Genomic DNA, 144179 nt, shown 5'->3' with positions numbered 1-144179 from the left:
ACCACTAAGGGAATCTCTTCACAAATGAAAATAATACATCTCCTGTATGTACACACACGTTTGTACATGCATTCCAAAGTCTGTGTATGGAGTGCAACCATAAGTTCACGACTTGACAATAACAACTAGACAACAGCAAGCTGAAGTTGGTTTTTCCTAGTTTTTGACACTGGCATCACAAAGCAAATTCCAAATTCTGTGTCTGCTATATAGCCATTGGCTAATAATGAGACAATCATTATTAGACAGTAACAAGTCAAAGTCTCTCCTGCCAATTTTTAAACATGACATCAAAAAGCAGCAAAACAGGGTCATATAGAGTCATATATGGGGAATTTGTTTTCAGGGGAGGTCATTGTTGGACTAGGAGTTTTAATATACCCCCAGATTTGGGGGGGGGGGGGCATTTGACCACCATATGTTGTTTGACAGCGATTCTCAGCACCCTTTACCTTAGACTAAGTTGGCCAGTGATGCTGGGAGCTGGAGTCCAATAAGATCTCAAGGGCCACGTTATTCTCCACCCATACTTTAGAGAGGCTTTAATCTTCCCCTCCCAGTATGTTCCAGATATTCTTCCAAGGCATCTGGAGGCATTATATTCTATTATTAACAGGCATATTTTCTGATAGCTTCCATTTCTTGGGGGAAATGGCAGATACCATAGCTGCAATGCTACTGCAATTTAAAACAAGAAGGGAAGGGAAATCCAGAACTACGGTCTGCAACACATTGATACATGCTCCACATATAGTTAATCTTGATCCTTTTTTCTTTTATTTACAGAGACCATGTTTATACTGTCAATCTGGATGAATCATATACAGACCAAATTTATTTTAGCAAGGTAAGTAATGTTCCCAGCATGACACTATCTTTCCATTGTTATAGGATTGTGTGCTCCTGGGAGACAAGAGGCTATGCTGATTTAAAGTTGATGGTAGGGTCTCCCACATCAGACAGACATTTGTTGTGGGGATGATGTTGTGTTGTTATGTGTTGAGATGGTACAAAACGTAATCTATGGAGGCAGGCCCCTCTTCCTTATGGCAATGTGGCTCTGAAAACAGAGCCCAGGAGATAAATTTTGAATTCCATTACAAATACAAAAAGGCACTTCGCCTGAGATCAAAAATGTCTCTGTTCTTTATGAGGCCACAACGCACTTTGTTAAGCAGACAACATTGAACCTCTCAAGAGAAGCCTCCATGCTTTTACATTTGCAAAATTTTAAGTGCTATTTTGGTGAAAAGTGCCAAATGTAGTCCCATTTTCTAATCCTAAATTGCATAAATTCGTAAAATCCTGATATGAAAGAAAGGGACACCGACAGATTTACCAATCCCTACACTTGAAATCAAATGTGAGCCACATTCTAATAAATTTATTTGTGGATCTTCATAGAAATTAGTATGGGAAGCCAGTGAAACTGCTCAAGAGGGATGCAGGATTCTTGGACAACTAAAGGCAAGTACTGATGTAAATGTATGTCTTTTTTCTTCCTGAAGGGAGGCAGAAAATGTGGAGAATGAGATACTTCAATCTGGTGGCCACTCAGATATTTTTACCTGATTTCCCTCAGTTGGAAGATATTTGGATCTGGCATAACATACTTTCTCTGCCCTTCTTTTGGACTCCTTGTCCTGACATTATAGCCAACAGAGAAGTTCTGTCTGCAGATTGCTCTGCTGGCAGACATTAGTGTCATTAGGGTTGGGTCACCCAGTGTCATCCCCACCTATCAACCTTTTCCCATATCACACCATACTCTTAGTAATTTTGCTTCTTTTTGATTCTGCTGGCAGAAATCTATTCATTTTGGCAGAAGGAGCTCCTGAAAAGTCCAAACTTCCTAAAGCAGTGAATCTTTGATATAAAACTGTACAAAAACATCCCAAATTTGGATTCTCTTTCCCCTCAGTCCATGCTTATTACTGCCTAGGTTAAATGGATTAAATTCTACAGTTCTGGAATTATTTGCCGATATTTTTAGGATCTAGCTCCAATTTATTTAATTCTTTTCATCCTCTTGTATTACTAATGAACATGTCCCCCTCTCTGTTTCTCCCATTGCTGCAACTATGGGCTGTTGAAGGGGGTGAGTACATAAAGAGATGCAGTGCATCATGATAAAACCCACACTGTGAGTTAAGGTCTGGAAAGATATATCAGCTCAACACAATCTTTCTTCACTGGTTGGCCTACTCGCTCAGCTTAGATTCACCTAGTTCCTTATACACTAGGGCTGCATCTATACTGCAGAAATATTCCAGCTTGACACCACTTTAACTCCCATGGCTCAATGCTATGGAATACAGGGATTTGTGATTGTTGTGAGATATTTTGCCTTCTTTGTAAAGAGAGTCTGGATGCCCCACTAAACTACAATTTCCAGAATTCCATAACATTGAGTCATGGCAGTTAAAGTGGTGTCAAACTGGATTATTTCTGCAGTGTGGATGCAGCCTAAGCAGAGATTTGGGGCCCAGTTTACCTAATTGATTTTGAACTAAAGGTGCCTCAGGTCTTTTTCCTACCTTGTATTGTGAACCTAAAGGGCTAATGGCTGGGACAAAGGGGCAGGGAATTTACTTTCAGATCCCAGGGACCGAACTGGGAACTTGTGAGTGAACTGCACATATTCTGCCATGGTGGTATAGAGCTCTCACAAATCATGATGAAGCCTTTGTTCTCCCTTTCCTAACAATCAAACTTTTAAAATAAAGCTAATGAAACACATCTGTCTCACAGCTATTTTAAAGAACTATTGAAATAAAACTTGGAGTATATTGTTTTTGGCAACTAGTTTTTTTATGCACCTAGCAGTGAGTCTTTTTGTTTACTTGCCATATAAGTCTAATAGGAGATAGTTACAATGCATTTGTTGAAATGCTATTTCTCATTGCTTGTTATTTTCATTTGTCACAGGATGAATGTCATAATTTTATCAAGGTTCTCCTAAAAAGAAATGAGAATTTGTTATTCATCTGTGGCACAAATGCTCTCAGTCCCACCTGCAGACATTACAAGGTACACTTTCTATCTGTAAGAAAACACATCATTCTTGAGAAATTTTTCATTCAGTTACAATACACTGAGATCCAAGAAGCATTATTGTCAACAGAGTACATTCACAGAATCAGAAAACTGGTGACATTGTGAGTCATGTCAGTGACTCTAAAGAAAGCAAAATTTCCATTTGACATAATGCTAAGGGATTTTAGGTGCATACCAATTACATTGTTTACACTTAAGTTGCAACTGACATTTAAGTTGTATTTAAAAATGACAGTGAATTTTTCCTAAGCTATATAAAATAGAATATATAGAAAATAACTTTGGGGACATATTAAATTTTCAAAAGTGTTATCTAGCTCTGGTCAGAATTTCCAGTTTCCCTAAAACAGGCTGGGAAATTTATAGTCCTCCGGAGGTCCTTAAACTGCAGCTTCAATAATCCATTACTGTTGGCAATGCTGGATACAACTAATGGGATCTGAAGTCCAAAAACATCTGGAGGGCTCAAACCACACCCTTGACCTAAGCAATGGAAGGGAATGAGAATAATAGAATCATGCAATCTGAGAATGGAAAAGGATCATCAGGGCCATATAGTCCAACCCAGCCATGCAAGTATGCACAGCTACAGCACTCCTGAAAGTTGCCTACCCAGCCTCTGTTTAAGTCCACCGCTGTCTTTAAGTCCACAAAGGGTTTCTTTCTTGTAGTTTGCTCCATCCCATTGATCAGAAGCCAGAATATGTAGTGGCCCAGTCTGAGGTTAGGGTGTGCTTGTCCCTTGCCGAGGCTTAATAGATAAGGGATGATGCCTCTTTGCCTTAGAATGAATTAAGCTTTTTCTAATTTCCTGCAAGATTTGCTTGAGGAAAATAAAATAACAGAGATTTGGGGTGATGATTTTCATGGGTAATCCCTGCTATTTCCCCAGCTAATCCAAGACTTCACGCTTCCCTCTTTGCAACAGTGTTTTCCCACAGAAGCCATATAGAACAGACTATAGGTAAGGAGTGTATGGCATTCCAGGTATCACTGGACTACAACTTCTGTAACCCCTGACTGATATACCTAGTGATGAGGAATGATATGAAATGTATTCCAACAGTTTGTGATGGTCCACCCATGTTTTAGAGACATTCATTTCTCTGGTGAGCTTCCAGTGTTGATTTCAGGAGGATACTCTGGAGCCTAAAGGAGAAGACATCAGTGGAAAAGGCAAATGCCCTTACTTTCGAACGGAGGGCAATGTTGCATTGTTTGCAGGTAATAAGAAAGGAGGGAGACTATATTTTTAAAATTGCTTCACTTACTGTAATTCATCTGTTCTCACATTCAGAGAATGCTAAAGCACATAAAAACTGCTTTAAAAACTAACTTCTTAGAGCAGTGAAGTTGTTCAGTGTCGTGAACACATCTCCTTGTACTTCTCTCTTCTTCAAGAGAGCAAGCATTCCTAAAGAGAGCCACTCAGGCCCGAAACACATGGGCCAAATGGCATGGATTCCAATTGCACTTGGGGCATGGTATTCAGATGACACATGCCTCAAACATGGTGAGAAACCGCGCTGAGCCCACATCATCTGTAAAGAACCGGATCAAGAAGGAGCAGAAAGGAGCCCACGGCCTGGTTCAGAACAGCAGCCGTGGCTCAGATTGGGACCGGGTGTGTGTGGTTGCCACAGTCCCAGCATGAACTGTGCTGGTCTATTTGGCCCATCTGTTTTGGGTCTCAGTTTCACCACAGACCACTTTGCCTTGAGCAAATAGGAACAATCTATTTAAAGTAGCACAGGGCTGTTGAGAAGATAAGGACTTGTTGCCTCATCTTTTAATGTGCTGCTCTTTTACCATATCATTCAGCTTAGAATCATAGAATCATAGAATCATAGAATCGTAGAGTTGGAAGAGACCACTAGGGCCATCCAGTCCAACCCCCTGCCATGCAGGAAATCCAATTCAAAGCATCCCTGACAGATGGCCATCCAGCCTCTGTTTAAAGACCTCCAAGGAAAGAGACTCTATCACCCTCCGAGGAAGGAGTGCATTCCACTGTCGAACAGCCCTTACTGTCAGGAAGTTCCTCCTACTGTTCAGGTGGAATCTCTTTTCCTGTAGCTTGCATCCATTGTTCCGGGTCCTGTTCTCTGGAGCAGCAGAAAACAAGCTTGCTCCCTCCTCAATATGACATCCTTTCAAATATTTAAACAGGGCTATCATATCACCTCTTAACCTTCTTTTCTCCAGGCTAAACATCCCCAGCTCCCTAAGTCGTTCCTCATAGGGCATGGTCTCCAGACCCTTCACCATTTTTGGTGCCCTCCTTTGGACACGCTCCAGTTTCTCAATGTCCTTTCTGAATTGTGGCGCCCAGAACTGGACACAATATTCTAGGTGGGGCCTGACCAGAGCAGAATACAGTGGCACTATTACTTCTCTTGATCTAGACACTATACTTCTATTGATGCAGCCTAAAATAGCATTGGCCTTTTTAGCTGCCTCATCACACTGTTCACTCATGTTCAACTTGTGGTCTACTTGGACTCCTAGATCCCTTTCACACGTAGTTTCATTCAGCCAGGTGTCACCCATCCTATATCTGTGCATTTTATTTTTCTGCCCTAAGTGCAATACCTTACATTTCTCCGTGTTGAATTTCATTTTGTTAGCTTTGGCCCAGCTTTCTAGTCTATTCAGGTAATTTTGAATCTTGATCCTGTCCTCTGGGGTATTAGCTATTCCCCCTAATTTGGTGTCATCTGCAAATTTGATAAGTATGCTCCCAATTCTGTCATCCAGGTCATTGATAAAGATGTTGAATAGCCCTGGGCCCAGGACAGAGCCCTGTGGGACCCCACTGGTCACTTCTCTCCAGGATGAAAAGGAGCCATTCTTGAGCACCCTTTGGGTTTGGCCGGTCAACCAATTACAAATCCATGTAACAGTTGCCTTGTCTAGCCCACATTTTACAAGCTTGTTTGCAAGAATGTCATGGGAAACCTTGTCAAAGGCCTTACTGAAATCAAGATATACTATATCCACAGCATTCCCTTCATCTACCAAGATGGTAATTTTATCAAAGAAAGAGATTAGGTTTGTCTGGCATGACTTGTTTCTCTGAAACCCATGTTGACTTTTTGTGATTATGGCATTGCCTTCTAGATGTTCACAGACTCTCTGTTTAATTATCTGCTCCAGAATCTTTCCTGGTATTGATGTCAGACTAACTGGACGATAATTGTTGGGATCCTCTTTTTTCCCCTTTTTGAAGATGGGGACAACGTTTGCCCTCCTCCAGTCTGCTGGGATCTCTCCTGTTCTCCAGGAGTTTTCAAAGATTATTGCCAATGGCTCCGATATTACATTTGCCAGTTCTTTTAATACCCTTGGATGGAGTTCATCTGGTCCCGGAGACTTAAATTCATTTAGATTAACAAGGTGTTCCTCTACTATCTCTTTACTTATTCTGTGCTGAAATTCCCCTATTCTGTCCTCTGCTCCATTATCCTCAAGTTGAGCACCCTTTGCCTTTTCTGAGAAGACTGAGGCAAAGAAGGTGTTGAGTAATTCTGCCTTTTCTCTATCTCCTGTTAGCATTTTGCCATCTTCTCCACGCAGTGGCCCTACCGTTTCCTTCTTCTTCCTCTTGCTGCGGACATATCCAAAAAAGCCCTTTTTATTGTTCTTAACCACTTTAGCAAGCCTGAGTTCATTCTGCGCTTTAGCTTTTCTGACTTTACCCCTACACATGCCTGCTATTTCTTTGAATTCCTTTTTCGTGATTTCCCCCTTTTTCCATTTCTTATACATGTTCCGTTTCAAACTTAGCTCGGTTGAAAGTTCCTTAGTCATCCATCCTGGTTTCTTGAGACACCTCCCGTTTTTCTTTCTCACTGGAACTGTTTGAAATTGTGCCTTCAGTATCTCCCTTTTGAGAAAGTCCCATCCGTCCTGAACACCTTTATCTTTTAGTATTTCTGACCATGGAATCGCCCTCAGTACTTCTCTAAGTTTACTGAAATCCGCTCTCCTAAAATCTAGAATGCGTGTCTGACTCTGCCTGGCTTCTCCTTTCCACTGTATTACAAACTCCAGGAGAACATGGTCGCTTCCACCTAAGGATCCCACCACTTGCACCCCATTAACCAAGTCATCCTTGTTGGTTAGGATCAGATCTAAAATAGCTGACCCCCTTGTTGCCTCTTCCACCTTTTGGACCATGAAATTGTCTTCCAGGCAAGTGAGGAATTTGCTAGACCTTGAGGATTTTGCTGAGTTTGACTTCCAGCAAATATCAGGATAGTTGAAGTCGCCCATCACTACTACATCTCTCTTTTCTGACTGTGTGGACATCTGTTCTAGAAAGATATCATCCAATTCCTCAGTCTGACTTGGGGGTCTGTAGTAGACTCCCACCGTAACACCCCTGTTGTTTCCCTCCCCTTTGATTCTTATCCAGATGCTCTCCACCTGGCTTCCATGATTGATGTCCAGGATCTCTTCACTGGTGTAAATATCTCTGACATATAGTGCTATTCCTCCTCCTTTCCTGTTTGGCCTATTTCTCTTAATAAGGTTATACCCCTCTATTTCCTCATTCCAATCATGAGACTCATCCCACCAGGTTTCAGTGATGCCTATTATATCATATTTGCTTTGTTGTACTAGGAGTTCGAGTTCATCTTGCTTATTTCCCATGCTCTGTGCATTAGTGTAGAGACATCGCAGACCATGGTTCCCTTTTACTTGCTGCCTGTGCAAGTTTTTTTGCCTCCCACTGCTGGGTCCTTGCACTGTTTGCCTTGTTTCCTCTATGTCAGTTTGACTATTTTCGCCATCCCTTTCGCCTTCCTTAATATTGTCTCCCTTCCCCTCGGAACTCAGTTTAAAGCTCTCCTGATCAAGTTCTTGAGACTGTTGGCAAAAACATTTCTTCCAACTGGCGTGAGATGCAACCCGTCTGTTGCAAGAAGTCCCTCCTCATGGAACCGCAGCCCATGATCGAAGAATCCAAATCCTTCTCGGCGGCACCATCTGCAAAGCCAGTTGTTCACATCTGCTATTTTCCTCTCCCTTCCTGGACCATGCCCTTCAACTGGCAGAAGAGACGAGATGACAACCTGTACATCCATTCCTTTCAGCTTCCTACCAAGCGCCTCGTAATCCCTTTTGATGTTCTGAATGCTGTGTCTTGCAGTATCATTAGTTCCCACGTGGACCAAAAGGAAGGGGTATTGGTCAGTAGGCTTGACCAGTCTTGTCAGCCTCTCTGTCACATCACGGATCTTTGCACCTGGAAGACAACACACCTCTCGAGACATCTTGTCAGGCCTACAAATCACTGCTTCTGTACCCCTCAGCAAGGAGTCCCCCACTACGACCACACGCCTCCTCCGAGGCTTAGCAGCGACTGTTCCCTTGGGTGGGACTCTCAGGCTCCCCTGCTCCGTCCCTGAAGTCTGTCCATGCTGCTCTTCTTCATCCTCCTTGATAAGGGAAAGAGCTTTGAATCGATTCTCTAGCTGCAAGCTCCCCGAACAATTCCTTCTTGGCTTACTTCTCTTTGTGACATTCCTCCAGCTGTCTGCCTCCTCTGTTTGGCAAGTGACCTCTTCCACCCTAGCATCTTCCTCTGCGTGGTACTCATCCAAGATGGTTAGTTCTATTGAGTCCAGGAAATCCTCTTGTTCCCTAATATGCTGAAGTGTAGCTACTCTGGACTCCAGCTGCTGCACTTTCTCCTCCAAGAGTGCTACCAACTTGCACTTGGTGCATGTGAAGTTCTCCACTTCTGTAGGCAAGAAGAGAAACATCCCACAAGAGTTGCAGGTGACTGCGGCAGATCCCTCGTTGTCCATACTGCAAAGTCTTTAGTAATAAATATAACAGTCAATCTATTGGGAATACTTCTTTAAAGGTAAGTACTGGCTGCTATCTTACACTTAAAGGGAAGGTTCTGTTTCAATATCTGATTCTAACCTGATGCCACTTGAGCAGAGTTGTTGAGTTAAAGAAAATGAAAATTCTCTGGAAGTTGGTATATAAAGCTAGTCTGCTAGCTCCGCCCCCTTGTGACTCACAGATGTGACTCACAGAAGCTCCTCCCCTTCAGCAACGAGCACACGGTCTCAAGCACACGGTCTCAAAATGGCTGCCAAGCAGCTCCTCTCCTTCTCCTCTCTCTGGCCGGACTGTTCTGGAAGGCTCTGGAAGTTGGTATATAAAGCTAGTCTGCTAGCTCCGCCCCCTTGTGACTCACAGATGTGACTCACAGAAGCTCCTCCCCTTCAGCAACGAGCACACGGTCTCGAGCACACGGTCTCAAAATGGCTGCCAAGCAGCTCCTCTCCTTCTCCTCTCTCTGGCCGGACTGTTCTGGAAGGCTCTGGAAGTTGGTATATAAAGCTAGTCTGCTAGCTCCGCCCCCTTGTGACTCACAGATGTGACTCACAGAAGCTCCTCCCCTTCAGCAACGAGCACACGGTCTCGAGCACACGGTCTCAAAATGGCTGCCAAGCAGCTCCTCTCCTTCTCCTCTCTCTGGCCGGACTGTTCTGGAAGGCTCTGGAAGTTGGTATATAATAATAATGAGTACCCAGATTGTTGGGGAACAATTGACTTACAGTTCACAAACTGCTTAGAGAATGCTGAGTTCACTGATAAGTGGTATAGAAATGTAAATGCCATTGCTATTGCTTCACTGCATTGTTGTTCATGGGAAACTGGCAGGTAAGGTAGGTAGGTAGGTAGGACAGATAGACCACATGCCATGTCCAGTCTTCTTAACAAACAGCAAACAGCCAGGGCCAAAAAGAAATCCTATATACGTGGAGGCAGATGAGAATGATAGATAGATAGATAGATAGATAGATAGATAGATAGATAGATAGATAGAGATAGATAGATAGATAGAATCCTCCTCCGTCTCCATGTCTCAGAAGTTATTTTTGTCTCAAATGTTACTTTTGTTGTCAGTTAAGATGGTCTGGAGGGATATCAATGCAGACAGAAGCCGCTCCCCTTCTTGGCCATGTGGGGACCAGGGCAAAAGGCAGTCAAAGCCAGGTAATAAAATTTCAGCTCCATTAGCAACACTTACTTTTTGGAGTTCAGTGAGCTATATATGATATTTACTAGACATAAACAAGGGAGCATGGACACATAAGCTTCTCCTGTATTGTGGGATAATTTAAGTTTCCTAAGGCTTTAGCCTTTGGTACAGAAACAAAAATATGTAAATATCAAAAATACTAAAGCCAATACTCTTAGAGTCTGGCTTTAAAACAGCAGAGTAGCAGACATGTGATTTTGTCTAACCACTCTTCCCTAACAACTGAGACCAACTGAAAAATAATACAAGTAACTTGTAGTTCAGGACAAAAGTTTAGTAATGGCTTTTTAATCTATATTTACATAGAAGGCTGTATCCTAATCTAGCTAGTAAATAGTTCAGGTAGGGAAAAAGTCTTTATCTCACCATCTTTTCAAACAAAGTTGAGAGAAGAGGAAGACGAACAGTTCAGTTGAAAACCTTGAGAGAAAATGTCAGTTAGTCCCAAAGAGGGAGGTGATCTAAGTCACAAGTCACATAGTTTGAATGAGGGAGGAGTTTACATGCAGGAAATCCCTATCTATCTAAGGAGGGGGAAATAGAATGCAAAAATCTTCCAACATGTTTTTATGTATGTAAATGCCTATTTTGCTTTGTTCTGCTTTATTAAAATAATCTGTTAGAATGATAAAATTACAATTGAATTTCTTAACAATTTCTATGTCCAAACAATTTTGCCAAGAAATGAGAACCCCAGTATCAAAATATATTTAATGAGTAAATTATGTTTTGCTTACAATATTATCCAGACCTGGAGATGAAAATCCCAATGTTAGTCCCAACCAAAGTAAACCACTTGAATCAGTTGAACTTGCATCGGTATGGACTTACTATGCTGCTGATGATATAATGGGGCTGTTTTAGCTGAGATGAACAACTGGTTTTAGGCCATTAAGATTCAAAACTGACCAAATATTTCTTTATAGTATTTGGGACTTTGTCTTTACAGTGGCTTTGTTGTCAGACGAATTAAAAAGAGTTCAGTCAAAATGTTTGCAAGCAGCATATTTGGAAGCTGCTTTCCTGAGTGCCACCTTTACTTCATTGTTTCTTAGACTATAAATGAGAGGATTGATCAGAGGTGTGAGAATGGTGTAAAAAACAGAGAAGAGTTTTTTCAGCTCCCGCAGTCCATTGCTGTCTGGCAGAATGTACACGATGATGAGAGTTCCATAGAAAATGGTCACCACAATGAGATGAGAAGAGCAAGTAGAGAAGGCTTTTTGCCTCCCAGTTGTGGATGGGATTCCAAGAATGGCAATAATGATAAATCCATATGATGCTATTGTTATACTGAAAAGTGGTAGGGTGCAGATGGATGTTAGAAGGACTGATAAAAGTTTTATCTGATGTGCATCACTGCAGGCAACATTGGCTATTGGAATGAAATCACAAAAGAAATGATCAATAACACTGTGGCCACAGAAATGTAACTGCAGTACAAACAGTAATAAGATCAGGTTTATCACAAAACTGCCAAAAAAGGAACCTGAGATCAGCTGGAGACAAACTTTGAAATTCATAAGGACTGAGTAATGCAGAGGTTTACATATTGCTAAGTAGCGGTCATAAGACATTGCTGTCAGGAGATAGCATTCCGACGCTATTAAGAAACCAAAAACCCATAACTGAACAATGCAGCCATTCACAGAAACATGGTTGTTACCAGTTAAAAAACTGACTAGCATTCTTGGAATGATAGTTGAGCAGTAACAACTCTCCAAACAAGACAGATTTGCAAGGAAGAAATACATGGGGGTGTGTAAGTGTGGATCAGTCACAACTAGGATAACAATGAGGATATTTCCAGCCATAGTCGCAATATAGATAATTAGAAACACCACAAAGAGAAGAAACTGTAGTTCCTGGAGATCTCCAAATCCTAAAAGGATGAATTCTGGAGTGGTGGTCTCATTTCTTCTCTCCATTTTCTCCATGGTTGTTTTTAATCTAATGAAAAGCATAACACTATTAGTGTAAATAAAATTAAATTTCAGGGTTGTTTTACTGTGCCTCTAAATAATAATTACAGTTGACTGGCAATACCTTTGTGCCTCTCTTGGCAGAGACCTACGTTTTAATATGTGGGTGACTCACTCTGAAATCTGTGGCTGCACTTCCCATTGCTTTCACTTTCAGCTGCTGGTGCCTCTCTTATAACCCAAAAACTGAAGGGAAATGTGACAAAACCTGACATGTCCCAAATGTTATAAAAAACAATGACCATATTATACATAGTGCTATTACATACAGAATGTAAATATATATGAGATAACCATTTTATGGAAAGCCTGAAGAATTTTTTTAAAAGTTTTGATATAAGCCTTACATCTGTAACAATAAATCTCATCCCTGCAAATAATTTTTCTCTGAATTTACTTTTTAAAGCCAGAAACAAATGGGCCCAAAGTGCTGGTTCTGGGCTGCATTGGGGGTGCGGTGTTTACATGCCACACACCCAGAATGTGACCAGAAGTCATGCCACGTCCACCTCTTTGCAGAAGAACTGGGCCAAAAAGAAACGGTAGAATACTGCTTCTTTTGCTGGCCCAGTTCAAAAGCACAGTGGCAGACCAGATCCGGGCACGGCATGTACAGTTGCCACAGCCCTGGCACAATTATCACTGATGCAGCCACAGACCACGCTTCCTGGCCCGTCTGTTTGAACCCTAACAAAGATATCATTTATTTATACAGATTGATAAATTAATTATTAATTAATTAATTAATTACAAAATATTAAACATAAAAGACATATATCACCCCTGCATTTAATTTTTCTCTAAATTTATTGTTTAAGGATGGGATTACTCTTTGCTGTCCTTACAGTGGAATGCTACAAATCTGTATCATTAACAGGAATTTTAGGTGTAAACTCTCAGAGGAATGAATAAAGAACTGTTTCTACAGTACTTGTTTAAGTCCAACATTGCTTAAAAATCAAAACAGAAGCTCTGTTCTCTGGATCTTTTAGACAGCTGTCTAAAAGTATTCAGTTGTAATGAGTATTACTGGACATTTCACAGAGCAGATGGCATGAAGCAGTCACTTCTACACTTACAAAAAAAATGTGTGTAGAAGTGTGGTCCTTTTTGCAATTAACCCTCTTTACATTTATGTCAAGGTGGTGGAGATAATTATGAATTAATCTGTTATAAAAGGCAGCAGAGAATTAGGGACACTCACCTGTGCTTTCTGGCTGCTAGTCAGGAGCATTTCTGGGCTTAGAACTTGTCCGAAGAAGCTGCTTCATTTCTGAATTTCATACTTTTAAAGTTATGGTATGAATGTTCCCCTGTCATGTTCTGGACTAGTCACAATTGCAATGGCTAATTGTTCCTCTTGCTCAAGGTTTATATGGATTGTGTAATAATTTAACCTGAAAGAAGGAAGCAGGAGATGTTCATCTCCTAATTAACCTCTTGGGATATGTTTAAGATTTCTGGTGGGGGGAAAAGCACTGATGAGTATTTCTTTGAGGAATATTTCCTCATGCATGAACACCAGGAATTTCAAGCGTAGCCAAGGAGCTTTTCATAAGACAAGTTTGGCATTTCTTCCCATGATCTAAACTGTCCATAACTGTTGAAGACGCTTACCTCTCTGCTCCTCTAACATCTCAGGTGGTTCTTACTTCTTCACCAGATTGTGTCTAACTAAACTGTGAATTAGGTCTTGTCTACACTGGTGAAATATGCTGCACTCATCCAGACATTGGTGCTGGAAGTCTCCATGACATAAAGCTACTTCCAGGGAGAATCCATGGCTTCCTTTCTTTGCCCCAAAGTTGGGGGGGGGGGGAATCCAGAGTGCCTACAGATCTTTTGACTGTGTGGACTGTTAGACTGGCTCTACTTCACCAAGCCAGTTGTTCTCATGCCAAGAACTGCACCAGTCCCCTTCAGGGAAGGGGATGGATATCCTTTGGCAGTGGTGGTGTTTCCTCATCATCCAAACTGCTACCCATGACTGCCTGCCCAGTATGCTAACACATCTACTGAGATCAGAATGGGATGCCCATGTGCTCAATGAGGACAGGATGGATCAACCTCCTCCTTATTGATTACAGTGGGCCCTTGGTATCCAATGGGTTTTGATTCCAGCCCCCCCCCCCCATGAATACCAAAACCTGTGGAAGCTCAAGTCCTATTAAATATAATGGATAGTAAAATGGTCACCCTTACATAAAATGGCAAAAGTGTGGTTTGCTTTTCAGAATTTATATATTTTTAAAATATTTTCAAGCCGCGGATGCTTGAACCTGTGGGTAAGGAATCCGTGGATATGGCTGGCTGGCTGTATATGCTCTGACTGCTCTATTCAGACCTCCCCAGAAGTGATGGTGCACCAGGCAGACTCTCACAGGGAGCTCCTGTCCATGAGAGAGTGGTGGCACTTAGTGAGATGGGCCAGTGGGGTCAAGGCAGTGTTGACCTGGCTGGCCCACATGCACATGCACAACAATGCAAAGTTACATTGAATTCAGCTTGGTGCATGTGGTTGCCATTGTGCTTAGCCTGGGACCACTCCTGGGCAGAATGCTCTGGGCTGACCCCAGATTAAGTAGCCAGTATAGAATCACCTTTTGCCTCCATCCCCAGGTAAAGCATAAAACAAAATAAAAATTTAAATAAGGAAATTGGTTGATTTATGTATTTATTTATGTATTTTTATTTCCAAACATAATCTTCAAATCACTTGACAGTCAGGGTTGAGAATATTTGAATGACCATCTTTTCTCATAGCAACTTTCTATTCCATTTTGTAGGAGTTTTTTTTTTTTTCCCATATGGTTCACTCAAGATTTTCTTGGTACAAGATGCATATTTAACTACGGCTGCAACTCTTATTATGCTTAGGTTTTTTGTCTATTTTTGCCAAGTATATCCATCAGTGAGAATGAATGTTACAAAATGCTTTAAGTGGTAAAGGAATTGTATTTATTTTTCTTCTTTTTTAAAAAAAAAAGTTTGTATTAAATAAATTACTGGGTATTTTCTGATCTCCAAATAAAAAATTCAGTGCTGTGAGCATTACAGTTTTGTTTCCAGTTAGAGTTTAATGTATCTGCCTTGTAATTCTTGACTTCAAGGAAAATTCCAGTCCCACTTACCTTTGCCTCTCTGTGAATTACATTTATCGAACTACATTATCAAGCTATGCCAGTGTCTATCTTGGATGGCAGATGCAGAAATGTTCTGAGAAATTTAAGGCGCTTCACTTCTAGTGTAAGAGAGGTAGAGGATGCTTCACATTACTTACTCTATTCCACATTTATCAAAAATGCTAGAAAAGGTACTTGGGACAGATTTTGGCTTCCTTACATTGTGAGAAAGCTTATAAAAAAACTATGCTGTTTACTTTCTGACTGTGATCCATATCTTACACACAAAATAGCATTATTTGCTAAAGCTGCTAAAATATTTATGCTGGTTATTTGAAAGAAGTTGCTATAGATAGTGCAGGGGATTCCCTAATCTGTGTTTGTTTTTGTAAGGATGTACATGTACATATATGTATGTATAATTTTACTGGATTTTATTGGGTTTTTTTTAATTTGTAATGGCTTTTAGTCAAATATAATAAATGACTGACTAACATAAAGGTACCTTCTTGTCTCTAATATGGGAGAAGGTGTTATAAAATGAGCTTAAGAAGAGCTCATTTGAGAGTCAAGCAGACAACACATTTGGAGATTGTTCTTTTAAGGGCTTCCTTAACCTCTTTGTTCCTGAGGCTGTAGATGAGAGGATTGATCAGAGGTGTCAGAATGGTGTAAAAGACAGAAAAGACCTTATTTAGTTCTTTCATATTCTTGCTGCCTTGCAAAATGTACACAATGATAATGGTTCCATAGAAAATGGTCACCACAATGAGATGAGAGGAGCAGGTAGAAAAGGCTTTTTGCCTCCCTACAGTGGATGGGATTCTTAAAATGGCAGTAATGATGCATCCATATGATACCACTGTCAGACTGAATAGTGGCAGGGTCCATATGGAAGTGAGAATAAGTAGCAGAAGTTTAACCTCATGTGCATCACTACAGGCAACATTCGCAAGTGGGATGAAATCACAAAAGAAATGATCGATCTTATTGTAGCCACAGAAGCGTAACTGCATGATAAAAATTAACAAGATCATGTCAATCACAAAAGCACCAAACATAGTTCCAGTCATCAGTTGAAGACAAACCTTGGAAATCATGAGGGCAGTATAATGCAGGGGTCTACATACTGCCAAGCAGCGATCATAAGACATTGCTGCCAAGAGACAACATTCTGATGCTAGCAGGAAACCAAAAGCCCATGATTGCATAATGCAGCCATTTACTGAAACGTGATGTTCATCAGTGGCAAAACTGGCCAGCATTCTGGGAACAATAGTTGAACTGTAACAGATCTCCAAGGAAGACAGATTCCCAAGGAAGAAATACATGGGTGTATGCAGATGGTGATCAGTCACAACTAGTACAATGATGAGAAGATTTCCAGTTATAGTCATGACGTATATTGCAAGGAATCCCACAAAGAAAAGAATCTGTAGTTCCTGTAAGTCTCCAAAATCTAAAAGGATGAATTCTGTGATGATGGTTTCATTTCTTCCTTCCAGTTGCTTCATTTTTTAAAAAAAGAAATCTAATGGAAGACAGTTATCATTTTTGCAAATTAAAAACACACTCTCAATTTTTTGCAAATAAAAACAAACACCCTCAATAAACACAAACAATTTAATTTGTTGTTTTAAATACAATTAATTATTCCCTCTTATTCTTTCCCCCAGTTCAGATTTTCTTGTGGATTTTTGTCAATATATCCAAAACAATACAGACTATAATTAGTTTTTATAGGTCATGCAATCTTGTATCATGACGACCAAAATAGTTGGAAGTGGAACTGAAATTTTATATGAGTCAGTAATCATGCTACACACAAATCAATCATGTTTTGCCTTTTAATGTGATATATTGTATGACTCTTCTTATGAATAACGTGAAAGGGTTAAGTATATTCAAACATGTTCACCATTTATATGATCTCTGCATATTATTTAGCTTCTGTCTGACTAATTGACAAACATTGGTTACAGTCAGCAGTTACAGATACAAATTTTCCTATTAAGTATCTCACACCAACATTTTGTTCACATGGAACACTAGCAGTTTTTTCAAATTCAAATTATTAATTGAAAATACAGAGGAACTTTTATTTACCTATATCTAGATAGAGTTCTAGGTTGAGTGGATAAACACAGAAGAAGGTTTGGCAGTTTTATCAATTTGCTTACAAAGAGATACCCTGAAGGTACCAGATGCTGGCTGGATCTTTGAAGCTAAGCAAGGTCAGCCCTGAATAGTATTTGGATGGGAGACCACTAATACGAGGTACTGTAGGCTATACTTCAGAAGAAGGAACCAGCAAAACCACCTCTAAGTATTTCTTACATAAGAAAACCCTATGAAATTCATGAGGTCATCCACTATAAGCTGACAGGTGACTTGAAGGCACTTCAAGTAGTTTCACACTTATAGTGACTCTAAGGCACACATACACACAAAGAGAGGACAGTGACAAAAACAGTAAGACATGTCACAGTGCTGGTGGAGTAAAACAGCCAGTGCTGCAGTGAAAAGACTAGAAGCATATGAGCAGTGTTCTTTTTTGAAGCCTTATCACCAAAGTGGTTTTGCTTGCTTTTATGTCACAGTGGCAGGAATAAATTTGAAGTCATCTAGAATTCAACCTTAGAAGAAGAAACCTTAGAACACTCAGCTCTGTTTTCTAATTTATAGTCAGCAACGTGTGAGGATGAAGAATTTGTCTTTCATTTCATATCTGAGTTATTTCTTTTGGAATACTACAATAAAAGTTCTAATACAAAAAAGCTCCTGGATCAGCTGGCATCATGGTGGTTGATTTTTCCTCATGCCTGGAGCTTGTGATATGGTCTGTAACTTCTTAAGAGGAAAGCAACAATCACCAGACACACATGCCCTAATTAACCTCTTGGGACATGCTTAAATTCAGTTTAAACAACAATATTATCCATCTTTGAGGAGTGTCTCCTACTGCATGACTTCCAACAAATCTCTAGTGAAGCTAAAGAGCTTTTGATAAGAGCAGTGGTATTTCTTAAGGGGAGCATACATCATCCCTAGCTGTTAAACATGCCCATGTTTGAATGATATCTCATGTGGCTCTCCAACCCTTTCTAGTTTCCCCCTAGATAATTGATTGGATGATTTCCATTCCTAGAGTTAAGAATGAAGCAGAAAGAAAAATAGGCAAATATATTTCTTTCCTTTTTTAAAGAAAATGTTTGTACCTGCACTGATCTTCAGAAAACTAAATAACATGATACTTAAAGGATCTGGTCAGTCACATTAACACTCCCTCCACCATGGCCAACTAGACCACATCAGTTTTTTGCTGCTGATCCTGGGCCCATAAAGGTCACAGCATCTCTCATTATCCTTACATTATCTTTCCATGTGTGTGTATTTGTGTGTGCTACTACATGCTAATTTATTTACTTCCAGCATCATAAAATGATTAACGCGCACAAAGGAAACATAAATATTTTTAAAAGGGGAAGGAAGGTGTCATGAGCTAAACAAAAAACAATGCTCTTTTTCATGCTAAAAATGTAGGATCATAAATTGCATCTAGTCATCAGCTGTAGACATTTTCTGTCAGATATGATGGAATTACTCCCCATTGTTTGATGTCAGTCTCTCAGGAATGATTTAGTTCTAGATTCCTGCTTTGGCTGGAAATTAGTCTAAGTGCTCCTTGGCTACCTTTCAGATCTGCACATCATTTTTGTTTTACGAGAATACTTGAATGCTTCAAGATTCTGCAGAGGTTTTTACATGAACATGTTCTTAGAAATGTTCACCACAAGCATAGCATGGCTTAAATTTCCATTACATTTCCAAGGGCAATTTTCTCCCTGCCTACACATTTTGTGCCCAACTGCAAAACAAAACACACAAAGTACACAAAAACCCTACAGTAACTACTGCTTTAATTTAAAAGTCTGGAGATGACATGCAAAATAGGAGAGGAGTATATGAAGCTGACAGCTACCAATGCTTTACTGGATGAGAAAATTGAACATAATAGGAAAGGGCAACATGAAAAAAGGAACTATCATGCTGCCTTACATTTCAAATGTGAATACCTCTCCTTGAACTGTCAAACTACTTCAGAAGAAACTGGAACACATTTCAAGATACTTAATAATGAATGATTTATTGATTTTTTTTAAAAAGGCCAATGCATGTTGACCTGAAAGTAAAAACAGTGTCTTCTTTTTTGTATTGTAGAATTCAAAGGTCTAGCTGTGTTAGTCTGGAAAATATGTACACAAAGTGATCTTGTAGCACCTTTGAGACTAAAGCCTGAAGTAGATAGGCCAAATAAAGCGGCTTCTGGCCACTCCGGGAGTGGTGCATGCAGACGACGCATGCCGCTGGAGTGGACAGAAACTGCTCTGAGGCCTCAGGCCACCAGAAAAAGAAGTGGGGAAAGTCCACTCTTTGCTGGTGACCAATTTAGGACCACAGCCATGGACTACTTTCAGAGAAGGCTGTGCAGTTGCCACGGTCCCTTATCAATCAGGGGCTGACCAGGTCTGGAGCAACCAGAGGCCTCTCCAAGCCACTGGTCTGCTTCACCCCTAACTGAAAGAAAGATGTTAGTAACATGAGCTTTTGTAGACTTGAGCCTACCTCCCCCCATACATGACATATAATGCTTATCTTCTGTGTTAATTTACTGCACAACAAATATTTACTATGTATTTGCAGATGATCAAAGGGAGTTTTCAATCTTGACTTTCATGGAAAGAAAAGTTTTTCACACTACATATATATATATATATATCTTACAACATATAAGTTACAGATAGCTCAAAAAGAAAGAGCCCTCACCCCGAAGAACTGAGGTAAGCTTGTATTTAATGACATACAAACATATTCCAAGAGGTATGTTTGTATTTAATGACATACAAAGATATTCCAACCATTACACAGTTTTGTATGCATCTCATGACAGGAAGCTCACACCAGAGCATATAGGCATTATTATTAGTCTTCTGCATAGTTACTTTCAGCGTTGTTTACTAGTCCACAGAATGAAGTCTTCTTGTCCTTATAATGTAATTAAGTTCCATCATGTGGTTTGACAAAAGGAGTTTGATGAACTTTCATACATATGGTACATTTACTGGCTGTTCTCCTCAGGGCTCCCTTCACCTCATTATTCCTTAGGCTATATATAAGAGGGTTGAGCAGAGGTGTTAGGATGGTATAAAAAATAGCAAAGATCTTTTTCACCTTCCTCAATCCATCAGTGTCTGGCATAGTGTATACAGTGATTATGGCTCCATAGAACATTGTTACCACTATGAGGTGGGAAGAGCAAGTAGAAAAAGCTTTTTTCCTCCCTATAACAGATGGGATTCTAAGTATGGCTGCAATGATGTATCCATATGATGTTATGGTTAATGTCAGTTGTGGGATGGTGCTAATGGAAGCCAAAACAGCTAATACAATTTTCACGTGATATGTATCATTACACCCCAAGTTTATGATTGGAATGAAATCACAAAAGTAATGGTCAATAACATTGTGGCCACAGAAGTTTAATTGCAATATAAAAATGACCAGTATCATGTCTACCACAGAACTACAAATCCAAGAGCCAGCAATAAGCTGGAAGGAAACCTTGGTATTCATAAGTGTGGGATAATGCAGAGGTTTACATACGGCCAGGAAGCGATCATAAGACATTGCTGCCAAGAGATAGCATTCTGCTGTTTTAAATAAGCAAAAACTCCATAACTGGATTATGCAGTAATTGAAAGGAACATGCTTGTTATCTGTTATAAAACTGGCCAACAGTCTTGGAAGGATGGTTGTGCTGTAGCAGATCTCTAAGCAAGACAGATTTCCAAGGAAGAAATACATGGGTGTGTGTAGGTAATGATCAGTCACTACTAGTATTACCATGAGTAGATTTCCAGTGATAGTCATGATGTAGATGGTTAGAAACACCACAAAGAGAAGAAACCGTAGTTCTTGGAGATCCCCAAAGCCAAGAAGAATAAATTCTGTAGTAACTGTTTCATTTTTCATCTTCATTTTTTCATTCTTTGTTTATCTGCTGAGATTCAATTTGTACAAACAATATTGATTGGTCCCATCTATTGTGAATAATTGTACACTTCAATTTAATTTTAAAGATCTTGTCCCCAAACTGAGACTTTTTTCTGTCCTTGGGATAATACAATGTGAAGACAACTCATACTTTATTTGCCTTATTCCCAAATCTAGAAATTACCAAATTTACTCTCTTCTACCATTTCATGACAAAGGTACTTGGGCTAGAATCCTGTTGGTTGACTACACAGGCGACTGTTTTTGATATATGCCTTTGAAATCATCTCTGACTGTTAAGGAAAAAGCAACATGGGATATACAGTGATTGAAATAAAACATGTATGTGAGAGTCAGGATGACTCAGCAGAAGCAATCAAGAGCCACACAGGTGTAAAAGGTAAGGGAATTAGCAAGTCCTGAATGCCAAGGACAAAAGTGCAAAGTGGATAATTGAACACACCTGAGAATTGTTAAGTGGTCAAGGCTGAGATGATGAAATCATCAATTCTGGGTAGAAACAAGAGAACCAATGAGAATGGTTGTACACGCCCACTGGGTGGAAACTGACAAGAGTGGGTGGTATGATCCAAGGACTATAATAATGACTATGAATCCCAGTGTGTTTTGTGGGTAGTAGCAGTGGATAGTAGTGAGGAGTTGTATTGGATAGTTTTGGAGCTGTATATAGTAGAATAAAGTAGATCTTTTATATAAGACTACTGAGTTGTCTGGTGTCTTGGGTGAAGATACAAGAGCCAGCTGGATCCTGAAGAAGTGGGAAGACTTCTGTGGAAGAAGAGTGAGAAGGCTTGGAGAGTTTGTCAGGGTCTTCAGCCTATTCTCTGTAACTCTGCTGCTTTAGAGCAAAGCTTTAACCACTGGCCAAAACTGGTCAGCGCCGGTGCGTAACAAGGTGGTGAGTTCGAGCCAGAGGTGAAGAGCTACAACTCCCATCATCCCTGACATTAGTGACCCTCTCCCAGCATTTTTTTTACAAGAATTGCACAAAGCAGGTTTGCCATTGCTTGCCTCTTAGGCTGAGTGACTGTGACTTAGCCAAAGTCACCCAATGGGTTTCCATGGCTGAGTAGGAATTGAGCATGTCTCACAGAATCTAACACACACCCATAAACAGTAGCAAATAAGCTATCAGTGGAGCGTTTTCAACAAAGATATTAACATGTTGCAAAGCAGTACATCCCCAAAAGTGTCTCAGTTGAAATTTTTTGCACTAACTTTTTGCAGTAACATCTGGATCAAGTTTAAGTACAATAACCTTGTGTTAAAGTTACAAGACATGCCCATTCCCATCCCATCAGTGATTTGGTTAATAATGGATGTTTTATTTTGATTCCTAACCTTTTGTTCTCCTACTGGCTAGCAGGCTTTGGTTGGTGTGCACCTGTGTATGCCAGGTTCAGCAGTAGCAAGATGGGTCACCTTTCCCTCTGTCCTGTCCTCTGACCATGGGCCAGTGATTCTTCATCTCCAGAAAGCTTTTCTGATTTATTTCTCGCATATTAAATCATTCTTTCTTGATTCTCTGGAAAAAATAACCCATTCAATCCACCTATTTCAATGGCATATCTTGTCTCCTGGTCCAAGTATATTCTGAAGCAGAATGTCACTTCCTTACATGAATATATTCTGAAGCAAAATGTCACTTCCTCATATGAACACAATATCCCTGAAATATCTTCACAAGTTGCCTTTCTAAAATTATTTGGTGTGTAGAGCGCTCCTCATAAAGATCTGAACAAATCAAGAAATTACATTTTCTATCTTCTCTCCCTTGCATTCCTCTTAGATTTGCCCCATCAGCTTACGAAGAGCTAGAAGGATTCTAGTCCAGTAACATAACTTTCATGCTGTAATAGCTTCTTTTGTGCAATGCTTGTAAATAACATCTCTACCATATGGCTAATTAATAAACACCCATCACTAGCTGATTTTGGAGACTGGTTTTCTATTGAATATTATATACTGGAAATCAGCAAACATAGATCACAGATCAGAACTTCCAGCCTGATTCACATTTATTTAAAAACAGACAGTTTTCAAATTTAATGCATTTAAAGGGTTAAAGAATAAAGAGAAACACAAACTCTTAAATTTTTAATCATTTTGAAATCAAGAAAAAATGTGACTATCAGAGCTGACCACATCACCTGCTGATATGATGAAACAATCCATCAGCTTCACCATGAACATTTAAGGAAACAGAAGATGTATCTTTGGATCTGGTCACTGTGATAATCCAGGTTTTATATTGGAATGGTGGCAATATTTATGTATTCAGTTTATGCAGGTAATCCTTACCTTAAATGCAATGCAGTAGAAAAATATCACCCTCTTATCTCGATAAATTCAGGAACTTTTAGGATGAAGAGCAGGCTTCTTTGTGTACTATTACATTTATAATCTTTGAATATGAGCTGAAGGAGTGATGCTTCTGAACCAGAGGCAGTGACAATGGCAAATTCTTCAATATGTCTTAGGCTTCTTATTTCTTAGGGAGGAAACAAGAAGAAACTGTCTCCCCTATTTAATTAACCTCTTGGGATATGTTTGAGTTTAGTTTGAAAAACGGCATTCAGTATCCTTTGAGGAATGCCTTTTGTTGCATGAACTCCAAGAAATATCAAGGGAAATTTGATAAGATTAGTAAATTTTCTTGAAAAGATTTCTTGGGCAAGAACCCACAGTGCTGAAGGCACCAAGATGTATAACTCTGTGAGATCTGTGTCTTAAGTGGCTGTTCAAGTACAATTTTCAGGATCTAATAAAATTAAATAAAATTAATAAAATATTTTTTAATTTCTGTCCCACTTTTTGCCAGGCAATCAAAGCGGCGTACAACAAGTTAAAATACATCCATATATACACAGTACCCTCCCTTAAAACAAGATTAAACAGTATAAGATTAAAAACTACATACTAAAATCCAAACAATCCAAATAATAATCATGATCATGGGCAGAATTTGATAGATGGGAAGTCTTATTTGTGGCTGAGTATTTTATTCCAGGAAGAACTGCCAGAAGAGCTCCATCTTAATGGCTTTTTTAAAGCTCTCTAGATTGGTAATTTTACAGATCTCGTCCAGCAGGCCATTCCATAAATTGGGAATGGCTGCAGAAAATGTCCTCCAGGAGGTCACCGTCAACCTGGTCTTTAAGAGCTGTAGTAAATTCCTTCCAGAGAACTTGAGTGTATGGGGCGGATTGTATGGAAGCAGGCAATCCCTTAGATAGGTTGGGCCCAAGCCATGTAGGGCTTTAAAGGTTATAATCAACACCTTGTACTGTGCCCGGAAACTAATAGGCAGCCAGTGGAGTGACTTCAATATTGGTGTTATATGGTCATTCCTTACTGTTCCTGTAACCAACCTGGCTGCCATATTCTGTACCAACTGTCATTTCCGGACTAGGAACAAGGGTAGCCCCATGTAGAGCGCATTGCAAAAATCAAGTCTTGAGGTTACCAGCGCATGTACTACAGTTTCGAGGTCACCCCGTTCCAGGAATGGGCGCAGCTGGCGTATCAGCCAAAGCTGATAACAGGCGGTCTTGACCGTCACATTCACCTGATTCCTCATCTGAAGCGACAGGTCAAGAAGCACCCCTAGACTGCGAACATAGTCCTTCAAGGAGAGTGTGAGCCTCTCTAGGACTGGAGGTTGCAGCCCAATACCTGGTTTGGGGGCCCCTACCATAAGTACCTCCATTTTGTCTGGATTCAACTTGAGCTTGTTTTCCCTCATCCAATCCATTACTGCCTGAAGACACTGGTTGAGGGGAGAGATGCCATCTGTCGTTGTTGCTGATGACCAGGACATGGAGAAATATATTTGGATGTCATCAGCATACTGATAACACCCAGCCCCATATCCACAGATGATTTCTCCTTGGTCACTGGCCTATGGGATCCCTCAGAGTTTAGTTTTGTCCCCAACTAAACTAAACTCTGAGGGATCCCATAGGCCAGTTTAATATCTATATGAAACCACTGGGAGAGGTTATCCAGAGCTTTGAAGTAAGGTGTCACCAGTATGCTGATAATATCCAGCTCTTTCACTCCTTTTCCACCAAATACTAAGGAAGGTGTTCCTGTTTTAAACTTGTATTTGGCAGCTGCAATGGACTGGATGAGGCGAAAACAATTTGAAGCTTAATCCAGGCAAGACAGAGGTGCTCCTGGCCAGTATAAAGACAGATCCAGGGATAGGGATTCAGACTGTGTTAGATGGGATTATACTCCCTCTAAAAACTGAGGTTCATAATTTGGGGGTATTTGTGGATTCATCTCTGAGCATAGAGGCTGAGGTTTTGGCAGTGACCCGGAGTGCTAGTGTACCAATTGTGTCCATTCCTGGAGAAGTCACATCTGGCCACGGTGGTACATGCCTTGGTTACATCCCATTTGGATTACTATACTGTAGTCTATGGCTGCATCCATTCTGCAGAAATAATCCGGTTTGACAGCACTTTAACTGCCATGGCTCAATGCAGTGGAATTCTGGGAATTGTAATTTGTTATGGCCCCAGAGCAGTTTGGATTATTTCTGCAGTATGAGTGCAGCCTAAGTGAGGGTTGCCTTTGAAAAGTGCTCAGAAACGTCATTTTGCCCAAAGAACTGCAGCCATGTTGTTAACTAGAGCTGACTACAGGGAGCATACAACTCCCTTATTGCAACAGCTCCATCGGTTGCTCATCTATTTCTGGGCACAATTCCGAGTGTTGCTTTTGACCTATAAAGCCCTATATAGTTTGGGTCCAGGTTATTTGAAGGACCATACCTCCCTTTATTAGCACACTAGAGGCTTGAGATCATCTGGAGAGGCCCTTCTCTCTGTTTTACCACCCTCTCAGGCTCCTTTGGTAGGAACAAGGGAGAGGACCTTCTCGGTGGCTACTCCCAGGTTCTAGAACTCCCTCCCTAGAGAGGCCAGGTTGGCCCCATCCCGGCTCTCCTTTCGGCAGCAGATAAAAACATTCTTGTGCTATCAGTCTTTCTTCAACTGACAAAGGTTGGATTTTAAATGCTGTTCAGATTTTAAGTTTTCTATAGAGTTTTTAACATATTACTTTTTAATACATAACTATTTTAACTTATAAAATTGCTCAATTTTTTAAAAAAAATTATATTCATACATTTTAATGCTTTTGTATTGTTTTAAATTGTATTGTTTTAAATTTGTGATGCACCACCTTGAGTCCCTATACTGGGAGAAAGGCAGGATATAAGGAAAGATAATAATAATAATACTAATACTAATACTAATACTAATAATAATAATAATACACTGGACTTATTTTTTATGTGTTTTAGCTGACTGAAATAAGTTGAACATTACAGTATGGAGGGAGTGGGGAGAAAAAGAGAAAGAGAATTAGAGTTTGGAAAGGTTTTGGACTACAGCTCCTATACTCCTGTAACCCCACCTCACCCATGAGGTATGGCAACTGTAGTCCCAAAAAGCAATGTTTACAAGCTCTAACAAAAAAGGATCAATACAACTGAATAAATATTTGTAGTCCCTTCACAGAGCTAAGTCAGAAATGACTTCAAGGCACACAACAACAGCAACAGGAAAAGGGTTTGGGAAACAGAGAGGTATAGTGGTTTGAGCATTGGACTTGAACTCTGGAGATCAAGGTTGATTTCCCCACTTGGTCATGGAAACCCACCAGATGATCTTGAGTGAATCACACACTCTTGGCCCGAGAAGATCCCTTATGGCCTTAGGGTTGCCATAAGCTAGAAACTACGGGAATGCCAACAATGACAAAACTAGACCTATGTGAGAGGTAGATTCAATTGCACCCCTGCTGTTTAACTGCTCATCTTAGTACTGAGGCAAAAAACTCAACCAGAATATCACATTTCAAATGGAAATCCACACCCTCATTTGGAATGGAAAGGCTCTGCCCTGTGTGAGAGGGGAAACGTTTTCATTTTTTCATTCTTCACCTGTGGGGAGAACAGTAAATATATTTCCCAATATAGAAGACAAGAAGAATTTTGACAGCTATTTACATCCTTACTAGAAAGTGATGATGGCTGAAGATCAGTAAGTTGAGAGTGAACCTTGGGGGGAAACAAGAAAACTCCATAGAAGGATGCACACCTTCTAGGGTCATGGAAACCCACTGGGTGATTCAGGGAAAGATGTGTGCTTTCTTGGGTTACCAAGGATCCATGGGGTCTGCTCTTTTCTTCCTTCCCAGAGTATGTTGTGGGCATGGGAAGAAGACAGGAAAGAAACTAGTACATGTATATAATGGGCTAAAATTTATGAAAACGCATATGATTTGCTAGACTTTAAGGTGCCACAAGATTCTTTGCTGTTTTTCTATTAAGAAGGTATCTAATAAATGGAAATATTGTTATCTGAGCACCGAGAATAGTTACAGAAACACATCCTGAAGAAGCATGACATGACACATAATGTTCACTTTTCGTGTTAACTGACCCACACTGCAAAGCCTCTGACCAAACTATTTTTTAATTTTGTCTTTTTCTGAAATTAAAGGCCTTTCCATTTCCATTGGTTTTCTTTTTTGAAAATTCTTGAAATGATTAATTTCCAAATATTGTAGGTCCAAGAAAGGAAGCCCCCCCCCCAGTGAATAAAGATAAATTACCTACAAAAATATTTTAATGACATAAAAATATTTCCCAATCATTACACAATTTCATATACATCTCATGCATTTTCTCAGAAAGTTAAAAAAGGAAAACATGAGTGTTTATCAGTTTTCAGAACATTTACTTCCCAGATGAAGGCTTGCTTAGCTATATAGAGCAAATCACTTCCAAAGACCTGTGGTTCAAGAAGATTAGAAAGCTGGGCCAAAGCTAACAAAATGAATTTCAACACATAGAAATGTAAGGTACTGCACTTAGGGTGGAAAAATGAAATGCATAGATATAGGATGGGGGACTCCTGGCTTAATGAAACTATGTGTGAAAAGGATCTAGAGGTCCTAGTAGACCACATGTTGAATATGAATCAAAAGTGTGTTGCAGCAGCTAAAAAGGCCAATGTGATTTTAGGCTGCATCCATAGACGTCTAGTGTTTGGATCAAGGGAAGGAATTATGCCACTATATTCTGCTTTGGTCAGGCCTCACTTGGAATATTGTGTCCAGTTCTGGGCACCACAATTCAAAAAGGATGTTGACAAGCCAGAGCAGAGGAGGGTAACCAAAATGGTAAAGGGTCTGGAAACCATACCTTTGGAAACCGGGTATATTAACCCTGGAGAAGAAAGGGTTAAGAGGTGATATGATAGCCCTTATTTTTTTGCTGCTCCAGAAACTAGAGCATGGAACAATGGATGCATCCTGCAGGGCAGGTGGTTGGACTGGATGGCCCTTGTGGTCTCTTCCAACTCTATGATTCTATGATTCTGTGATAATGTCTTCTTGTCCTTACAATACAATTAATTTTCATTAAATAAAAGCCTGATGAACTTATATATATGCTGCACATTTACCAGCTGTTCTCCTCAGGGCTTCCCTCACCTCTTTATTCCTCAGGCTATATATGAAAGGGTTGACCAGAGGTGTCAGAATGGTATAAAAGACAGATAAGACTTTGTTCAGCTGTCTTAGATAATCAGTGTCGGGCAGAATGTATACAGTGATAATGGTTGTATAGAAAATTGTCACCACAATGAGGTGGGAAGAGCATGTAGAGAAGGCTTTTTTCCGCCCTGTGATGGATGGGATTCTAAGTATGGCTATAATGATGTATGCATATGATGCCATGGTAAATGTGAGCTGTGGCACAGTGCTGATGAAAGCAAGAACAGCTAATACAAGTTTCACTAGATATGTATTATTGCAGGCCAGGTTTATTACTGGAATGAAATCACAGAAGAAATGTTCAATAGCATTGTGGCCACAGAAACTTAATTGCAATATTAAAAAGAGCAGTATTATGTCTATCACAAAACTACATAACCAAGAGCCAGTGATAAGTTGGAGGGAAACCTTGTAATTCATCAGGGTCGAGTAATGCAGAGGTTTACATACTGCCAAATAGCGATCATAGGACATTGCTGCCAAGAGATAACATTCTGCTGTTACAAAAAAGCAAAAACCCCATAATTGCATAATGCAATCATTAACAGAAATATGCTTGTCATCTGTTACCAACCTGGCCAGCATTCTGGGGAGGATGGTTGAACTGTAACAGATCTCCAAGCAAGACAGATTCCCGAGGAAGAAATACATAGGGGTATGTAGACGCTGATCAGTGGCTACTAGTATTACAATTACAACATTCCCAATGAGAGTCAAGATGTAGATTGTTAGAAATGCCACGAAGAGAAGAATCTGTAGTTCCTGAACAACTCCAAAGCCAAGAAGAATGAATTCTGTAATGGTGGTTTCATTTCTCATCTCCATTTGTGAAAAGCTTTTTTAAAATCTGTTGGGATAGAATTTTAGCAAATTATTTTACTCTTTGTCTCCTTTTTTGATTTTTATAAAAACATGATTCTCAGATTCAGGCTTTTGCATGTGCTTTAGAAAACAAATGGTCATTTGTTTGCTTCAGTCCCAAAGCTAGATATGACTGATATCTCTCACTCTTGTACCAAACAGAATTCTGTTGGCCCATTCCACAGGCTTAGCCCAGCATAGTTAGGGTGTATCTACACTGTAGAAATATTGCAGTTTGACACCACTTTAACTACTATGGCTCCATCCTATAGAATTCTGTGGTTTGTGGTTTTGTGAGGCACCAACGCTCTTTGGCATAATAGTGCCCCATTATTTTCTATGGAGCTTGAGCATACACTCCTTTCCCCATATGTGGAGGGGACAGATCCCCCACATATGGCAAAGGCAGACTATATTTGTATAACAATTAAAATATCAGGAAAATGCTTTACATTATTGCTTTATGAGCTGTTCTGATTTAATTTACAATTTGAATCTCATCTTTTTTATAGGTTGTTATTATTATTACTATACATTTCACCAATAATATGTCTATATTCTTCTGGCTATTCCAGATGAAACATTTATAGGCCTTTTTACAAGCAGCAGGAGACCTGGTGGCACAGTGATTCAATGCCAGCACTGTAGCCATTCAGAGCCACAAGGCTGTGAGTTCAATCCCTGGCAGGGCTCCAGGGTCCACTCAGTTGTGCATCTTCTGTAGATCGCTAAAAAGAGTACCCAGCTTGTTGGGGGGAATTATCTTACAGATTATAAACTGCTTAGAGAGTGCTTAAGTGCACTGATAAGTAGTATAGAAATGTATTTGCTATTGCTATAAGGCTTTACGGGGTTTTGTGAGTGAATCATGAAGGCAGTTGAGAAGAGGAAAAGAATTATCAAAAGCATCTCTTCTAATAATTTCAGTGATGGGTCACCAAGAAAGAAAACACACTGTTAAGTATCCTGGTACCAGGCTGCTGAGAGATGAGTATATTAACAGAAATGTAAACCTGATCAATTAGCAAATTAACAGCCAAAGAGTTTCTTCTGGGAAGGTATTCATAATGTAAAGAGGATTGGATCTGCAACTACTTTATAGGTGGAACTGTAATATTCAATACTAGTTACAGGATCTGGACCAAATTTAAGAGCAACATCACATAGATAATATTTCAGTAACCCAGCGTTGAGGTTACAGATAGCTGTATAACCATATTATCATGTTAGTTTAGTAGGAATTTCTCACTGTGGGATTCCTGAACTGCTGTCTTCGGCTGCATCTGCACTGTAGAAATAATCCAGTTTCACACTCCTTTAACTGCTGTAGCTCAAGATATGGGATTCAGGGAACTGCAGTTTGTTTGGGACACCAGAGAAGGCTAAATGTATCACAAAACTACATATCCAAGAATTCCATAGCATTGAGCCATGGGAGTTTAAAAGGTACAGTATGAAACTGGGTTATTTCTGCAGTACAAATGCAGCCTTCAGCAGCAGTTCATGACTGAGGAAAGAAGGGTTGTCAGATCCTGCAATGACAGGATGAGCATTCCCCACCCCACTCCCCTTCTGAGCATGAACCAGTGATGCTCCTGATCCCAACCATTCTTTCTTCATTCTCAGGAAAAAGGACTCATGGAATCCAGCTGTTTCTTGTTTCCAACTGAAAGCATATCTGGAAAAGAATTTCACCTCCCTATATGAACTGGACCTACTATTCCTGAAATCATAAATCATAAATAATTTATTTGTACCCTGCTTTTCTGTAAAACAATCCATCTCCACACATTCCATTTTCAATTGCTCTGCTTATATGACACTCATAAAGACTTGAACAAATCAAGAAATCAAGATATTACACTTTCTATCTTCCTGTCCACATCCTCCATATTATTTCGCCCCAGACGAATGGGGCAAAATATCATTGTGTTTGTGGAATAAAAGTGTCATTTGTGTGATTCCAACAAATACTTTCTCTATCATTTAGCTCATAAATATGTACCAGTCACTAAGAGTTGTAGAGCGTGGATTCCCAATAAACATCTTACACTGGAACATCTTAAACATCTACAAACTTGGATCATAAATCAGAATTTTCAGACTTAAGACCCAAGAGAACCTCATACTTGTTTAAATATAAACATAACTCTAGGTTTAGAGGATACACAAGAACACAAACTCTTATACCTGCAATAGTTATTTTTGCTAGAAAAAAATTGTGACTATCATAGCTGAACACATTAAGTACTGAAGTTATCAAACAATCTACCAGTTTCTGCATTAAAATTCAAGGGCACAGGAGACCTGTCTTATTATCTAGTCGCTTTGGTAGTTAAGGTTTTATATATGAATGCAGGCACTAATAAGGTACAGGCTGAGCAGCTCTTATCCAAAATGCCTGGAATCAGAAGTATTTTGGATTTCAGATTTTGGAATATTTGCATATGCATAGTAAGATAACTTGGTGATGGGATCCAAGTCTAAACATACAATTAAGTTATGTTTCATATACACCTTTTACACATTCACTGAAAGCAATTTTATACATAATATTTTCAATAGTTTTGTGCATGAAACAAAATTTGTCTACACTGAACCATCAGAAAGCAAAGTTGCCATGTAGACTACTTTGGATTTTGGAACATTTCAGGTTTTGAATTTCTGGAGAAGGGTTACTCAGCCTATATTGAGTCTATGCAGATCTTTATCTTAAATTTCAGGCAGTAGAAAAATGTGAAATTCTCACCTCCAATCTCTGTAGAAAGGATCCTCCTAAAATGAAGAACATGCTTCTTTTTGTACTATCACAGTCATAACTGAGATGAAAGACAATTTGAATGATGGTAATTTGAATGATGAATTCTTTGTTATTGCCCACATTTCATATTTGAACTGTAATTATGTAGAAAGAAAATAAAAAATAACTCCCATACTTAATTAACCTCTTGAGATATGACTGAATTTGAAAAACTTCACTAAGTATCCTTTGAGGAATGTCTCCTCTCATATGAATCCCAAGAAATATCAAGGGGAATTTGATAAGCTCAGTAAACTTTCTTGAGAAAGTTTCTTCGGAGAGCACCTTGGAGTCTCTAGGTGCTGATGATGCTGACTTCTCTCTTTTGGAACTGTGTTGTAAGTGACTGATTGACACCTGCCTGGAAAATAATGATGGCTGTGGACCAATAAGTTCAGGGTGAGTCCTGAAAAAAGTGGAAATTTCATGGAGAGCATTTCTTGTATCCAGGAAGTAAGACATTATCCGGTTGTACTGATAGAGAAAGACCAAACTCAGAGCCTGGGGGTACTGCTTCAATTATTTTGCTGTGACTAGGAGGAAAAATACTTTACCAACTTTTATTATTGTAACAGAATATTAGGTTACTTTTTCTTACTCTGGAGCCTCTTCCTTGTTTATAATGGTCACTTCTAGTGTTCATTGTCTACAAAACAGAGAGCCCAAACAGACAGGCCAAAATAAAGCTGCTTCAGGTCACTTTGGAGGTATGCTGTTTAAATGATGCATGCGTCCTAAGAGGCCAGAAGCTGCACCAAAGTTTCGCTCCAGTCCTTAGGACTGGCCTCTTCTGGTCTCTTTGAACGCATTAATCGTTTAAACAGCATACCTCCAAAGCGACCAGAAGCAGCTTTATTTTGGCCTGTCTATTCAGGCCCAAAGTGATCCTTGATATGTCCTTAAGACCTTGGGAGCAATCCACATGACTTTGTACAGTTGTTGTTGTTGTTGTTATTATTATTATTATTATTATTATTATTATTAATGAAGGTATTAACAGACTCTCTGGGGTCTTCTATTTTTCAGCCCAGTGTCAGGAACCTTACCAGTCCTACCCCAAGGTGCTTCCTACTATTCTCTTGCTCTTTTATCAATAATACCTTACCACTCTCATTTCACTGTCTTTCTTTCCTGCCTCACTAACTGAAGCAACAGTGTCTCAAAAAATGTTACCTTTTTCTGTATGAATCGTATGAATGGTATTTTGCACTGCCTGGGTCTTTATCTAATACCATTGGTCGTCATGATTTCCTATTCCCCTTTCATATTATGACACTTATTTGATTGATATGGCTTGTGTGGGTGGGGAGTGAATTTATATAGGGATGATAATACTCTGAGGGAATGAGAAGAGGGAGATGTTATGGTGAGAGTGAGGATGAAAAAGGATGTCTCCTTTGTTGATTCTGGGACTCCCACACAAACACACACAATTTGGAATTTTGTCTTGAAATATAGCAGTTCAACTCCAGCAAGTAAAAGCTGTTTGACAGTGGAACACACTCCCTCAGAGTGTGATGAGTCTCCTCCTTGGCATGTTTTAAACAGAGGCTGGATGGCCATCTGTCAGGGCTGCTTCAATTGTGAGTTCCTGCATGGCAGAATGGGGTTGGACTGGATGGCCCTTTTGGTCTCTTCCAATTCTTTGATTCCAACTGCCAGTCTACTTTCAACTGTTGAGCTCTGCTGTGCAGTGCCATGTCGCAAAGAGTTAAAGCTCCCATAGGCAGACATGTCTTTTCATCTCAACCATTTTCCAGTGGTCTAATGTCTGTGATATTTCTTCTGGTTATCAGTCTACATACTACTTCTGAGTAACTATACCTTTGGACAAACAAAGGGGTAGCCATGTTGGCCATACAGAAAAATACAATAAAATCCAAAATCTACAAAGCATTGATACTTTTATTGGCCAACCAAAATGCAAAAATACATGATGCAAAATTTCAATGTTTTGGTCTCCCAGAGCCTGCATTGTCAAAGAGGAGTAATGGCTTCTAACTACATAGAGATCCCTCTATACCATCTTAATTGAGAACAACTGAAACAACATCTTGACAGAATGTAGGCTTATGACTCCAACATCATCAATTATTTTTCTCCTTTTTGATTTTTAAAACCTTTGCCTGATGAAGAAGTCAGTGGTACTTTTAGTGATCTTGCAGTTTGGGAATGGGCAGCTGCAGTGTTTTTATAATTTCAGGCAGCACCACAAATCAATTGCAAATGCAGACTGAAAGTGCCTGGAAGACTCCTTCTGGTTTGTAGTTGCTATATTTTTGGCCAATTTGTTGCCATTTTTAGTTTTGGAAGAGGATGGAGGAGGTTTGAGATGCTGTAAGGGGAACAACCATGTCTGGTGCTCTTTTGGTGCCTTTGGTGACATGCATTTTATCATCATTCCCCCAAATAGGAACACTGGAATATCGGATGGATTTTCCATGGGTTGCCCTTTCCCTGATCTTGTTATACTTCAACATGGAATTAAGATCCATCTTTAAAAATACAAGACAGAGGTTTGATTAACTCCCATGAAAAGTATCTCGGATTGCTTTTCTCATATTTACCTCCTCTTATTCAGTCCTAAGGCCTTATATAGGACAACTGAGCAGAGATATCAGAATAGCATTAAAGAAACAGAAGACTTTATGAAGCTCTCTCATTATATTAGTATCTAGTAGAAGATACACAGCAATGAGAGATCCATTGGCGGGATACAAACCGCCATATAGTACGTCTTCTATACGTACTAGGGTTAGGAAGGGGCGGTGCTCAGAGATTAGATTGAAGATTATAGTGTATTAAATGGTGTATTGATAAAACAGTACAAAAATAATATCCTAAGTATGCAGTACAGGCCCAATCAAGAAGTACAGAAATAAAGATAATAATATCAAAGCAATGTCATAAATATATTATCAAAGCAACCCAAGCTTTTTGAATAAAAATCTTATGCTTGAAAGTATCTCAGTTCGATTGATAAAGTTTATGCCTACTTTAAACTGCTTAGCTTTTGAAATAAATGTGTAACAAAATTCTATAGCTACCTCTCCCATGCAGGTATCTTTAACCAAGCCATAATTTTAGAAAGATAGTAACAAAGGAGAAAAAAGTGGAAGACAGGAGTGTGAAATAGCATAACTGGAGAAATGAGCTAAAGAGCTCAGTGTTTTTCTAAGTGACCCTTGGCACCCTTTGTATATGTTTTAGCATTAACATCATTTCAAGAACCAAACTTAGATAAATTTATCTATCCCATATATCTATATAGATATAGATACCATATATTCAAATATCATGACCTTTCTCACGACAGACTTAAGCATATATATATATATATATGCTTAAGTCTGTCGTGAGAAAGGTCATGATAGGTCATGATTGTATATTTTCCTGACTTTATATACAAACTCCATTGCAACAAAGGTAATAAGGATTTGTCAAACTCACACCAAAGATGTTTCTTGCCTTCTTGTGAAAGGGTTACTCTTGTAATTGACTCTGCAGTTATGTACTGAAAGTCACCCTGTTTGCTTGGTCTTAGATAAATCATGAAACTATCAATGCCTTGTTCATTCTTTGGCACGATCATTTCTTTCACTGGCAATATGAATTTGCTTTCAGTGTCAAGGACTAGAACATTTTTTTCTTACCTGACCATTTATAATTAAACTACAGATTATATCTTCACTCCTATGTAAATCCTTACAAATTCATAATGAAGAATGCTTTGTATTTCTTTCTGATCAAAGAAAAATAAAGAGATATAACAAAGTGTAGACTATTTCGTAGGGACTTTTAAGTTTGAATGTTATTGATTAGTTCCAATTCAAGTAGACCTATTGAATCAATTATTGAGTAGTGAGTCAAGATCTAGGTAAATCCTTTTGAATCTATGGGTTTATTCTAAATGGGATTAACAATATGAATCAGGCCCTCATATGTTGCACTGAGCATATGCAGATAAGGTGGTAGTTTTACTTGTTCTGAAATAAAATGTTAATATGGAAAATATTTGCTTAAGACAACTATGAGGGAAGAGCCACAATGTACTTAATCTCCTCCACAATTTTTTGTTGAACATCTGCTACATTCTTCTTTGCTGCTGTCAGTAGTTTTCCAATTTCTTCATCTGAATAGCTGAGTTTGAAGGTCTTAAACATTTTACGATATTCCTCAATTTTACCTAAACACAAAGAACATTGGGGGGAGTGAATATAAAGTGTTCAATTACAGCTGTTAACATTACATGCAGTGTTCAATTTTATACATGTTTACCCAAAAAGAAGTCTGGACTCCCCACAAAATAGGAGACAGTACTGTGGTGTTTCTGATGGAGAGGAGTGCAGTCCACAAAAGGTTATGTCAAAATAAAATATATGAGTTTTAATGTGCCTCAAAACTCTTTCTACTCAAAGGAAACATGCTTGTAATGCAGCACTGCTCAGAGGAGTAAACGCTGAGTAGTAATGTAAAGTTGGAACTATGAATTGTGCCATGTGTTACTAATATGAATCATCCACTGGCTATGTTTCCCCAATCAGTGATCAAAATAATACAGTTTCATATGACCACTATGTGGCTGGAACTCTGTCTGAGCATTAACAGAAAATAATATCACTGGTGACCTAATAAAACATCCACAACACACTATGCACATATATTCTCTTAGGAGCTTGATACACAAACTGCCAACATTTTGTAGTCACATCCAGTTATAATTTCCTTACAATTTTTCTATCGATCCTTTCTTCCATTACAGAACTCAAAAGTAGTTTCAATGTTTCCTGGATGATTTACTATGCAGGTATTAATTAGACTCAAACCTGAAGCCTAAACAAGAAAGTTCTATTATGTATTCCCAGACTGGGCAAAAATAAGCAATTCTTAGCAGCTGGTGTACAGGAGATATGGGGCTGCAATTCCCACCATGTCTCATAATTATGTTTCCAGATCAGAGCTGCAGTCCAGCAGTATATGGAAGATTACAGCTTTCCAAGTCAGTGTAAAGTAAGGTCTTGCAGGAATCTCTTAGTATAACTGTAAAATATCTCCCTATTATCAGCTTTGAAATCTTGGAGTGTAATAAAATAAGCAGGGAATATCAAATCTCAGTAAGATGAAGTCTCCTGCTTCGGTGGCCACAAGCTATACATTTCTGACCCATAGAGATGAAATTTAAGGAAAGAGATAGTCATCACTCTGGAATCTACACATACCAGAATTTATTTATTTTACAAAATTGGAGCAAGAACTAGAGAGAGACAATGTAAGAGAAAATGTCACATTGGAACAATTCAGCATGTGAAACAAAATGGCTCTTCATACTCTAGTTCAGTGGTTCTCAATCCTCCTAATGCCACAACCCTTTAATACAGTTCCTCGTGTTGTGGTGACCCCCACCCATAAAATTGCAGTGTCTCAGTTCCTAAGACCATCAGAAATATGCATTCTAGTTCCAACTATTCACTCTATTCCCTGATCAGTTGTAAATTTCCTAGATGAACAACATCCCCCTGATATCTTGCCGCCTGACCTTGGTGGCATCTGCATGGTCCAGAATACTCAGGGAGTGGCCTAGAGTATCCTGGCCTCAAAGCTGCCCTGGCCTTCCCCCATTATCTGGGGCCCTCTGTTGTGAAACTAGGTGGATGTTCACATGTGTGTCACACTGTGCAGCCCTGTGCAGCCGCAGCATCAGTCGCATGGCTGATAGCTCATTCTGACCTCAGAGCAAGGAACTCACCACCAGTCTGACTCCATCAGGCAGCAAGCAGGACATAGATGCAAACAGCTTCCCAATATCACAACAAAGGGCTCTAGATCTTCCAGGAAGATCATGAGCAAACAGTGAGTTTTAAAAAATTAATTATAAGGAGAGTTTAAACCCCCTTCTAAACAAATCTTGCCAAGGAAACCCATGATCGTCGCCATAAGGCATTGTCATAAGTCAGACACAGGGTCGTCATAAGTCAGAAACAACTTGAAGGCACAAAGCAACAATAACACCCCAGGTTTGTTGCTGAATGGGTGAGACATTGCTTGGGCTGTTCACAGCAGGACCGGGGTTTAGGCTGTGCATAATCCAGACTCCATGCCTAGAAGACACAGGGAGAAACTTTTATTTGGCCTGTGCAGACAGGGCCTTTGTTAAATAGTTGAAACTGTGTGGCATATGCATGAGAGTTGTGTATGACTCCAGCTGTGAAACTGTGACTCCAGTTATCAGTGACATGGAGGAAAATAAGAGTCACTGACTGGTCACAACATCTGGAGAGGGAAAATTTAAGGAAAGAAGAGTTCACCATTCTGTGAAAGTACACATGTCAGAAAGAGGGAAAGGACAGCAAGAGCCGAAAGTATGGATAGAAAGTAATGTCACCTTGGAAAAATTTGCTTTGGAAGAAAGATGACCCTTTTGTATTCTTTTCAATCACTGTCACTCTAATAGCTACTCAGAATATTTTGCCCAGATGAATTCCCTTCCCATGTTACCTGGACAGTTGACTTTGTTGAACAGTGGGAAATGCATAACAGTTAGGCCATCTCCTCTGAAGATATAGCAATTTGAAGGGTTGTCTTTGTCCTGCAGCTCACTCTCATTTATTCTGGGAAATTTAATCCCACGGATTTTACAGTACTCAACTGTTTTTTTGATGGTCTGCATTAAATTATAAGAGAAATAGATGTAACTGCTGTGCAAATTGTCAAATCCTCTCAGTAAGAAAAAAAATAGCTGCCATTTGGTTGGTTAGTTGGAAGGCCATCTACTTCTTTCATTCCATTTAGAATTCTTCCAACATTAATTGAGCCACATGAGATATGATGCAACATTGTTCCCTCCTGAAGTGCTATATTTAACTTTAGTAGTTCATTTTAATGTAAGATAGATAGTACCTAGTTCACTTTGTATCCTCTATCTCTTCTTCACACAAAGAAAAGGTAACTGGAATATTACTTGAATAAGAACCATGCTAGAGACTTTCATTACAAAAGCATATGTTTCTAATATCAATGAAATAGTGAGGAAAGGAACTACATTCAATAGCTATGGTACTATTAAGGTAATATACATAATATTCACTCACAGTTCGGATTTTGCCATTCAGTACTACTCACACTATGTTTTTATTAAAGTTCTGCATAAACTAAAAATGCAATACATCGAACAGAACAGAAACATTAAACTACATTAAATCAAAATTCCAAAAAAGAAAACTAAACATAAAAGACAGTACAGAATATACTACCATAATATATATTAAACCAAAAAATGTATGACTTTTAACTATCTTTTCTGTGGTTATATAATCAAAACTAATAGTCATCTTGTCTTCTAATGCTTTCTCAAAAAGGCTGCTAGAGGTTTCAAATCATTCACAGTTATCAACTACTAGCTCTAAATTTATGGTGATGTGAAGGACATGAATAGTCGTGAGCCACCTAATATGTCTGCCCCATTAATAAGATGAATTACCTCAAAAGGATCCCCACCACTGAAGTCAAAGGAAAGAATCAGCTTCACGTTTCTCTCAGGGTGAAGGACAAGAGGGTAAGCACTATTTATGGCCAGACCAGCATCAATCAGAGAGACCACCATTTTCTGTCTCAACTCAGGGAGCTTAACATCAGCTTACAATGTAAAGAGAAACACAGGTGAATATAAAAATGTTTGCACAACAGCTTCCCAGAATGCAGTGTTAGTAACCAAGGCTCATGCATAACATTTGGGATTTGGGTATATTTTCCTGGTGTCTGGCATCAAGCCACAGCCTCATTATAATGGTGATACTGGTGGTGACCTGATGGTCAGTTATAGATTGACACATATTTCTCAGTATGTATGTATTGTGTAGAAGTTGTGAAATCCATTGATGCAAATCAGACATAATATTAAAAGAGAACAAGCAATGTTCTGAAAAGTTCATTGCAGGCCTGGATTCTTTTCTACTACAGAAAGTGAAGTTGTGCACTTAAGTTAGAGACTGAGAGACTGAGGTTCCACATTCATACTCTCTAACTGTACTGATTTGACATGGACAGTCCTGATTAATCTTCTGTCATCCCACTTTTTCAACTGCTTCTAAAGTGTTCCAGTTTCTCTCTTCTCCTCCCAACTTTCTTTTTTTCTCCGCAGCTTATTTCAATTGCTGAGTTCAAAGTGCAGAGGCAATTAACTGATTAGGGGGGAAAGGAGAGGGTAGAATCTTGCTCATCCAGCAGACTCAGGCAAAAGAAAATTGCTGCAGCCTTCCCTAACTTGTGTGTTCTTCCTCATTAATAACTTTTGCTACCTTGACCTCACTCTGATGTAGCTTCAAAAAAAGCATCTGTGAATACGGAAGGCTGACTGTATAGTATTACAGGGTGCCCTTCCCATCTGCTGGGATTTGGCTCCCTCACACATAAGGATGGGGAAAAAGCAGGAGTTTGAGCCTGTATTAGTCAATTGGTGGTGACATGCGCACAATTGCATCAGTGAGTCTGTAGGAGCACACTGCCACTGACTTATATGGGGTCAGGTGTAGTGATCTGTGGGATCTCTAATCCTTGGAAGGCTAGCAGTGGATTGGTCATGACCACCTTGATTTTATTCAACACCTTTCCAACACTGATACATAACTAAACATTCCTTCATTTCCATCTGCCCATCACATCATTGCATAAAAATATGTAGTTCCTGACAAAAATATTCCAGTGAATTATCTACAGAAAAGTGTCATTAATACAATCGAAGAATAAGCTTACACAAGTTGTACAAGAAGTTACTAGTGGTTCCCCATGTCCATGTCAGAATGCATGAATTTGTCTTGTGGATGTGTCTGATCCAGTCTACAAGGAATGAGATCCAGAGTAAAGTATGAGAAAGAAGAATCTTAAAATCCTAACAAGAATTCCTTCTCTCCCCCGACAGACAACTGATTTGTCTTCTTCTGATATTAATTCTTTTATCTCATTTATAGTGAACTTCAATGATGTTCTGTACTTCAGAAATTCCAGAAATGTAGATACTTTGAGTGCATCTGATAGTATTTTTACTTACTGAAGTTACTGCCTAGACACCAAATAATAAAATTAACTGAACAACTTACCTTGAGCTACAGTTTAAAAATTCACAAAAATACTACAGTTATAATAAAAGACAACCACCAAAACATATGACTTCTTGGATATCACTGAATAAGTACAAGACCAGGGTGGGATTTGAATTCAGGTGTTCAGTGTCTAGATCTCTATACAACTATACAACACAGAAATCAGATATATGGCAAAATGAGGATAATATTGAGCTACTTGCCTTTAATTGCTTGAAGGGGGCTATAAGGAACAGATGCCACAAGTTTTTCTACTGGTTCTAAGAGAAAGAAAAATAGAAAAGTGAGATATAGAAAATACCGCATAGTTACCATATGTGACACTTGGTGGCTTAGTGGTTAAGACGCCCACCATGAGGATCACAAGTTCACCAGATTGGCAGTTCAAAACCTAAGCACCATGTGACGGATTGAGCTCCCATCAATAGTCCCAATTTCTGCCAAGCTAGCAGTTTGAAAGCATGTAAAAGTGCAAGTAGATAAATAGATACCACTTTGGTAGAAAGGTAACAGCATTCCATGCACCTTGGATATTAGCAACACTGACCTCATGACCTCATTGTCATCTTTGACAATGCTGGCTCCCTTGGCTTGGTAACGGAGATAGGCACCACCTCTTACAGTCAGAAACTACTAGACAATCACATCAAAGAGGAAACATTTACCTTTACTTTTCTTCCATAACCAGATATGTGCCTGAATCCCATTGTTAGTCCCAACTGCTGTAGACCCAGTGAATCAAGGGAATTCCATTATAGTTGGGAGTACAAAAAACATGCAGACAAATTGAGGAAGGGAGCAACCAAAATTATCAAGAAACTACAGCATCTCTTCTATGACAAAAGGTTACACCATTTGGGAAGGAGAGCCAACATATATTTCTCTGAATGACAACAAAGTAAGCTACCCTACACTGATATCAGACTATATCCCTACTGACTTCTGTAACAACCTTACTAGCTGATGATCCCTTTCAAGATCCAGGACTTCAGAGGATGCAATTTAGCCTGACCTCAAAGGTTGTTGCCCTCCTTAGCATCCAAGATTAGCATTAGATTAGTGTGAGGAAGCCTGTTTATATCCTAAAGGTGCCCTTTGGTGCTCAAGAATGCTGGCTATTTTCTACTTCACTAGCTACTTCTTCTGATTTACTGTCTAAATACAGTAGCTCTATTCTAGCTAGTTTTCCTCATTTCTCCTTTTGTTTGATATGGCCCAAAACACACATAGAATCATAGAATCATAGAATCGTAGAGTTGGAAGAGGCCACTAGGGCCATCCAGTCCAACCCCCTTCTGCCATGCAGGAAATCCAAATCAAAGCATCCCTGACAGATGGCCATCCAGCCTCTGTTTAAAGACCTCCAAGGAAGAAGACTCTATCACCTTCCGAGGAAGTGCATTCCACTGTCGAACAGCCCTTACTGTCAGGAAGTTCCTCCTAATGTTCAGGTGGAATCTCTTTTCCTGTAGCTTGCATCCATTGTTCCGGGTCCTGTTTTCTGGAGCAGCAGAGAACAAGCTTGCTCCCTCCTCAATATGACATCCTTTCAAATATTTAAACAGGGCTATCATATCACCTCTTAACCTTCTTTTCTCCAGACAAAACATCCCCAGCTCCCTAAGTCGTTCCTCATAGGGCATGGTCTCCAGACCCTTCACCATTTTTGTCGCCCTCCTTTGGACACGCTCCAGTTTCTCAATGTCCTTTTTGAATTGTGGCGCCCAGAACTGGACACAATATTCTAGGTGGGGCCTGACCAGAGCAGAATACAGTGGCACTATTACTTCTCTTGATCTAGACACTATACTTCTATTGATGCAGCCTAAAATAGCATTGGCCTTTTTAGCTGCCGCATCACACTGTTCACTCATGTTCAACTTGTGGTCTACTTGGACTCCTAGATCCCTTTCACACGTAGTTTCATTCAGCCAGGTGTCACCCATCCTATATCTGTGCATTTCATTTTTCCGCCCTAAGTGCAGTACCTTACATTTCTCTGTGTTGAATTTCATTTTGTTAGCTTTGGCCCAGCTTTCTAGTCTATTCAGGTCATTTTGGATCTTGATCCTGTCCTCTGGGGTATTAGCTATTCCCCCTAATTTGGTGTCATCTGCAAATTTGATAAGTATGCTCCCAATTCTGTCATCCAGGTCATTGATAAAGATGTTGAATAGCCCTGGGCCCAGGACAGAGCCCTGTGGGACCCCACTGGTCACTTCTCTCCAGGATGAAAAGGAGCCATTGTTGAGCACCCTTTGGGTTTGGCCGGTCAACCAATTACAGATCCATGTAACAGTTCCTTTGTCTAGCCCACATTTTAGAAGCTTGTTTGCAAGTATGTCATGGGAAACCTTGCAGGATACAATCAGCCAACCCCATCAAGTCCTGCCTGCAGATCTGGCCTGTTTCTCACACCGTACTGACCTAGTCTGGCGCAACAATGGTGTCTACCCACTGTCGCACTGTCACCCAGCCAACCACCACCACTATTCTACGTGGCCCATAAAGATGAAACAGGCAGCTGGTAGCACCCACATAGCCAGGTGCAACTTCAAATAGAATGGCAGTGGTGGAAGTGATAGGTAAGGGGGCACACACCCATATAAACAACCAGCTGACTTGGAGGGGTTTTCAGGAAAACCCACCACAAACAGCTGGTTATTTAAAACTGGGCTAAGGGCCAGTTGAACTAGTCAAGCCACATCTGCTGGAATAGTGACTGGTCTACAGGGCTATTGGCCTGTGTCTTCTGAACAGAGTGACCCCAAGCCAAGGCAGAAAATGGGCATTTGGGGCTGTGTGTATAGCCCTGTATGTCAATCAGATCAGCCTAAGCCAGGAAATCCTATGCAAAACTAAAGCAGATATCCCCTAAGAGGTGGCTTTGCACTGTCCCTGGAAGTGCACACCATAACCCCAACCCAGCAGTTCCATGGCACAAAAAGAAGCCACAAAATGAGGCTCATTTTTGCTCAATGGAAAGAGCACACTAGCCACTGCTGTGGCTCTTCTGTGGCTCTTTGGTGCAGCTTATCTACTCGCTGTACCAAAGATGTGGCATAAGGCCACCCGCCATGTTGTGGGGCCTGCGGTGTAACGGCAGCATGATGCCAGCATGAGGGTGGTCGGCAGTCAGTCACCACACACCCCACTTTGCCCTCACACCATCATTTTTTGCTGGTCTATTGAGGCCCTTAGTTATGGAAGAAACAGACTTCAGTAACTCTCTACCTCCTTCCCCAGGATTACCTTGCACTGTGGTGCAGCACGAGACATGATGCTTTGGTCCTTTGCTGCCCCTTACCCACCTTGTAACATTGAGCATACACACCAGGTGAGGATCATATTCAATTGGGATCATATTCAATATTCAATAACTTGCCTGTAATTATTTTAACAGGCTTGTAAACAGGGAGTGTCTTGAGCTTTTCTTCTGGTCCTGAGACAATGAACATAAACAAAGGAAGAAATAATAATAGACAAATCATACATGTCTTGGGATAGATAACGCTTATACATTAAGCAGTATTAATTTCCACTTCATCTAATCAAAAATCATTTATCATTTTTTAGAAAAAGAAAGGAGAGGACTAGAAGTTGCATATATTTATCTTTATGCATTAATTTATTCAGTAAAAGCAGATAGAGTAATATCACAGCACAGACTTTAAGGGGTAGCCTGCAGCAGCCCCTTTTGCAGCCAGATTGGGGCCGTGGCAACCACACACCGCTGCCTCAATCTGGCCTTTCCAGGGCACCAAAGGAGCCACAAAAAGTGCACTGTAATGCTGGAAAGGGCAATGCTCCTTCAGTGCTGTGTCATGTGGACACAGCGCCAGAGGAGCCCCATGTTGCCACACACCATGTGAAGCAGTGCACAGCATCACGCCACTCTGGGGAAGAATCAGGGCGTGATTTGTATGGATGTTATGCCCCGACTCCACCCCCAGGCTGGCCTTAATGGCTGGTGTGCACAGCCCCTAACTTAATTTTAACCAGGAAAATATTCAAAGGTAAATACACCAACATTTCAGATTAGACTCCTATGGTCAGACACACATGCATACTCAGTAAATACAAATGTGTCGAACAGTGAATGCAAATGAAATTTGCAGACCAGTTCAAGTTACAAATGGAACTTGTAACAGAAAGTTGCAATTTAGCCTCAATCCTAGAAGGGACATTTCTCTGCAGTTACACAACCACTTCCTCCAATCAGAGCATTCTATTTAACAAATCCTCCTTCCACACTCTCTTACTGTGTGTGTGTGTGCATGCGCGTACTGTAATCTTTTTTTCCTCCTCTACGTTTACTCCCTATTTTGCATATGCACAGTCCTCTGCCCTATATAGGCTTGATGGGGGGAAGATAATTCCTTTTATATGATTCTTCTTCAAACCTCAGTTCCCCCACCAGTGCTGATTCCTTCTCCTTCATGTTAATTTATTATTATTATTATTATTATTATTATTATTATTATTATTATTATTTGTATCCCGCCTCTCCCTTGTATTGGATCGAGGCAGGTAACAACAAACAAAAACAATAAAATCAAACATGACTATCAATAGATAAAAGCGTAACAGGACATATTAGATCCTAGTTCCCCAATCTCCCTCCCACCAAGTTCTCTGGGTTAGCACTCCTGACCCGAGTATACCATTAGAAGTTAAGCTACTAGATAGCATATGATCAAATCCCAATTCCATAAAATATGCACGGAGACTTTGTGGAGGAAACCACTGTTAGAAAGTAATGAATTGCTATGTGATACTTACCTCCCAAATCCTTGTTCAGAGCTTCCCACAGATTCACACACAATTCTTCTCTCTTGTCTTCATCTAAGGTTGGCCACTTTTGACGCATCCCTTTGAGCACCTCATAGCTTTTGCCAGTTCTGTTTACTTCATAAAAATGCATAAGGTCATGTTAGAAGTAAGACAGCAAGAGTAAAGAATTCAAAGATTCCTTACAAATATATATAACACGAAAAAGAAATAAGTTGGAAATAAGTTTTGCTTCTTCTTTGCTTTGCTTTTTCTGACTTACCAAAGAAAAGACCACTTGTTCTGTTAAGAGAATTTTAAATGGTAAATCAGTCCAAAAGCTCTATTTTATTTACTGGTAGGGACAGATTTTATAACATTCTCATACTGTGACTAAATGTGGATGTCTCTTGATGAAAGAGAGTGGAACATATAGGGCTTTATCGCACAGGCCCTGGAATGGGCCTGACGCATTCTAAAAGGGGATGTGATGAGAACAGGAGGCAGCAGAGAATGGATCTTCCCGCACAGGGAGAACATTTGAGAAGCCTTTCTGAAAATGGCCCCCTCTGGGACACATCCAGAACGTGATGGGAATGTTCACCGGCGGCATTCTCCCTGTGCATAATTTTCCAGATTAACATGGCTTTGTCTTTGAATTCTAGCACCATGGACAAGAACCCGTAGAAAATATCATCTTCTACAAATGCCATTTACATTTCTCGTGACTTTTCTCATTGACCTGAGCTGAAAATAAGCTATGTTATTTATGATACAATTATTAAATGGTCTGGCTAATTTATGAATTGGTCTAGCCCATTCTTCAACAACATAACCAATATATAGTATTTATATGAGACTTTGGAGAGGAGCAGTTTTAAAGAGCTATCTCCATGAAAGATGGGACTCAAAAGCTCATCCTCCACAGAGGACCCTTAGCTTCAAACACTCCTTTGGATATGTGATAATGGGCTCTACCATTTTCTGGAAAATATATCAATGTGGTATGGGCTCTCCTTTAGATAAACAAAGGGTTAAAGATATGATGGTTTGGGTTAAATTTATTGGGGCTAGCATGACATAGAAATAACAGAGATTATGAGATGATTGTCCAGTGGGGATGACCAGCTTGTGGGAAGTGTAGAAGCTTCAAGATGCTTCTAAAATGTTATAAGACATGGTGATACAAGGTGTCAGAGAGACTGTTAAGACTTTTTAAAACAGTGAGAGACTTGAGGTATTTTAAGGATGGATGGAGAGATAAGGAAGGTGCTGCCCCCCTCACCATCCTTAAGGAAGCTTGTCTGGGCAAGTTTGGGCAAGGGATCAAGACTCCTCACTTCCCAAGAACATTCAAAGTCCCAGAACACCATGTACATTGTGAGTAGAATAGGAATGTTTAGCTGGTCATGTTAGGGCTTACATTATCTTTCTATCCTTGGCTGAATACGGCTGGTTTTGAAACTTTAAACTACTACTGGGTCTGAAGGAAGGTGCAAGTTGCTCATCTGCTAATGTAGAATTGCTTACTTAGAATACTTAGAATACTTAATAAGTAACTGAAAATTAAGATTAAATAGCAAGCTGGAGAGATATAAAATGGAAGTAATATATACAAGTTGTTATAAGTGTCATGCATCTGTTAATTGCAATGATCAAAGAAACACTATGTATAAAGATGGAGGATGTATGATAATTTCACAAAATGTTTTATTTTATATTTTGTTTCTTTTATAACCAATAAAAATCTTTTCAAAAAAGAACACTTAGAAATCTCACTAAATGTTATTTTGAATAGGCAGCATGAAAAAAATTGGAGGGGGGACTGTCATTAATTAAATAAGGTTTTATTCATCAGATGTGAATAAATAAGTCACCCACAGTAAAATACAAGTGTATCTAGCTTGGAAATTCCAATTTACATATATATGAATTGTGTATCTTAAGGGACACTTGCAAATTACTGTTCTCTAGTTTGTTACACATGCTGTTTCAAAATGTCACATCTGGCCAACCTGATGATATTCTAGTTTTTGCTTTTTAAAAATGGCATATTACTCATGGGCAGCCTCAAAAAAATAGGCAAGAATCCTAGATGTACAGTTCTTCCCATGATTCCATGTTCTAAATTCTAAAACAATGTTGGTGTCCAGTACTATTTACATAAAGGGCCACCCAGTTCCCACAGGGAAGAGGATCAGTTGCCCAACCGTTACTTACATCCCACAAGGTTTTCAAGAAGATCAAAGAAACCCTCTGCCTTCGAAGCTGACTCTTCTGATGCACACAGCTGCAACTCCAGAACATTCTGATAAGCCTGGCTAAGTATGTTAAGGTTCTGATAATCTGAGGAATGAAACAATGCAGAAAAGGTTACAAATGTAGGTTTGTAACCAGTGTATTTTAAATGATCTGTCTTCATTGATTCCCAAAAGAAGCAACAGTTAAAAAAGGTCCACCTAGTACTTCTGTTCAGAAGCTTATGACATTGGAGATGTGGATCATGAACGGCTTACAATGGAGAGAGCCATGCACCCCATCCCATTCTGTTTCCTCATCCCTCATCCAAATTTAGCTTATGATAAATCATAAATCATTGCTAGCCACAGTCTTCTCCAATATGTAACAAAGAGAGAAGGGCAAGATGGTAGTATTGCTATCACATAGAAATTCTCCAAGATGTCTGAGGGTTTGTGGAGATGGTCAAGATATCAGAGCAAACATAAGATTTGGGGTAGGGTAGAGGAAAGATATCCTACTGTTGTACTTACCTACGTCTTTTGAATGAGAAGCAAAGTAGCTTTCTTTGTCTTGCTTGAGAAAGTCTAGTAATGCACCTTGAAAGATGAAGTCATACATTCATACACTGGAAGGCCTGCTTTTCACCTCATTCCAACAATTCCCATAATCATGAGACATCCATTTTTAACCTAGGACCTAGGTCATCTCTGAGTGTAGCCAGATTGTTACGTGATGAAGCAGCAAGACCTCTAGTCCTAACTTTAAAACAAATGTATACAAATAAAACCCTTCTTTTAAATTCCATGACATTCCAAGATCCTGGATCACTGACTACCCACTTCCTTTTAAGATGGTTCTGCAGAACCAGTAGGTGATCTTCAACATACTTTAAGTATTATTAACCCCCTATTTGTTAGTGCTACTGATATTTGCATACCTATATGCCCTAAGGACTGGCTTACATGTTTGCAGGCTTCCTGTCTGTTTGCTTTGTCACACTCACTCTCTTCCTGCATCTCTCTAACCTGTCTTTATTTTTCTCTCTTCCCTATCTCTCCTCCATACGATATACTTGATTATGTGTAAGACTGTCAGTAAAGCTACTTGACATGTTGTGTTTTTTTAATTTTCTCTGCTAGACACTGTATGTTTTTAGATGAATTTGGAACTGGTTTTTGTTCAGATTGTGCCTTGCCTATTTGATTACTATGCTTGAGAGATCCAGTACGCTCTCGTGTGTTTCTCAACTATATTAATCCTCAGATCTGAAGGATATTGAGGTAAAAATGTAGCAGTTCCTTTGAGGCAACCAAGAAGTACAGAGACAAGCATTAGAAATGGGCGTTCTCTTTGCACCTCTTTTTATTCACCACTATAATATCCTGGCCTTCCCTATTGAGTATAGCCTGAATGCTTAATCCCAACCAGATTAGACCCAATGAATCAACTGTTGAGAATGATCAATCCCATCAGTTCAGGCTTAAAACAGATGGGCTAAAAGATGCAGCTTCTGATCACTTTGGGGGCATGGCATGCAGATGATGCATGCCCCCAGATCAGCCAGAAGCTGTTCTGGGGCCAGTTAAGTCAGCCCAAAACCACTGCAAAAGGAATGCAGAAAAACCAGCCTATGCTGGCAGGTCATTTGGGACCATGGTGACAGCCCACTTGGAGAGCAAACCGTCCAGTCATTGCAGTCCCTGACTGACCAGGGGAGTCAATCGTGACTAGAGCAGCCAGATGCCGCACCAAGCTGCCCAACTGTTTCACCCCTCAGCTGAAACCGCCAATAGGATATTTAGCATCATAAATCTTCAACAAGCTGGTCAGCAACATGTGACATTACCTACAGCAATTGTTTAGCAACTGAGAAGAAATAAGAAGGCAGCTATAATCTGTCTACCTGCCAAAGAAACAGGTAATCAGAAATAGCTGGTCTAGTAATACTGGTACTGTTTCTCATTCCGAAGCTTTCCATTTAGCACCCCTTTTCATCTTTTAAAAGTCCCATAAATAAATGTGTACAAACCCCTGTTTGTTTCTGTGCATGATTTTTTGCCTCTGAGGAAGTAGACCAAGTTGACAAAAGTTAATGCATTTGTTTAGTTAGTCTCAAAAGTGCTGCATGGTCCCTTTGCATAGTGACTTTTTATGGTTTCAGGTCAAATCACATCATCTTTCCATCCCCCTTTGATGATCTCTCTCTTCTCTCCCACTCCCATAGTTTCAAAACTGCCTGTGATCCTGATCATTCCATGATCAATGACTGCAGTTCTAAGATAAGCAAACTCTAGGAATCCTTCTGGGATGAAACATGATGCGTAATCTCTGGTTTTAAATTGAACAACAGAAAAAAACCATACCAATTATAGCCTTTTTAATTTCTTTTTCACTTGCGAGGGCGCTTCCCCATAAACCTACAAACGAAAGAGATGGTGTTAGTGATCTTCTGATCCACTTGGTAACAGTAATACTCCAAAATTAATAGTTTGTTTTATGACATAAACTTATTATGCTTTAAACAACCTCATGAATTTCGGAAAAGGAAAGATTACCAAGTTTTATAAACATACATTAAATAGTAGTTCTTGTGTATCTTCAAGCCAACTCTGATTTATGGCAACCCTTATGAGGTTTTCTTCACAATATTGACATAGAGGAAGTTTACCATTGCTTTTCTCTTGGGCTGAGGGAATGTGACTTGCCCAAGCTACCAAGTGGCTCAGCAGAAATTGGAACACTAGTCTCCTAGAGTCCTAATTGAATACTCAAACCACTATGCCACACTGGCACTCTGTTAAACTGTAAACACTTCATCTTTTCCCTTGTCAGCAGTAGGCCCAAGGACATGTGTTTCTCTCCCATTCTTGCTGTCCATTAAATGGAGAAAGCAGTTGGGAAAGAGGCATGTGGGGAAACCTTGAGCATGTCACTGTCCATGGTTAGCTCCCTTATAGTGTCCTGTTCTGAGTAGAGATGACTCCTAAGCAAGGAAGGCATGAGCCTGACCAGTTCTCTACTATCTTATTTTGTGGTCAGAAATCAGGGAAGAGGCTCTTTTGTAAAACTTGGTTTATCCTTTTCTCATTCTGAAGGGTCATCATCAGACACTAGTTGGGTAGCTATTGCAGGGAGCACTAACTAGCTAATACTTTCTGTCGGTCCTGTAGGGCTTTCCTGAACAGCCATCACACTATCTCACTGTTTCCCTACTGAAAATTCAACCTGATTCATGAGTAGGCTGCTCTCCTTTTTGTTTTCAGTCGGGCATTCTACTATGTCCAGTAATCCCATGTATCCCATAAACAAATGTTCATACTGGCTACAGTCCTAAACATTGTTGCTAGGGAACCATTGAAAACCAAACCTTCTTCTGAATGAACATGAATAATCCTGCAGTATTAAACTCAATAACACTTATTTCACATACATTTTACTTTCTTTTAAAGCTTGCAGTGCTGTAGCTCACTAGGGCCAAGCCCATGTTTTCTGTGCAAAAGATACAGAATTCAGCTCTTGCCAACTTCAGATAAGACTAGAAGAGCTGCTTATCTCAGCACCAGAGAAAGACTCTCAGTCAAATGTAGGTGGTAATTATCTAAATGTACCAATAGTTCAACTTGTAGAAAGCAACCTATACTCTCTGAAAAATTCCTCCTGGGCATGTTATCTTCTTGATGCTTGCATTTGGAGAAACAAAATGTGGATGATGTACCTTGAAGATAGCAAACTGTTTTTTCCCTTTTCTCTTGATACAGTTTCCCACTGCTGAATACACTTCCAAGACGTTTCATGTCAACATAGCCACCTGTGCCATGTTCTCCACCTACATCAGGTACTGCAGTGTTATGTGGGGTAAATTCAAACCAGCTTCCTGGAATACACAGAAAAATAAAACAAAATATGGATAGACACAGCAAGTTCCAATAAGAACTGAATGCCCTAGAGACAAATGAACACAATAAGTTAATACAGAGCTTCCAGCAAATTCCACCCAGAGCAGAATGCAAAACAAGCATGGTTATCCTGCAAAAGAGTAACTTCAGAAGGGGTCTGTGGGGAAATAAGTTACATTCCTTGTGTGCATAGAGAGTAATTTGCAAATCTCTTCATTCTCAAACAATAGGATAGTCAAAATGGTGACTTACCTACACAAGCAAGAGGAATCTGAGTGTGTCTCTAGCTTGGGGTTACAGTGTCCCATTGAAAAAAAGGCTGGTTTTTGACCAGGAGTAAATAAGAAATTACAGTCAGCCCTTCTTATAAATGGATTTTTTAATACATGGATTCAACCATCCAAGGTTTGAAAACGTTCAAAAAAAGTATAAATTTCAAATATCAAACCTTGATTTTCCATTTTTTATAAGGGACATCATTTTGCTATGTCATTATATTTAATGGGATTTGAGCATCCACTGATTTTGTTATCCACGGGGGATCTTAGAACCAAACCCCAGCATATAACAAGGGCCCAGTGTATGTTCATTATTAGCCAGAAGTAATCAAAATTTATAGTAGAAAGCAAAAAATATATATCAAAACCTATTTGGAATTAGTCAGAAATTTGCCCATTTTGACCATCACACCCAGTTTTCCCAGAGAAAGCATTGGGACAGCACAAAAGAATACAATCTGAAGAGCTGCCATAAATCAATATTTTCCTCATTGCTCATCATTGAACTTGTATAAACTTGGGAGCACATGGCCCTTTTTCACCTCTCCCTTATGCCCAACTGTCTTATAAAGAAGTAGAGAAGTGCAGAAAATGGCTTTGCCAAACAACCTACATTGCCAGGCAGATTCATAAGGAGAAAGTAATTCCACATACAACATGATCTGAAATTGTTTAGGGTTCCATAAATTAAAATTTAATCTAGACTAGTAGTCAACATGAAGTCAGTGAAGACTTTGAACTACTCTTATGTGCATAATTCAAGTACCTGCATGATGTTCGCTGTAGGTGTGCTTGTCCACGGCTGCATAAATAGGATAAGGATTTTTCCCATTCTCACAAGATCTCTGTTGCTGAGACAATTTACTTTCATCAAGCTGAAATAGCACAGATTGATTTGTTTTGATTTCATTTAAGCTAACTTGATCCTCCTAATGACCTCTCAGGTCATAGATCACCCCAAACAGACTTTAATCAAGGGAGGCAGAAACATTATTTCCCACCAGATTTTAGTACTTGTCGCTATGTGAGTACAATAACACATGTGAGTCGTATGATATATGAGAGGTTGTGGTCAAACACTGGGAAAGACATTATTGTCTGGGTTGCTTTTAATAACTGGAAACACACTCTATTGTGGAGTATTTTGGGGGTTTTCAGGTTTTGAACACAAACATTTCCCCCCAACCTCTACCTACCTCTTTTAGCATTTTATACACAATAAAATAGGCCCAGAAATCTGTCAGAGAGTAATTTTCATCTCTTGAGGCCTCCAGCACAGCCTTTTTAGCCTTGATCAAATCCCACGTGCCATTGACAAGCTTTTCACGCTGAAGTTTTTCCAGAGTTTCCATTTTTTCTGACCAATCTTCATTTTTATAGAGAGACGACATGCACCTTTTAAAAGAAAGACATTGAATTGTGTGAAATATTTGGGAAGTATTTAATCATTATCCTAATCTGAAAGGTAATTATTTTGAGGATGCTTGGGAAATTAGACAGTTGTCTACAAGGGCAAAAAAAAGCAACCATCCCCACCCTGAGGCCAGTGCTTCCTGTTTGCACAACACACAGCAACTTTTGGCGCAATACCACAGGCTCTCCTCATTAACCCAACTTTGCCCCAGAGTTGGCATATTTGGAGAATCCTGGGGTGAGTATGGGGTTTGTGGCATGTGAGCAGCTGGATTGGACCTGAATCAGGCCTAGATTTTTGTTCTTATACCACGCACCGCACCATTCTCCCTTTCCTGCACTGAACAGCACAAGAAAAGGGGATGGTTTGTCCTTGGAGCCACCACCCCACTTCCATACTACAGGAACTCCATAGACAGACCAACTGGAGCACCATTGCTTCCTCTGAGGTTAGGCTCATCTATGTGACCACCAGGAAGACAGGTAACAGGAACCCCCAATTCACATGGCTTGGGTCTCTGAATGAAGGACCTAGGTTCTTAAATATGGAAGAAAGGCCTGACACTCTCTTCCTGTTTAATTTCAGCTTGGTGTTCCCAGACACTAAATAAACTTTGGTGAATGATAGGTTGCAGTTCAGCCTATTCACATTGAGCATCCAAGATCATAATAGCAATTCTTATTCTGGTTAAAGATTGACTGTCAATTACACTTTCTTCCACATTTGAATTTTGAGAACTATAGTAAATGTTGATTTTTTTAAAAAAAACAACCTGAAATGAAATGTCCACTGATTCTTAGGAATGGGCAAATTTGTCAAGTTTGCTTTTGCTCACATCAAAGTGAAAGTCAAGCTACATAGGAGATTGTATATTGCCTAGTTCAATTACAACTGCCACTTGAGTGTCAGGGATTTGACATTATCTCTTAGCTGTGACCATTAAATACATAAACCTTAATCTGATATATTCAATTTTTTAAAATGATTATTATTATAGTCAGTGGTTTTCCTCTCAGTTTGTGTGTAGTTATACATACCAAGAATCCATTCTGCCAGTACTTCGGAGGTCTAACTATGGCAACTGGGAACAATCAAAGTTCTCTTTGAGCACTGATAAAACTGGTGGAATGGTGCATGAGATGTCTTCTGATTATAGTAAGTACCTGAGCATGTGATGTGCTGTAAAGGTTACTCCATGGGCCAAGCTATTTGTGCAAAATGACTGCCCAAACAGTAGAAAGATACATTGCCATGTACATGCAAACCTCACTACTGTATAGAATGGGGGGCAGGCAGGAGGAAGCCTGTATTGGCTTAGAAGAAATCATCAATATGACACAAAGAATAAGTCTACACTAAATATTTCTGTGTGAAACAGCATCTGTATTGCTGTACTTTCAAGCAGCTTGTCTGTTCAGATTTCTTTTAGCCCAGTCACAGCTGCAGTTCTTTGTTAATTTACAGTCAGCACTCTTTATCTACAGATTCTGCATCCGTGGATTAAACCATCTGTGGCCTGAATTATTAAAAAAGAAAAAGAAATCCCAAAAGCAAATCTTAATTTTGCCATCTTATATAAGGGACACTATTTCACTACCTCATTGTGTATAATATGACTTTAGCATCCATGGATTTTGCTATCCACAGGGGGTCCCAGAAACAAGCCCCAATGGATACCAAAGGCACACTTTATTTTATATTATTATCATTATCATTATCATTATTATCATTATCATTATCATTATTATTATTATTATTATTATTATTACCCTTCTGCAAGATCCTGAATTTTGTCACACAAGTGATGATGGCTCATGACAAAATCTACTCTTAGCACATTTTACTCTTTTACTCTTAGCACATTTATCAGTTGTCACCAGGTGTCCATTACAAAGAATGCTTCTGGTACATGCCATTGTCACGTTGGTATTAATACATGAGCAGCCCTTACCAGGTGGAACCTGACACCCCACTCAGGTATATAATACAGTCCAAGAGGTTGCATTTCTTCAGCTCTGTTAGTGTGCCATAAAGGGCAAGCATAGCCCGCATACCTCCTCCTGATCCCAGGACAGCAATACTGGGCACTTTGTCCTGATGGGAACAAAATGGGAGACATACTGAGGAATCTGTATTCTGCCTCTGAGTATAAACTTCTGATAAACATGACATCCTTCCAGAAATTATCAGCAAGAAAAAAATAGGAATATGCACTTTTTAATAGCCTGCATTACCTGCAAGTGATATCCATCTTTGGGTGGGTGGGTGGGTGGGTGTGTATGTATGATAGTCTTGTACTAGTTAACAGGAAATTTAGAAAAATGATCCAAGGCAAAGGTCCACTTCAAATCCAAAGTGACCCTCTGTCTGAAGCACCCAGATGGGTTGTAGGCTAAAAACTACTATTCCCCTGTACAGAAAACAGATATAGGGCAAAGTCGAGACTTAGCATCTAACATGATAAGGCCTTCCATGCATTCATTGGCATGTGATATTTTGCCCTGTTTGTATTGTTATCTTCTGTCTTGTTGTAAAGGGGAAATAACTTATTAGTGGGATTTCACTATGTCCAGCTGAGTCCTGGAATGACTCCTGTCTAAAACATTGAAAACCTGATTGCAGTGAATGAAGAAAATATTCAGCTCAAGAGATCAATATAGCATTTGAGATAAGGCAGCTTTCTATGTGCCTATGTCATATCCACAGCCAGATTACTTGCCATGAAAAAACCAGAAAATATTACATATTGTATATGCATATAAGTAAATCTCATAGATAGCTCAAGTGCCCCAAACCATAGAATTTGCTATGACCTATAGAAAAATCTAGGGTAAAATTTAAGGGCATGTTACAAAGGAAGTATAATCCAGTGTTGTCTAATGGTTTGAGCATTGGGCTGTGACTCTGGAGACCAGGATTCAAATCCCAGCTCAGCCATGGAAACCCACTGGGTGACCTTGGGCAAGTCACAATCTCTCAGCCTCAGAGGTTGGCCATGGCAAATCCCCTCTGAAGAAACTTGCCAAGAAAATCCCATGGTTCATCTCAGGGTTGTCGTAAGTTGGAAATGGCTTGGAGGCAAATGACAACAACAAAGGATGTAAAGGATGAAGCAAAGGAAATTGATGCCAAAGAATTTACAAATTTCTGGCATGCATAGCTGTTTGTGTTCACCCTAAAGCCTGGGTGGATGAGGAGAAAACTAAATTGTGGCTTTGCAATGTGTGGGATCAGCAACCAGGCACCGAACTAAGAACGCATCCATCGCTATTCATATGGGACATGATCCACACGCATATAACAAAGGCAACTTTAAGCAGCTTTTGCAAGTTCTTTCTTTGCTGATGAATGCACAATCCATACTTGTTAATGAATTGTATGCACTAACCATCTGATGCTTTAAATTGGCAAGTTTCATTTTTATCGATTTTATTGTCTGTATATACAGCACTGTGTAAATCTACAGTGCTATATAAATAAAGTATAATAATAATAATAATAATAATAGTAGTAGTAGTAGTAGTAGCAGCAGCTTCGGTCACTGAATGTTTTCCTTCCTTGCCATCTGAAGCACCCTGATCTGAATGCTTTAATAAGTTATGATGTAGCTATTTTGTTTGCATTCTGTTACCCAGTCATTCAGATCCTATTCCATTGCACCAAAAGGCACATGTTTTTGATGCAGTGCTTTCTTTGATTACCTTTCTTGTAATCCAGCCTCTCTTTTCACCAGTCTTTAATTAGTTTTTCACTGACACCAAATTCTCTCATTGCTACACAATTATTAAATTCTTTTGCACACTCAATAACTTTCAGTTTGAATGATGCCATGTAAGAAGCTCTTGTTGTCTTTTCAGAATTCATTTTGCACAATTTAAAATTCTGTTTCGCATTACTATAATAACCATGACATTGATCATAGGCTTATCATAGGATTTATTGAATATTGAACATATATAAGTGAAGTCCTTAATACCATAAATAAGGCCTTTCTTTCTGGTGATGATTCATATCTGATTGCAAGTAATGCATGCAGACAAAATGGCTACCAGTACATAGTGACTCACTTAGGAATTCTGATAAGGGTAATTCAGATGACAAAAGAAGAAAATCATTCAATGACTGAAGATATGGTACAACTATTAATACACTTTTTATGATCACCTGTGTAGATGATCATGATGATTCAGATGTGACTAATAGCCTCTGAGGGCACTGACTTGTTTTAATAGACTGCCATTAACTTGAATTCTATAGAAATCAAAATTGACCCATGAATAAATAGGCTAAAATTTCTTGGCTTATAGTCAAGTATATACAGTAATGAAAATCAAAGAAATTCATGCAATGAAGCATGTGCTTTGTTTAGTGATGATTATGGTTTCTAGCTTTTCTGAGGTGGAAACATAAAATCTTACTGCACTGCATTGAATCCCAAGTTTGGCGAGAGCTTTCTTCACTTCTTCCTTTCGAGTAGCAACAGCTGCTTGTTCACCCTTCGGGAGGCTTTCAAAAACATGGACTTCTGGTTTTGCCTGCCAAAAATACATACACAAATTATGCAGGAGCAATGCTTGTCTCTTACTAAGAAACTAGATGGCAGGGTACTTGATTCCATGCGGCATCCTTCTGCAAAGGAAAGAACAAGTTGCTTCACTGGCAGCAATTTTCCAGAAGATCTGTATGGTGGCACCATTATGGAATAACTTGTGATCTGAAGTACTACTATTTGAAGTACTACTACTGATTTGTTCATAGATAAATAGGTGACATGTGGGCAACTTTGAACCCTCCTCCCTTCTCTTCTGCCTTTCTTACCATCCTGATTTCGATCAAAGTCCATGCTCTGTTGTTGTATCTGATATAAGCCAACTATGGGTTGCTATGAAGGTGGAAATGAATCAGAGCAGGTAAGACACAAAAGGGAGGTGAAAATTTATTTTATTGCTACCTGAGCAGTCAGATACCTGACATCTGTCCAAACCAACCTTTCTCCCCAAGAAGGTGCTTCCATTTGTCCAGAGGTTGCATTGTCCAGAAAATGCTTAGAGAAGTATGCATGTGTGTGTGTGTATTTAAGGGAAAAAATATCCTTTCTCTTCTCTCCAGCTCCCAGAATACATCCTTCTTCCACCAATTCTCGCCCTGTCCTCTAGTCCCAGCCAAACCACCATGAGGTCATGGACTGTGGGGAGATTCACCCAGGCCAAGAGGCTGAGTGATAATTTTGAAGGCAAGAGAGAGAAAAATATGGGAGTCATTGGCTAAAAGATTAAAAGCAGGCAAAGCTTTGACAAGGCAAATTCAAAAATCCATATTGTGCCAATACCATGTTTAGGCCAATCCCAAAGTCATGCTTTTGTTGTTCCCAAACTGGACAGAACATTTAGGGTGTAACCTGATGAGTTTACTTGGATAATCTTCAGACCCTTCCTTCATACCATCTCAAAATGAATTGCAGACACTAACTGCCTGAACAGTGATATCATCTCTTCATTCCATTTACTTCTGGATGCTTCTTTTGCTGCCTTTTCCTGTTAAATAGATGGTTCATGAGAGGAAATAAAGGAAATGCAGCAAGTTTGGATAGCTGTGGAGACATGTATGTTTCTATGATTTGGTGCAAGTTGAAACAAGCCTCCTTGAAGGTAATTATGGCGAAACCTTCCCCAAATGCAGATTGTGTTTTGGTTTGATTTGGTTTTATCAGACATTTAAAAAAAAAGGCAAAATGAAATTTGGATTTCTAGCCAGAATAGCAACCTGGGTCAAGACTGAATCTCAGCTGAAGAAAAACCATGGGGGCCATCAGTGGCATTGCCATCCCTGGTGTCACCCAGTGGGGAGGCTGCCAGGAGGCATGGCCCAAAGGGCCACTTACCCCTTCTCCTTCCCTGTGGCAAAGGGGGCAACAGCAGGGGTCCACATATGAGTACAGAGCAGTTAAAGCAGTGTACATGAAAATAGGGGTGGTGGCAGTAATCTACTTGCAAGTAAGGGCTGCCACTGTGACTGTCCTTACCCATGAGTAGACCAGTGTGGCCACTCCCTACTTGCAAATAGACTGCCACTATGGCCTTCTCCCTAGCGAGCTCTGAGGGAAACTGATTTGGTCCAGAGAAGAGACACTTCTTTCTTCTTCTTTCACAGGGAAAAATTTGTCTGCTGCCACCACTCATCACAGCAGCTGCAGTTGAGGACCAAACTGAGCGACAACAGGAAGATTGGCCAGGTAGGCATGACAGTGGGAGCAGCTACAGCTGAAGCAGTCACCACCACACTGGCAATGCTGGCTTGACGAGGATCAAGTGAGAAAGTGGCAGCCAGGAGGAGCTGGCAGCAGAGCAGCCACCTTGGTAGACCCAGCTATGCTCCTTCATAGCATATGCTCCTTGGGAGCATAAAGATATTTACTCTTGACACACTGTCAGAAAAAGTTCTTCGCTATCAGTTCTGTCTCTCCACATCTGATGGGCTCCTCAGCACAACTGGACAAGCATGATTTTTGACCCACCTTAGTCACAAGTGCCCTTTATTCTGTTAACTAGAAGTGGAAAATGTTACCTGCTGATTCCCAAAGATATTCATCTTCTGTTTCTTCACGGACAAGTCAGTGAATCCCCACTGAATGAAGTAGGAAATGGCCTGCCTGAAGAATGGAGGAATGTGAGGTTTCAGTCTAGGTGTGTCTAGTTCCTGTTGTTATTTCTCTTTTTTAAATTAATATTTAATATTCAAAAAATAAAAACAGAAAAATACATTAAAATAGAAGTAAAATATATAAATATTTATATTGCCTGGTCGAGTCTTCCTTTTATCATTACCTTCCCACCAAGGGATGCTTTGTTGCTAGATTTTATTTGTATCAGACTTCTTTCTAATTATGTATAAATCATATCTCTATTGCTTTTATTTACTTCAGGACAGTAAGAATTTGTCCTGCAAGGCATGCAAGTGTATTCAGTTAATGCAGTTCCTGGCCCTGGATAGCATAGTTTGCCACAAAGAGGAAGGAACTTGCTAATGTAATATTGATTTAACATGTGGTTTGTTTCTGTTATTCCTGGATTTTGAAATTTGGTGGCTTAAAGCACTTTTGAAAAGCTTGCGCAGAGCTCCCAATTTTGCCTGGGTAGAACACTGTAATTTGTTGCCTTTTTGATCAACAAGGATGAAAGGTAAAGTCGTAGCTGGTAGAATAGATGGGAACAGAGCTTTGATGACCTACCATGGAATAACAAGACCAAAAACAGAGTTGGTTTTTTTAAAAAGCCAGTTTATTGACCTAGAATCTATATACTTCACTGATGACTCTGAGAAAAGTAAGAGGGGAGAGCAACTTCTTGCAGGTTCAGCTGAGGCCAGGTATCACCCCTTGACCTCAGCCTTCCTTTGTAAGAAACACCTGCCCCTGGGGGCAATCCAATATCTGGGTTCCTCCTCAGCTGGCCTTCTACCAAAAGCCAAACCCAGGTGGATCACACCCAAGTGAGAGTGAAACCCTCAGGTACATCTCAAGGATAGACTCCTTCCCCACCCCAAGACTGCAGGACCCTAGAAAGGCCATTCCAGAATCCTACACATAGAATCATAGAGTTGGAAGAGACCATAAGGGCCATCCAGTCCAACCTTCTGCCATGCAGGAAATCCAAATCAAAGCCTCCCCAACAGATGTCCATCCAGCCTCTGTTTAAATACTTCTATACACTACACCAAAAGGACACTAAGGTGTACACCAAAACTCTTATTATCCCCCTGCTAGTTGCTAAGTAGAAGTCTATCTATACCCATAGCCAATTGTCCAAGTCCCCCAGTTACAGGCAAAAAAAGCATGTAGAAGGGAGAAAATACTTATCCAGAAACAACCAGCAAGGCTTACAGTGAACTGTGGGAAAGAGGGTGCATGCAAGGAAAGAGGCACATGGAGGGGTAGGCAGGCTTTTTATTGCTTCTAATTACACACACACACACCTACACACAGATTTTGAGGCATATTGCACTTAGTGCAAAGGTCTCCTGTCTCTGTAGACCATCAAAGGTGGCCCTCTCACTCACAGCTGCATGTGTTGCATGGATCTGGAACCAGGTAATTAATGTCATTCTTATTCCACAAACTTTCTCACTATCACCAAAACAGTGCCCTGGACTTTGCAAAATAATCAGATTCTGTCAGCATATACTAAAGTCCATGTATCAATTTTAACATATCAAACTGGAGCAATTATGTTCCAGACATTCAAAGCAAGATATTGACCATTCAGAAATAATATTTAAGCCTCTTCTTTTTTAAAATTATTCACTGCTTTGCAGAGTTCTGGAAAACTGGAGCAGGAGTAAATAGGGCGGCTATAGTGTTGGAGTGGGATTGGGTATGCTAAGAGCAAAGGGAGGGATTTAACTTACCCCTTCAGTGACCAGCCACATTCATCTCTTGCAATTCACAAACAAAGTTGCCTCTAGTCTCTCCTTCAGTTAAGAAATTTTGATATAGGGTGGAGGCACAGAATTTGGCAATTCAAGGAGATCAGCTGTGGTCACAAGGCATTCATGGGTTGAGCTCCATATGTTGCTGTGATAAGGCTGTTGTGTGTATGCATTTGCTATGAAGTTCATTTTTATTGGGATTCCTTAACCCACAATAGAGAATATTCTTCCTCATTGGTAAAAAAAAAAAAACACCCTCATTTTTACCAGCAGTTGTATAGGACAGAGGCATGGTAGAGATGGAAAATAATTTTGTTGAAGTCAAGATTCTTGACATAAGCATCTTATGACTTGCATCATGAGATGAAGTGTGCCATGTCTTCGTGATAAATTGATACCTTTGTGGAGTTTGTAGTGCTGTTCAAATAAAATGCTCACATAACCAAGCATACACTCAAGAAATGTGAGTAGCTGGATATTTGTAAAATTGGGAGGAAATGAACACAGACAAACTACAGTCATGGAGTAAATGTAGTACTATTGCAAGCCAATGGTTTGAGTGTTGGACTAGGACTTTGGAGTCCAGGGTTCAAATTCTGGCTCAACCATCTAAACCAACTGGGTAACCTTGTGCAAGTCATACTCCCTCAGTCTCAGATGATGGTAATGACACACAACCTCTGAAGAAACTTGCAAAGGGTCTGGTTTGATGGCACACAGTGATGTCTTGGGGTGGTGCAGAGGTGCAGCCTAGTGCAGCCTGCACCAGGTGGCACCCTAGACGGAAATGACGTGAAGACACATAACAACAGATATACTGTGTGGAAATGTTCACAAATGTACACATTGGGGAAAATCTGTACCAAAACAACAACTTTTGTATTAGACTTTACAGAGAATTTCTAAAAAAAATCCATGTGGAAATTTTAAACAAAGTCTAATATAATTGATGTCACCAAAAGTTTCATTTGTAGCATAAACTACAGAAAAATCCTTCAAATTTGGGGAACAGGTACTCAAATGACAAATGTGGTTCAGTATAAATATAAATGGGATTTGCATATGGGACTTTAAAAAATGCTGACATTCCTTGTAGTGGTAGTATTTGAACCGGTATTTTAACTAATCAGAAAAGAGATGTGGAGTATTGTTAGACAGCTCAGTTAAAACATAGACACATAGGCATTGCTACAAAGGAGATTTAAAAATTAGGGAAACAATCAATATTTTTCTGCTGCTTGTCGAATATATGAGGGCTAAAGTTGTTGAGAGGGGCAGGCCATAAACATTAACTTTCTGTTTTTCATGCCCCAGCTCCTCAGTCTGTGGCCTTCTTCTACTGTATAAAATGGACTGAAATTACTCCTATTTCTCCTGTTTGCTGAAAACCTGGTAATGTATATTTCCCTATAACTATAAGTTATAACCAATAAAAATGGAGGAGAAGGCAAAAGAAGAAGATTACAGTGTTGTTGATATTCCCAGATTATCATTAATAGGGCAGAAATCTTCAGGTTTCCACATCTTGGCTTCAGGATCTATGCTGAGTTGCTAAACTGACTTCAGGGTGTTGGGTTTTTGTTTTTCTGTCCAGGGTTGATCTTCAATTAATAGCCTAGCAAAATCATTATGTCACCTCAAGAAATCTTTCTCTAATGAGACACATGATCAGCCTGTTCATGGCTGCATAAAGGACAGTGCATTATGTGCAGATTTTGCTTGAATAGAAAGAGCCACCTTGGTGGTGGTAGAGGTGAAGGCTAGGTAACTGAATGCTGTGTTTCTCCAAGTTCAGGCTTAGATCAAAATGTAGGTGTCAGCCATTCCCTATTTTGCACTCTCAACTAATACACACACACACACACACACACACACACACACACTGGAAGTTCAGTTCCCCTCTTGGCCATGGAAACGCACTGGGTGACCTTGGGTGAGTCACATACTCTCAGCCCCCAGAAAACCCCATAACAAGTCAGAAGGCACACTACAACTACTGCTACATATATCTGTATCATGTATATCCATATCTATATATCTTAATCATACACACACACACACACACACACACACACACACACACAAGGTTTCTATAATGAAATTCATAACCATTGACAACAGGGAAATTGATCATGTAGTTGTTTAAAACAATGTTTGATACTGGTGGCTGTGTTTCTATGCTTGAGAGCTCACTTCACATGTGTTACCTCATTTTTATTTCACATTTACTATCCCCCCCCCCCCCCCCCATGGTTATTATGTTTGCACATTGTATGCATTTGTGAAAAACAGAAGGGGGAAGTTTTAAGTTTTCTTTTTTAAAAAAAAAATAAAATAGTCATCAATGGGAAGCATAAATCTTTGTATTTCTGAATCTTGACTTATGTTCATTACCTGAAGTGACACACACAGCTTTCAGATTGGTCCTAGGAGCTTAGTGCACTGACTTTGAAAAGCTCCTGGAAAATGCCCGCTATAGTGAGTTCAGGGACCAGTATGGGAGCCAGGCTGTACCAGGATGGCAGTTTGGGAGGGCAAAAGCCATGCGATAAAACCAGGGACAGCCCAAATTTGGACTGAATTCGGGAGCAGTAAGTCTTTTTATTTTACTGTGCACTAAACTTCCTAGACAAACTAAGCCATGTTCTATATTGCCAAATCAGAGTCTGAAGTGAACTGGTATCATATGCCTAGGACCATCACTGTTTCAAACTACTCAGCAGGTATGAATAGACAGGATACCTCTTGTAGTGGAAGAGGACTTTTTAATTTGTTTTCAAGGCAGAAAAGAAAAATCCATGTCCCCCCACTTTCAAACATTCAGATTTGAATGCTTGTGTTCATCTGCAGCCTTTCACCTATCCCTTCTTCATTTCAATTCAACCCCCCCCCCCCCAAAAAAAAAAAGACTACTAACTCTTAACAGAACACTTGGGGGCCTAGAAAATCATATTACTGTGACAGTTACTGAGACATCACTGTGAAATACATTGCTTCTTATTGGGATGTTGACAATAGGACAAGATCCAATTTGAAATGAGAAAAAAGATCTTGTCCTATTGTCAACATCCCTTTTCTCATTTCAGTTTGCAAATTCATGTTGGTTTTTCTCTGGAGAGGAGAAGCTGATGTATTCAGTAAAAAATAAGAAAATTACCAAATGCAGCTTTCAGACTACAATTATAAAATAATGCCTTTGGTGATACTGATCACACAACATCTCCTCCATCGGCTGTACTTGCTGTCTCCCATGTGTGGTTAGCGTGTCCCTTTTCATTGATGGGAGAAACTTGTTAATAAGCTCCCAGTCATGCTTCAGTCCCCTTAGTTCTCAGGTGCAAAACATTGCTAACATGGCAGTTGCAAAACTGGCTGTCATGAGGTTTCAGTGTCTCCTTCTCACTCCCTGTCTGCCATCCTCCTTGCTATTCCCCAGCAGCCTGATTTCTTTAACTTTAAATTTATTAGCATAACTCCAGAACTGTGTTAAAAATAAAAATAAACTAAATCTGAAAGACATGCTGGATAGGGCATAAGTGATAGGGCAGGAAGTCAGGGTTAAAGGAGAATGCAGGAGAGATCAGAATGGCAGATACATCCTTAGTCATGCTATTTCAAAGTCATGTGATAATGGCTGCACCCAAACTGATATGCTTCCATTTTCTCTAACTGGCACAATTGCAGTGAGAACAGGGATCATGTGCTAAATTTCTTGCTATATTGATCAAGTAGTTCAACACACAGGATCCCACAGGGCTCTGTCCTGGGCCCAGTGCTACTCAACATCTTAATGACTTGGATGACAGAATTGGGGGCATACTTACCAAATTTGCAGATGACACCAGATTACGAGGAATAGCTAATACTCCAGAGGACAGGATCAAAATTCAAAATTACCTGAATAGACTAGAAAGCTGGGCCAAAGCTAACAAAATGAAATTCAACACGGAGAAATGTAGGGTACTGCACTTAGGGTAGAAAAATGAAATGCACAGATATAGGATTATGGGGGACACCTGGCTTAAGGAGACAATATGTGAAAGGGATCTAGGAGTCCAAGTAGACCACAAGTTGAACATGAGTCAACAGTGCAACACAGCAGCTAAAAAGGCCAATGCAATTTTAGGCTGCATCAATAAAAGTATACTGTCTGCATCAAGGGAAGTAATAGTGTCATTGTATTCTGCTTTGGTCAGCCCCCACCTGGACTATTGTGTCCGGTTCTGGGCACCACAATTTAAAAAGGACATTGAGAAACTGGAGTGTGTCCAAAGGAGGGTGACTACTTAGGGAGCTGGGATGTTTAGCCTAGAGAAGAGAAGGTTAAGAGGTGATATGATAGCCCTGTTTAAATATTTTAAGGGATGTCATATTGAGGAGGGAGCAGGCTTGTTTTCTGCTGCTCCAGAGAACAGGACCCGGAACAATGGATGCAAGCTACAGGAAGAGAGATTCCACCTCAACATTAGGAAGCCCTTCCTGACAGTAAGGGCTGTTGGACAGTGGAACACATTCCCTCGGAGTGTAGTGGAGTCTCCTTCTTTGGAAGTCTTTAAGCAGAGGCTGGATGGCCATCTACGATTCTATGATGTTTATCACACTATACTCTTAAAGTGCTACTATTCCACTTTGACTCCTCTAGCTGCCTCCTGTTGCATTCTGGGATTGGCAGTTTTAATGAGGGGTATTTAGAATTCTCAGGCAGAGAAGTTCTTAGCCTGAGAATTCTAAATACCCCTCCTTAAAACTGCCAATCCCAGAATGCAACAGGAGGCAGCTAGAGGAGTCAAAGTGGAATAGTAGCACTTTAAGAGTATAGTGTGATAAACATCATTCTATGAACACTGCAAGACTCTTAAAAAACAGAGATGCTGTTCATCTGTTCACCATGTTTTTTTTGCTTTGTGATGGGTTTATTGACAGCTTAATATTAACATGTTCCATAATGTAATTCTATAGGAGTCATAATTTCATTCTTCTCCCTGTTAGAAGTTCAGCAAATTATATAACATAAATGGTTTGTTGTACTGTAAAGTACTGATCTTTAATTAAATGAGCAATTTGAAAATTAAATTGCTGTGAAGAGTCTTTATCTAGTATAATCACAGGCCTATTATGTATGCAGTCTGATAATGAATAGTGTATTTGTTTGCAAAATTTCCCCTTTATATTGAGGACAGCCTTGGTGGTAAGGCAAAGGGTGTGTGCATGAATACCAAAGTGATGTTATATCTCTTAAAGAAGACTCAAGTTCAGGCATGGATCAGATTTATCTATCAACCACTCCCTATTCTATATTCATAACTAGTAGATATCGTGATCTGCACACAAACCTATCAGCATTGCCATAAATGGTAAAGAAGCTTGGTGAAGATGATACCATGAGCATTATTAGTAACATAAAAATAGGGAGATAATTGTCTCACTCATCATAATCTTTGTTATTCTAAAAAAAATCTAGAAAGGCATGCATTATGTACTGTAGGCCAAGTGGGTAACCAAATGACCAACGTTTCTGTGATCACCTTCCATACTGAAAAACATCCCTCTGAGTCAATTTGGCATCTCTACAGTACTTGAGAAATTAAATTATCTTCCAGTCCTGACCTTGGTCTAGGAAAAGGGAACTCATGAGGCAGCAGAGCAAAAGTAAATTGAATATCTGATTCTCTGCACCATCCCTGCCACCACACCCAAGTAAATTGTCATTTCAGTTTTCTTCTTCTGATTCATTACATTACTTGCTGCTTTTACATACCATGGGGAGCAGATTACTTGCTTCTTTTACATACCATGGGGAGCAGAAGAAATGGCATGACATTTGTGGGGAGATGCCCTAAAATCATTCACTAAATTATGTTTGCCCCTCCTGATAACAAGAACAAATAATAAATAACACATAAATAACAAAAAGTATTGGCACTAGCAATAAATGCCTAATTTCAAAAGGGAACATCAGTCTGCCTTGAATCCCATCAAAAGTAACACATTACACACAAAGGTGTAACTTATACAACATGTTACTTTGAAATTTTGTTACAGAAGTCAATGTGTCCACTATGACCCCTCTCCAGTTTAGCAAATCCCAATCCTGTTACTTCCACCAATCCACACACACACACACACACACACACATCCTGCTGCTGCCACTGTTCTGCCAAGAAACAACACTTGCCTTGATCCTAGTTGCTTTTTCTAAGAGGGACTTCCAGCTCTTTTGCTTCTCTGATTATTCCCTCTGTGTCTCTCCACTGCTGTTTATATATATGTTTCTCTGCAGTGTAGGCATAATGCCCAACCTGAGCATCACTCCCACACCCATTTCTGGAATGTCATAATTACCTTCAGATGAAGCAATCTAAAGAGCAAGCTACAAATTCTCCATCTGATGCTCAATTGGGGATTATTTTATGGGGAATTGGGAAACATCTGGAATCTCAGATGTTTTCCAAATTTAAAAATCTCATGTCTCCCACTTCACTTAGTTGTTTGGCACGTGGTGACAGACCATCAGGCCTGTCTCTGTCAATGGCACCCATAGTAATTAGAAGGGATTGTCATTTCTCCTTGCTTCTTCTGTAGAAAGTGTATTTCACAGTGTTCTGTTGAAATCTCTTAAGACTTATTTTCATAGAACCATAGAACTATTCCCCTCCTTGTAATTTTGATTATACAGTAAGAACATTATTAGTTCTGTTCATAGTGGAACAGAGAGGGAGGATGCAGTAGAAAAGTGAGGCCACAGAGCATTTGTCTTGATGGTTTGCAGCTGTGTTGGCATTGCCAAAACAAGAGTTGGAGTGCTTTGGAAATCTGCTTTATTATAGCTAAGATTTCACAACTAATTCAGCAATGCCTAGATGATTAATTGTCTCTCTTTTTGAGTCTTTACTTTTTAATGACCTGGACAGTTTCCAAAAGCAGGTAAGTAACAATAATCTGTGTTCTAGCTTGCACTGCTCCAGCGTTTGAATCTAACCAGTGATTGGGGGGGGGGGGGGGGACTGCAAACTCAAGACTATGAGCAAAACAAATTAATAGCTTTATTGATAATAAATTGTCAGTACAAGAATAGCAGAAAAATAATTTTGAGATCTGCAATACAACATATGTCAGGCAGTATCCAGTACAAAGAGCAAGCAGATATTTTGTGTGTGTATCAGAACAATTTTCTATGAAGAGATAGTTATACATTTAAGAATACTCATAACAGAGCTCAAAAATGCAGACTTAAGATCTGCACTGCAATTGTGTATAAAAGCTATTAAATTAATTTAAGCAAGAGGATTTCAAATGGTGTTTGAAATGGCACTCTAAGAACTACAAACTTTTTGTGCATACCCCATTTAGAAGATCTATGAAAATGGACATCTAAACACATGTCAGAATTGACCTTTTAAATCAGTTGATCAACTATCTCCAGCAGAATCTATTTTGCTTTTTGAGAAAGCCAGCAGTTTGGACTCACTATATGTGATAGTGAGATACTTACTTCTGCAATAGTATTCAAAGATGGTGAATAATCTTTTTAATCCAAGGCTAATCTGTGACAATAGTATTGTGTCATCTGTATAAATAATACAATAAATATTTACTAGCGTCAGCTTTGGAGGATACCATCCCTATTACTAACTACATCTTTAAAGCCCATCAATAGATGCTTTAAAACTTGCAAAATACAGTAATTCCCAGGATATACCAAGGTCAAGAGGGATATATGAAACATTCATAATTTGTGCATATTCAGTGAACTTGTGCCGATTTTGTTTTTCCGTTTTGTTCATTTTCAGAATTCTGGGAAGGTATGCTTTCTGGAGAAGCAGCTCTGGAATCTGAGGCATTATATGTGTGTTTGTAACTCCATGTTATGCTTGTGGTTGTACGTTTTATATACTTGTGTAAAATGACATCTAGCAGTCCCCCATTTGTTCACAGAGCAAAAGGCCAGCTCTGATGTTCAGATACACCTATGTCCTCCTACAACCTGGAGCAATCACAAAAATAATCCAAAATGGTCATGATAATGTTGCCCAGATTACTGCTGTGCCATAATGGCAATACTGGCATAATTTGCCATTCCAGTGGCACTGAAAAGGATCTTACCAAAAGGCAATGTTTTCATAAATGTGTTTTTCCAGACTCGTTTATTTATTTATATTGGATTAAAGTTTCTTATGAGCACATAGCTACTTCTGCACATATTTTATTTAATAAACATATTTGACTGAATTCTATTAAGCAGACCCAACTGAAGTACTTTCATTGCCTGAATTTTTCTTAATGGTGAGTCATAAGAAAATTCATTTGATTCAATGTGTCTATTCTGGTTTGAAATGATAATAGGATTCAAGCCATTATATATACCATCATACAGGGTGATTCAAAAAGAATGAGGCAAAACCAAATAAGAACAGCTTTACCTTTGCACCACTTTTTTTAAAATAACTCTATATATCCACGTACACATTCCCATAAGTGATTAAGAGATCTGTAATAAAAGAAAACAAGCAAACATAAAGCTCATTATGTGAACCAGCTTTTAAATGACTCTTCAGATTCTCTTACTGTACATAGAAGAAAGACTTTTTGGTCCCCCAGAACATTAATACTGAGTATATTTGGTTCAATCTTCTATGGAGAAAGACCAATAATATGCCTTATCTCTTTCAGAATCATATGTTGAACTTCTGCTATATTCTTCTTTGCTGCTGTGAGAATCTCCTTGATATCTTCATCGGAATAAGACTTCTTGAAGATGCCATAGGTGTCACTATGTTTAGCAATTGTTTCTGGAAATTAGGCATGTTTGTTGTTAAGCATAGAGCAATCCATTTTTACTACTAGCATCCTATAAACAGTTCAATTATTTTCATGTTAACTCAGAAATATATCTGACTCACAAGTAGACTTTTTCCTCTCTCAGACACTTCTTTTTTTCTTAAAAAGACAGGTGTATTATTAACACCTCTTTTTCCCCCTCAATGATATAGACTCTACAAAGCTGCCCATCAAAGAGATGCTTACTTTGTAAAACTTCCTTTTCCAGAATTTAGGAAAACCTTTTCCACTCTTTCTTTTCAAACCACAGCGATAGCCACCAGCTATGACTGATGGCAGGTGTTTTCATACACCTCTGACACTCCATTTATTCATATGTGACGGTCCAGAAATCAAGAATTTACCTCATTAGATTTTTTGGGGCCAAGAAAATTCAGGCAAATTTTATTCTGACCACAGATTATTGTACTGGGAATGATCTTATCTAATCACAGTACAGTTGCTTACTTATGATACATTTTAATCCTATTAATTTTTTAAAAAATATTTATTTTTATTTCCCATTTAAGTGCCTCACTTTACAGCACTTCACTCTGAAATGCTTTGCTAACACAGCCCACATCAGCTGACGCAAAGCTGAACTGAACAAGTCAATGGGCACAATTTTGTTACCTTTGCTCGATCTTTAAATGTGTTTTTAGCCTTTTATGTGCACTGGCAAGGAGGAGGGGGAGAGAAGGCTGATTCACTTTAAGGTGATATAAACTTTGCAGTAGTGGCCTTGAACCTAGCCTACTGTATTAGCAAGGCACATCTTACTGTCCTTGCTGCACATCTTCAAGTCATTTCTGACTCATAGAGTCCTAAGGTGAACCTATCACAGGGTTTTCTTGGCAAGATTTGTTTAGAGGGGATTTGTCTTTACCTTTCTCTGAGGCTAAGCGAGCATGACTTGCACAAGATCACCTAATGTGATTCCATGGCCAAGCAGGGATTCAAACTTTGGTTTCCAGAGCTGTAATTCAATGCTCAAATCACTACATCATGCTGTCTCTTAAGGTGTGCCTATATGTGATTTATTCCACATTGTATGTCTTTATCTAAGTTGTTATGTTTGCAAATGGCCTTTGGCCTGAGCAATAATAATAAACTAAAGTAAACAAAACTTTAAAAAAAACCCTACTCTAACAGCCACAGAAAGTTTTCTTTTTCAGTTCAACTTTCCCTGGCCTGTTTTAGGCCCAAGAGAAACTTGTTTCGAAACAGGAAGGAATCAGAAATTCCTTCTAGATTGAGAGGGATGATCATAAAACAAGACTGAGGGATGAAATTGCCTCCCATGGTCCCTAGAAGGAAGAAGCAAAGGAGCAGGTATTTATAGATATGCCAGAAGGAAGAAGAATTTATACATCCCATGCCAGAAAGAAGAAGAAGAAGGGAGGAAGAATCTTTGCATTTTATCTACAAGGAAACAGTTTTAGGGCCCACATGAGAATGGGTGTGAGGGTAGAACAGTTCAGTACTGGAAGAAAAACAACTCATTTAATTATCTAGCACACTTCTCTAATATCTGATTAACTATATATTTCATACATGTAGTAAATTTCCATTTTACCTTGACAGTTGTCTTTGTTAAACAGTGGGAAATGCATAACAGTTAGTTCATCTCCTCGGAAGATATAGCAGTTTGAAGAGTTGTCTTTGTTCTTCAGTTTACTCTCATCAATCTCAGGAAACTTAATTCCATGAACTTTACAGTACTCAGATGCTTTTTTAATGGTCTGCAACAAATGGAAAGAGAAATCAACATAACAGATGAGTGAATGGCAAATCCACAAGGATAAAAACACTGTCACTTTGTTGACATTTACTTTCTACTTTGCATTTGCACCTATTCTAAGATTACTTCATGGGAAATGACCTAGAATTTTTTTTTCAGGGTGCAGTGCTGAGTTAATTTCAGAAGCTCAATATCACATAGCAAGCCATTTGCCATTCTGCTATCATTCTCCCTGGAGACTGAGATTATAGCATGCCTTTATTTTATTTTATTTTATTTTATTCTATTGCCCAATCCGGGCACAGGATGGGCACAGGCTTAAAGAGGTGAAAACAGATCTTAGCACACATTTCCATGCCCAACTCAGCCACATCACATACCCAATCCAGACTCCTGGCATACTTTTCAAACAAAAGATACTTTCCCATTATTCAAAAAGTATGCCAGGAATCTGGATTGGGTACGCGAAGCAGTTGAATTGGACATGGAGGCGTGCAATAAGATCTGTTTTCACCCATTTAAGCTTGTGCCCAGATTGGGCCAAAAAAGATGTGTGATAATCTCCCAAGACAATGTTCAAATGGCATTAGTCTGTGTCACAGACTTTAAGAGCCATAGGCTGTTGCCATTTAGTAAAATAGTGAGAGGAAAAAGTTATACATTGCTTTATGGGCTGCTAAATTGCAATGCTACTCAAAATGCCAGTCCTAAGCCACCAGCTGCCTGCCCCTGGCAAAGAAAGTAACAAGTATAATAATGGCCTATGGCACAAATTTAATAATGGCCTGTGGCACACTGGGGAAAAACTAGTGGTCCCTCACATCAAATAGTTTGTGAAGCACTGCCCTAGGAAATGCTGAATTCCTCCAGCTTCCCCTTCTAAATTCCAGAACAAAAACAATAAGACATAAAGTGCAAGCATAAAAGTTAACAAGCAGAATTTTACTACATATCGTCATGCCCTGGTTCCAGAATGTGGACATGGACTCTGACTCAGAGACTGAAGCAATAGACATGCTGGGATCTGCTGCTGAACCAGAGCAGGAGGAGATTCCAGAGCCACACATCTCAGAGACAGACCAGAGTGCAGTGCCAGCTCTGGCAGAGAACCCTGCCCAGTCAGAGACAGAAGACAACTTACCCCTACCTGGTGCCCTGGTGGCGCAGTGGTTAAATGCCTGTACTGCAGCCATTCACTCAAAACCACAAGGTTGCGAGTTCAAGACCAGCAAAAGGGCCCAAGCTCGACTCAGGCTTGCATCCTTCCGAGGAGGGAGCTAAAATGAGGACCCAGACTGTTGGGGGCAAATTAGCTTACTTGCTAATTAGCTTACTTGCTGTTCACCGCTATGATCTTTGGAATAGCGGTATATAAATAAAACAAATTATTAATTATTATTATTATTACCTACCTTCTTTGAAGAGAAGCAACCAAGGGAGGACTTGAGAAGGTCTCAGAGGATTTATTAGAAGAGCAATTAATAAACAGCAGCTGTTTTGAGCTACTGATCTATGAATTCCCATCCCTGCCCTCCAGGAGTTGTCAGAGATTATCTGGCTCTCCATTATATTCCTGAACTCTGTGTTTGACCTGGACTGTGTTTGTGAACTCTGGATACCATTTATTTGACTTGGGTATTGAAGAACTCTCTTGCCAGACCTGAGGCTTGTGAATGAACTTTCTTCAGGACTTAAGGCTTTTGTTTACTAAGGACTTTATCACATGGGAGGAATGTGTCCTCCTCCCATCATTAAATGGACATTAAATCCCATCAATATCCTGCAATAATGGGATCTCACAACTTCACAATTATCGGGGCATTATCCCATAAATAAAGCAGCAAAATCATGCCATTTTTTATTCAATGGATTTTCCTATGAATTTTGCTGCTTTATTCATGAGATAATGACCTGATAATTGCACCATCACAAGACATCATGTGAAAATCATTCTGTTATTGCAGGATATTGACGGGATTTAATTTCCATTTAATGATGAGAGAAGGGTGCTTGCCTCCCATGTAACAAAGTTCTAAATAAGATAAGTGCTGAACTGTAAGGTGCTCTATTACTTCACTTGCTCATTAGTTAGTCTCTATCAGCTGTGAAGCAATCAGTCTTTGGCTGGTACCCAGACTGCATTTGGGACACATTTGTGCTCTCAACCTTCCTTTGACTAAATGCTTAAACTCTACAGCCCCCCTCCCCACAACAACTATTCAGTGGCTAGCGGACAGCAGTGGGAACCGGAGAAGCATCTGGCTGTGTCTCCATACCCAGAAGCATACCAATGACATCATGAACTGAGATCCATTGAGGTCCCCTGGAAGCCTTGATGGATGACACAGTTTTTTTCTGTCTGGCCATGGGGACATGGCCAAACACGTCTATGATTCCCTCTCCTTCCTGCTCAACACTGGCCTACACTGAATGGTGGGGGGCATCATGGTGAAATGGTGAGTTGTTAAGACAGGGAGCTTTGTTCATTGCAGAAGGAGGAATAGGATACCAATTTTCACAATGACAAGGAAGAAATATACAACTTTTTCTACACTTGCTGGCACTAGCAAGACACCAGCTATGTTGTGATTTGCTATGCTTGTCTCTTTAATTCAACTATGGGCAATCATGGCAGTTCCCAGGGGTCAATTTATTACCTAACACACTGTGGAAGCCTCAGAGACTAACCCAAATACCCCCAAAGCAAAGCAAAACAAAACAAAACAAAAGCTACTGGAACTGGTCAGAAATGCACCTTTGATTTTTAAAAACAATAACAGGTATTTCATATTTAAAAACACAGAGGAGATATGCAACCAGTTTAAAAAGTGATTGTTATCTATGAAAGGTTTCTGGTGAGTCAGTTCACTTCCTATGTTCTTCTGGGGGGCAGTCTAGGGATTATAGAATGGTTAAGTACTACAAAAACAGCTTTGGGGAGCTCCATGTGACCCAAGGTCATGTTTTGTTCAATCCTACTTTATTTCAAACACTTACCTCAAAAGGATTTCCAGCACTAAAATCAAAGGAGAGGATCAGCTTCACATTTCTCTTTGAATGGAGAATAAGTGGGTAAGCACTGTTTAAAGCTAAACCAGCATCAACCAGAGAGACAACTTTTTTCTCTCGCAGATCATCAATTTTGACATCACCTGGTAAGATGTATTGAAACAACATTTGCATTTAAACCTGTTTGGAGCAATATAAATAAGCATGGGATCAAAGCCCAAGGTGCAAACTCATTACTGTGAGAGATGGAATAATATTAAATTGTTAATCCTGCTGGAGAATAGTTATAGAGTTTGATTTATGGGAAATGATTTTCCTGTACCTATAGTCTGGTTAATGTGTATTGGATATTGGTGAAAATCAGAAGATATGTTAAATTAATGCAAGCAAAATCGTTAACAATTATGTGATATCCTAGGTACTAGAAAAGAGAGAAAGTATATGCTTGTGGAATTAAACTAGAGGTTGCATCTCAGACACATCAAGATTTGTGTGTTTGTACATGACACATTCTCTCAAGAAAAACCCAGATAGTGGTGATCCTGCCCCAGGTGTCACCTGGTGGGGGGCAGGACTTTCAGTGGGACTTCCTGGAATGGGGGAACATGGGAGTGGCCACATGGGCTTGAAGTGCAGCCACGTGGTTGAAGGCGCAACCATGTGGGCTGAAATAGCACCTGCGCAGACCCAGGGGGTGCCCATGTGGGCCAGAGAAGCACCCGTACAAGCCTGGGCAATACCCACCAACTGGGTGTCACCCTCCCTTCTAGAGTATCACCTGTGCAGCCTGCACCTCCCAGTGACGCTACTGACCCCAGAATTCCTTATGTCTAGTAAGGAGTAGGAGAGAGCTGGTGAGAGAGTCAAACTCCATATTCACAGATGAAAACTGGGGCACATGTAACCAAGTAACAGCAGAGTGTGGTCAAGAGGGCAACAGTTATTGCTAAGGATGATCACACAAACAAGGAGAGGATGCAGCAGTTTGCTTTTGCCAGAATTTACAGAAAAGAGCAAAATTCTGCCTCTTCCTGTTCTCTTTCCCCCTCCCAAATTAATTGCGTGGAAACTGCTTTTGCACTTGTGAGCCATTTTGCACCAACTGAAACAAGCTGAGGACAAAAGGGGGAAGTGGGAGAGAGAAACGGGGGCATTTTAAAAGAAGTTAAAAACCAGGGTGACAGAAGATTAATTAGGACTCTCTTTGCCAATGTGGGACAGTTGGAATGTATAGAGTCTAAATTTACTGGTAAGATTTTAAAGCCCAGACTAAATAAATGCAAATAAAAGCTGATACAACTCACTCTGTTGTGCTGTATGAAAGATGAAAGCCACCTCGCTATTTTGTGGGTCTGATTAATGAGTGCAGTAGAAAAAATCAGCAAAAGAAAACTTTTTTAAAATCTGGTTTAATTTCGTTTAGTATGGTTTAATGTAGTTTAACTCTTTTAAATTTTGTATTAATCTTTTTATTGTACTTTCTATTAAATAATTTAATAAGATCAACAAAAAATACAAAAGAGTTAATGTTATTCTGGCTGGATGTTATTTTAATCAAAATAGCAAAAGAATGTGTTTCAATGAATCATGGAAAAGTGAGAGTTTTTTTCTTTTCAGAATTTCCAAAATATAAGACATAAAATCTTGCAGAAAATCTCCAAAATTCCAGTCCAAAATATTCAGATTAATTATACACTAAGAAAGAAACAACAAAGCAACAGCAATGTAAACTTACAACAACTGTTCAGGAAATTATTGGTAGTTCCCCATGTCCACTCTGCAATACATGAATGGGTCTTCACTGCCATTTTCACCAAATCATAAAGCACTAAGAATGAGAAAAAGAATGTAAAATTATCACCTGTGATCTGTACCCCTCCCCTTTGCTTTTCAAATTCAGATTTCCCATATGATTACAGTGGCGAGAATGGTATATACCAGGCTGTGAAAGAAGAAAAGACACTCACAACGGAAGACTGGCTACTGAAGATAAAGGACATGGCCAAAATGGACAAATTGACAAGACTGATGAATGAGAGAAATGTGAATAAATATAAAAAGGACTGGGACTGCATGATGTTATATATGAATCAGAAATTGGGTGATTTAGCTACTGTGGGTTTTAAAGACTAGAAATAGAGATTAAAGGTACTAACAGTGAAGTTAAAATAAAAAGTAAACTAGCTAAACATCATAGAATGTTATTGGAAAGCTCAAGAAAGAGATAGACTAGTTACAGACTATTATAACCAAGATCTATAGGAAAGGAAGGAAATGAATGTTATATGTAAATTTTATGTTTTGTTACATTAGTTTAGTTTTGTTAGTTAGGATTGTGTTAGTTAAGATCATGTTAAGTTCTGTTCTGTTTGTCTTACATGAAAGTCATGTCAGCTGAGAATGTTAATAAATGATAATTCTTTTATTTTATGGATGTTAAAAACAACTTAATAAATATTATTTCATAAAAGAAACTGAGATTTCCAAGTACTACTATAGAGACATCAAAAGCTGAAAGCCAATTTAAATAAGTAGGCCTTTGCCTGCTAGTGAAGAGAACAGACAGGAGACAAACCAAGCCTTCCTTAGAAGAGAGTTCTATAGCCCTGAAGCAGCCACCAAGAAGGCTTTCTCCCAAGTCCCCACCAGACATATCTGTGATAGTGGTAGAACCAAGAGGTTACAACTTGTTCAAGTTTGTATAAGAAGGTTCAGTCTATGCCAGTGGTCCTCAAATATTTTGGGGGCTACTGCCCCTTTTCCTTTTAAGCAAAAACCCTAATGCCCTCAACCCTTATTTCTTGATCTTAGGTCTACCATTTATGCAACAGCCAGATGACCAACAGCATCAACCTCAGAAGCACCCAGCTTGCCACCGCCTTCCCCTCTGCCTAGGGTTGCCATAAGTCAGGACCTCCAAACCGGGACAAATGTAGGACAACGATTTCAAATGTAGGACACATTTTATAAAAATGGAGGACATGCAAAAAAATTGATGCTTTTTAAAAAAAATGTTAATATAAATGCATGTTTCTTAGGCATGATCAAAATGGAGTACATTTGGGCATTATTCCTAGACAGATGGCAAAAATGGACTTCCTTTTCTGCCCAAACCACCCCCCTCCATTCCCCTCCATTCCACACGTAACAGCACATTTGGGCACTTCACGTGGCTTTACTTAACATGGCCTCTTCCATATTTCAGAGGCTTATTCCATAATCAAACCCCTTGAGTTTAACACTTAGCATGGTTTAACATGGCTATGCATATTGAACATGTCAAAGTGGTTTCACAAGAAGTGGATTTGCCGTTTCAGGTTTCTTGCACCAACTCTACTTCTCAGAAGTGTGTACTTAGTCAAGGGACTTTGATTTTTTTTCACTGCACATGAGTTTGTAAAAATCAGAGCAGCTAACATTGGCCATGCCTGAGAGGCTTGCTGATATCAATATCACCATCATCATAATCATCACCATCATTGTCACAACAAGGGAGACTTGTTAGCATTAAAAGCACAAAAAAATACACCAAAACCACACTTTGGAAGGTGACACTCTCTCAACTTCAGAAGCTGACTCATATCACATCATCACCACACTATCATTGTCGAAGCAAGGGAGAAATGTTAGCATTAAAAGCATCAAAAATACACAGAAAAGGCACTTTAAAATGCACTTTAATAATACAGTTTAAAAAATACAGCTTAGAAATGCACTTTAAAAATGCAGTTCAAAAAATACAGCTTAAAAAATACATACAGTACTGCCTCCTCCTCCTCCTCCTCTTCATCCTCCTCCTCCTCCCTGGCACCAAAAAGGGGCAAAGGAAATGGCCCTTTCCTTTCCCCTCTGGCTGCAGCCCAGCCCAACAGAGGAGGAGCTCCTCCTCCTGAGTCTGGCTGGCCAATGGGGGCAGACTGGGGCTGGAACAGCCCCGCCCCCTGCCAGCCCTCATAGGCTCAGGCCTGGAGAAGGGGCGGGCTGTTCAGCCCCAGACTCAGGAAGAGGAAGTCCTCCTCATTAGCCATGTGCGAGGCTCTGCAAGGGCCAGCAAAGGCAAACCTCGTCCACCCGGGACAAGGAGGAAACCGTGCAGGGACGCCCCCTAGTGGTCAAAACCCGGGATTGTCCCGCCTCCAGCCGGCTTATGGCAACCCTACCTCTGCCTCATCCTCTCATATGTGAATATGGCAGTGGCAGCAGCCCAGGTAAGCTTCTCCCTCTCATTTGCACTGGCCTTACAACAAAAGGAAGACTGGTTGGCTGCTCAATTGCTGCTCCCAGGGTGACCAGGTGCAAAGGGAGTAGTGACTGAGCAACTGATCACTGCTTGTGGCAAAGGCTGGTTCAGGCAAGAGGCTTCTTGCTCTCTGTTTGACTGACTGCTCAGCTGCTACTCCCAAGGTGACTGGGTGCAAAGCAAGAAGCTTCTCCCTGGCAAGAAAGGACGCTCAATCCATCTTCATCAGGTGGAGAGCAGCTTTCCACTTTTCTCTCCATCAAGGAAGGCTTCTCAATCCAAAAGAGGAGAAGGACTTTTCTAAAGAATCCACCCCAGATATTCCTCCCGCTCCTTCTTTCAAGTCATCCTCCCCACATGTGCAAACATTGCTTCTCTTGCTGCTGCTTCTGTCAGCCTCTCCAGTGAAAGATATATTGAGAGACAGGCAGGATATAATCAAAATAAATAAATAGAATGTCAAAGGCAGAACTTGAAATTGGGGTAATAAATAGACTGTGAAATCAATAAAGCACTGGTGTAATTTGTTCATATTGCCCACTATGAGCGAGTTAATACATTAGCATTCATATTTTATACCAAATGATACAGCTCCATATAGAATGCATGCTATTACAGGTACAATGCCTTGCAGCAATCCAAATGATATTATATAAGCACAAAGGAATGCATATTAATGTTGGAAGAACTCAGCAGGGGGGAAAATGCAATCATCACCATTGATGTTTTGCACTGGGACTGATGTATACATGTGGCCTCCTGCCAACTTTGATTGCTCAAAGATGGAAAGGGGAAACCCTTTTTGAAGATCACACCAAGTATTTGCTTTGGAGAGAGTGAACATGTGGGTGGTGTATGCAGTTCCTCATTTACCTGCACAAATGTGAAAGCAGCTGTTTTCTCCTTTTTTCTTTCAGTTAAAAACAAAGCAGCCAGAGCTGCATCTCTCTCCTCCTGGCTATAGGACCTCTGCTGCTCCTATGTTGTCTCACTCCCATTCTTCCCTCTGCCTTTGTAATGCCCCCTTCTTGTTTTTTGCATTTTGCTGCTGCTGCTGCATTCATTTATTTCCTTCCTTCCTTCCTTCCTTCCTTCCTTCCTTCCTTCCTTCTCTCACCCTGTGACACCTTGAATCCCTCTCTTTTACCTTGCCTCTCCTCATGGCTTCCTCTCTTACTCCTTTCACTCTGCCACTACACCTCTCACCTCCTACTCCCTCTTTTCAACTTCTTCCTTCCCTACTATTCATTTTTTTTCTTCAGCTTGCACACTTACAGGGTGCTTCATCTTGATCTCCACTGTTGACAATAACTCTCCTTTCCCTCTAGCAACCTCCTTTGTCTTGCTGCTCTCCCTTGCTTCTTCGGTTCTGTTGTGCACAATGCTGTCCTCTCTTGCTTCTTCAACTCTGTTGTTGCATACTCTCCCTTCCCTTCTTCTCCCTTCCTAACCTCATGTCTTCCCAATGTGTCCCAATGTGTCCATACCTTGCTTATTCCACTCTCCCTGCCCTACTCACCCTCTCTTCCATCATGTCTTGAAAGTTTCTTGCAGAATAATTTGACAGAAATGTGCTAACAAATTTTGTCCCTTATCACAAGAGCTACTCTCACAAATGCAGTATGTGGGAACACATACTTCTGTGATACAAGTGGTTATGTTCACAGAAGCAGTGCTGCAGCCACCGATTCCAACATTCACAAAAGTCCTAAAAGCAAACCTTGTTTTTGCCATACAGCCTTGATGATTGTGAGTAGCAGCTAAAATGTTTTGTTTTTGTTTGTTTTTGTTTTTAAGAAAAAATGTGTAGAACATTACAAATCAAATTCCTTCATCACAAGAGAAGTTTCTCATTCAAAATTTTTGCAGGAATTTCTATTTCAGAGTTACTCCCCATTTACATGATAGGTAGTGGAGAACTATGAAAGGTTATGTTTCACAATTTGTTTCACCATTTTGAATATCCTTTTACTGAGAAGTCCATGGTATAAAAAAAGTGACATAGGAGCTTAATTGACAGCAAAATAAAGTGATTTACTGCTCCCAATTTGAAGCCAAATTCGGGCTGCCCTTGGTTTTATTGCAAGCTTTTGCCCTAAAAACCACCCGCCAGGAACAGCCTAGCTCCAATACTAGTCCCTGAACTCACTTCGGTGGCCATTTTGCAATGTTGGGAGCTTTCCAACTTTGAAAAATGAATGCCAAAGCGAGTTCAGGAACCAGTATTGAAGCCGAGTGGTGATTTTTGTGGCAAAAGCCATGCGATAAAATCAGGGGGAATCCCAAATTTGGCTTCAAATTGGGAATGGTAAGTTGCTTTATTTTGCTGTGCACTCTGTCATTTATGATCCAAGTCCAACTCTCTAGCTGTTGTAACTAGACAGAAAGAGAGGTAAAAGCAGTTGCATTAATGGGACAGAAAGAGAAGTAAAAATGGCATGAAGGTAATATTATCATTAAGTCACTTGCATTTAATTGATTCTGGCAGTCTTGCATTAAATCGGTCCCAGACAGAAGCATTCAAATAAGGTCCTTCTCCTCCTCCTCCAATTTCTAAGAAAAAGAAAAATTTAAAAGCCTGTGAATATTCAAAACCCAAACAAGCAATTTACAGATTTTTATGACAGTAGGTGCAACAGAGCATGTCACCAAATGTGGGTGGAAACATTGATGAGATTGCCATGATTTACATACTAACAACATCTTTTAATTTTTCTAGCTGATTTTTACTACTGATGAAGACGCTAGTCGAAACGTGTTTGGTTTTTAGGTTCTACTTTTGCCATTGATTCTTGTACATTTATCATTGCCATATGTCCTCCAGAAGTGCAAACATTTCTTGATTCACAGTGAATGCTGGACATCTTTTATATATATTAGCTGGGATTTACAGTTTTCAGCTTTGTACATATTGGCAATATTTGTATGTTTATTCTGTATTCAAATAGACATTGTTCTCATCTTCAGGCATAGCACACAGCTTTGCACATATATTCTTTCGCTTGCCTGTTTGTCAGATAATTATTGCTCATATACTATCTTTTGAATACTCTATGTAATAACATCTAGGCCTGTTACAGACAGCCAAAATAAAGCTGCTTCGAGTCACAGTGGAGGTATGGTGTTTCAATGATGCATGCGTCCTAAGAGTCCAGAAGTTGCACCAAAGCCACGCTCCAGCCCTAAGGACTGGAGCGTGGCTTTGGTGTGGCTTCTGGACTCTTAGGACGCATGCATCATTGAAACACACTACCTCCACTGTGACTCGAAGCAGCTTTATTTTGGCTGTCTGTAACAGGCCACAGCTATCCATTTTAGGATTGTTACTTTTCCCTAGATTTTTTACTTTGCCACACGGTTGTTTGGTTTAGGGCAACATCTTTTTGTTTGTACCTTGAACAATTTACCTTCTGAAGCAAGTTCATGGTGGGAAACCTTTGTTCTTGCATCTGAGGATGAAATAAACAAAATTTTATGTCCTTATTGACTGCTGTTTGGCATAGAACAGTTGTTTTTTGATGCAAGTTGGGGGTGGGATGGTCAACCCAGTGGCATCCCCATCCCAGGTGCCAACCCGTGTGGGAGGCTGCTGGGAGGCTAATGGGAGGGTGGAGGCAACCAAAAGGGCATGCTCACCCTTCTCCTCTTCCATCGCCTCCTCCTGAGGAGGTAACCACTGCTGCAGAAAAGCCTGGAAGGGCATGCTCACCTCTTAGCAATAGGAAGTACTTTTCTATACCGCTTACGGCTGGCCAGGTGTCACCCCCTCTTCTGGGGTGTCACCTGCTCTGGTCTGCACCATCAGCACCCCACATTCACTTAATAATGCCACTAGGCCAATCCCAAAGGCAACCATGATCCACTGTGACACTTGCCTTCAAAATCTGTGTCCAACGCTTCCCACAGAAGTATACATGCTTCCTCTCTTGTTTTTGCGTCTGCAGACAACCAGGTATGGCGCAGCTTTCTGAAAAGCTCATAGCTTTTGCTGTCGTAACGTTTGCTGCTATTATAGCCTTCATTTTTTAAAAAAGGATGACAAACAAGGAATAAAATGGAAAGTGAATTTTCAAAATGAATTTGAACTGCAAAATTAATCCAGTTTGACACCAATTAAACTGCCATGGCATAATGAGATTTGTAGTTTTGTGAGATATTTAGACCCATCTGTCAGAGAGCTCTGATGCCACAAATAATTACATATCCCAGGATTCTGTAGGATAGAGCCTTGACAGTTACAGTGGTGTCAAACTGCATTAATTCTGCAGTATGACAGCAGCCTTAGCTTTAACAATTTGAAAATGTAGACTAATAAAACAATACATTAAAAACCTTTTCTCACCTGACTTTTAGTGGCATGGGCTACAACTCCTGTCAAACGTAGAATGATTAATTACACAGACCTGCAAAAATCACGGGTCTGCAAAATTAAGGGTCAGTAATATATATATATATATATATATATATATATATATATATGCACATGGTATTTGCACATCCCAAAGTGGTTCAGAAAATTATTCTGTGCTAGGATATGTATGTAGGTCTCTGGGCCTAACAGAAGGGGAAGTACATTCAAATATTGAAAATCTAGACCTCTGTATGCCTCTAGGGAAGAAGGATGGGACCATATGAGATGGGATGATGCCCCTGTCAACTGCTAGGTTCAATGGGGGTGATGGGAAGCCTGGATGGACTGAAAAATGTTAAGGGCTAGGCAGCTTGCTAGGCCCAGTACCTAGCCTTAGGTTTCAAGAACCCTGAGGCCCCTAGATTAAGACACAACAAAGGTATTAGACTGGACATTATCCCATCCCATGAAGAACACTGCAGACAATACAGGCGAAGGAAGCCCACTAGTGTAGGGCTATAGGCCTCCATAGGATGTCTCAACCAGCCAAGCTGGCAAGTACACAGCCATTCTGTTTATTAGAAGTGTGATGGCACTGTTCAGGGCCACCATAAAAGTGATCCAAACCTGGACAGAACACAATGAATATTACACAAACAGTCCACGCATCCATGAAATGCTGCAATGGCAATCCTGCACTCCCCACCAAATTGGACGGGCTCATTCATTTGCTTCTACTTTAGAGATCCCCAAACCTATGTTGCAGTATTGCTACTCTAACTTTTCATAGGCTTCCTCTCAACATCAGGAGACAAAGAGGAGCTGTCTGGGGCAGAACAAGCTTATAAACCATGGCACTTTCTTATGACCTCCTTGCCTTCTGTGGTCAGCAAAGGCAGGCAAGGAACATGAAAGTAATGGGCTGAAATACACTCAAATGTGCATGCATGGGAGTAAGGTGAATATATGAGCCTTTTAAAATATTTCTCTCCCTTTCAAAATGTTGGATGGGATGAATCAATGTGGCATATCCATGTCAACTGATCATAACTTGATAACTGACAACTCATATGGCACAATATTGGTGATCATGTACATTACATATGTGACATATTCCAAACAAGTGACTGATACAGACAGACACCTGGAAGACTTATCTTTATCTGCATCTTGATTAATATCAAAACCTTTAACAATATGCTGGAGGGAAAGTTTCACATGAGATGTTGTCTTGGTGTCTGTTGCAATAATCTGTACTGTATGTACTGCTCTCAGAAAAATGCAATCTAATGTTCAATATTCACTTATTTTTGGTGGGGGTTTTTTGGGCAATGTGGCCATGTTCTGGAAGTATTTATTCCTGATGTTTTGCCAGCATCTGTGGCTGGCATCTTCAGAGAACTATGGATGCCGGCCACGAAAGCCTTCGACTTCACAATATTCACTTACTTTGCAAGATGTTTCCAAGGCGATCAAAAACATCTTCTACCACTGTTGTTTTATCATCTAAGGCAAGCAGCTGTAGCTCAAGAACATCCTGGTAAGCCTTGGTGAGTGCAGTCTTGAGATTCTCAATGTCTTGAGAATGAAACAAAATGGGAACGATGATTAAAATGAGTAAACTATTTGTATCTGATGAAAGAATTGTTCAATAGTATAGACACAAACTATGTTAAGTCCCAATCCCCCCCCCCCAATAGAATTGAGGTGATAAACGGAGGATATAAACCTGTCAGGAAACCATGATGTTTATCACACTATACTCTTAAAGTGCTACTATTCCACTTTGACTCCTCTAGCTGCCTCCTGTTGCATTCTGGGATTGGCAGTTTTAAGGAGGGGTATTTAGAATCCTCAGGCAGAGTATAATGTGATAAACATCCATGACAACATGCAGTAGAGGAATAGATTCAGGGGAAATTATAATCCTGTTAGTGAAGTTAAGATGGAGTTGAAATATATGACCTTCCTTCTTTGCAATTTAGTAGTTCAATGGGTGGTTGATACAGAGATTATAGTAGGAACTTGGAATTAGCATATAAGTGAAGAGTTAATTAAAAGATGAAGGAATTCAATGTAATCCCACAGAAGGGAAAATAGCATCAAAGTAGCTGTATCAGAGTTATTGCTAAAATCTAATTGGTGTCCTATTCTAACATAACATAACATAATGCTGGCATAAGGCACTTTTTACAGTAGTGCCTGGTGACAAGTAGGGGTGAGAATAAGATACAGAGAAAGCTATGCTGTTGCCTCCTGAGTGATTTGGGAGCCAAACAAGGCCTTTCTCTTTGGACAGAGGGTTTTTGGTGCCATCCTCCCATCTTTGTAGTGTCTGTAGACATTTAAGACCAATAGGAGCATGGTCTACATTTAATATTGCACTTTGACAGTGGAAAGGGAACCTAAATGCTCCAGTCTTCTGGGGGGTAGTATATGCATCCTTCAAAATTAGTAAATAAACCTGGAGTTTCTCTCTCTCTCTCTCTCTCTCTCTCTCTCTCCATTTCTTCTCTATACTTTGCTAAAACCTGCCTTAGCCCCCCAAACATCATCCCTTCCCTTAACATGCAGTCTTTGTTCCTCTTCAGGCAATTAATTTGTTCCAGTTTAACCAGTAAGGATGTAAAGCTTCATTTACTTTATTCTAGCAGAAAAGAATGAAACATTTTAAAACATTGCTCCCCGTGAGAGTCAGAGAATATATGACCTTTTTATTTTTATTTCATTTTTTTCCTTATTCTTGGGCTTGAGAGGAAATGTTTTTGCTCAAAGAACAACTTTTTAAAAACATTCCTGTTGCTAACAACAAGACGTTCTCCGCACCTTCACTGTGATACATAGGTGATAAATCTTACAGTTGTTGATAAATTATTTTTCAGTTGGGTATTTTAATGTGACAAGACACCCTTTCTTCTCAAGGACCAGAGAATTTACAAATCTCCTTGACATCCCTGTTCTTCCACAGCTCTACATAGCAGCACCTCTGTTAATTTTCTGTACCACTAATATCCATTACATCCTTATATTCCTTTTCGGACTTTTGGCTCTATCAGACACTTTATAAAGTACTAGGTATGGGAAGGAGAACAGCAATGAGATCCATCTTTGTTTTGAAAGAAAAGTGCAATAGTGATCATGTTCATTAAAAGTGTGACATATTCCAAATAAGTGACTGAGACATACAGAATCCAAGATGACTTATCTTCTCTGCACCTTAATTAATATAAAAACCTTTAACAATAAGCTGTGGAGGGAAATGTCATATGGAATCCAGTCTTAGTGTCATTTGTACAGTGCTTTCAGAAGAAATACAATCTGATATTCAAAGTTCACTTACTTTCCAAGGTGTTTTCAAGGCAATCAAAAACATCTTCTGTCGTGGTTGTGTGATCATCTAACACAAGCAGTTGCAGATCAAGAACTTTCTGGTAAGCCTCAGTGAGTGTAGTCCTAAGGTCCCCAATGTCTTGAGGATGAAACAAAATGGGAAATATGCTTACAAAGAGTAAACGATTCCTATCCTAGTGTGAGTCTAAACATAGGTATATTGTGCAAATTGCTGTGGGGGTTCATATATTTGCTTTGACATTTGTCTTCACTTTTCTGCACATATTCTCACCTCATCTATTCTTCCTCCCTCGGCCAAAACCGCACAGCCAACAAAATACAGAGGCCACACATTTGATAATGTACATCCTCCCAGATACTCCGGTAAAAACCACAAAGCCTTTTCCTCCAGAGTTTAAGCAGTTTTTGCCCCCCTTCCCTTAATCCAGTGAAAGTCCTGAACTTGTGCAAATCACATTTAGTTGGATTGCATTCTTAATTACTGTAATTAGGAGTATTTTAATGGTGCAGACAGGGCCTTAGTCAAAGTGAATTATTATTAGTGCTTGTTTTGTCCAAAACTCTTGACGTTTTGCCCCACTTCCCCCAACACACTATTTTTGGGGGGAGAGGCAATGTGTCCAGTAATACATTGTAATCATCTGTATTGTATGTAGTGCTTTCAGAAAATATGCTATCTGATATTCAAATTTCACTTACTTTGCCAGGTGTTTCCCAGGCGATCAAAAACATCTTCTGCCACAGTTGTTTTATCATCCAATGCAAGCAGCTGCAGCTCAAGAACATATTGGTAAGCCTCAATGAGCATCCTAAGGTTCTCAGTGTCTTCAGAATGAAATAAAATGGGAAAGATGCTTACAAAAAGTAATTTATTCCTGTCTTAGCCAAAATGAGGCAATGGTAACTATTTTGTCTTTGCCTTTAACTATGCCTACCTTAAGGCAAGATAACCCAGGGAGATTTTACTTGAGGTGGAACAGCTGATGTCTTATCCTCCAAATGTCCCAATTTGGCAGGGACAGTCCCAATGAATCGTCCGTCATCCTACATTTGTAACTGCATTTCAAAGGTCTCAGTTTCTCTCTCCTACTTTTTCCCTTTGTCTTTGACATGATTCAGCTACTGAAAACTGAGTTCAAAGTGCAACGGTTATTTTCACTCTACTCAGAAAAGGTAGATGAAAGGAGGGGGCAAAATCTTGCCCTTCATAGTAGGCTTGGGCAAAAGCAAACTGTTGCAGCTTGTCCTAGCTTGTGTGCTCTTCCTCACTGATAACTTTTGCCAACTTGATCTCACTCTTATGTAGCTTGAACAAACATCTCCTCATTTTCATCTGCAAAATTTTGAAAGGTATACATAGGAGATATCCTCTCTTAGGAACTACCAGTCCCGTGTCACTCTGCAAGAAAGAGGCAGCTAGTGGGAAGAGGAAATAACATAATAACCTGAGATAGGTATACCAGGGACTGTTAAAGCCAGGGCTCTTCATAACATTTAGAGGCCCCAAAGTATTGCTTACATATAGTATTACAGTGGGCCCTTCCAGTCCCCAGGGGTTTGGTTCCAAGAACCCCTATGAATGGGGGGGAAGGGCCCTCAAACCCATATTGTTCAATATGCAGCAGCATGTGCACACCTGTTACCCATTTCTTTCTTCTATTCCTTTTCAGCCTTTTGCCTCTATCGGCTCCTTTTTAGAACAGTGGGGGGGGGGGGGGGATAACAGTGACACCCAACTATGTTTCCAAAGAAAGTTGCCCTGTTGCTTCAAATCATGTTTGCAGTACCTGCCACTGTCTACACCACTCCCACCAATTCCACCATAGTTACACCAGCCAGATCCCAAACCTTGGGATTCCTGATTATAGTCAGCCCCATTAAAAGCTCTCATATTATCTTCTTCTACTTGTGGCCAAAGCCGGAATATTTTCTCCCAATTTCACACAATCCTCTTAACCCCTCTTCTATTCAACAGGGTTTCATGCATCATCATCTCTATACTACCACACCTTTGATGGAATGTGAGTGGAACCATACCAAAAAGAAAAAGAAAAATACATACACTTTAAAAACACAGACAGACTGTATTTGGACTGATCTTAAAGTATTGATTTTCAGACATTTAACTGATGTATCATATTTTACTGTTATAACAGCATGTAACTTTAGTTCCTCTCAATTAGAGTCTCAGTTGCTTTGGATGGATGGTCATATATAATACATTCTTCATGTGAGGTTAATGTGGCCATTCCTACATTATGATCTCTTAACCTGGATTTTGGAGAGAAGGGACAGACTTGCAAATAAAATACAGTACGTGTGTCTGGGACATTTATTCAAACTTTATGGTAACAGGCTAACAGCAAAACCTAGCTATGAGGGTTCCTAAAGGATATTTGAGGTAACTGGTCACTGCTTTTTAATGAACAGGGACTTAAAAACTGGACAGATTGAGTGAAAAAATACTTTTTCCAAAGATAGGGGACAGCATGGTCAGTAATATCCTATCTACTGATCTTCCTCAAGACTGATTCATCCAAATTAAAAGGATCAATAAACTACTGTACAATGAAGTTATTGGGATTCACATATGTATGGCTGTCTTATGGAAAGGGGGAAATAGTAAAGGAGACATCAGCAGCAAAAGTGCTCACAGTTCCATTCCTCTTTCCCAACACATACTGACTTTCCTAGATTAATTACTGGGGCAGCATAGGGTGGGGGGGGGCAAACACACAAAAGGACATCTACACTTTAGGAGAATAGTTATTACCTATGTGGCACAACAGATTCAGGTGTGGTTCTGCTCCCCAGCGAGACAGATTGAGTTGAGGTGAGGTGATAGATACCCATGCCTTCCACACCTGACCACAAACAACCATGTAAATATCATGTTACAGTTCCTGTCATAGAGAATCAGAGAAAATGCTGTTGATGGTGTCCATGATTGATATTATATCCTTTCCATACTGACTGCAGATTCCCAAGAACCAGGAAGCAAAGGGCAGGTAACCCCCATATATTCAAATGCAATGCTAGAGTTACCTGTCATGCTGTCATCCCACAAAAGAAGTATTGCCTCTACTTCCTCTTGAACGTCCTCATCCAGTTTCTCCTTTAATGTCTCCTGTTCCAGGTCATCTGAAAAATAGTCCTAAAATGTAGCCCTGGCCTTTACTAAGGTCCTCTGCTCACAAGTGCTAATCTTTTAAAATGATCCTTCTTGATGACCTCTTATCAAGGCCTGTTACCTTTTTAAGATAACCCAATTGACCCAGTGCAACATTGATGACTGGGGCTGCCTCCTTGCTGCAGAAATAATCCAGTTTGTCAACACTTTGCCATGGCTTAATGTTATGGAATTCTGAGAATTATAGTTTTTTTGTGGCACCAGAACTCTCTGAAAAAGGCTAAATGTCTCACAAAATTAAAGTTCCCAGAATTCCATAGCATCAAGCCATGGCAGTTAAAACAATGTCAAACTGGATTATTTCTGCAGTGTGGATGCAGCCTGAGGAGCTTAGCTCACAGCAAAATAAAGTGATTTGCCGCTCCTGATTTGAAGCCAAATACCGGCTGCCCCCTGATTTTATTACATGGATTTCCCCCCCAAAAAACACCATCTGGGTACAGCCCGACTCCAATACTGGTCCCTGTACTCACTTCCTTTTCAAAACTGGAAAACTTTATTTTACTGCGCTCTATGCTCCTATGTCTCCATTCTCATCAGAGGAGGACACCAGTGGAGGAGATTATAGTTTTAACCTCTGAAGTCTAAACAGAGGGGGAATATTGTGACCCTCCAAATGCTGTTTGAGCCCCTCTCCATTGGCTGCGCTGGCAAGGTCAGCTGGAAGTTGTAATCCAGGCCTGAGGGCCTGAATATTTACAAGACCTTCTCTTGCCTCATAAGCCTGTCCAGAATGTCCAGTCTTCAGCCAATGTCCTATTGTGTGTCCCACCATTTTGACAAACTAGATTGGTGAATAACCAATGCAGGGTTTTCTTGCTCTTTTGCAGCACCTCAGCCAGATCTTTGCTGAACTTCTGACAAGAAGTTGAATATATATTTAATTGTTCTGTTAGGGCTTTGGCTTTAACACTTGTTTTAATTTCTTTTAAAATGACGTGTTGCTCCTCCTATGTGTTTTCAAAATACATATTTAACTGCACATTATTATTAGCATCTTGATGAGCAGAAAAGCAAAATATAAATACTTTCAACAAAGAGTAGTTGGGTCCTCCTTGACTTTTTTCAGGCCCTTTTATTTTGGCCCAATGATCTTGCTCTCTTAAACTACAACTCAATGTGTCCTCTATTCTTCCTAAAAAATCAGCAGGAAGATGTTATGTCTTGTACGGTGTAAGAATGGCATGTTAATGCATGCCCTCCAGCTGTCCCAAGCTCCTCTATCCCTGCACACATACATGCACACAGATGAACACACCTCAAAAATGTAATTGGATAAAAATAGTTATTTTTCCAATTTTTCTTTCAGCTGGGATTGGGGGTGGCCTACATGCTGATCCCTCAGTTATATCAAAGAAAGAAGAAAAGTGTGGTAGAGGGAGCAAGGCATATATAAAATCCCCTAATTTTGTGACTTACCTGAGTAAGTGGAATGACAAAAAGGAAGTCTTCCTTTGACTTGATTGAGAAAATCCCATACAGCACCTCAGAAAAGGAACACAAATTGCAAGTGTGAGAGTTTAACTAGCAATATCCAGATTACAAAAACAGAGTAAAAGGGTTGAATTTTCTCTTTTCATTATACCCAAATTTAACATCTGATTGGCCAATTCCATGTTCAATAGTCATCCATTGACCCACTGATGTCATCCCTACATGAGGTAGGGATGTTGTATCACAGGAGAAGCCAAAGTGCCACACAAATTAAGCTAAAATCTTTTTCTTTTGTTGTTGTTATTGTTATTTTAAATAAAGAAAATTGCTCAGCCACATTACATTTAGGATAAGCATTACATTTAGGAATTCCTGCTCAGCTATGGCAACCCACTGGATGACCATGAACAAATCACACTCTCAGAGGAGGACAATGTCAAATCCTATCTGAAGAAACTTGCCAAGAAAACCCTGATAAAGGGTCATTTTAGGGTCACCATAAGTCAGAACCTGCTTGAAGGTGCACACAGCAACAACAACAACAACAGTAAAGAGAAATCAGATCTATGTTCCTCTGTGATACAGTATCTCACATGAGATATCCCTGTAGCATTAGACTTCCTGGAGTCAGGTCCATTCCAACATCCGTGGCAAATACTTCCAGAGAAACATGCTCTTGAAAAGTCTTCCTGGCCTATGCATTCTTGTAATTTCTCATCTCAAACAGTGCAATAAACTAATTTAAAATAAATAAATAGTCTTAGAGTTTCAGTCATAAAAAGAGCAATACCAGTTGCAGCCTTCTTAATTTCTTTTTTGCTTCCAAGAGCACTTCCCCATAAACCTGGAAATAAGGAATAAACTGTATTAACAAACTTTTTGCCCTGTTAGTGACAGAAAAAGGCTACATTTTCTTTATCATATGATACCATCTCACCATGGCTGAGGTGGCCTTATCAGTGTCATATAACATTAGATGCTTGGTCTTTTTTCTGGTCATCATGACCTTTTCTTTTTCTTACGCTGGGACATACTACTATATCCAGTTCTCCCACTCAGCCTTTATTCTTAAACATTGGTAGTGGTAAGCTACAGTAACTCCAAAGGGATTTTATTACAGAGGAAATATGCACATATGGTGTATATATATTATCTACACAATACTATGTTTGCATGTATTTTAGTCCAGTCATGCAACTAAAGAGTAAAGGACCACAGATGAGTGTGGCAGAGTACATTCTTTGCATGCAAAAGATGCCAGGTTCAATCTTTGACATCTATAGGATAGCTATAAGATAGTGGAGAAGACAGTGCAAAGAAGCCAACAACATAAGAACCTGTGCCTGCAATGAATCTTACTGCCTTCTTCGGTTCACCTATCTTGTCCCAGATGACCATGATTAGGCCTTTTGACAGATAAATTGATAATAATAAATCTCACTGATAATAAACCTCACTGGGGAGGTTTGGTCCATGCTAAGACAGAGGCATTTTGTATTTTAGTTGGAAAAGATTTCTGTCTGAATCATTGGAGGGCTATAGTTTTTTGTGGGGTTTTTGGGCAATGTAGCCATGTTCTAGAAGAGTTTTCTTCCTGACATTTCGCCAGCATATATGGCTGGCATCTTCAGAAAATGCTTGCCTGGAAAAGAGGTAGGGGTGTGTGTGTGTGTGTGTGTGTGTGTGTGCATGTGTGTGTGTGCTGTGTCACCCTGGGAAAGAGTTGGGTTGGAGGGCTGTTTCCCGTCAGCAGAGACAATAATGACATAGATATACCAATGATCTGGGTCAAGATAAAGCTGCTTCTGATTCTTCCTTTAACAATCCCTTGACAGTCTGTTAACTTCACCAAAGTTTGGCATTCTGAGAATGATAATCTATGGCAAAGTAAAATTTGGATGCTACACCTTGAAGATAGCAAATAGTTTTTTCCTTCTTCTCCTCCTCAACAAGTTCCCCATTTTGAAATAAGCTCCCAAAGTGTCTGGTGTCAATGTATGCTCCTATGCCAGGATGCTCTCCTATGCCAGAAACTCCTATTTCATGCGGAGTAAATTCAAACCAGCTGCCTGTGGGAAAGAAATAATGAAAGAAATAATGGTTTAGAATGAATGAGCAAATCTTGGTGCACTGAAAGCCCAAGGAATCAAAGAATAAGGAGGTTTTTTAAAATGCTGCCAGCAAATGCTCTTCCGTGAACAAGAAACTTCAAAAGTTGTCTTAAAGAGAATTAAAGTAATATCAGTAAGAACCGTGAAATTCCTAATGTGACAGGCTGTGCTGATTTTTGCAGTTATGTTTTCCTAATCTGAGTTCCTGAAGCTGCAATGTTTGTGCACTGGATAACAGCATCTTATGAAAACAGACTTTTTCCCTCTTTGTTAAAGCTAGTTATCTAATATCCAGATCAGTGATACATACAGGGATGTGCAGTGTGACTCTCACTTGAAATATCCCTACTATATAAGCTGTGATCATTGCTACTACAAATATTCCTAACCTTTCAGGTAATTAAATAATAACTTTAATTGATTATTTAGTGATATTTGCTAATATCAACAATTGAAATTATTGCTATTTACTAATATTTATAATAAATAGTTATTTACTAACATCAACTAATACAGTAGGACCGCGATATCTGGGGACTTGCCATCTGTGGATTTGAGCATTCATGGATGGCAAGCCTCTGTTAGAGACTATGGGACTTCATCTGAAATGCTGTTGTCCCTAGTGGTAGCATGGCCATGTGCATGCACTGCTATTGGGAGCAACACAGATCCGTGGGGGTGGGGGGGGAGGTCCCACTGTGAATTGATAAATATCAATAGTAAATTGATACTAATATCAACATTTTAAAAATGTGCCTATAGAGAAATTTTAGCTCTTAAAAAGAGGACATGTCTGGGAAAAGTAGGACATATGGTAACTAAGGAGATTGTCGCATGTCATTTTTTGGCCGATCCGGGCACAGGCTGGACACGGGGTTGAATGGGTGAAAACTGGTGTTATCAAAGAACAGGAAAGTATCGTTGGTTCTAAAAGTACGCCAGGAGTCCAAATCAGGTACACGATGCAGCTGAGTTGGACAGAGAGACATGCGATAAGACCTGTTTTCACCCATTCAAGCCCATGCCCAGCCCGTGACCAGACTGGGAGAAAAATGAAATGCGATAATCTCCCAAATTAAGGCTTCATAGGATGGATTTACACTTTGAATTCTGTCTGAAATAAATTGGAAATCAGTGGAGATTTTGAAATAATGTAATTGCACAACATAGTTACCTGGACTGTGTCCTTCGTAAGTGTCTTTGTCCACTGCAGCATAGATGGGATAAGGATTTTTCCCATTCTCACAGGATATTCTATGCTCACTCAGTGTATCTTCATCAAGCTGAAAAGAAATGTACTGATTTCATTGTCCTTACTTCAGCATTTGAATGGCCTACTTGTGGCCTATGGGGATTATCTATAGGGCTTGTCTAATAATTTTCTCATAGATGAACAGCTATAACACTCAAAGATAATATCCCACATCCCTAATGTTTCTTTTTGAAAGCTACAGCACATATTCTGAAACTGTGCAGATTTGTCATTTAAAACACTGTAGATGGGTTCTCATATTCACAGCAATTGTCCGTAAGAAACATAGAGACATTGCTAACATAATTGTTATATACCCTCCAGACTGAAAGGCTGCACTTGCAGAAATAACCCTGTGCCTGGGTGCATCTTTAAATCATCACCATTCTGCCTGGTTAAGACAAGTTTGAATGCCTATACTTCTCTCTCCTCCATTTCATCTTTTATGCTCTGACCATGCAGAACTCTGGAATTGAACATGAATCAGCCTCCCCACCATTACTGTGCCTCTGATCTCTCACCCTGCAGCATCTGGGGTAATGGAGGTATCTAGAGATCCGAAAAACCTACACATTTCTGGAGATCTCTGCACTGGCCTAATATGACTCTAATCTGGGTTATTGGTTATCTCATTAGATATATGAGAAACTATAATAGAACCTGGTGGGTATTATTATCTGGGCTCCTTTTATTACTTGGAATATTCTTTATGTTCTTAGCTTTTGGCTCCTTTACCTTCAGCATTTTAAACAAAAGTTTGACCTACCTCCTGCAGCATACTGTACACAATAAAATGAGACCAGAAATCAGTTAGGGAGTAGCATTCGTCTTTTATGGCCTCCCTTGTTGCATTTACTGCCCTTATAAATTCCCAGTTCTGTTTGGTGAGCTTTTCACATTGACGTTTTTCTAACACCTCTATTTTTTGGGCCCAGTCTTCATTCTTGTAGAGCGATGACATGCACCTTTAATGAAATAGGTCAGATAAATATTTGAAACAATGAGAAAGAACAATAGATTTCAAATACAATCTTGACTTGAGATGGACTGGATTGGAAAACTTGCCAGTTTTACCTTCTCAGACTTTGAGATATATTAAGCCTCAAATTCTTTCCATCCATGTAAGCATCAGTGAATTGTAGCAATTTTTCAACAACAAATAACTGAAATGAAAATCCTCCTAATTTGTTCTACCTAAATTTACCAGTTATAGCTGTTCCTTACATATAGGTTACAGTATATTGGGGTGGCCATGTTGATTATATAGCAAAGTACAGCATTATCCAAAATCCACAAAAAGAGTGATAGCTTTATTGGACCAACCAAAATGCACATTATAGATGTTCATCAGGCGGAGGTGTAAAAATGATACAGAAGAATTGAATAAAAAATATTGAAGATGTTAGTCATGGCCTTGCATCTGGTCAAGATGTTGTGCTTGTAGGCCTCCGTTCAAATGGCATGGAAGGGTGGGCCCCTTCTCTTTCTGGCCATGGCTGCTGGGAGATTTAGTCCAAGAAATAAACTTTAAATTACATTTGCAAGATAAAAGGCTACTGCCTTTGAGATCCAGCTTGTCTCAAATCCTATGTGAAGCCACAGACCCTTTTGTTAGGAAGAGAACAATGAACATCTCAGGAAGTTTCCATGTTATAGCATCAGGAAAACATTTAGATATTGTTAAGGGAGTTTATCACACGGGCCCCTGAAACGGGCCTGTTGCGTCCTAAAAAGGGGAACCCCAGGGGCATGCATGGAATAGGATGGGGCTAAGAACCACATTTTACTGCACAAGGGAATGCCGCCGCCGCTGCTGCTGGGCGTTCCAATCTTGTGCTCCCTCTGTTCCTGTTTGAAAACATTCTCAGAAATTGCGCCCTCTGGAACGGAGGGAGGGCGCCATTGGAACGCCCGGTGGCAGCAGCGGCGTTCCCTTGTGCAATAAAATGCGGTTCTTAGCCCCATCCCGTTCCGTACACACCCCCGTTTTAGAACGCAATGGGCCCATTTCAGGGCCCATGTGATAAACTTCAAGGTAAAACATGCCAATGCAGTCACAATTTAAAAGAAACTTTTGTTTGAGGTAGAAACCTCAAATAGTAAGGTCCCAGTCCATTGGCTCTCTCTTTAGGATTGCCCTATAGTGTTTGAAGTGTGGTATCTTGTGTGGAAGTACAGCATCATCCAAAATCCACAAAACACACACAAAAAAATCTACAAAACAAAAAAAATGCAGAAAACTGTTTTGTAGATTTTGGAGGATAAATAATAATAATAATAATAATAATAATAATAATAATAATAAATTTTATTTGTATCCCCCCCTCTTCCTGTAGGATGCTGTACTGTTTCAGTTTGACAAATACAGATGGCTGAGGATTTTATTTGGTTTGCCTCACTTCTGCTAAGACCTTGACAAAATTTGCAAATGCCTTCACAAATAGAATGGAAAGAAACTTGAGATCAAATTTGAGAGAAAGCAAAAACAATGGCAACATCTATTAGTTTCTGCTGTAAAACAGACATTGGAATCCTGTATTTTCTAAGTAGCTGTCTTCTCTATTATTATTATTATTATTATTATTATTATTATTATTGCTATTATTATTTGAATTGAGCCTAAAATGGGTCAGGGGGAAGGCAATGTGATTTTTAGGTAGCATAATATTTGAATTAGCCTCTTCTTTGCATGATACTTTCAGGCCAGGGACACCTGTAGCTTTTATGAAGCATGTTATTTTGCCCTGTGGCCATTAGCTAAGTGCAGTTATAAGAATATTACTGGCAGATGAGAAAATCTGATGTTGGTGGACTGGCTTGTATCAGTGGCCATCAGATTTTCCTTATAAAGACTGCTTTTACCACATGACATTGCCACATTTGTATTCATATTAACAGTTCACATTTACTTACCAGGTGGAACTTGATACTCCACACAAGTACATAACGCAGTCCAGGAGGTTGCATTTCTTTAGCTCTGCTAGTGTACCATAAAGGGCAATCATGGCCTGTAGACCCCCTCCTGATCCCAAGACAGCAATATTGGGGAGTTTATCCTATTAGAAGAAAAAAGAGACTATAATGAGAAATTTATCTTCTCTCTATGGTAGATGTGGAGAAAATGTACTCTGGATGGTGATGGACTGCCAATCCAGTAGTGACCTAACAGTGAGGGATTATTGTGGAAGCTTCAGTCCAACATCTTCTGAAGGACTTCACATCCACCATCCATGATCTAAGGCTTTAAAGCTTTGCATCTTGGTAATTCATAAAGTAAACATGTAGCAGGCACATTAGAGAAAACAATATGCAAAGCCACAATACATAACATTGTTTGATTATATTAAGCAACAGAAATTATTAAGGCTGTAGAATTTCAGAGGATGTCTACACTTCATAAATTAGCAGTTTTGATATCACTTTCAAGTATCATCACTCCTTTCTAAGGATTCCTTTGATTTGTACTTTGGAGAGGAATATAAAGCCATTTAAACTACAACACTAGAACTCTCTGACAGAATTTGATATACTTTATGAAACTACACATCCCTGGGTCCCATAGAATGTAGCCATGATAGTCAAAGGGGTATCAAACTGCAGTAATTGCGCACTGTGGATATACTCACAGTGAATAGAAAATTGCACAACAGATATAGAACAGATTTGTATGTTATGATTCAGCTGTGGTATTGGTCCAAATAGAGGCCAGGTTTGGCAACTCCAAATGGAGTCACAGCCAGTATATGGGTCAAAACTATATAAACTTCTGCAGCCACTGTCTGACAACTTCAGAAAAATTAAGATGAAATTAGGAGCACCCTGAGCTTGAATATTCTTTCACAGGAGGGCAGCCTCAACTAAAAATAGCTTCATGCTGCAGTTCAGATTTGCAGCCTCTTCAACGTACATATCCTCTATCCTTCCTGGATTTAGTTTCAATCTTTTCTCCCTCATTTATTCCAGTGAGAATGAGTTTATGTGATCATTCATCATTTTAAGAAAGCCTTGTATGGTGAAGCACTTGGTTCAGCTTCTCTATTGTAATTTATTGTATTTATATTGGCCCAAATGGTTTACATTGCCTATATTACATTTACTTAGCTACGCAGCAGGGCTGCTAAGTGAATTGTGACAATAGCTGTCTCTCCTACGTAATAATGTAACAGCAGCCCCCTACTTAATATGAACATTATGGAACTTTCTAGTTCTAATCCTTGCAGATGTTAAATCCACATAGGAAAACTTAAGTCCCCAACATGATTCCGGCTGTTGTTGTTTCTTTCCTCTTTGAGATTGACATATTAAGGGAATTCTACCTCATCACACTGAATACCAAGGTTGGCAAGGCCTTTCTTCACCTCCTCCTTTCGAAAAGCAGTAGCTTCTTGTTCACCCTTTGAGAGACTTTCAGAGATACGGACTTTTCCCTGCCCAAAACACAAAATAAATATCGGTGAAATACCCATCACATACCAGCAAGCCAGGGAACAGGACACTTGAAAAGATATTAAGTCCTTCAGCCTTGAATACCAAATCATCATATAAGGCATTTGCTTACCTCTTTTTCCCTGAGGCCTTCATGGTATTGACACCATCAGGAAATCTATTTTGCATAACATATTTGCAACATCCATGATGATGTTTCCAGGACCATTTCCAATGGGTCATGTTTTCTTATGTTGCACTCCAAGCATAATAGCCTTAGTTTGATTTGATTTACTACTGATATTTCAAGATAGATTTGCTCCATTCATTTGTCATGTTGGCAATCTATGGTATCTGTACAAAGAAGGCCTCTGAAATTTCTATTTCAATGTGCTATCAACATATTAAGAGAGAAGGCTAGCCTTGTCTCCTCTGCCCTCAGTGCCTTTGTTCTCCTCACTTATTTACAACAATGAGTCTGAATGTAAAACATCCCTCAGGCATGGTCTCTCTCCATGCAACTGAACAAGGAACCTTAATTTTTATCTTCCTTCTCTCCTTGTCTCTCTCAGTCATGCACAGATGGTCCATATGTAGGGGAAACTCCCTTATTCACACCTATCACTTTCCACTGCTGCTCTTTGTGTGCTACTGATTGAATCTGCCAAGATGACAATTGCATAGGACTACATTCCCATAAGCATCTGTACATGTGTACATACAATGTAACATGTGAACGCTGCAATGTCAATAACACACTGGAACTCATCTTTCTGTACCTACTTTAGCTGGCTCTGGTTATGGAAGAATTAGCAGTTCCAGAAAGGAAGGGTTGGAATCGAAGAATTTAAATTTTCTAGCAGTCTAGGTGAAGAAGCATGCTTCCTTTAAAAATAAGAAGATGCTCATTGGCAGATCTAAAAAGAAATAAATTACCTTTCTTGTTAAAACCTCCACATCTTCTTGCTTTTGCACAGATGGTTCAATGAATGTAAAATGAGGAATTCTGAATAAGTGGGACATTCTGGAGATGCCAGAAAAAATAATATTCCTATCTGGTGGTATATTCCTGTTGTTGCTCCAGTCGTTTCTCCTTTTTCTCATTTCAGAGGAATAAGGACTTACTCTGTGAAACAAGCAAGTACACTGAGTCAATTTTGCTCTCGATATTGACAGCACTGTACATCAGATACCTTTAATAAGTGGTTGTTTCTACTGTCCTTGACATAGAACCACATGGTGATATGGAATCACACCTCATGTGCTTTGAAAGTTTCTGCTGCTACAGACTAGCAAAGGAAGAGGATTTTATTTCAGGGATTGTTCACACTACGTTATAAAACGGTTTGCAAACTGGTTTAAAAGGGGGTCTTGCATCAGATTTTCTCAACCCAAATTTGGGGGGGCAGTGCAAATCCCCCTTAGCCCAGCGTTTCTGAAAATGAGCCATTTTGCATCTTTTCAAAATAACTGGGGTGTTTGTGGGGGTTTTTTTGCCAGCCTCAAGTGGGAACTTGCTGCGGATTCAATTTGGAGGACAGAAGGGAGGGATTCATGTGCAGGGGTGGATCATGCCCACCCCTTTGCTCTTTCCCTGCCAGACAAAGTCATAGCCATGGAGGAGGTTCTTGGAACATCCCATTAGATGCTGTACTTTTTAAAAAATAAAATTTGACAGAATCCTCCCAAGGCTAACCTATCCCAGGATTTCTTGGCAAGGGTTATTCAAAGGGGCTTGCCATCGCCATCCTCCGAGCCTGACCGTCTTACCCCCAAACAGTGTGACATAGATGTGCATCATTTGATTGACAGCTTTAAAAAAAACGAGAATGATCGAAATGGTGGTTCCATTTTAAATCGAAAGAAATGGTAATGTGAACTTCAACAGAGTTAAATTGCCACAGAAAGATTTGATCGGAGTAAGCGTAGTGGGAACTTTGATTCAGTATTGCAGCATCGGATCTACTCGGCACAAAAACATGAGTGTGAATGCAGCCTCAGTTTCTTTCTGATGATGACTGGGTAAAAGTTGCAAAAAAATTATATTCAGTGTGGAATGAAAATGATTTTTTTAAAAAAATAATGAATATGGTAGAGACTAAAACTAATAGATAGGATGCAGTGGCTCAAGTGGTTAAGATGCTGACTCTGTTGATTGCAAAATCAGCAGGTTGGCAGTTCGAGGGCCGGGTGACGCATGATGGGGTGAGCTCCTATCACTAGTTCCAGCTTCTGCCAACCTAGCAGTTCGAAAGTATACAAATGCAAGTAGATAAATAGGTACCACTCCAGTGGGAAGGTAAACAGCATTCTGTGCAATCGTGCTAGCCATATGATCACAGAGTAGTCTCTGACAACGCTGGCTCTTCGGCTTAGTAACAGAGATGAGCATTGCCCCCTTTGGTCGAACATGACGACAACCTTGTCGATGGGGAATACCTTTACCTTTAAAACTAATAGATTAGTCTATTCAGCCAGAGTATTTGAGCAACTGAGTAAAGGTCAGCCTTAATTCTTTGTATAGTCAATCATTTTTATGGTAGTGAATTAGAGTTGCCTACTTTTTTTCTTTTCTGACAGGCTCTTCATCTTTAACAGTTAAATTAGTAGGGTCCTCAACTTTAACAGGCTCCTCATCTTTAACAAACAGTTGGAAAATGTAACATGATTCATCCCATCATGGAAATAGTTCTAATTATTCCATTTATCAAGTACAGATGAGATGGATGAAAATTTCATTTCATTTCATTATTAAAGAGAAATTGCTAGTGTATGCAAAATTCTGCATGGCTGCATTGGAAAGAACTTGAGATTTAAACCTGTGTGCAAGAGAGAGCAAAATTTACATATTTGCCCATTCCTTTATACAAAGATTCAGATTTCCTGTAGAAGGCTACAGAATGCTACAGAACACTGTAGAATGCTATAGTTTGCTATCAATTTATCAGACTAGGATTACAGACAGAGAGAGGAAATCTAAATACTACTAAAAATGCCTCTTATTAAAACAACGATAACTATACATTACATTATGGCCACTACACACAACAGCTAAGAAAAGATGGTATGGCGAGAGAGTGGGATGCAACTTACCCACCCAGTAAAGAGGCATAGTTATTTTCTGCCTGCTGTGAAGAATGTTGATTCTAGTGTCACCTGAAGGTGCTAAAGCCAAGTAACATAGGCACAGCATAGAGAAGTGGCTATGAGCCATTACCAGAGAGCAATCATGGGCTGGGCTCCACTAATGTATATGGACCTTGCTCCCGCTGAGCTTTGGAAACAAATTATCCTTGTATGATAATGCTGTTATATGCACATTATTATTGTTGCACATTATTATTGTAAAACTGGGAGGAGTACAGTACTGTAGTAATACCTTGATCCCTACTAATGACATATTTTCCTGGTGAATGAGGAAATGTTTTCTGAAGAATGCTACAAAAGAGAGAGGCATATGTTTGGGAGAGTGATCTTTTGACAGTCCATGAAAGGCTTATCAGTAAATTTAGCAGTGACAAGATAAAATTTGATTCATGCATAGATAAAGAACAGGAAGAAAGGAGGGGAAATAAACAGGTGGCTTTTACAACTGTATTTTTTAATGATCTCCAAATGATATAAACTGGGACCTTTGGCATTTCATTTGTCAATATCAGTCAATACTCAGTGTCAATGATCTTAAGTTTGTGACACTGAAAAGTCTTGAGGATATGAGTTACAAATATATAGTATCGGGCAAAAAGATGGACAACAAAAGGAAAAATGTAATTCGTTATGTCAAGCGATCCCTATTGGGTCTGAGAGTGAGAAGTATATAGGTAACGGTACAAATTGGCACTGAATAACCAGAAATCTTAGGCATTAATAATTAGCTTGGTAAAGATTGATTGTTAGGAATTTTGGGGAAAGACAAATTATAGGGATCTTGGTAAATGTAATTTAAAGGAAAAAGGAAAACAAGTGAGTTGGTGGTGGTGTGCCTTCAAGTCAACTCCAGCGTATTGTGATTCTATGTTTGGGTTTTCTTGACAAGATTTATAAGGTGGATTCTTGCCATTTCCTTCCACTAAGGCCAAGAGAATATGATTTGCCAAAAGATACCTAGAATCAGAGAATCAGAGAGAGTTGAAACAGATCACAAGGGCCATCTAGTCTAACCGCTTGGCATGCGGGAATACAGAATCAACTCCTCCCAACAGATGGACTTCCAGCCTCTGTTTAAAAACTTTCAAATAAGGAGACTCCGCCGGAGTCTGAGGAGCATATTCTACTAACAGCTCTTACCATCAGAAAATTCTTCCTAATATCTAGCTGGAATTTCTTTCTCTGGATCTCTTTCTCGTTCCCTATAGTTTGAATCCATTGCTCCATGTCCTCGTCTCTGGAGCAGCAGGAAACAAGTCTGCTCACTTTTCAATATGATATCATTTCAAATATATAAATATGGCTATCATGCACCTCTTAACCTTCTCTTCTCCAGGGTAAACATAGCCTACTAAACCACCCTTCATAGGCCATAGTTTGCAGACCTTTTACTCTTTTAGTCATCGTCCTCTGGATACATGCTACCTTGTCAATATCCTTCTTGAATTGTGGTGAGTAGTATAAGTAGTTCATATCAAACAAAAAGTGGCATGTGACTCTACTCCTTTTGAGGGGTACCATTTGAGTCCTACCTCCCAGATTTTGGTGTGTCCTTTGAGAGAATAACTTTTGGGGAAGTCCCCCTCACAGCCCCAGTTCTGGTCTCCCAAAGTTCCTAAGGTTCTGGGGTTCCCTGGGGGACAACCCATGAGTCTTTGAGACCTTATTCACTAGACCATCCTGAACCCCAAATCTCCCCAAGAGGGTAGTAATTGTTGTGCAAAACCTGGTATTGGAGGTGGGATGTGACACCTCTCTGAGCGCATTCTGGGACCCTAGGGGCCAGTTTTGAACCTGACAATGATTTTAGCATTACATGTAGTGGCCATCTTTGTTGTGCAAAACTTGGGTTTCAGGGTGGAGTGTCATATCTCTCTGAGCTAGTATATCCAGTGGAGGGGAATAGGTTCTCAGGCCAGCAGAACCTGCAGATCTTAAGGTGAAGATCCTTCACTTTTTAATAGTGTGCTCAGGTCTGAACTTCACAGCCATGAGTTGCAAGGAGGACAATAAGATGGGGAGGGACCACCTTTCTCCTTCTCTAGTGATGTGGTTCTCAGAATGGTGTCATCTTGAAGGCTGCTGCTTTGCCCAATTCCTCCTCTTGACCCAACCAATGAATGTCTGTGAGTTAGGAGCACACCCCTTGCAGTGTTGGGTGCATCTGTCCCAGCCTACCTAGAGCTTCTGCTCTCATACAGATGTTGCATCTCCCCATTGTCTGTAGGCTACCAATGGCTCTCAGTTCTGGCCCTCCCTGGTGTCTGCTCTTGCTTGGGGTAGACCTGTTTGTATGTTTTCCCCATAGAGTAGATAGTGTAATGGAAATATTCATAGGGGGTGGTGGAAACATGGACTCTGTACACGACCATCTAAACTCTCATAACAGATTTCTAATCCCCTGGATGCTTCACCACTCAAATGGCAGCAGTTTTTCTGTTTTTGTTCTATGCACAAACTAGTATTTTGGAGTAAGGCCTATCTACTCTCTGTGACCAGGAGAAATAGCTTTCCCTGTTGCCATAGCAGAAATTTTTTAAATATTGCAAATGATAGCTATCTTCACCCCCCCCTTTTTTTTTCCTTTTTCACAAGTATGCATTTTGAGATAGTTTGTGACTCCTCTCTGTGTTTGTCCCTACACTCTCAACCACTAGCAGCTCATTTCCAGTTCACCATATGCTTCCCTAGTCTCACAAAAGTGCTTTTATTTCACAAATATGAGTCATTTGGTTCTTCTCAAGGACTGGTTTTGGGGCAGGTGGTAACCCCTCTGCACACAGCCCATCCCTTTGACTTGCAGGACTAGGTTTCCATGATCACAGGGTATTGTGGGGATAGGTGAGACATCTCCCTCATTCAGGGTGATTCTTTGAAAGGATCACAATGGCTTTTTCTGGCAACATGATTTTGTAAGTATTTCACAGCTTTGAAGGAGAGGCAGAAGGATGTGATTTTGAATACTGTGGATTAACATGTGTTTCCTTACTCATTCACTGACTGTTGGAAATAATGAGTGGAAGAGAGAGGGGAGGCATATTCAATATCCACAGCACTGTTGCTCTTTTTGTTTGCTTTTTACAGGAATTGATCATATTGGTCCGTTTGCTCTGTGAGGGAGCTGCAGCAGCCAAACCGCGCAGCTCCCGGGTGGAGCAAAACAGAAGCCCAAAAATGGCACTTCTTCTCGCAGCACCGTTATGACGCCACGAGGCACCAATGGTGCACTCATGACGTCATAAGCGCCACGCGACGTGCGGACACATAGCGTCTGCTATGTCAATATGGCGGCCCCCATGTGGAAGGGGCGCCGCCATTTTGTCCATATTGAATACGTACTAGGGTTAGGTGGGTGCGGAAGCACCACCTCTTCCTAACCCTAATACGTATTCAATATGAACAAAATGGCGGTTTGTAACCCACCTTTGTTTTTCCTCAAATAAGTGTCCATTTTAAAAATGAGTGTCACCCGTCTATGCAATCAGTGCACTGTACTCATTGAGTTGGAACATGCTTGCATCCCCCCCCACCTGTGTCAGCATTTTTGCAGACATACAGAACACACATGATATTGATCAAGCGTATACACACGCACCTCCATTTTCACCAAATGGGTGCATGGAAAGTTAGTAACAATCCACCAATGCTATGTCACTGGAGGTATATGTACTCTGGCCACTGCTCCAGACCATATCACAATTGTCACAAATTGTCTAGCTAGAGAGTGCCGAGGAATCTATGAAGAAAGCTCCTGGGTAGATACTGGAATAATAGTGGAGATATGTATCAGATGTGTATCAGATGGGGGTATGGATGTTGATATGGACTGTTCAGTGTGATGCCCAATGGAATTTTTTTGTTCCCACAGCAGAGATAAAACGTGGAGGCTCTGAAAAGTGTGAACACAAGAGGTTCAGAGTGCTGCCTGGTAGCAAACCTGGAAAGCATGAAGACAATAATTTACAGGTATATTAGTAAAACAGTTTGTCTGGATAGTGAGGGAAAGTGTTTAGAAATCACACTACCATAATGATTTTAGGTGGAGGCCCAGTTACCAGTCTACACAGAATGTCTTTTCGAACACATGTACAATGTCACTCTATTTAAAGCCAAAGTTTGCTTATTAATTTAATATGTCCTATCAAGCCTTCCAAAACTTTTCTTAGGATGAGTTGCAGTACAGATTAAAAGAATCAGTAATACAAAATACACTGCAACATTATAAAAGGAAAGAACAACACAATAGTCCTCAGCAAAAGTGGCACACAAACCATCAATTGGGTATTAAAAGTCTGAGAATAATGTTAACAGAAAATAGCATTTTCTTCTTCAACTAAAATAAAGGCTTAAATGGATGAGAAATTGGAGGGATTCAAGGACGTTCCAAATGAATACAATGATATACTACTGAGTAAGAAGAGGAAGAAAACAGCTAGATTATATAGAGGACAATTAAAAAGAAGCAGTCACCAAAGAAATGATAAAATGGGCCAGACATAGGGAGAACAATTGGTCTGAAAACTGGGAATATGCATGAGAAAGATCAGAGGAGTTCACAAAATCTCAAGCTGTAAAAGAGAACTTTTGGAAAATGGAGCATAGATGGCATCTAACTCCATTAAAATTTTCTAATATTTACAATACAAAATCAAACAAATGCTGGCAATCTCAAAACAATATTGGATCTTGGTTTGTGTAGTGGAGATGTCCTAGACTAAAAACTTTTTGGAAGAAAATATATAACACAATTCAAGAAATTTTAGGAATTAGATTTCAACTAAAACCAGAAATATACCTGCTTAATATGCTAAATACAATTCCCCATAGAAAGGAAATGGGAGAGAATGTTATTGTATATGACCTCCGCAGCAAGAATAATTGTATAACTATGGAAAAAAGCAGAACTCCCAACGTTAGGTGACATAGCAATTGAAAGTATTGGATATGGAAGAAATGGACAGGTTAACCTCATGGCTAAATCATAAGGATATAGATAAGACAGAAGAAGAAGAATGGTTTCCAATAACAGAATTTTGCAGAAAGCGATGGCAATGACAAAGCAAGTCAGAGAATCAAGAAAGACAGATATTCTGATAAAACAATATGAATAATAGTAGTAAAATTAAGAATTGTGCATAGGAAATCTTGATAAATATTTTGTTCATGGAAAACAAAGACAAATAATGCTTAATCAGTAGCTATAGGATTTATTGCCAAGAAAACCTGGAAGTTTATACAAATATAGTGTAAATATTATATTGTAGAGGACATTATAAGTGTTATAATATATAGATTAGGTAATATAAGACTGTAGTAGAATTATAATGAGACAATTTATTATTGTAATTGTGTACTAACAGAACAGAAGTTTTTGTATTTTATATTTAGAAAATAAAAATATATTTTAAAAAAAAGAAATGTATAATATATTTATTATGTTTTTGGGATTCAACACCCTAAAACACATTAAAAACTGTTAAAATACTGAAAAAAAACGTTTTCTCACAGTTCTCTGTTATCTTTGTTTGTTTGTCTGTTTTATTATTATTCAAGTCATTTCCAACTTAGGCAAACTGAGGTTTTATTGGCAAAATTTGTCTATCATCATTAATCCAATTTAAATCCCATTGGTTAAAAAGGCAGGATTTCTACCCTGGGACAAAAACATTTAATTCATACTAAATCAAAGAGGAAATTGGCAAGCATTATGGATGATGCAAAGTGTTGGCCAGGTTGTTCATGATGATGCTTTTGTGGCAGCAATAGCTGCCAGGAAAATGACAAATATTAGGTGAGACCCACACTCAAGAAATTGGTGGAGTAAATAAGCCTCATGTAAACTCGCCATTAGAGCAGAAAATGTTTGCTGAAGCCTTCTATGAAGAAGGACCAACAATATGCTTTATCTCCTCCAGAATCTTTTCCTGAACATTGGCTACATTCTTCTTTGCTGCAATGAGCAACTTTTCAACCTCCTCATTTGAGTAGCTGAGCTTGAATGTTGAAAACTCCTCTCTGTATTCAGCAATTTTGCCTGAAAATAAGGCACATTGAGAATGAATACTCTGCATATTAGGAATGGAAATATTTGAAAATGTTTGAAAAATTGTCCCCCCCCAAAAAAAAAAGAAAAAAAAGAAAGCCCCTTGGTTAAGAAACCCAGAAGAGAAGAATCCTGGACTGACAAGCATCCCCACAGTTCAGGTTTCATTCTATATAAAATTCACACATGGTTAGTTTGTGCAGAAAGCACAATTTTCTGAGGCAGAAATTACATTTCTATGCAGTAATATTATTTCCTGCACAGAAAATGCTGTAATTGGGAGTTATTCTGTGCAAAATAGTGGGTGATTTGCAAAGAAAACAGCATTTTCTGTTTAGAAATTCTATTTTTGGTGCAAGAAATGCTGTTTCCTGTGCAAAACAAAATGCAATTTTGCATGTAATAAATCCTGAAATTTGAATTGACTTTGAGATCCATGTGGTTTTAATGACTTAGTCAAATCAGGGAGAAACTTGCTAATATCACTCATTGCTTCCTTTGAGAAGGAACCTATTGAAGGATTACATCACTACTGTATATGTATCCAAAAAGGATGAGGCACAAAGAGGTAGACATTCCATAAACTCCATCTGGAAATTACACTATTGAGCATGCTGAGGGGGGAGTATGGGGCTCAGTGAATGAGAAGCTGCATGATTTCTTCTGGTTCTGGTGAACTTTATCCACCACTCATTCTCCCAACCCTCTGCAAGGTTATGCTCACTTGGAAGGCTAGAAGATAAAACAAAAGGCTGATTCAGAAAGCAAACCTCATGATGAGCCAATCCTGAGCCAAGATTGTAATGCTGTGTGGATTTCTGAACTGGGAATCATCATGTTATGAAACATAGCAATTCCAAGTTGTCCATTCACCATTAGGAAGGACAAGAGGTTTATCAAAACCTAGACAAATAACTTCTTTTTGACATGTCAAACGTTGGACAGGCTTCAGGCAAAGAGCAAAAGAAGGCTGAAGGAGAAAGGAAGCATCAAATACAAAAACAAAATGGATTTTGTTTTTAGGAAGAAAACAATTCAGTGATAGCAATAGGAGGTCCTACTTCATTTTTTGGTCTCAAGAAAGGTTTAGCTATCAGTAGTGGAGACAAAATAAAGGCATCGTCCCTTCAAATAAGAATTCTACCTTCTTCATGAAATCCTCTTTGTTCATCGTTAGATCTCTTACATTTACTCTGATGGGCATACTTTTGGTTACTTTGCTTGTCCTTTTTCTTTGTATGGCTAAACTGTGTATTTGTAAAGGGTGGCGTTTTAAGTTACTGTAAAGCTAAGGACTGAATTTAGGACATGAATGGAAATTTCATAGGGGCAGGGCAAAATTCTTATTTGGAGGATGAGTTCAATTTTTTTTTAACAACAATGTCTGAAAAAGACATTTTCCACATGAATCCCATCCCCATGTTACCTGGACAGTTGACTTTGTTGAATAGTGGGCAATGCATGACCGTTGGGGCCTGCTCTCCTCTGAAGATGTAGCAATCGGATGGGTTATCTATGTCTTGCAGTTCTTCCTCATTTATCTCAGGAAATGGGATTCCATATGCTTTGCAATACTCAGAAGCTTTCTTAATGGTCTGAGCCAATGAGAAAAGTCTATAGTTAATTGCCAAATTCACTCAAAATTATCATCTTGGCTTCAAAGTCTACCAAGTGTTATTGGCTGGAGATGAGACCCTCAGGGATTCAGATTCTATCCAAGAATCAGGGAATCAGTGAAACATCCTCAGATAATCTGTCTTTTTTTCCAAACAGTGTAACTCTATTGCGCTATTGTGATCCTATGTGGCAATTTCATTCAGATGTTTTCTCAGTCCATTGGAAATTGCTCCAAGAGCACTAATCATAGCTAGAATCACAATTGTTTTCTTTTCTATTGAATCTCAGTTTGTAGATCTCAACATTTCACAATTTTTCCCTCTCTTTGGCTGTGTCTGAACTGTAGAAATAATCCAGTTTCATGACACTTTATTGTCATGGATAATGCTATGGAATTCTGGGAATTATAGGCAGGTTACAGACCGCCGAAATGTGGTGGTCTGCTGCCGCCGCCAGTTGCTGCATCCAGGAACTGCAGCAGCCAAACGGCGCAGTTCCCGGACGAAGCAAAGAAGGAGCGTGAAAATCGTGCTCCTTCTTGCGGCCTGGAAGAGACACCACGAGGCGCTAGTCGCGCACTCGCGGCATCACTTCCGCCGCACAACGTGTGGACGCAGAGCGTCCATTACATCAAAATGGCGATGGCCGTGTAGAATGGCTGCCGCCATTTGTTACGGACTCAGCCCGTGCTAGGGTTAGGGGCGTCTGGAAGAGACACCCCTTTCTAACCCTAGCACAGACTGAGTCCGTCATAGGGTGCCCGTCTATAATGGGCCATAGTTTGGTGAGACATTTAGCCATCTCTGTCAGAGAGCTCTGGTGCCACAACAAACTATAATTCACTGAATTCCATAGCGTTGAACTATGGCAGTTAAAGTGGTCCAAATCTAATTATTTCTGCAGTGCAGATGCAGCCACTATCTTCAGGGTTTGCCCCAGGGACTGCCTCATCTATAGTACAATCTTTATTTTTTTCAACCATAATTATGTTTGACATATTATGTTCTAATACCGAATTTTAGGCTGCATTCACACTACAGAAATAATCCGGTTTGACACCACTTTAACTGTTATGGGCCAACGCTATGAAATTCAGGGAAATGTAGTTTGTTGAGGCACCAGAGCCACAATACCAGGCACCAGGAAGGCTAAATGTCTCACAAAACTACAGTCCCCAGAATTCCACTGCATTGAACCATGGCAGTTAAAGTGGTGTTAAACTGGATTATTTCTACAGTGTGGATACAGCCTTACTGCCCAAAACAATGTGGTTGCAAAAATACATTGGAATCTCTCCCCCCCCAAAAAAAAAAAATATTGATTTATCATCTATAAAGAACTGGTGGGAACACAAGCCTGAAAACGTTGTTGAAAATGGTGAAATAAAAATGTTATGGGACTTCAAGGCGGCAGGGAGCAGCTTTATATCCCACCTTTTCCCCAAAACCAAAAATCAAGGCAACCACTTCAAGTACTTGGCGCTACTAGAATTACATTCAGAAATCCTTGTGACAATGCCATGGGGAGCATTATTCCTTCCTCCTGCACTATCATAGGCCCCATACAGACAGGCCAAAATAAAGTTTGGAGGCATGCTGTTTCAATGATGCATACATCCTAAGAATCTGGAAGCCGCACCAAAGCCAAGATCCAATTCTAAGGACTAGAGCGCAGCTTTGCCACAGCTTCCAGACTCTTAGGACGTATGCATCATTGAAACAGCATACCTCCAAATTGACCTGAAGCAGATTTATTTTGGCCTGTCTGTATGAGGCCATAGTAACATAAAAAATCTCAGGTTCTCTGAAAAGGTCCTATGCTCATATCTATGAATGAGCATTTTGTCTGAAAATTTATGTAAGATCAAAATAAGAACTTCCAAATTTTGCTAATTTCTTCATAAATTTCATGAGAAGAAATTGAGATCTTGAATAAATAAGTGTGAAAGGAAATGTAAGTGACTACTTCATCTATCCCTACAAATGGGGAGCTGGGATAAAAACAGCCTATGAAAAAAACTAGTGATTAAAAATAATACAGTTGGCCCTCCGTAGCTACAGATTTTTTTTATCAATGGATTCAAGCATCCACAGCTTGAAAATATTGCCAAAAATATAAATTTCAAAAAGCAAACCTTGATTTTCCCATTTTATATAAAGGACACCATGTTACTATGTCACTATGGCCTGTTCCAGACTGCCAAAATAAAGCTGCTTCGGGTCTCTTTGGAGATATGCTGTTTAAATGAGGCATGCGTCCTAAGAGTCCGGAAGTCGCGCCAAAGCCACACTCCATTCCTAAGCACTGGAGTGCAGCTTCTGGATTCTTAGGATGCATGCATCATTTAAACAGCATATCTCCAAAGAGACCCGAAGCAGCTTTATTTTGGCAGTCTGTGGCCTGTTACAGACTGCCAAAATAAAGCTGCTTTGGGTCTCTTTGGAGGTATGCTGTTTAAATGATGTATGCATCCTAAGAATCCGGAAGCTGCACCAAAGCTGCACTCCGATGCTTAGGAATGGAGTGTGGCTTTGGCGCGACCTCCGGACTCTTTTAAATAGCATACCTCCAAAGAGACCCGAAGCAGCTTTATTTTGGCAGTCTGTAACAGGCCTAAATTTAATGGGACTTGAGCATCCACAGATTTTTTTTTAATCTGAAATCAAACACCAGCAGATACCAAGGGCCTACTGTATTCACAATTTTTCTCATCTTCAACAAAATGAGATATCTTTACACACTGAGACACCTAATGAAAAAAGTCATCTACCATGATATATATATTTTTTAATTTCAGGACTTTTTGCACAAAAAACTGCAAAAATACTGTCTTGCTGGGGGTTGGAAATCCCAGTTTTGTGCAAACATTTTTTTCTGCAGAAAATTATCACAAAATGAGCGAAAAACCACTGAAAATCTGAAAAACTATAGCAATCTCTCCCAGCAGGGAATAAACCTTTGAGATATTTAACCGTATGTGTGTGAGAATTTAGTAAGTGAAGATCTGCAACTTTGGAAGAATCTGCTACAGAATTCTGTGGGGGTAATAGTAGCACCTAATATGACAGAGTAATGTGAAAATGATCGATTACCAGAAAAGGATCTCCAGCACTGTAATCAAAGGAGATGATCAGCTTCGCCTGCCTCTCAGGCCTCAGAACAGATGGGTAAGCAGTGTTTATGGTCAGACCAGCATCAATGAGTGAAACAATGGGTTTGTTTGTCAGCTCAGGGAACTCAACATCAGCTACCCACAAAATATGAAACAGAATGTTGGTGCAAAGATAAAACCTGCTAAAGCCAATATAAATGTGCTAGTTACGGTAAATTAGTACTGATCCAACTGTTGGCTTTGCTGATTGTAAGGATATCATACCATCAGTAGGATATGTATTTTAATTAAGGGATGAACACTACATAGAGTACAGCAGCCATTTCCCAACAACTTCAACCCCAATGCAGGTTGCACAGCCACACTTGGAATGTGTAGTTCTTGACATTGGCCAAAATACTGTACATCCAGTTTTTATGAAGGTTCAGTTTGGAGACAGTAGTTAAACTAACTGAGTAGAACCACCATGTTTATAGCTTTTTAAATGTCTAAAACATTTTTAATGTTATCCAACCTCTAGCTATATTTTTGTGTGGAGGGAATTGGAGGGCAGGGATATTTGGGCATCCCCAAAGGGGACTTTGAGACACAAAAAGTGTCAGTAACCCATGGGCACAACTAAGGAGTAGGGAACAGATAATCAGAAATCAGCCAAGAATTTTCTAAAGCTCTTGAATAGTATGTTTATTGTCACTTTCTTCATTTAGAAAGAGAACAGTCCGGTTCTGATGTCATCCTCACATTTAGTTGCTCTTCCAGCATGCTTTATTTGTTTTTAAATAACAAGATTTTGAAGTGATAAAGGAGACCTTCCTTCCTGGGAAGTCTTTAAGCAGAGGCTGTATGGACATCTGTTGGGGATGCTTTGATTGTGATTTCCTGCATGGCAGGGGGTTGGACTGGATGGCCCCTGTGATCTCTTCCAACTTTACGATTCTATGGCAGTTTACAGACCGCCCTTTTGGGGCAGCCTATTCCCACCCCTTTCCCTGCTGGATCGGGGCCTCAGCTGCCACAGCGGCAGCCTCTGAGGCCCCAATCTGCCGCTTTCCAGGCCACAGGGAAGCAGCAAAAGGCCGCTTCCCCGCAGCCTGGAAAGGAGTGTCCTTGGGGCCTCAAGCCTCAAGGACACCCTGACAGTGGCGGGGAAAGGAGAAGGGGGCTGATTGGCCCCTTTCTGTTTTGTGATGCTGGCGCAGCCGTGTAAAGGCTGTACCAATGCCACAAACCCAAGAAGGAGCTCCGTTTCAAAGCTCCTTCCTGCGCCGCAGAAAGGGCGCCCCAGGCTCCGTTTGGTCGTGATGTCCCAATGACGTCCCAATGGCGGCACCCATGTAGAATGGGCGCCGCCATTTTGTACGTACCTTTCCGGATGCCCTAACCCTAGTACGTACCTAGTACGTACTTTTTGCGTGTCTGGAACAAGCCTATGATTCTATGACCATCTTTTATGTGCTGCAGCATTTCTTTATTCTTTCTTACTGGTTTTAGCTGGGGTTTCTTAATGTTCATTCTGCCTTTTTTTTCCTTCTATCTTTTATGTTTTTAATGTACTATGTGCTGCCAGATGACTCTAGATACTATGTAATTTAACAGTAAAATAAATAAATGCTGCATAAATTTGTCTAAATAAATAAGCAAGCAGCCACAGTCAAACGTGTAATAAGTACTGCACTGTAGCTGAGATATATGAAGGAATGCACCATGAGAATGCCATCCTCCGGCTGGTGTGTACAATATTTACACAAGCAATTTATACATGCACAGAAATACAAATATACTTTCCATGAGAACTTACAGCAATTGTACAGGAAGTTATATGTGCTTCCCCATGTCCAATTCAAAAGGCACAAAAAGGTCTTTCTTATCACATTATGGAAAACACGATAGGAATCACTGGAAAATCCTACAAGAAATGATATGCAGAGCTCAGAATGGCAGAGAATTTCAAAAACAATAACTGAAATTTACTTCTCCAAAATTAATTTTCAACCTCTTGAATGCTGCCTTTCTAACCTAATGAGTTCATGAGCACAGGAACAGACCAAAGGCCTATCCAGTTTAGCATTACATTTGGGCAATAGAGAACTAGAAGCCCATGATTCAAACAGCACTCTCAAAATTAGTAATCAGGTGATACTGCTTCTGATACTGGGCATGATACACAGCCATTATGACTACTAAACATAGGAACCTTTCTTCCAATAATATTAACATAAAGATATGCAGTAAAACCTTGTGATACTTACCCCCAAAATCCTCATCAATAGCTTGGCTCAGACTTATACAGTCTTGGTTTTTTCCCCCTGTATCTTCAGAATGCCAGGTCTGACGGATCCTTCTGAGCAACTCATAGCTTTTGCTGAAGCCTTTGTAAATGGCAAGAAAAAGATGGTGGATTGAGATAGAGGAAAGTAGGTTTTCCAGGCACCAAAGGAAAGGGAATGATGAATAAGCATGACATGTTTGAGAAACTGAGGTTAACAGGGGTATGCCTTTTAGGAAGTAAGCCCTATTAAGATCAAATGTGCTTAGTGGGCATAAGACAGCAGCCTAATTAAAATTATTTTTACTGTTTTATTGTTGCTCTGGTTTGTTTTAATTCATTAGTTAGTACAGAGAAGGAACCATCACATTCTCAAAGATCTGCAAGCTTTAATTAGCTTAAATAAAAAAAATAGGCATGTAGATCAATTGGTTAAGGGATAGAAACCAATTTTATTTGGTGAGGGCAATTTTTATTCCATGGGGGTATGCCTTTAGAGTGTCTGTTTACTTTTACTCTGATGTATTTGTGGAACAGGGAGTAAAACAGGGAGAAGGGATAGCCAGGGGCCAATGACTGTGAAAGGTGTGCTCCTGTATAAACTTAAAGAAAAGAAGTATGTCTATTCCTAAAGTGCTCCTACTTCCTTAGGACCAGGAGATATTAATTAATTTAGGCTGGAGTCAAATATACTTATTTGGAGTAAGATCTGTCTGCAAGTAGCTGCTGACCAATCACAAATGAAATCAATTTTCTCAAACCATTTTGATCAAGGGTCAAGCCTGGTTTTGTCCTAGAAACTATCATGGATGTCCTATAGAAACAGTGCAAACCTATTGGTTGTCCTTGAATTCTCAGGAACTTTTTACTATCAGACACAATATATTTCCAGGTTGGCTACTTAAGCCACAGGGAATGTCCCTACTTCACAGTGATTCCACTCCGATAGTTGGACCTAGAAGGTGGTGCTTCAGTAGTATTTCTGATCCCTAGTCTAAATTTCCATGAGGTTCAGACCTACCCCCTCCATGCTAATGAGCATCTATATGAAAAGCATTGAGTGGGTTCTGTGATATTCTGCACAGAATGTGTACATATCAGTTGGTTTCAGGCAAGATGCTGCATGGTGTGTTATTAATGTATATGTAACTTTTTCGGGTGATCTGTTAAGGGGAAAGAAAGTTATAATCTTGGAGGTGTATGATGATTGGTTGGATATTTGAGAGTGCATTTAATAACTTGTGCTTGATAACTAGTGGGTCAGCTACATCATAAGTATTATTGCACAGGGATGAAAACACACCAGAGTCTGGAGGATTCCACTTTCGTATTTTAGTCTTTTCCAGAGCTTACCAGGGGATAGGGGGAAGGTTATGCACTGTGCTGTCATGGTAACATATTATTTCCAGTTGCCTCTCAGGCCATTGGGCATGGGCAAGAATTAGCTGTTTTAGGCTGGAAAGCCCCCTTCCGTTACAGATCTAACTAAACAAACTTACTAAAGTGCAGTACAGACGGTGCTAAAGCGCCATGCTGGTGCTGTACTAGGGTTAAGGGACCACGCAGCAACTGCACGGTCCCTAACCCTAGTACATGTCAGCGCCATAATAATGGTGGTACCCTGTGTACATGGGTCCTGCCATTGTTATGTAAGTACCACATGGCATCCGCACATTGCCACGTGGCACTTACATAACGAGTGCATCAGTGGCGCACTTGTTATGCTGCCCCTGCGGCTTTAAAAGAACCCGCTTTTTGCTGATTGTCTTTCCTCCGCAGGGAAGCTATGCAGTTTGGCGGCTGTGGCTTCCCTATGGGAGAAGCCGCCGCCACTCTGGACATCAAGTCAGGTATGTACTGGGCCATTGGTTACTAATAATCATACCCATTTATTGTTACATTGTTAGATTTTTTTATTGCTAAAAATGCATAAATTATGTCCAGTTTCTCAAAAAATCTTCAACTGGTTTATCATTTAAAACCCAAATTACTTTGACAATTTGGGCTAACTGCAACCTGAAGAGTCCATTTTTTCACAATCGTTGCTTCAAACCATTGCAAAATTTTAGCAGATAGTGTCCTTGCTGCTGTTAGCATATATCTTATCTTTTTTAAAAAAAAAACTGCTTTTAGTTATTTGTGCATGCAGTAAGCTGATTGCATTCATTTTTGTTGTATATATTATTGTTATTGTTATGTTGTTAACAAACATAACACATATATGAGGATATACTTATTCTGAAAAGAAAATAAATCTTGAGGTTGATGTTCACTTACCTTCCAAGATAGTTTCTAGATGGTCAAATTGTTTCTCTGCTTCGCTTTCTTCTGATGATTCAGACAGCTTCAGTTCCAGAACAGATTGATAACCCTCAAAGAGTTTATTAAGTTTCTGGTCATCTTCATCTTGGCAATGAAACACAGTAGGAAACAAAGCTATAAATAGTGTCCTATTGTCCTATTTTCAGGTAAAAAATCTCTTTTTTTTACCACCTCCCCCCAAAAATTAACACTATGGTCCACTAACCATAATACAAACAGAAACTGTGCTTAAAAAATAGGAAGACCCAACCACTAGTTTAGTGTTTCCAAAATTTTAGTGGTAAGTCATTTTGCCTTTCAGTCACACTAAGCACAAACACAAACACAGGAGAAAGATGTCAGCATGTTTAATGGAACCCAAAAAAATAATAAAAGGTAACAAAAGTATCAAAAGCTTTCGCATGGTGTACTTTGAATCTGCCGTTGATGAATGATTACACATTTTTTCTTGGATTCATCTAGATAAACCCTGTGCTTGTTCTGTGATCATTTTACAGTGATATGTAGGAGATTTGCAGCATCTATAAATGAATTAGAAGACTGATGGGCTATGAAGCAAGTCTGATGTGTATCAGACTCAGACCATTTGCTGGCCCATAGGTGTCTTTCAAATTGTCTTTACAATTCAACAGGATATTTAAATCACCATGCAGATATTGAGAGGAGGAGAACCAGAGCAGAGGTGCAAAGAATGAATGAGTGAATGAATGAATGAATGAATGAATGAGTGAGTGAGTGAATGAATGATTTATTACAGCACATGACCAGATGTAAATAATGAACATTGCTGTGACATCTTACCAATATCTGTTGGAGGGGTATCTTCAGATCTGCCATGTTTTGGAAAATCTTTTAAAGCACCTTGCAAGACAAATATGTCACAACTGTTATCATAACATTCAGTGATATATGGGAATTATAATTTATGAGTAACATTAGTACAAAAAACTTTTCTTAAGATTCTGTATGGTGTGGTATAGAGGAGGTCAATGCAGTGTGTGACACCAAGTGATGCCAACCCTAGCAATGCCACTGTGACTGAGCCATCCTGATCCAAGCCAACCCATGGCCTCTGAACTTGGCCCTGACCACTGAAAGAACAATACCTTTTATATTATTCAAAACTTCTTGCTCACTTCCAAGGGCACTTCCCCATAAACCTGAAAATAAGAAAGATGACACATTAACAGTCATATGTGTGCCCTATTGGCAGCACAAAGGCAAAAATTAATGTTTCATTTCACATATCACATGTCAAATATGCCCCTTCGATACATAAAAAATACACATCCCCCATCTTCTCCTGGGCTTCAGATACACCGTTTTTGCTATACAGCACTGGAGCATGCTAGTATACCAGATGCCCCACATGGCTTATAAAAGAGTGATTGCTTCATATCTTATTTATTTGATCTAGCCTTTTAAAAGTTTCAACAAGACCTAGAGTTTACACAGACCCTCTGCATTCCTTTCAGTTTGCTATGCAAACAAAGCATTCAAAATAGAGAATATGTTGAACTTCAGTTTGGCATTCTGAGAATGGCATACCATGAAGAGGAATAATTTGAGTGCCATACCTTGGAGATAACAGATATTTTTCTCCTTCCTCTCTTTGGTCAAGTCTCCGTTTTCAAAGGAGCTTCCAAAGTATTTGCTGTCTACATATGCTCCTAGACCAGGAATTCCAGCTTCATGTGAGGTAAATTCAAACCAAGTGCCTTGAAAAATGAATAAGTGCAGGGGGGAAAAATAAAGATTTGAGAAGAAAGTGTTAATGAGAAGACTGAATGCCCAGGACACCAAATTTGCTTTTCCTCCTACAGGATACAGGGAAGCTAGCAGAGTATCATCTAGATTAGTTAAATTCTTTAGCACTGGTAGGGGTTTCTCACTTCTAAGTTTCAAGTCATTAAGAAACATTGGGGTGCTGCCGTCTTAATATTTATAGCATGGGAAGGTAGAATGACCACTTATCTGCTTTACACTCCACAGCTCACCTAGATTGTTTTCTACCCTGACTCCTTTGCATTTTAGACAGGCAAATCAAATATGACCGTCGCCACAATGTTATTAACTTTGAGGACAAAGTTGGTTTTGTGGAAGATATCTCTTCTAAAGCCCTATTTTGTCATTTCTGCCCACACCATCATATGAAGGGGGTCAGACAGTAGGGCCTGCCCAGTCATCCTCCCTCTGATAACAGCAACTTCATCCCATATTGTCTTGTGTTCTAGACATTTCTGTGGGGAAACAGCCTACTGCACTTGAATATCATTCATATGATCTGGAACATGCATTTAGTTGGCTTCTTCTCTGCAGACATGATCCCAACATTTGGGTGATGGGTGGGCAGTCTTATCTCCTTGAGTTTTGTAACGTCATAGACATTGACTCACCCCATAATCCAATTGTTAATGGTGTGAGGAGACACTTGAAGGAAATAAGGATTCACTATCTAAAGCAAGTAATTCTGTATGGAGTATCTCAGTTCATGACAAGCTGGCAAGTGGAATCTGTCCGCTGTATGTCCCCTGATTTTGAACACTTTTATAGATCAAAAGAAGCTTTTGGTTTTCCCAATGATTCTGTTTATCTTAACTAATGTACACACTCACTTTGTGCAGGGAGAGAGAGATGATAAATACCTTCATTGTGTGTCAGGTACGTGTCCTTGTCTACAGCTGCATATATAGGATACGGATTTTTTCCATTCTCACAAGATTCTCTGTGTGCAGATAATTCACCCTCATCCAACTGAAATATATAGATTTTTAATGTAATAGATTACCTGGTCTTTTCTCAGCTTCCTCTTTTTAAGGTAGATCTCATCTCAGCCTTTCAAGTTATGAATGAGGAAACCTCAGGCCTCCAGAAATTTGGGTATACAATGTCTGCAGATCACTTGAACCCCAAATATCCTTAACACCAAAGATTCTCTACTTCTGCTCTATCTTATTCTTTTCTGTTTGCATTTTACCTTTCTCCCAAAACAAGAGTTTAAAAGAAAGCACAGCTTTAAAATTATTTTTAAAGTTTTTAAACTATCTGGTTAAAAATAGCAAAAATTTAAAACAGTTGTAAAAACATTTAAAACATTGCACTGAGAATAAAACCACAGCAAACCCACTTCCCTTTTAAAAAAATCTTTCTGCAACCATTAGTTTAGCTAAAGACCTATCTAAATAAAAAGGTCCTTGCTGGCTGGAGAAAAAGCCTCCTGTAGGCGGAAGTTCCACAGCTGGAGAGCAGCCACAGAGAAGTCCTCTCCCATGCCCTCACCAAATGTCTCTGTGACCCTCCTGCAAGCAACTCAAGCAGACTTGTATAGGGATAGAATGAAACCAAGACCCATAGGCCAGCACTTCAAACTGTACCTTTGAACTGTACCTAACAACAAACTGGTACATCATGGATGGTGGCTTCAAGCCCAAAGGCCATCAAATCATTTTTTTCCTAGCTCTGTTCTACTTCACCTTATCCTGTACTTTTGAAAAAATTAATTTTGCTTATCTCTTCTCTGAATGCACACCTTGATCCTAGGAGATGTATGGCATTTGAGAGACTTAGGGCTTGTCTACATGGGTGATTTAGCCCAAATTCGCCCTGAGCTTGCTGTCTCATGATTACATGACACAGGGCCGAAGCACTGAATTGGATCCACACTGTCTTCACAACCCCTGCACCTGATTAGGGGCTTCTTTTCCTACCCCTGATTTGAATAACTCACTTTCTGCTGCAGCTTTTCAGCTCTCTTTGTAGCAATGACAGCAGCTGCCTTTTCACCCATGGGCCATGCAAGCTGCCTGGCACCACCGCTGTGGGAACAAGTCAGTCTGACCTCAGCAGTGGTGCCAGGCAGCAAATGCCAAGGTGGAAAGGCAGCCACCCATCATTCATTGTGAGAGTCAAGCAGGTAAGAGGTGAATTCGGAGGAATTTGGAGCCAGAACACTTTGGTGGCAGTCTGACAAGTATAGAAGGGATCATAAAAAAGACAGCAGAGTGATGTTGAGTAGACTACAATTTCAGCAAGATGTCAATGACTGGGTTGCTTTTAGAAATTATGCAAGTCTCAACTTTGTTCTGCACCTACCTGGTTCAACATTTTATGCACAAGGAAATAGGACCAGAAGTCAGTCAGGGAGTAACATTCATCTTCTATAGCCTCTATCACAGCTTTTGCTGCCTTCTCATATTCCCACTCTCCATGGACAAGGTTTTCACACTCACGTTTTTCCAAGATTTCTATTTTTTCTGTCCAATCTTTATCTTTGTAGAGGGCTGACACACACCTTTGAATGAAACAGAGAATATACATTTGAAACAAGGGGAAGGAGTCTAATTTGAAATATATGATGTTAAGACTGCTTGTAGAGATAGTAACTGAGGACCCTTAGATATTCCCTTTTAGTTTCAGGTAACAGGAATAAACAGTACAAAAGTTTATGAAATGACAATAATGCCACACAGTTAGTGAGAATAAAAATTGCAAGTCTGCCATGAATATAAATACTGAATAAATAGTAGAAATACAGTGCCATCCTATTATCAGTGGAGGCAGATGGCTCTGATATCAGTGCGGCACTCTGGGGTTTTGTTCAAACTTTAAAGGAACTGTTCAAGGTTCTCAAACCTATACCCAAAATATGGTCAGCATCTTGAACAGTGTAAACACTTGTGAGGCAAAGTGACTTCCCACATGGTTGAAAAAGAATGAAAAAAGATTGCACAGGGAATTACTTAACATAAACTGTCTATAGTTTAGAACAAAGATCATGTACTAATACCTTAATCAGAGATTTTCATGTGACATGTAGAGACTCTTAGCAGCTGTAGCCTTTTACTAACTCATGCTTGGTTGTTTTCATCTTTTTCAAGACCAAGTTGAGATTCAAGCCTCTCATTCCTCCTTGTAAGTGCCTCTATTTTTGGATACCTTCCTATATCAGTGAACCTCTGCCAGGGTTTCTTGTCAGTCAGTGGGTAGGAAAAGCAGCAGAGCTTTGAATTGTCACCAAATACCTGTCATATGAATTTTCCTTCTGCTCATCCCATAGATTTTTAGGAATCCCCAAAATTAAGGATCAACTGATAGACAAAAGTCCAAATCAGGGAAGGTGCTACAGCCTCCAAAGTTTGCATTAATTGGTTTTTACTCAGTGAAATAAAAATCTTAATATTGTCTGGACTCTCTGTGAAAAGAATGTGCATTTTTATTCCTTTCTCTGGAGATTAATAGGTTCTTATTACTTAAGAAAGCAACACAAAAAGAACAGAGCAGTGGCAAAGATTAAAGTGTGAAGCAGCATGCCCCTTTACACCAGCTTGGGGGCATCGTCTCAGCATGGCGTTTAGATGATGCATGCTCTGACATCACACCACCAGGAAGGCTCACAGCTGACCACATATGCGCAGGCTTCACAACATTACAGCAGTGCAACGTTTAAATGTGCCATGCCTCAGAAACGCCAAAAAGCCGCTGCCATGGCAGAAAAGGAGGCTTTTTTTCCACCCCAAACAGGAGCGGGCCTTTTCTGGTCCTATTTGGGGTCAAAGCTGGCTGGATTGGGGCCGCAGTGTGAGATTGCTGCGGCCTCAATCTGGCTCTCTCGGGGGCATGTCACATCACTCCTTTGGGGCCATCTGTTTCACCCCTAAATATTCCAGTCTATTATTTTCTGCAAACATACTTTCAGTTTTTGTGTGAAAAAATTACACAGATATTGTGGTATTACTTGCCCCCCCCCCAATATGTGATTTATGTAGAGGTGTGTGTGTGTGTGTGTGTAAGAATATATTTCTGTACAGAATAATTCTCTGAAAACCCTCTCAGAGTGTGAATATTAGGAAAATACTAAACAGGGATATTCATATTCTTCCCCAGGAGGAAGAAGACTGTAGAAGCTATCCATTCTTGCACACAAGGAGAAGCAAGAAGAAGGTTTGCATCCCCAGACTAAACGGAGGGTTTCATGTATAAATTTTCTTAAATTTGCATAATTGTTAAAATTATTTGCACTATTTATAGGAAGCTGCTCTTAAATAAAGAGCCCACAAATACATGTTCTTATAAAATTAATTCTGAATGGATACGGTGATCTTCTCCCAACTTCTGGGGGGTGACGTGTAGGGCACAGCACCTACCCAGGTATTTTCCCTTGGAAGCAGGACCCAGGAGTTTATGTGGCATTGTGTAATAAGTCCTCTTGGTATTAAACATTTCCTCTTCTACCAGTGTGCACTTACCAGGTAGAACCTGACACCCCACCCAAGTACATAATACAATCCAAGAGGTTGTATTTCTTCAGCTCTGATAATGTGCCATAAAGGGCAACCATGGCTCTCACAGCTCCCCCTGCTCCCAAGACAACAATATTGGGGACTTTGTCCTAGTGAAAAAAAATGAGACATATTCAGCAAATATCCTTTGAACAGTCAAGTGTAATCCAGCTTTTTTTTATGCATCACATTCACTTGGCATCAACAGTAAATTTTTGGACAGTTCGTATTTTAATGGCAAGTTGTGGGTAGCACGCTTTGGTATTTCATATATTCTGCCGTTGATAAGTGACATTTTATTATACTTGCAACTAATGAGATTTCACATTTGGGTTCTGGAACAAGACGATGGCAGCTCTGAAACAGACTTTTCTTGTTCATTCACTTTGTAACAAAAATGCACATCAAACACTTGAGTTACAAGTTACACCTTTACAATTGTAAAGTCCAAATATATGTGACAGAGTCTGGGGCTTTCGTGAGGAGAAGGGATTCTGGTTTTTAAATATATATTCCTACTCTAGGATAATCACCTCCTCCAAAATTAAAACTAGCATCATAATGGCCCCTGGGAAGAGAATCAAAGTATGGACAGGTGAATATAGGGACAGGGGAAGTTATACGATAAGACATATTTTCTGGGGATGGGGAGATCTGTCAACTATATTTCTGTAGACTTCTATACCCAGATCTGTTGTATGTGGATTAAATATGAAAATATATATTTTTAACATAGGGACCCCACCCATATGTACACATTAATGAGCAGCTGTCCACATTGTCTGAGGTTGTACCTGCACTGCAGAAAGAATCCGGTTTGACACCACTTTAACTGCCATGGCTCAATACTATGGTAGTGAAAACTGGTGTCAAACCAGATTATTTATGTGATGCGGATGCAGCCTTTGATACATTTATATTTATTTCAAACATGTACTCAGTGGGATGTTTTGCACATTTTCAAACAAGTACATGTTAACATATTAATTTTTTCTTTCACAGAATGCATTACAAGCCCAGAAACATATATGTTTTTATATGCAGTATCCAGGTCTATGTTAAATCTAGAATAGGAGGAATATGGTAGCTCAAAAAATTGTTTAGAATAACAATAACAACAATCAGACATCTAGCACGTCTTTACTGTTCACACTGCCCCACTCCCACATTGGATTGCCCTGTGTTTTGGGTTCATTTGTACAGACCATGGCTGTTCAGAATAGGGTTCTCAGGCAGTTACTGGTCTGTGAGCCATTCGTCTTACAGTCTGTTATAATTTCCAACGGAAGAAGTGAACACAATAATAATAACATGGCATTTTTGGTAAGAATGTCAAGTATATTCATGCGTTTTTCCACCCAACAAGAAGGAGGGCTTGACATATCAAGCTACTCTTTTTAAGAAAATGATCAACTCCTGAGAGATTTTTGGTGTGTGGTTTTGTTTATTTGTTTTGGTATTTTCAGTCCTTTTTGCAAACAAATCATATGTGGAAAATATTGGTCTTTCACTTAAAAACTGTATGCATAAAAGAAATCTTCTGCATGAAATTGCTTTTTGGTGCAAAAAAAATTGCATGAACAAAATTTTCACAGATAAGTCCCAAATTTCACAAAAGCACAATCTCAGCTTGTGGGGAGAAAATGCCTGGAAAAGCCTGCAGCTCCTTCCCCAAGAACTTGTGTTCATTTCTTAGAAGAAAAATACTTAGTGTCATAGTTAATTGTAGCCCCTTTGAGGCAGAAGGCATAAAAAAGAATCCTACCAGATCACAAGGAATCCCGAGCTTGTCAAGGCCTCTCTTCACCACTTCCTTCCTGGATGCAATAGCTCTTTTTTCACCCTCTGAGAGAGATTTTGAAACTCGCACCTTGGCTTTTCCCTGCCAATACACATATATGCAGACATGAGATATGAAAAAAGGGATACAATTACATGCTAGCCAGCCTTTGGGATCCAATAACTTTATTCTATTTGTACATCTATGTGGTTTTAACATTGTAAAAATAATAATTGCTACATAGCTTGATACAATTTTAGGGTGTTGATTTTTTTTAAAAAAAACTTTTAATTTTAATTTTTTTAAAAAGTTGATTTTATAGTACCTTACTAGTATAGTATCTAGTATGTTGTCTTGGATATAGGATAGGATAAAAATGATTTAATGAATAAACCATATTGTGGCCTTTATCCAGAGAACCCAATATCTTAACTTGAAGGGTTGATTCAGCATTTATTCCAATAGACAGGTTTGTATCTTGGCATCAACGCCAAGTTATTTTACTTCACACAGTCTCTTATTTGGGAAGTGCTAGATGCCTCAGTTCCTACCTCTGCTTTACCGTATGGGAGGAACAGCAAAGGAAAGTGTAGGTAAAATTGACTCTACTCAATTTGTACAATTTGAAACAGGGAGCTGAAAAGAAACACTATTTTTAATACCATAATATTGCTGATGAATAGAGGGTTTTTAAAAAAAAATTCAAAAAGAAGAACTTACCATCTCAGCCATACTGGTCTCCATTTCCTTGTCTTCTTTTTTTCCTTTATAGTCAGTCAGTTTAGCAAATCCACACCTACAGGAAAGAGTTAGAACCAGAGACGTTTAGGATTTACAGTTTCTGGGAGGCAGTAGCTTTTCTGATTTCTCCTTTTCTTCATATCAAGGCAACAAAGACTTGCTGAAAGAAATGAGACATTCTGTTATTCTGTTCCAGACACTAAACAGCATGGAATGCCCCGAGGGGAAGAGAAAGCAGCACTTGATAAGTAATATGATCTCCTCTGCACTGCTGTTACTTCTAGCCTTCTAACCAAATGACTGTCATGCAGAGATCACAGTTGTCCTGGGAGTCAGAGGATAAAGCAGACCATTACCTTCTGCTGGAGAGATTTACTACGGTATTTGGCTTCACACATTCTGAAGGCCTAGGGAGTGTTTAAAAAAACAACCTACCATTACCACCTCAGATTGGCCCCAACAAGCTAGCAATTTTGTAGGTCCATTTAAACTGGGGATCAGTGAAAATAGTGGTGATTTTGTTGGACAAAAAGCCAATACACTTTCAATTGAGACTAACTTTAGGAATAGGTGGATAAGATGTCACTGTAAGAACTGAATGCTGAGAAATAGAGTGGTTCCCAATTGGTAAATGGGTCAGGCAAGGCTGCATGCTATCCTTCTATTTCAGGCCTGCACAATTTAGCAGCATCCAGGGCCCAAAATTAAAATAGGTTGACCTCTTTGGGCTGCAGATAGGTGACACCTGGTGAGGAGGACGAAGCTTCTGGCAGCAGAGCTTCTGGGGGTGGGATTTCTGAGGGTGGGACTTCCAGGCGCAGGCGTAGGTGCATGCAGGTCCAGGGAAGAGACCCATCCCCCCAGCAAGGTCCAGGAAAGAGCCCCATCCCAAAATCGCAAGAGTAGCAGCGGCCTCCTCCTGTTCCACCCGCCTTCCTGCACACTCCGGGTGAAGGTCCCAGTACCCAGCTAGGCCACCCTGCTGAAAGCACAGGAGTGGCAGCAGCCTCCTCCTCCATCTGCCCTCCCTCCCAGGCTCTGGCTAGGCTACCCTGTCTGCTAAGTTGCCCTGGCAAAAGTGGCAGTGGTGGGGAAAGCAGTGGGCTCCCCAACCCCCAACACACACACACACACGCACACACCCTAGTGAAGCCACCAGGGCCCAGGCCTCCAGCCAGCCTGGCTGCTCCCTAGGTCAAATACAGCGGCAACGGGGGGCTCTCACACCCACACCCACACCCACCCCAGTGAAGCACCTTAACTCACCACGCTGAGTCCCTGGACCTCTCTCTGCTCTCTCACTCTCTGCTCACTTTCACTGCTGCCTACAAAAAGCCCCTGGGCCTGACTTGGCCTGGCCAATGGGGTTGGGAGGAGCCAGAAGCCTGCCCCTGCAGCAGCTTTCCAGCTGGAAAGGAGATGCAAAGTCTGGGGAAGACCTCCATTGTTCCTGAGTCCTCCAAAACCATGTGCAATAGGGGCAGGACTCCAGGAGCTGGGACATCCTCCTCCTCCTGGCTATTTGCTCCCAGGCTTCCAAAAACCTTTGGGGGGGGCTCCTGGAGCCTGCAATTCAGTGAGGTAAATAACAGTGTTATCAATGCTGGGCTTTTCATTCCGACCTCAAAGCAGCTCATCCCTGAAAAAGTGGTGCCAGATGGCTGAGAAGGACTGTGAGTGAAATTAGCCACCACCATTGTGAAGAGAGTCAAAGTCAACAGCAAAAGTTAAGTTATTCAAATGTGTGTTAGGGAAGGAAGCCCAAAATTGGGTACTGCCATCATGAAGGCAGTCTAGACCCAATTCAGGGTTTGCAAGCACTACCTACACTGGTGAATAGGAAGGGGGGATCCCCACTGAAAGCACCAGTCAGAGAAACATCACCTCGTGCTTCTGCCAGGTCACTGATGACATTGAGGCATAGCATGGTTGTAGCAACAGGAGGGATAAAATGAGGGCCTCATGGCCCATTAATAATTCTCCCCCCCCCCCCATGGAATTTCCCTTCAATCCCTAGATTTCTAGCAGAGACTGAGACATTGTAGAGATTGCAGAGACTGGGAGATTGAAAAGTATTCACACCTAGAGCACTTATATTTTCTGTGTTCATATTTACTCAGTAACTTTGGCTGTTTCTTTTCTTTGGATGCTTTAACTGTAGTTCCCAGTGTTCAACTGAAATTTATAGTTACTCCTGTGATAGAAATTGGGAGAGCCAGGTTTGAATGTTGGACTGCGACTCTGAAGACCAGGGTTTGACTCCCAGCTCAGCCATGAAACCCACTGGGTGACCTTGGATAAGTCACACACTCTCAGCCTCACAGAAAGGCAATGGCAAACCTTTTGTTATAAATCTTTCCATGAAACGCCCATGATAGGTTTGCCTTAGAATTGCCATGTCAGAAGTGACTTGAAGGCAAACAACAAAAACAGCAATAGAAATTTGAGATTGAAGAAACAAATATCACTTTTAAAGCCATAATTGTTATTTGTGGTTAACTCCCTTGTAATAAGTTCTCTAGGGCATGCCAATACTCTCTGACTTCATCTGGATCACAGACAGCTTCAGCAGGAATATCCCCCCATAGTTGAGGTCTTCCATCCTACTCCCCAAACCTTAAGCCAACATACAGGGGTGCTTACCAGCCCCATCCTGCTAAAAGGACCATAAATTGTTGCCCCCAGTACTCCAGTTTAGTAGTACTATAGACACTAAATGCAAAAAAATTCCCTTTGCTCTAGCAGCTGACAGAATGAAAATAGCACAGCACATTCCTGCCCATCCCCAAGACTACAAGTGTTCTGATCATAAGACTTCACAGCTGCAGAATTGTAATGATGCAGTGGGAGTGGAGGGCAGGGAGAGTCCAACCCATGTGATATATGGATTTTGATTTTAAATGGGCATGTCTTCCAAATATACTCCAGTCCAGTCAATTTCCATAACCAGCACCGAGCTATTGTTTGGTATAGTGTTTGGCCTTTTATTTTGTTCCAGTCTTGCATAGAATATACTGACTGAATCTGGACATGGGGCCCTTTTACACTACACAGTTATAGCACTATGATTCCACTTTAACTACCATGGCAACTTCTTCTGGAATCCTGGGGTTTGCAGTTTAGGGAAGGGTATTTAAATTCTCTGCCAGAAAGTTTCAGGGCCTTTAGTATATGACTGTATAGGGCTGTAATCTCAAAATTGCCAAGGTGGAACAGCCCCTGATTCCTGTTTGCCCATCCTCCAGCCTACCACTCCCAAGCCCTATCCACTGCTGAAATGCTGGCCCACACATCTATCTCACTTTCTGGGAAGAAATGTGAAACCATCCTTTCAGGATGAACTATTTCAGTTTCATCACCACCTAAACATGATCACTCGCTCTTTTCTTCATGTTGTGTTTCTTCATTGCCCACCAAGTTCCCTTCCTCTTTTTTTCCTTCTACAGCTGCTGTCTGGACCTATGCATATTTACTTAGCATTTCATTGAACTGAAAAAGATTTGTTCCATGGTATTTATGCATAGAATTGTAGTTTTAACATCATGTTTCCCTTGCTTCTACACCTTCCCCACCTTTTACTGCTCCTTCTCGTTTTTTCTCTTAAATTCTGACACTCTTTTCACAACTTGAACACCACTTCTCTAAATGTTGTGTTTCACATTCCCCCCCCCACAACTTTTTTCTATCCAGTTTAATATTGATTATTTATTTACGGTATTTATACTCCTCCCTTCAGCCCTAAAGGCTCTCAGAGTGGCTTACAATTATTATTATTTTTAATTAGATGGATTCCTGCCCTTAGGCTTACAATGTAATAAAGGCATGACATAAAAGGAGAAGAGCATGATGGTGGGGAAGGGGATCAGGTCCAGCAGTTCTTCTCTCCCTCTGAGGCCTATGTTAAAATCAGGCCCTATGCCTTGTTATTTTAAGAAATCAAAAGTGGGATAGTCACATGAAAAAAGCATAGGGCATTTCAGGAGGGTCTTGAATACAAAAAATGTATAAGAAAAGACCCTTTTAAATATAACTCAGTCAAGTAATAGAAACAGTAATTGATGTTTTAACAAAATATTTTTTAAAAAATTAATATTGGCAGCCCATGCAAGTAAAAAGTGAACAAAAATACAGGCCTGAATGGAATTCTAATAACACAAAATATAAACATGCATGGAAAACAGCTACAATAATTCCTAACAAGGTAAGAGGTGATGATGAAAGAAATCAGATCCAAATTAATACAACATGTAAATGCGTTTAATAAATATTATTTCTAATTGCTGACAGGAGTACTACTCCTAGGAACTAAGGAGTCATTTTATATGCCTTCTTCAGTGAGATGCTTCTCAAAATTTAATGTGCCAGTGTCAAATGGCTTAAAAAATACACCCCATGCAGATAAAGTATAGAATATTAATGAATGTCTAATACAGTGGTACCCCGGGATACGAATTGATCGCGTTACGAAATTTCCGGAATACGAAAAAGTTAGATTGGAAAAAACTGTTCCGGGTAACGAAAGATTTTTCGGGTTACGAAATTCATTTCGGCGCGTTTCGGCGCGAAATTCAAATGCAAAGCGCGGCTAGCGGCTTTCCAGCGCTAACGGAAAGCCTTTTCGGGTTGCGAAATGTATCGGGTTACGAACGGCGCCGTGGAACGAATTAATTTCGTAACCCGAGGTAGCACTGTATATGGCTTAACTTTAATTTGGCTTACTGTATGGTTCACTACAAAGTGAATCACAGTCCAGTATGGTAGCATTTTTCAAGGCAGCACTTGCTGTCCGTAATGCTGTGTCATTATAAATAGTTCAATGGAAAACAGTCAATAAATTTAAAGAGACATAACCCCTAACTACATTTCCACTAACAAAAGCTACACAGCTAGGCTGCATAACATCATCCAGAAAAATATCTACAACCTTGTCATGCCATTACGACAATACTGTAGCTCATTCACCATTAATTCAGGGAGGATGTAATCAAAACAATGAACTGATAAATATAAAAAATGATCCATGGAGAAGAACCATGGACTATTTTCATATCTTTGCTTTGATTCCATTGTCACACAATCTCTCTGTGTGATTGGCAAAATGTTGTTTGTATCCTTTTTTTAAAAAATGGGTTACACAGCAATGAATACCATCACCACCCTATACTTACCCCATCAGGAAGAGTCTCAAGAATATCAGAACTTGAACTATGTGACTAGGGATGTAATTCTACACTATGTTTCTTCTTGAAGGAAATATTATGCAATTTTAACTGTTTTCTTCCCACTGTGAGAAAGTCTTAGAAAACCACAGGTTTTTCAAAGTCTATTTGCAATCTGGCAGTTATTCTGTGCAACATTTGCATGTGGTTGTTTTGCACATAAAACATTTCATATGCAACTCAACCATGTGCAAATCTTGCACAGAATAAACCTCAATTGCAATGTGGTTGGTGCAGGAAAGAGCATTCCTTAGCTCCATCCAAAGCAGGGTGGCTCTACAGCCCACAGCTTGGGACATCACCTCATAGTTTAAGGTTAACACAAGCCACTTGGTCCTGTATCAACACCCCATAGGAATCCTGGCCCTGTTGCCTTCCCCACCTCATATCCATATAGTATGATGGGTGACCATACTATATGACAGTTCCCCCCACATCAAGGGGAATCTTGAGCTCTAGGAATCTTGAGCTTTGTTATGCAGCACTGAACACAACAGAAGCATTGCACACAACTAGCACTGGCATCCTTTTTGGGTGTATCACAGTGTGCAGTGCCATGTGCCTGCTGCTGCTGCTGTTGCTGTGATCATGCTCTTCCACCATTCAAGGATGTGGTTCCCTTCCATGAAATTCCCAAGCATAAGGCAAAATACAAATATTTTCATGACTACAGGACTGGATGGAATACATGTAGCTGGGATGTCATAGACATGCATGTATGAAGCTACGCTAACCACTGAGATACTTCACCCCTCCCTGTGCCACTGCCCCAGCTACTTCACCACCACCACCGCCACCACACCACATGCCTGCTGCCTTCCCTTACTTGCTTGCTCAATACTACTTCTAGGTTCTTTCATTTGGTCACCACTTGGCAGGGTCTTCCTCTCCTCATGCCCACTCTGGCATACTATTTACAATGGCACTTCTGTGGGGTGAGGGTTTGCCAGGTGTACTATGGGCCTTCAACAGAATTTACCTTGTCTGGACAATAGTTCATTATTGTCTGTGAATCAATAAATGGAGTGGTCCTTTCACTAGCTTCTTTTATTCTTTAGCAATTATTTTCCTGGAGATTCTGCCATTTGTATGTGCACATGCATGTGTGTGTGTGCCTAACTCCCATAACTTTTTTCCTTCCAATTCATGGTAGGTCCTATGCACTGTTGTTGTTTTTTTAAAAAAGTGGGATGGACAGGGCTCCTGCACCTTTAACAGTTGTGTAGAAGTGGGTGTTTGCAAGAACAAATTCAAGGGGTTCTTGTAGCACCTTTGAGACTAACTGTGTAGAAGAAATTGTAGCATAAGTTTTGGTAAACTCGGTCTACCAAGGCTATTGTGCAACAACGGCCCAAAACAGATGGGCCAAAAGCGCTGTGTCGGTGCTGAAAATAGGGTTCCAGAGCACATGGCAACCACATGCTCTGGAACCCTAATATGTATGGACAGCACCATCTTTACGTGGTGCTGTCCATACGTGGCGTGTATGCGTGATGCAAGCACGGTACCACATCCGCACTGCTGGGCGCCATGCTTGCATCTTGGTCATGTCGCAGTGTGCCAATGGCGCACTGGTGACATCATCCCAGCACACCAAAAAGAATCCAGTTTTCCGGGTTCTTTTTGGTCCACAGGGACATCATGCAGTCTGGCTGCTGCAGCATTCCTCCGGAGGGAAACTGAGCACCTCTAGCTCGCCCCTTTGAGTCGGTCTGGATTGCCCCTAAGACTATATTTTTCTCCAACATCTTCTAAATAGACTCAAAGATACTATAAGATCCCCTTGCATACTGATATTCCAGACTAATACAATTATATCTCTGAACTCTTTTTCATGTGACTGCCATAGAAACAGTAACAAACAGAAGACTAAAGGGTCACAAGTACAAAAACATATACCAGGCAAGACCATCTTAAATAAATAAGTGTGTCTCAGACAAATAACAGAAATGCTATTTATTTTGGCAACACATTAAAAAGTGAGTATCAGTTACTTGTGAAGATAACAAGTGTGCAAAAATACAATAATTCAGGCCAGGATGGAATGGAATTCCTACAACATAAAATATAAATATATATGGAAAGCAACTCCAGTGAGTCATAACAACATAAGAGGCAACACTGAAAGAAATCAGATCAGAATAAATACAATCTGTAGCTGCTTGCAATAAATACAATCTCTAATTGCTGTCAGAATGGCCATTTATAGAAATAATAGAGTAATTTCATATGTCTTCTTCTGTTGGGTGTTTTTCAATATTCAACATGCTACTTTCAAACAGCTACAAATATTAAACAAAATTCAACTAGTACAGATAATGCCTGTAATATAGCAAACCTAAACATCCAATATACAATATAATTACATTTTTTTAATTTCCAAAAGACTTCCAAAAAAATGAAGAAAAGCTCAACATGTTTTTTTTTCTTTTCTGATGTTGTTGTTTCTGGACCTTCCCATCTCTAGCTGGCAGAAGGATATCTCTGACAGAGCTCTTCTGAAGAAAAGGAAGAACTGGACTTACCAGTTTAAGAGACTCAGCAGAAGACTAAAAACCAGCCAAGCTCCCCTTCTGTTCAACAGGTCAGTTCGGGAATCAGAGGAAAGGAAGAAGAGGCCCCTAGACCCAGGGAAAGTTGGAAGGCTAAGGTGTCTAGCCCAGATTCTTCCCATCAGACACAGTATGAGTCTGCAATGAAGATCTCAGGAAGAGGACAGCAGAAGGATGCTGTCGTTAAATACAGCTGGACATCTGGACATTGGCAAACATCACTGCCTATAAAAGGCAGATAAGAACATTGGCTCATTGTTGAGAGCCCAGGCTTGTAGCTCTTGCCATGATTTACTTGGATTACTTAAGAACTCAAGTATGGACAGGATAACCCCTGAACTTTTATCTGCCTTTTATCTTCCGTATCCGGTACAAGCTTTTGTTGTTGACTTTCAAAGACCTGCATGGACTGGTCGCTCCTTACTTATCTGACCTTCTATCTCCTTACATTCCTTCTCGTACCCTCCGCTCCGGTAGTCAATGTCTCCTGTCCCAGCGTAGGATTGCCACTGCCCCCTCCCGGATTCATTGCTTCTCACTTGCTGCCCCTTACTCCTGTAACCTTCTTCCACCACATCACTTCTCTGCCCAATTTTAAAACTGAGTTAAAGACTATATTGTTTAGCGAAGCGTTCCCAGGGGTGAGCCCCTCTCTGCCCCAGGATGCCTCATTTTAACTCTCCATTAAGAAGCCAAGCCCTCCTTCCAGTTCATCTCTCTTGGTCCAGGCATCGAAGGTAGAGAAGAACTGCTGGACCTGATCCAGTTCCCCCCCACCCTTCCCTTCTCCCTTTGTGTCGTGTCTTTTTAGATTGTAAGCCTGAGGGCAGGGAACCGTAATTCTGGGCAGGTATTGTTCCCTACACAATAAACAGGATCTCTCCTGTTGTTGATCATACACCTTTCCAGCACTGAAATTGGCTTCCGTCCTACCACAGCTCACAGATTTTGGACACCTGGACTTTGTTAAAGCAGGATAGACAGAGGGTAGCAAAACTGTTCATGTGTCCTGGTTGTTGAATCTCCTGTGCCTTGTGAGTTGTCAGGCTTACCATTGCTCATGTCAAGTTTGTCTGGGGTTTAAGTTACTAATTATATATCCACACCAAAACAGTACTTCAAGCTATTCATGATATATCCTTACAACAACAGTGCTCCAATGTGTGCCTTTAGTTCACTGATGTCAAGGAGCTTCCAAACTTTAACATGCTGTTCCTCTATTTGTTTCACAGCCTATGTGGTACAGAATGTTTTCAGTGTGGAGTAGATCAATGGTTTCTAGCAGCGTTTCTTCATTTCCATCCTTCTTTGGCCCTGAGTATTCTTGAATGGTATCTCTGGCTGCTGTACATTGAACTGTTCATGGATATCTAAACCAGATCCTTCCATCAGCTGTGATATTAGATGTGAGTGTGCCCAACCTGTTCAGATCCTCCAAATACATTTCAATCCTCACATAGATTCCTTCTGTTTCTCCGCCATGACTCCAAAGTTTCTTATTTTTATATATACCAAGGTGACTTTATTGAAACATGGGATACCACAAAGTGAGCCTTAATGAACGAGTCAAGAAAAATGAGAAAATCTCTCTGACTTTTCAGAGAGATTTTTTTATTCAAGCTGATTTTATCACCCAAATGTGAAAACGTAAGTTATTGATAGTATGTACATGGAATTCTGCAGGGTGCTTTACAGATAAAACAACCAAAAACAGAGGATCCTGACAAAGATGTACAATATATACACAGACATAGAGGGAGGGAGGAATAATAAAACTATTAAAAATATCTAATATACAAAGCAATTGTTAAACAAATTATCCAGATAAAATACAATATACTGTATTACAATATTACTAGTATTAAAAAGAGGGGGAGGAATGGTCCATAATATTGTGTGATTAGCAAAATGTCATTTGGATTTTTTAAAAAGTAGCACATACAGCAACAAGTGCTACCACTTCCCAAACATATTAATAAAACAATATTAATTTTAAAATATGTTGTTAAAACATCAATTACTGTTTCTGTTACTTGACTGAGATATATTTATAATGGTCTTCTCATACGTGTTTTTATGTTCCATACCCTCCTTGACTGAAAGAGCCCCCAAACAAGTCAGAACTTGAACTGTGTGATAATCCTTTTCCAACAGTCAGTGAGGCTACAGTCCTTTAACAAAAATGGTAAGGTTATCATTAAACTGCAAAAGGAATGATTAGTTTTTTGTGGGTTTTTCAGGCTATGTGGCCATGTTCCAGAAAAGTTTCTTCCTGCCGTTTCACCAGCCTCTGTAGCTGGCATCTTCAGAGAAACATCAGGAAGAAACTTTTCTGGAACATGGCCACATAGCCTGAAAAACTCAGAAAAAACTATGGATGGCGACCATGAAAGCCTTCAACTTCAGAATGGAGTTATTGTTTGTTATACCACAATACAACTTAGTCATGCCTTCATTATTGGGAAATGGGATTCATTATAAGGAATTTTTCATTTTTATTTAATTCCAACACATCATCATTCTGGACTGTTAGTGATGGTGGGGTTGGACTGTCCAGTTCAGTGTCTGGACAGCTTAGGGACGGGTGATGGTTGGGCAGCAGCACAGCAGTACCTTCGTGTGCGATAAAATTCATTTCTCCCCCATTCCAGCCTGATCGTGTCCCATGCCCAGATCAGGCTGAAAAGTGCATGCAATAAACTCCCATGTCTTTTCCTACTGCTGCCATACTTCCCCTAACTAAGTGAAAGGCATCTCACACATTGCTGATTTTCACTACATCAGGATTTCACTAACCAGATGCCCCATACATTTGTTTGGTCTCATTGCTTAAAGGCCTCTGTCCTCCAGACACCACAAAATTAAGCTAATCAGAAACAAAGAATATCAAAACATACTCAACATGTGAGGCAACTCTTTACTTCCTTGTTAGTTGAAACATGCACAGAAAGCCAATAAAACCATCCCAGAGCTAAGGAAATTGAGCCATGTTGCTGACTTTACTTATAATTCTATATAGAGCCTCCTTTACCTCTCTATTTCTCAAGCTGTATATAATGGGATTGGCCATAGGTGTTAAGACAGTATAAAAGAGAGAGAAAATCTTATGAAGCTCCTTCAGTGTGCTTGTTTTCGGAACAATATAGACACTGATCAAAGAGCCAAAGAAAAGTGTTACTACGATGAGATGGGATGAGCAAGTGGAGAAGGCTTTCTGCCTCATGGCTTTGGACTGGATCCTGAGAATGTTGATGATGATCACTACATATGAGATCAAGGTAAGTAAAAAAGAGCCTAGGGTGTCCATGGATGCCAGCATGAAAGTTACAAGTTCCACCATATGTATATTGCTACAGGAAAGCTGTAACACTGGGGCAAGATCACAAAAGAAATGCTCAATTTCATAAGGGCTACAAAATGATAGCTGCACCACTAAAGATGTTATGATTGTGTTACTCAGCAAACCACTTATCCAAGAACCAGTAATAAGCCAGAAGCAAAGCCTGCTGTTCATCAAAGCAGTGTAATGCAGTGGTCTGCATATGGCTATATACCGATCATACGACATTACTGCCAGGAGATAACATTCAGCAGATGCAAAGACACCAAAGAAATAGTATTGCACAAGACAACCATTAACAGAAATTGATCTATCTCCAGTCAAAAGGCTGAAGAGCAACCTGGGTAGGATAGTTGAGGTGTAGCAGATCTCCAAGCAAGACAGATTCCCTAGGAAAAAGTACATGGGGGTGTGGAGGTGCAAGTCAACTACAACAAGCACAATGAGGAGGAAGTTCCCTGCTATGGTAATCATGTAGATCATAAGCAAAGTCAGAAAGAGAAGAGCTTGTCTTTCTGGAAGATCTCCAAATCCAAGAAGAATGTAGCTTCCAATAGTTGTTCGATTCATCCTATATACCATTTGCTGTAAGAAATAATTGATTGTATGAATCAGAATGTGTTTTATCTATTTGTATGTTTATATGCACACATACTAGTGATAGTACTTCATTTCATATCTCTCTCTCTCTTTTCTTTCCTCCACCCCAACTCTTTCTTTTACATTGTTCTGTCACTGTCCCTCCTTTCTTTTCCATCTTGATACCTATTTGGGCTGTACCAGGTTCACTTGTGTTGCAAACACCTGTGTCCCCTCCCAGTACTGTTTCTGTTTTCCTCTACACCTTTTTTAATTCCTGGCCTTTCCCTCCAACCTCATTTTTGTTTGTGGCATAGTGGTTCAGGGGATCTGTGGCAGAATGGTTCAGGACTTTGATGACCAGGCTTCAAATTCCCAGTCAAGAAAAATCCAGGATAGGTTTCCCTTAGGTGATAGATTGCCTTAAAGTGGAAATGCCTTGAAGGTACACAACAAGAATTTATCCCTTATCCTCCTAGTCCCTTAACCTTATCAGGCACCTTGAATCTCTCTCTCTCTCTCTCTCTCTCTCTAACAGTTGCCATATCCTAGTTCCCCAAATCCATTCCCAAATATACAGTAAATGATTATGCAAATTGTTTCTTTATTGTGATGGGTCACAAACAGGTTGACTGGAACATATATGCATTCTGTTAATTTCTAACTTGGAAACATTCTATTTAAAGTTGCGTTTTAATAAAATAAGAAAGATATGGTTTCATTTTCTTAGTAATTCAGGGTAGGATGTCCGTTTTGTGCATCCCTTTAATCCTTTGTCCTTATCACCTTTTTGCCACTTTTTCACTGCACAGAGCTAATATAATATCTATATAAAATATATAAACTACTATACTTTAAAAGCTGCTGCTGGAGATGCAGATATTCCAGAGATATGCCTCTCTACAAAGCCCGAGACCTTGCATGAAGCATCTAAATTACCCAATTGCACCCAATATAATTGCTGTCATCATCATCACCAGCACCACCAGCAGCATCATATTAATTTGCATGTCACTTCTTTGGTAAACTGGAAAGATCAATCTTAAAAGCAAGTTTGAATTGTAGAATAGCCACAACAACAACTGAATTTTTAATCCCTCCATTGAACAACCAGACTCAGACTTTTCCATTTTGCGTTTTTGGTGGTCCTGTGGACAGCTGATGATACTGGAGGGATGGGATTTGTTTAAGATCACATTTTCCTCTTTGCCACAATTTCTACTTTTAACATTGCAAATTATGGCCATTTCTGGAGTGGAATAAATTTTAAAATGCATTGATCTTACTTTACGTTCCATTCTTTGTTGTATGCTCTTTTTTAATAATTACTCTTAAGTTGTCCTGAAACAGACAGGTTTTGCTTAACTAGCCGAGCTAATAGTCATTAATAGACCTATCCTTCTCACACAACACTTGTCTAATATTAGGGGGGTAAGAAAATATTTTTAAGAGTTTTTCTGTTTTCTATAATTCGTGCAGTTCAACGTCTTACTATTTCATTCTGCCAAATAAACTGGTGTACACCTAAATTAAACTGGGAGGAGTGAAATGCATTTTGCACAAATTGCCACAATTAACTATGGCTACCACTAGTGGATAAGATGTAGCCTGGAGTTTGAGGAAACAGAATTCTAAAGGCAGTTATTATGCAGCATTACATTCTTTGCAACTGACCTATGATACAGTATATAGCTGATTGAGATCAGCATGCTTTCACAACCGTTCAAGGAACCATAGCTGTTGCAAGATGAAACAGGGGAGCAGTTGTGTATTCATTCATTCTTTATTGTTTTTAAAGAATTTGCCACAATTCACAACTTTCAAATAGGGGAGAAAACAATCTGATTTCCCCATCTTTACAAACTGATAGAGACAGCCTTGTTATTTTAATTCTTCCTTTGTTGCAATAGTTTGGCCAAAGTTTCAACATACACTTACCATATGCTAACCAGATAATAATCTTCTGAAGTTTATAAATCAAAAATCATCATCACTGCTCATTTCAAGACTCAGAAATACCTTCCTGAAAATAATTCTGCTTCTTAAACCCAATGATTAGAATGGAATGCAAGCAATCTCTCATTGGAGGAAGGCTGGGATACTAACAGAATTATTAAATTAAGTAATTTGTAGATTAATATCGAAGTCTAAATAACCACAATGCCTTTCAGCAACAGTGAAAGAGAAAGATGTAGCGTAAAGAGAAAGAGAAAGGTGAAGAGTAAAAATATTATTTGTCTTTGCTAATATCTGAAAGCAGACATTGGTCATTGCATTTTTGTTGTTTAATCTTCTGAACAACAAATAACGAATTCTAGGTTCATTAGGCAATATACTAGCTTCATTAGGGAACACCAGTTAGCAATCCTTGAGGCTGACCCAAAGAAGCTGGCATTGTTTAAGGGAAAATAAAACAGCAACAAACATTATCTAACTGAAAATAGTATTTGAATGTTTCATTTCCAAGACAAAAGGTATTCTAACAGGAGGTTTGGAACAAGCAACATGACGCCATGTTGCAGCGCTACATATATAGAGAAATGGGGTTCTCACAAAATCCCACATTCTACATATCCATAAAATATATGTCTGGAAAAACTCTCACTCTGCAGATGTCTTGCGATGAGGAAGAACTTTCACATAAAATGGCTTTACCTCCAAGTTATTTTCATTTGGAAGTTGAATACCAGATGTAATTCTTTCGTTCCCCATTTCTGGGTTTGGGAATCACCACATGCAAAGTTGTCTTTGTGTGTCCTCTGTGTTTGGGTCTTTTGTTGTTTGTCTCACTTCCCGAACAGCTCTCAGTTAACTGTGCAAGGCTCTAGGATTCCTAGGTGATGAACACTAAAACACCACTGTGCATTTTTTCGTCTTTTCCTATGATATTTAAAGCTAAACAATGTCTTTAGTTGGTGGTAAGTAGAAAGCCATGTGCCAGCAGTGCACTGTATTAAGTGCAATACAATTGGTGTTCAGTCTCTCGTCGAAGTAATGAGAGAAAGAAAGGAATGGCTTCTGTCAAGGGAGAAAAGAAACCAAGGGAATTGTTACCTCAAAGTAACATTGCTTCTGTAACAGATGTGATTATTTCATGTGTTAGTGGGACAAGCGAATCGCCCAGTTGAGCTGCCAGAATCCATCCCTAATCTATGCAATGTTTTCTGTTATGGCAATAATTTTAACTGAAAAAGACATTTGGATTATAGATTTTATACATCTCCAGGGCAGCAACTAAGATGAGAAATGTTTTTGAAGATTCTTTCCCTTGAATCTAGGAAGTGAACACATTATAGAAGCATGGGGCTTATTGTTTGAAATGGAGAATTCATTCTAGAGAGTCCTGAGTCCAGTTATCCCTGCATGGGATATGAAGTTTTTGTTCCTTACACAAAGGAAGTCATAATATGTTTTTTGATTAAAGGTTTTTTTTAGAAATGTGTTTCTTATTCAGATACAGCCCAAAGTCTGCGATGAATTGAGAGCATTTAGATATTAGACCCTTCTAATGTTTCTGGAAGCAAACAGAACCAAAAATGGATTCCACTTAAAGTTTTGTTTGGATTTTGGATTTAGGGACACAAAGATTGGCTGCATTTGTCACAATTTCCACTTTGTCATGACTTACTCTGGGTTGAGAAGATAGGGGGATGTCCTACCATAGCCATGTGAAAGTTCATTTGGGGGATCACTCAGTCTTCCTGAAAGTCAACCTTCAGGGGTTTTAGTTTTTAATTGTTGTTTTTATGCTTTGATATTGTGTTTTTAATATGTTATACTGTTTAATACTGTCTTAAGGGGGGGAGGGATAAAGTGTTTTTAATTGTTGTATTTTATATTGTACTGTTGTCAACCGCCCGGATTGGTTTCCCATAGGGCGGTATACAAATAAATATTATTATTATTATTATTATTATTATTATTATTATTAACCTCCCTTTTTTGAGTGATATTGGTCACAATCTCTGAGTAAAAAAAAATCATCCTCCTCCCTAGCTGCTCTTCTGTTTATTATTATTTAAATTTATTTAGAATAGGCATTTTTCTTCATGCAAATGCTGAAAGAAGTCCTAGCACACTCTCTCCCATTTAGTACAGTGTGCTTGCTCACCATCAGAAGACTGTATCTCTCTGATGAATGTGTTGCTACCCAGCTTGCTATTCTTTTCATGAAGACAAAACTCTTCATACTTTCTGCTCCACAAGGAGTGGATAACTGGGAGGGCAATTTTCATCCCCTCACACACACAGTGTGTGCTAGGAGTGCACCAGTGCATTGTGACACATGAGAAGTGATATTACTTCTGGTTGCCCTTTTTGGCCAGTATTTGACTGTAACTGAGTCTTGGTGAAAAAAGATGTAAAATTTCGAGAAGTACAGGGACCATGCAGTGGCTTTGCAGTTAAGACTCTGACCCTGGCAACCACAAGGTTGGCAGATCAGCAGTTTGAGACCCAAGCGCCGTGTGACAGATTAAGCTCCTATCACTAGTCCCAGCTTCTGCCAACCTAGCAGTTCAAAAGCATGTAAAAGTGCAAGTAGTTAAATAGGTACCACTTTGGTGGGAAAGTAACAGCATCCTGTGCACCTTGGCATTTAGTC

The 144179-nt window shown here is 39.8% G+C and overlaps 7 protein-coding genes and 1 pseudogene across 9 annotated transcripts; all 8 read right to left on the bottom strand.

Moving 5' to 3' along the window:
• Positions 1–11106: 11106 nt before the first annotated feature.
• LOC149303364 (olfactory receptor 11A1-like) lies at positions 11107–12063 on the bottom strand. The gene has a single exon (XM_089480661.1). The coding sequence runs from the start codon at positions 12061–12063 to the stop codon at positions 11107–11109; it is 957 nt and encodes a 318-aa protein (XP_089336787.1).
• A 3724-nt stretch (positions 12064–15787) lies between these two features.
• On the bottom strand, positions 15788–16744 carry LOC149303363 (olfactory receptor 11A1-like). Its single transcript, XM_089480660.1, has one exon. It carries the CDS (start codon positions 16742–16744, stop codon positions 15788–15790), a length of 957 nt encoding a protein of 318 aa, XP_089336786.1.
• Positions 16745–20288: 3544 nt separating this feature from the next.
• LOC149303362 (olfactory receptor 6B1-like) lies at positions 20289–21272 on the bottom strand. The gene has a single exon (XM_089480659.1). It carries the CDS (start codon positions 21267–21269, stop codon positions 20289–20291), a length of 981 nt encoding a protein of 326 aa, XP_089336785.1. The 5' UTR covers positions 21270–21272.
• Positions 21273–27975: 6703 nt separating this feature from the next.
• LOC149303361 (olfactory receptor 5AR1-like) lies at positions 27976–32712 on the bottom strand. Its single transcript, XM_089480207.1, has 2 exons — positions 32491–32712; positions 27976–29727 (listed from the first exon to the last, which is right to left on the bottom strand). Exon 2 carries the CDS (start codon positions 29703–29705, stop codon positions 28767–28769), a length of 939 nt encoding a protein of 312 aa, XP_089336333.1. The 5' UTR covers positions 29706–29727; positions 32491–32712; the 3' UTR covers positions 27976–28766.
• A 3159-nt stretch (positions 32713–35871) lies between these two features.
• LOC149303360 (cytosolic phospholipase A2 gamma-like) lies at positions 35872–60863 on the bottom strand. 2 transcript variants are annotated; one of them, XM_089480057.1, is made up of 16 exons: positions 60800–60863; positions 58654–58770; positions 56187–56329; positions 54018–54216; positions 53588–53696; positions 52363–52521; positions 51011–51064; positions 49178–49243; positions 48627–48752; positions 46419–46544; positions 45022–45078; positions 41840–41896; positions 41290–41373; positions 40019–40173; positions 39037–39202; positions 35872–36727 (listed from the first exon to the last, which is right to left on the bottom strand). In XM_089480057.1, the coding sequence occupies exons 1-16, from the start codon at positions 60821–60823 to the stop codon at positions 36570–36572; spliced, it is 1800 nt and encodes a 599-aa protein (XP_089336183.1). In that variant the 5' UTR covers positions 60824–60863; the 3' UTR covers positions 35872–36569. The 2 variants fall into 2 exon arrangements, with proteins under 2 accessions (XP_089336183.1, XP_089336184.1); XM_089480058.1 differs by lacking the exons at positions 39037–39202; positions 40019–40173.
• Positions 60864–71290: 10427 nt separating this feature from the next.
• LOC149303359 (cytosolic phospholipase A2 gamma-like) lies at positions 71291–104954 on the bottom strand. The gene is made up of 15 exons (XM_089480658.1): positions 104868–104954; positions 100472–100582; positions 99069–99211; positions 96922–97120; positions 96078–96186; positions 94700–94861; positions 93583–93636; positions 91214–91309; positions 88868–88993; positions 88158–88286; positions 86267–86395; positions 77962–78054; positions 76215–76369; positions 73053–73218; positions 71291–71448 (listed from the first exon to the last, which is right to left on the bottom strand). The coding sequence occupies exons 1-15, from the start codon at positions 104952–104954 to the stop codon at positions 71291–71293; spliced, it is 1917 nt and encodes a 638-aa protein (XP_089336784.1).
• A 4042-nt stretch (positions 104955–108996) lies between these two features.
• Positions 108997–128026, bottom strand: LOC149303358 (cytosolic phospholipase A2 gamma-like). Of its 2 annotated transcripts, XM_089480270.1 has the most exons (14): positions 127866–128026; positions 127131–127247; positions 125333–125475; positions 123180–123378; positions 121733–121841; positions 120665–120805; positions 120194–120247; positions 119889–119948; positions 119043–119171; positions 116749–116868; positions 116298–116405; positions 114480–114634; positions 111197–111365; positions 108997–109761 (listed from the first exon to the last, which is right to left on the bottom strand). In XM_089480270.1, the coding sequence occupies exons 1-14, from the start codon at positions 127887–127889 to the stop codon at positions 109604–109606; spliced, it is 1686 nt and encodes a 561-aa protein (XP_089336396.1). In that variant the 5' UTR covers positions 127890–128026; the 3' UTR covers positions 108997–109603. The 2 variants fall into 2 exon arrangements, with proteins under 2 accessions (XP_089336396.1, XP_089336397.1); XM_089480271.1 differs by lacking the exons at positions 111197–111365; positions 114480–114634.
• A 6830-nt stretch (positions 128027–134856) lies between these two features.
• LOC149303357 (olfactory receptor 10A7-like) lies at positions 134857–139582 on the bottom strand (annotated as a pseudogene).
• Positions 139583–144179: the final 4597 nt, after the last annotated feature.

The sequence above is a fragment of the Sceloporus occidentalis genome, unplaced genomic scaffold (genome assembly GCF_023333645.1).
Source record: "Sceloporus occidentalis isolate IW3139 unplaced genomic scaffold, rSceOcc1.0.p SCAF_14, whole genome shotgun sequence".
Lineage (NCBI taxonomy): Eukaryota > Metazoa > Chordata > Lepidosauria > Squamata > Phrynosomatidae > Sceloporus > Sceloporus occidentalis.
This window is presented reverse-complemented; position numbering and strand designations above follow the sequence as displayed.

Coding starts and splice junctions, on each gene's coding strand:
- LOC149303364 (XM_089480661.1), bottom strand. CDS start 12,063: ATGGAGAAAATGGAGAGAAGAAATGAGACCACCACTCCAGAATTCATC.
- LOC149303362 (XM_089480659.1), bottom strand. CDS start 21,269: ATGAAGATGAAAAATGAAACAGTTACTACAGAATTTATTCTTCTTGGC.
- LOC149303361 (XM_089480207.1), bottom strand. CDS start 29,705: ATGGAGATGAGAAATGAAACCACCATTACAGAATTCATTCTTCTTGGC.
- LOC149303363 (XM_089480660.1), bottom strand. CDS start 16,744: ATGAAGCAACTGGAAGGAAGAAATGAAACCATCATCACAGAATTCATC.
- LOC149303359 (XM_089480658.1), bottom strand. CDS start 104,954: ATGGAGCAATGGATTCAAACTATAGGGAACGAGAAAGAGATCCAGAGA. Junction 99,212..100,471: donor TTGGTATTCAGTGTGATGAG/GTAGAATTCCCT, acceptor TTCTTCTAATAG/GATAAACTCCCCAATATTGC. Junction 76,370..77,961: donor TAATTTCCTGAACAGTTGTT/GTAAGTTTACAT, acceptor ACATCTTACCAG/GTGATGTCAAAATTGATGAT.
- LOC149303360 (XM_089480057.1), bottom strand. CDS start 60,823: ATGAATATCTTTGGGAATCAGCAG. Junction 49,244..51,010: donor AATTAAAAAGGCTATAATTG/GTATGGTTTTTT, acceptor TCATCTTTCAAG/GTGCATTACTAGACTTTCTC. Junction 41,374..41,839: donor CCCCCTTCAAGCAATTAAAG/GCAAGTAGCTCA, acceptor CATTCCTTGTAG/ACTGGATCAGACACATCCAC.
- LOC149303358 (XM_089480270.1), bottom strand. CDS start 127,889: ATGGAGACCAGTATGGCTGAGATG. Junction 119,172..119,888: donor TACCCCTCCAACAGATATTG/GTAAGATGTCAC, acceptor TTCATTGCCAAG/ATGAAGATGACCAGAAACTT. Junction 111,366..114,479: donor GTGCTGGAGATCCTTTTCTG/GTAATCGATCAT, acceptor TCATTGGCTCAG/ACCATTAAGAAAGCTTCTGA.